This window comes from Natator depressus, chromosome 1 (genome assembly GCF_965152275.1).
Source record: "Natator depressus isolate rNatDep1 chromosome 1, rNatDep2.hap1, whole genome shotgun sequence".
Classification (NCBI taxonomy): Eukaryota; Metazoa; Chordata; order Testudines; family Cheloniidae; genus Natator; species Natator depressus.
The window spans coordinates 279396081-279532333 of NC_134234.1; the positions used below are offsets into that span (position 1 = coordinate 279396081).

At 44.3% G+C, this 136253-nt stretch overlaps 4 protein-coding genes and 1 pseudogene across 4 annotated transcripts; 1 reads left to right on the top strand and 4 right to left on the bottom strand.

Moving 5' to 3' along the window:
- Window positions 1–745: 745 nt before the first annotated feature.
- On the bottom strand, window positions 746–14309 carry LOC141986675 (glioma pathogenesis-related protein 1-like). The gene is given in 7 exon segments (XM_074951447.1): window positions 746–921; window positions 1010–1036; window positions 2591–2673; window positions 4388–4497; window positions 6507–6752; window positions 14132–14270; window positions 14272–14309. Coding segments are annotated over 7 exon segments (813 nt in total). The 3' UTR covers window positions 746–751.
- Window positions 14310–22233: 7924 nt separating this feature from the next.
- Window positions 22234–24400, bottom strand: LOC141989559 (E3 SUMO-protein ligase KIAA1586-like; annotated as a pseudogene).
- Window positions 24401–26218: 1818 nt separating this feature from the next.
- LOC141986682 (glioma pathogenesis-related protein 1-like) lies at window positions 26219–33469 on the bottom strand. The gene is made up of 6 exons (XM_074951461.1): window positions 33287–33469; window positions 32112–32357; window positions 31346–31458; window positions 27921–28003; window positions 26539–26565; window positions 26219–26442 (listed from the first exon to the last, which is right to left on the bottom strand). The coding sequence occupies exons 1-6, from the start codon at window positions 33464–33466 to the stop codon at window positions 26219–26221; spliced, it is 873 nt and encodes a 290-aa protein (XP_074807562.1). The 5' UTR covers window positions 33467–33469.
- A 7539-nt stretch (window positions 33470–41008) lies between these two features.
- Window positions 41009–97673, bottom strand: LOC141986687 (glioma pathogenesis-related protein 1-like). The gene is made up of 6 exons (XM_074951475.1): window positions 97382–97673; window positions 86547–86792; window positions 77523–77626; window positions 55485–55570; window positions 41538–41564; window positions 41009–41443 (listed from the first exon to the last, which is right to left on the bottom strand). Exons 1-6 carry the CDS (start codon window positions 97565–97567, stop codon window positions 41289–41291), a joined length of 804 nt encoding a protein of 267 aa, XP_074807576.1. The 5' UTR covers window positions 97568–97673; the 3' UTR covers window positions 41009–41288.
- Window positions 97674–99160: 1487 nt separating this feature from the next.
- Window positions 99161–119123, top strand: CCDC107 (coiled-coil domain containing 107). The gene is made up of 6 exons (XM_074951490.1): window positions 99161–99426; window positions 106711–106916; window positions 111529–111595; window positions 115976–116066; window positions 117548–117657; window positions 118528–119123. The coding sequence occupies exons 1-6, from the start codon at window positions 99264–99266 to the stop codon at window positions 118818–118820; spliced, it is 930 nt and encodes a 309-aa protein (XP_074807591.1). The 5' UTR covers window positions 99161–99263; the 3' UTR covers window positions 118821–119123.
- The last annotated feature ends 17130 nt before the right edge of the window (window positions 119124–136253 follow it).

The window sequence follows — 136253 nt, forward strand, 5'->3', positions numbered from 1 at the left end:
TAATCAGTAGTTTTCCAGTTACAAAAGTTTACACTTTGCAAGCTCTGCGAGGGAATGCACATTTCAATAACTGCACGGGTATATCCGGTGCTCAGTCCACAGTACGAACAAACACTAGTCACCTGCCACTAACTGGTGCCTGTCAAGAAATGCACATATGACTGAGGTGCAGGAGGATGAGGAAGGGCACCAGATGGCCTGTGGCTGGACTGAGGGTGCCTGCTAGCTAAGGAACTTGTGACTCTTCTCTTCATCCTCTCCAACATTTAAACAAAAACCAAACACCTACAGTGTCAAATGCAAAAGGTTACAGGCCACATCTTGCCTCATTTACTCACATAGGTAATCCAATTGACTTCTATTCAACTATTCTTGTGGGTAAGGACAGCAGTAATTAGCTGTATGTTAATATGTCCTTAAGCTTGTGCAGTTAGGTCCTCAAATATCAGGGCACGTAAAAGAGAAGGGTGAATTCATGCCCTGAACTCTGGCCCTTAACCAAGTGACTTACAGTGAGCCTTCACCTATATTCAGATAGTTACCTTGGATTAAGAGTTGTGGGTGGCTTTTTTGCATTTATCTATTCTCAAATCACATGCAATTTATCATTAATAGAATAGGCCTCATTCTACAGATCAGTGTGTTAGATTCCACCCCCCCACCCCCCGCACACACACTAATAATGGGGAAATCTGCACTTGGAATAGGAGCAGAATAGCCCAAAGTGTTCCTGCAATCTTTCAAATGCATATTAGTCACTTATAGATATTTGGGGATAATGCTTCTGTAGAAACCAGACAGCTCCAAAAGTCAGTACAATTAGTGAGGGCCTTAAAATTAGAACAGTGATGCAGTACTGGTCACACATGGCTTTATCCTGGTCTGGATACTTGTCCCAGTCTGGATACCACCCAGAGTTACCTATAAACAAAACAAGAGGAATTATTTTCCAGCATAACTGTACTTAAGGTAACAAATTCAAGAAACAATATCTGATTGTGATACATACTTATGACTTTCTCACGCTCTGGATTTTCTGGCAAGAGAAGAGAAAGGAACATAAACATGTTTACCAGTTAGAAACCATTTTAATTAAAAAAAATGAAAAATAATTGAGAACTTGGATACATAACGAGATGCTCCAGGATCTGTGCTTTTCTCACCTGGGTGTAATACAAATATGTCTGTTTCACTTTAATAAAACATTGAAAAAATTCCCAAAAGAGGAAATCTGAGAATAACGTATTTCCACAATGATACTTCCGGGCCTCGCTGAGACAGAACTTGCTCATAACCACCTGCTTCTTTTAGCCCCTCGTGGCTGAAATAGAGGAAGTAGGATTTGATCACTGCAACTAATGCTATCGCTATTTACTTAGGCTTGGAGCCACAAAGAGACCTAGGAGCTACAATGCTGAACATCACAACACTTAACTTTTAGGCCTCTAGAAAATCACAGAACAAACACTGATCCACAGAGTCTCATTTAGGCCCCTATACAATGAATGGGGAGAGAGTATGCATTCCACAAAAGCCAACACACTAGATGGGGAGCAGCCTAAGATAGCCAATGGGAGATGCTGATGAGAGCAGCCCCACCCTTTGCCCCACTCCCTCTGAGATAGCCCCGTCTCCCTGCAGCCTGGACTTAGGCACCTCTCTCTGCTTAGTGATGCATGAATGGGAATCCAGAGCGTGGAGTCAGGCAGTTTAGGCACCTCTTGCAGGAATGAGTTAGGCGTCTGCCTTGCTCAGTTCAAAACAGCCAGAGGAGGAAGAGATGCTGGTGCTGCCACCCACCTTATAACTGTTAGCCCAGTGATTATGGTGTTCTTCTGGGATGTAGGAGAGTCAGGTTCAATTCCCCACTCTCCCTCTCTGAGGGGAGGGGAAGGATTTGAACAGGGGTCTCCCTTCCCCAGGTGCAGGTTCTAACCCCTGAGCTTTGGGATATTCTGATGTTGGGGCTCCCTCAGTTTCTTCTGTTGAAGCTGTTCCACTGTGGATAAATAACAAAAGAGAGATTGGAGCAGGGGGACTGGACCCTGGGTCTTCCACCTCCCAGGTGGATTGTAACGTTGTGTTCTCTGTCTCTGGCCCAATGACTATTAAGTAGTTATCCACAGTTGTACAGTCACTGGGCTGAACATTTTCTGAAAACTTTTCCAGCTGGGCTGCTTCATGTTCCTTTTGAAAAACCAGCATATTGCCTCTCTGCATCCCCACCCCAACTCGTGGTGGAGAGCAAATCATACGCTTACAGAAGGTTGGGCCTAGCTGTGATCCCAGGCTGGCTAGCCACTCCCTTGCAGTTTTGTTGCACTGGTGGGGGTATTAGCCTGGCTCCCTCCTAATGCTCACCGGTGTGCTAAGAGTGTCTCTTGCTACCTGGGGTGGAAAAGGGGTTCTTCATATTTTCTTTTCCTCCTCTATGTGGATCCCCACCGTACTTGGCTTTTGGATGTCATTTCTCATACATACTTGAAAGCAAGCAACCATTGTCTTGTGACAATGGTCCATTGATATTATGTCTTATTTATGGGTCTTTCCATATGATATCATTCAGTGAGGAACTTTCCTTTTTACTTACCACATAGGTTATCCACACACTTCTCACCGTTGCATTTGCTGCATGCTGCTCCCGTGTTATAAGGCTGTGTCGGATAATTCCCACTGCAAAGAGGGAAAACTTTGTTCTGATATTGACCTCCTTGGGAAGCATTTGACTGTCTTGGGTTCACGTTTTGTTGCAATGATTTTATCATGAGGAAATACTACAGCAAAGTCCCTTGCACACAGAACATGCAGTGAAATGGAAGAGAGCAGGAATGACTGGACCCCATGTTTAGGAACTCCATTTTAATGAAGTTTTGTCTAACACAGCCAAATGTCAACTTCCAGATGCTGAGAACTTTGAAAGTGTGGTATTTAGCTATGCTACTGAAAGAGTTACTGAACACTGTGCTCACTGCACCTTTTAATATAGAGGAATCCCTGTCAGGCTGGCTGGGAATCTGTAAGGGAGCTATTTTATTTCAGTTTATATGCAGACTGTTATAGGCATCGGTTGTCTCTCCCTCTCTCTCTCTCTCTTTCCGCACCCTCCTTCCTTTCTAGGGACTGTCTGGGTGAAATTGTAGCCCAACTGAACTCAATGGGGCCAGGATTTCACCCCATATTTGTTTGTTTGTTTATATAATCTCCAGTAAACCCTCTTGAGGACAAAGCACTCGAATGAAGGATTAAGTGGAATTTAAGTGGTCCATAGCTTTTGTGCTCTCCCCCTGCACAGGGTTGAATGTCACTAAATCAAAAGAGACACTCATGGAACTAATGCCCAAATGAAGTATAGTTTGATTCGGTTAGCTCACATGCTAAAGGATAGAATTTGGGTGTACAAGAAACACAGCATTCAGAGTTTCAATCCACTATTCAGCAGTGGTAAAGGACACCAATAGGCTGCTGGCTCACACAGTATCAAGAGATGTATTAGAAGTCCAAGGATACTGCATTACGCTTTATAAAGCACTGGTTTGACATATGTGCAAGTACAGTCTTGTATTCTAGTCAATCTTGGTTACCCTAGGGTATGTCTGCACTGCAATTGGGGGTGGGGGAGGGAGGGAGGGATGACTGCATTGTATAAACTAGCTAGCCTGAAAATTGAGAACAGTGAAGTCACATCAGCATGGGCTTCAGTGCGGGCTGTACAAGCCTGCCCGTGACCCTGGGTAATTGCTTGGCCTGCGAGCCTGGAACCCTAAGTACTTACTTGGGTGGCAAACCTAGGCTGGACTCCTTGCTGCTGCGGCTTTACTGCTGTTAATACTTGCCCTAGTTAGATTAAAGCTAGCTCCGGTATGTCCACCCAAGCTACCACCACACCTCCAATTGCAGTATAGACATACCCTATGGATAGAATGACATAGTTAAATTGGAGAACTTCTCCCCTCCCCCCAAAGGGCCACTGAATAGATAAAAGGAGTGGCGATGTTTACACAGATAAAGGCTCTGTGTTTAAGGGCTAAATCCCCTGAATGTAAATTTCAAAATTAGGGTTGAACTCCTGCCAAATGTCTTAAAAAATTTCCATGCATGCTCAGAAGTAACATCAAGTGTATGGTTTGCCAGTGATACACCAATCAGAAGATCAGTTGCTCAAATATTCAATGCAGTCCATCTTCCAGCATCTCCCCTATTTTACCTTTGGCCCCTTTATTGACTCCAGTGGGTAGCCCTCTCCCCGAGCAAAGAGAATTGGGCATGGCTTCCTCTGGAAGATCTCATTGCTGCTTCAAGCATTGTCCACACGAGTTTCTTGGAAAGTAACGAGTCGCTCCTCCCCCACACCACAGCCTTGTACAGTAATTGTAATGAGAGGACTTACGCTGGCCCATAGTTGCAAATGAAATGTGCTGCCTTCGATCCACGAAACCCTGTTACTGTAGGGCAAAAGTGAACAGCGCAGCCAACTTTGTAACTTGTCGCCCAAACAACCTGAAAAGAAGTGGACCATAAGCTACAATCAAATACCCGATTTAACATTCATGGGACTACAGAGAGACTGCTACTGTACTTGTGACACACACACACACAATTGCTGAACTAAGAAAAATGTATCCTAGGGACTCTTTACTTGTCCAGGCCTGGCTTGACATGAGTAATTGGACACGAGTGAGGCCTCGTTTCTGGGGAGACAGGACTAGGGAGGTAAATGGATCAGCAGGCTGGAAACAGAATGTCTGTACCAGCTAAGAAAAGGTGGAACATCCAGGGCACCGTTTACAATGGATAAGTCAGGAACATAAAGATGAGGTACAGCGTGAAGCCATGTCTACACTAGAGACCTGACAGTGGCACAGCTGTCCCGATGCAGCTGCACTGCTGTAAGACTTCCCATGTAGCCACTCCATGCTGACGGGAGAGAGCTCTCCCGTCAACGTAATTAAATCACCTCCAATAAGTGGTAGTAGCTATGTTGGCGGGAGAGCATCTCCTGCTGACATAGCGCTGTCCACACTGGCGCTTCTGTTGGTGTAACTTACGTCACTCAGGACTGTGTGTTTTTCACACCCCTGCGCAACATAAGGTATACCGACAAGTGCCAATGTAGATATAGCCTAAGTCAGGTGTGGACAGAGAATGCTGTACAGGGACTGGCTTCTGCAAAAAGTAACCAAGCCAGTCCCAAAATATGTCATGTTTAAATGCATATAAAGGAGGAGACATTAAATTATTGAAAACACTGGCAAACGGGAATTCTTTCCACTGATGCATTTTCATATGTTGATCTTGTGTGACTAGGAAAATAACTTGGGCAGGTAGTTGAGTTCTTCTAGCAAATGTGAAGGTTAGGTGTGTTGAATCGGTGTCATTGACTTCATTGTAGTCCACTGACCCGCACTATTTTTCTATCTGGAAAAGCGTTAATAGGTCAAAGATATGACGTGCAATAAAGGCCCAATTCAGCTCATCTCTCACTCAGCTCAATTTCCCCACATGCTGAAGCCAGTTAGGTTATGTACATTTATCTAAGAGTACAGTTTGGCTCAAAGTACCTAAAGTTACCCTTTATCCAATGAGAATGAAAGGCTCTCAGCTGGATTCCTGCCTCTCAGCATCCCAGGAATGTGACTTTCTGCTCGCTAACTATTCCTCCACCCTATTTTAAACTTTTTATAACAAGTTTTAGTGAATTTATTGCTCCCAAAAAATGCTGGTATGATGTTCCCAGAAACTGAAATCCTCTTTTTGTCTATAGGCAAAGCTCAACAGCTCAGCCTTCATGTCCGCATGATCCTTTGCCTCTTTTTGGTGAGACTGCCCACAGGAGACATGAACCTTATCTGCTACGAACTGGGCTGATGCCACAATTTCATTTAACATATAGGCCACTGTGCAGTCAGAGAGCAGTTTTTAATGGGACTCTTTATAAAAGCGAGAGCTATATATATGTGAGAATATGTAGATAGTTAATATAAAGCAAACCTCCTACTTGCACATAAAAATGGTGCATATTTTTCATAAATATAGGCTGAATAAAGCTGTGCATTGCAAATAGCTTCTGGATTACACAGCTGGTAACAGTAATAATGATTTTTTTAGTCACTACCAATCTGAGCCTGATCTTTTTGAATTGCTGACCTAAAACTGAAAGACCCTGTAGCCAATTTCCAGTCTTGCCCCATTCTGATTTTGAGCCCATTCTGAACTCTTAAATAACCTGTACTGCTACTACTAGCCTGAGGGTCTGTATCTGATTCCTTGCTAGAAGAGAGTCTTTTTCAGGGAAACACAAAAAAGATTAAATTTAAAAGATTAAAAAAAAAATCCTCTTTATTTCAAGGGCCCTTTCTAAAACAGTGAAATAAAAAGCGCATGCGCACAGTGTGATTATAAGACTTAGAAAATAGTTTGTTGAATTGGAATAAGAATCTCCCATTTTAAATTACAATCGACAAAAATAATTCTGAAGTTCAGCTGGAGAAATGTAGCAAATGACTCACCTGAGTGTAATGGCCACACATGTTGGTGCAAGTGTTAGTGCCATAGGCGTAGTCTTTGAATTCATTGTACCAACTAGTGAGGGCTGCAGTCACAGAAAAAATGTGGAGAGACCCAGTCCAGATGTTTTCTCCAACAGAAGTAAAGGTAGGGTGGGCCTTCCCACGTATCTTGAGATAGATATTATGTTTAAACTGACATGTCTTTGCCCATGCTCTGGCTGTCTTTGCCAAATCTGGGTCCCAGCTCTGCCAAATGTAAAGACAGACACAAACCATTTTCAGTTACGTTGGCATAACAGTAATGCAAAGGAATTTCCTAGGGAGGCCACTCACAGATGTGAAAATTTCATATGTTCTGCATATCTATTCATTCCTGGCCTCCTTGGAGATTTCCAAGAAAGGGCTCGGGAGTTTTATAGAACCAGATGATAAATGAGTACACAGGACAGTTTTTAATAAGTTTAACCACTCATTCAGACAGGCACATCAAAGTTCTGTTTTTGCTGGACTCCTGGGTTTATAAGACAAACACTAAACTTGTTTGGAAAATAAATGTAGGCATTTAAGCTCTTTTTAGTCAAAAATGGGGATTCATTGCTATGTTAAAGAACTAATTTTCAAGAGCACCATAGGTATTTCAGAGCAAATTTGTGTTGCCATCTGTCCAGTTTTATGGGCTGAGGATAATCCCAGATGTTCCAGTTTTTTGCACAATCCTAGAGCAAATCCTATCTGTGTGTGTGGTTAACATTAAAGTCAATGAGAGCTTAATATGCATGCCCGTTGGCAGAGCCCCTTGACTTTCTAATCAAGTCATGTGCATACCATGAGCCAAACTTTTAACGTGGTTTAAACTCTGCCTGTAAATTAGTACTCACAAGTTCTGTGAGTGCAAATGCTGGCTCCAAATCCATATTTGCATAAACAAACATGAATTTGCCTATGCAAATCAGACAGTCAAATTGCTGTCTATGAAATTTGTGTACTCAAATGCCTATTTGCACAAGTGTTTTGCTTTTGATTTTTCTTTTTCTTTGTGCACACAAAGCCTTCTGGGACAAATGTAGAGTTGTGTCTTTCTGAAAACTCAGCCCTGGGATCTTACACTTGTATTTTTAAAAAGACCCCTTTTTATTGTGAAAATTCAGTGACCCAGTCAATTCCATGCTTGCATGAGGTATTTTGTTTTTTAGAAAAATTTTAACTTGTGGAATTTCTGTTGCATCTCCTGACTGCCTAAGTGTCTGTAAATAAACTTTCTTCTTTTCAAATTAATTATCAATACTAACTGCTCTGTCAAGGACTAAATGATCACTAGAAATGTAAAACTAACACAATGAGACTTTAAATTTTATGAAATGTAGCTTATGACATTTATCTAAGTACAGTACTTGAAATATGCTGACAACTGTATTATGTTACAGTAGTATTAAACTGAGGTAATTTCTAAACATATTTTAGAGATACATTTTATAACCCACTGCAAATATATATTTCTTCCCTTTCTTTTTATAGCTAAGACTGTAAAAGTGAATTGTGCATAAATCAACAAAAGCTAAGATATTTTTATCTGACATTTAGTAACTAACTCAAGTTGAGGTGATTTCCTTTCAGAACAGGTGAGTTATAATGTCAGCTTTTATGGTTTAAATCTTTGACTTTGCTTGGGTTTGTCTCACAAAATCGATATAAAAACAACTTGCCCAACAAAATATTCGTGAAGTTTGTTTTTTCATATTGACTGGTTTATCAAGCTTTTGTCAGTAATTTAGACAAACTGTTACTTGATATTTCCCTAATTTTTAAAGAGAACAAATACAATAGATCTGCTTGAATGAATATTTACAAGAGACTACTTTCCAATTCCAGCCTTAATATTATTACAAGTTAAGAGTAATGCTCCTTGTTACATCTGTGCAACCCCTATGAGTTATAAGAAAGAGACCCAGACAATGGTTGCAAGTAGTGAATTTGGTTCAGAGAGTTTAGGGGACCTGTTCTGTAGTTTTTGTTCTTCTTTACAATTCAATTTTTCTCCTCTACCTCCGAAAACAATCTGTGCATTTTTTTCCTATTTGTGTGACTACTCCTAGTTAGAGTTGGTTGACTCCCGCAAAAACAGCATTTGTAAACACTCAGATCCCAAAGGACTGATTTGTTTGACCATATTTATAACTCTTATTTGCTTTCCGTGTGAATGCATCTTTGTTCACGTAAACAAAGATTGATTCATGTGAAAAGCCAATAAGAGCGTGTGAGGAATGGCTGTATTTTGTACAAATACCACATGGAAAACATATTCATTATTTTTCAATAACTCCTCATCAATTTTTATTCTCACATTTAAAAATAATTCACACATCAAATTAAGGAGCAGAAACAATGCCATATGACTTGGGTGACCAATGGCCCACCACTGTACAGGCAAAGAATATCACTACATTACATCTGGGAGCACGCTTCCCAGCGTGGGGAGAAGGATGTGCTGGCTCTGCTCCTGCTAACATGCTAAAAATAGCAGTGTAGCCAGGGCAGCATGGGCGGTGGCTCAGGCTAGCCGGCAGCCTCTGTACCTTGGGGCTGTGGGCAGGTTTGCACCAGGCAGCTAGCCCAAGCTGCCACCCATGCTACCCCACTATTTTTAGCGAACCAGCTCGAGCAAAGCTGGTATGTGTCTGTTTACCTATGCTGGGAAGCATGGTCCCTGAGGAAGTGTCAATGTACCCAAAGTGAACAGTGCATGAACAGTTGAAAACTGCTGAATACTTGCAAGAAAGTGACAGGTCCAAATCCCATTGCAGTCACTGGGAGTTTTTCCACTGACTTGAATGGCCTTTGGATGAGGCCCAAAGAGTGCCTTCACACAAACTGAGCAGGGGGGAAGGGTTACATTTGTCAGTTCACTCATTTGCAACGAAGAATTTGACAGTCTCTCTTCTTTGGTAATGCCTCTGTAACCTCCCAGTAAGATGTGTAGAGTTATTTTGAAATTGACGTATTCTTTAGATGCTGAAGACACCACAAACACTGTCAACAGCCTCTTCTTGTATTTTTGTTGCTTGCATGAAGAGAAAGAGGAAATGCTTCTCACATCCATTTTAAAAAGGCTATTCTCAAAAAGGTGGAATATCTTGAGTTCGTTCTCTTATGTCTCTAGATAGAATCCTGAGCGTGATCTGAGGCCTGGTCTATACTACAGAGTTAGATCGACATAAGGCAGCTTACATTGACCTAATTCTTTGTAAGTGTCCACAATAATATGTAGTTCCCACCGATGTAAGTCACCCTCTACACTGACTTATTAACTCCACCTCTGAGAGAGATGTAGCACTTAAGTCGATGTAGTTAGGTCGCTGCACTGTCAGTGTAGACATGCTTTGCTTATACTGACTATTGCTGCCTTTCAGAAACTGTCCCACAATGCCCCATGCTAGCAGTTAAATCAGTGCAAACGCTCCTGGTGAGGATGCACACCACCAATGAAAGGAGTAGTGTGGACGTGTAAAATTGATTCAATTCTGTGGTGGCTATATATCAGTGTAACTTAGGTCAACTTAATTTTGTAGTGTAGATTTGCCCTGAGGTAAACAAGGGCTCCAAGTGAAATACTGTAATTCTCTTTGCTTAGCTCTTCAACAATTAAAAGTTAAGTATGACTAAGACGTGTGTGGTTTTACACTACATTGTATTTCACAATAGATTTTGGCACTTCCCCTATTGCTTCTTCTACATTAGGTACCTCACTGGAGGCGGGGGCGGGGTTGAATTAGTCTGACCTCCTTCAAAAATAATGCTGTCAAGGTTTTTAGGCCTCATACTAGTTGTAATATAATCTTTCCCCTATAATTTGTGAGCGTAATTCTTCAGATTTTGTGTCTAATTTAAAACAAAGAAATTTTGCACTTCATTGCTGTAATCCTAATATACAACTCTAGTGCTCTTTCAATAAGACGTACAAGACTCAGGATAGTGATAGGCACCAGTAAAAGAACCTTGAGGGGGATAGGCAGACAGGACCCAGGTAGAACCTAGTGAGAGGGCCAGCTTCATCTGGAAGCTTTGAACCAGCACGTACAGTAACTCCTCGCTTAACGTTGTAGTTATGTTCCTGAAAAATGCTAATTTAAGTGAAACCATGTTAAGCAAATCCAATTTTCCGCATAAGAATTAATGTAAATAGAGGGGGTTAGGTTCCAAAGAAATTTTTTCACCTGACAAAAGACTGGATTTGTGTGTGTGCATACCCCCACACATCTACACAGTACAAAAATTTGAAACAAACAATTTAATACTTTACACAACAATTATGATTGTGAAGCTTGGTTGAGGTGGTGGAGTCAGAGGGTGGAAGAGGGTGGGATATTTCCCAGGGAATGCCTTACTGCTAAATGATGAACTAGCACTCCGTTGAGCCCTCAAGGGTAACACATTGTTAATGTAGCTTCACACTCTACAAGGCAGCATGAATGGAGGGAGGAGACACAGCATGGTAGAGAGACACCGAGACATATACCATGAGTGTGAGAGACGTGCATTGCCCCTTTAAGTACGCTGATGCCACTCTAAGTACATTGCCTTTTAAGTAGATCAGCAAGTTGAGACAGCAGCTGCTGCCAGCAAGCTCCCTCCATCCCCTTCCTGTCCCTCCCCCCTGCTCTGTGGAGATGGGGGGCAGGAGCGAGGGGGAGGGGGACACTCTGACATTAGCACCCCTCTTCCCTCCCCCCCACCCCAGCATGCAGGAGGCTCCTGGGAGCAGCTCCAAGGCAGAGGGCAGGAGCAGCACACAGCAGTGGGGGGAGGGACAGCTGAACTGCCTAGCAATTGATAACCTGCACAGGGAACTTAGGGGAGCTGATAGGGGAGCTGCCAGTCCACCCTGGTTCCAACCCCCATCAGCTAGCTCCAATGCAAGCAGTGGACAAAGAAGGTGGCTGCCAAACAACATTATAAGGGAGCATTGCACAACTTTAAATGAGCATGTTCCCTAATAACAAAACAACGTTAACTGGGACAACATTAAGTGAGGAGTTACTGTAACAAACACACACTATTCTCATAACTGTAAAAAGAAAAAAAACATTTTCCAACTTCCAATCTGTGGTGTTTATCCAGGAAAAAAAAATTGCCTCTCCAGTAGTTGTCTCAGCAAAGTTGCTCATGGTTTGTACGTACATAGGGTCCACTTCTTAGCGGCCACCTCTTTCCTGGTGGTGGATTCACAGTCGCTGGTCACTCCAATTGTCATATATGCAAATGAGTTTTAGAATGTTGGCAGGGATCTTGCTGAGCATGGACACAGTACATCTTATGTGGTGGCAGATTTTTCCCTAGAGTATATTTGGCCACAGCACCAATATATCTTGATTTCCCTGTCTTGAAGTTCAGTAATGGAGACTTCTCCAACGAGAAGATACAGGAAGCATCACAACCTAAATATTACCCATCCTAACAAGAAAGGGAACTAGGTAGGGTGGGATGTTTTCCCAGGACTTTGAAAAAAGAAAAGGAGTACTTGTGGCACCTTAGAGACTAACAAATTTATTTGAGCATAAGCTTTCGTGAGCTACAGCTCACTTCATCGGATGCATGCAGTGGAAAATACAGCGGGGAGATTTATATACACAGAGAACATGAAACAATGGGTGGTACCATGCACACTGTAATGAGTGATCAGGTAAGGTGAGCTATTACCAGCAGGAGAGTGGGGGGAGGGGACCTTTTGTAGTGATAAACATGGGGAAATAGTTTTACTTTGTGTAATGACCCATCCACTCCCAGTCTTTATTCAAGCCTAAGTTAATTGTATCCAGTTTGCAAATTAATTCCAATTCAGCAGTCTCTCGTTGGAGTCTGTTTCTGAAGTTTTTTTGTTGACGAATTGCCACTTTTATGTCTGTAATCGAGTGATCAAAGAGATTGAAGTGTTCTCCGATTGGTTTTTGAATGTTATATTGTTATGTTATGTTATTGCTTTCTGCCCAGGGCAATTCAAACCAGATAAAGTTAATATCTATTTACCTTCTAAACTAAGTAAGAGATTATAAACCAAGTAAGAGATGGACTATTATTAATCTCTTTTAAGCATTCTAAACATCACTACATATGTAATAAACAGCATGGTCTAGTAGAATGGGCACAAGACTGAAACTCAGGAGAGTTATATTCCATTTCCAGTTCTGCCACTACCTTACTGGGTGACTATGGACAAATCATTTAATCCTTTTGTATCCCCTTCTGTCTTATATCTGGCTTTTATATTTGTCTTTTCTTACTACAGGTTTGTACAATGCCTAGCAGAAGGTGACCCTGAGCTTGGCTGGGGCCTCTAGGTGATGCTATAATATAAATTAATAATAAAAAATTACAAGGGACTTGTCCACCTTGATTATCACTACAAAAGTTTCCCCCCCCCACCCGCTATCCTGCTTCATTCCCATTGTTTCATGTTCTCTGTGTATTTAAATCTCCGCACTGTATTTTCTACTGAATGCATCCAATGAAGTGAGCTGTAGCTCACGAAAGCTTATACTCAAATAAATTTGTTAGTCTCTAAGGTGCCACAAGTACTCCTGTTCTTTTTGCGGATACAGACTAACACGGCTGCTACTCTGAAACAGGACTTTGAAGAAACCCTCCCAAGGATTTGTCCCTCTGAACAGAAGAGCAGGGTTTCTGTTACATACTTATAACACATTTATCAATGTAGTTTGTGAGTCCCTTGAACTAGGGAAAGGGAATCACTGTTGCAGTTGACAAATGGGAGTTATCCCCCTAAGGGGATTTTGTATATTTTTAACAGAAGGCTGGATCTGTCTGTATCCAAGCGTGGGATGGGTAGACACTGCACTCCCAACAGTAATAATCAGGTGAATGGGGAGCCTGAATAATCCTAGAACTGACAGCCAGGGACTTCATTCCTGGTTAGATTTGGTTTAGTTTCTTTTGGGCCTCTGCTGCCGCCCCAGCACCTCCAGGTTTTAGGAACAAAATAGGGGCAAAAATTGGGGATTGGTCCTGCTTTGAGCAGGGGGTTGGACTAGATGACCTCCTGAGGTCCCTTCCAACCCGGATATTCTATGACCACTACCAGCTGTGAATAATCCTCTGTTGGATGAAGTCCTGAGACAGCATAGCAGGTAACAAAACAGCTTTAAAATCTACAAAGTAACTTGATGACAGTGTCCTCTTCCAGTGTAGATTTACAGCACACAACACTGAAGAGAGCCGGGACGGGGTGGAAACCAACTAATGGGCATATTTAAGGCTTCACATAAATCACACAGGCTGCTGAGCTGTGACAGTTTAAAACAAGGAGGATTTTCATACCATAAACCTCAAACATAAGAGTGGGGTTTGAAAAATCCATCTGAACCCAGGCAGAGGCACTGAGCAGGTATGTGTCCAGCTGTGATAACTGGAGTCTTACTGAAGTGGTTTGAGGCTTTGGGGGTGTGGGTTTTGTTTTTTTGACTATGATTCAAGGAGGGTTGGCGTAGCTGAAAAGCTTTTGCAAGCAGTTACAAAAGTAAATCTTCCTGAGAACTGTTAACACCATTGCAACATTCACCATCTGTGTGCAAGTGAGGAGTAAAATTGTGTAATACTGTTGAAGGTCACCTTACCATGTGAAGCATGTTGCTGGCTGCTGGATTCACCCGGGACCGAAAACGGTTATGAACTGTCACACACTCCTCAATAAACTGTTTGTCTCTTGTATCAGGTAAAGTACTTGGCTCATAAGAGTAGCAGCAAACAGAGAGCCAATACTACCATCACAGGAAGGGACAGCATGATTTTCATGTCTCTCTGACCTTCCAACTTTGAAAGCAAAATATTTTAGCTATATAAGGTGCTCTTAGCTCCCCGGATGGTGTTTTGGCTGGAAGGCTGAGTTTTATCTTCAAATTACAACTGCTTAATAGGGTACTGGTAACAGGAAACTACTCAGCTTCAGCAGCCTCAAAAAAAACGAATGAAGAAACTGTGGTAAATAAATTTTGCACTGAAGCTGTCAAGTTTCTGTTTTAGTGAGCATTTTTATTGGCTGGGCAAAGAATAGGCCAGGGAGGGGAGGGGGGAGGGGAGCACGTGATGTTGCTCCTGGCAGGGGAGGGGAGGGGACGAACAAGCAGCATTGCTCCAGCTGGTGGTATGTGGGGAAACTTCCCCCGCCCCACTGGCACCCCTGTCCTCCGTTTCAGACAGAAACTTCTAGAGTTTAGAATAGCCCAAATTAGTGAACTCTATAGCAATGCACTTCTTACAGCAATGTTAACTCTCTGTATAGTAACTGGAGTTCAAGATGTGTTGTCTGTGTGTGTTTCATTTCTTGTTTCGGACTGAAAATAAGGCGTAACTTTAACAGATCTGCTCTAGGAATTATTATGGGGAAGTTCTATGGTTTGTGTTATGCAGGAGGTCTGACTAGATGATCACAGTTAGGGCTGTCCTTAGACATATGCAGCTGCTGCGTAGGGCACCCGAAAATGTGGAGCATCCCTGGGTCTTAGTGTTCACCCTTCCGCCTCGTCCTATCCCTGTTCTGACCCTTCCTGTAGGCTCCCACCACAGCTGGCTGCTGCAGCCTGGTGAGTCTTCCTCTGAAGTGCATCTAGTACTTAAAACTGAAAAAGCCTGCCAGACCTATTAGTACATTGAAACTGTTAAAGAGCCATTCAAGTGGTAATGAAGCCGTTTAACAGGCATTTGCCAATCCCCAGGTATATATACTACATGCCACAAGGGGCCACAGCAATGGTTCCCTTAACCCACCCAGCAATATTGTTAATCTATCCAACTATACTCTTAGCCCAGCAGAAGAATCTGTCCTATCTCGGGGCCTCTCCTTCTGCCCCTCCACCCCCACAAACATGATACAGTTCTGTGGTGACCTAGAATCCTATTTTCTCCGACTCAAGGAATATTTCCAACACACCTCTGAACAACATACTAATCCACAGAGACCTTCCTACCAACACTACAAAAAGAAGGATTCTAGGTGGACTCCTCCTGAAGGTCGAAACAGCAGACTGGACTTCTACATAGAGTGCTTCCGCCGACGTGCACGGGCTGAAATTGTGGAAAAGCAGCATCACTTGCCCCATAACCTCAGCCGTGCAGAACACAATGCCATCCACAGCCTCAGAAACAACTCTGACATCATAATCAAAAAGGCTGACAAAGGAGGTGCTGTTGTCATCATGAATAGGTCGGAATATGAACAAGAGGCTGCTCGGCAACTCTCCAACACCACTTTCTACAAGCCATTACCCTCTGATCCCACTGAGAGTTACCAAAAGAAACTACAGCATTTGCTCAAGAAATTCCCTGAAAAAGCACAAGAACAAATCCGCACAGACACACCCCTGGAACCCCAACTGGGGTATTCTATCTGCTACCCAAGATCCATAAACCTGGAAATCCTGGGTGCCCCATCATCTCAGGCATTGGCACCCTGACAGCAGGATTGTCTGACTATGTAGACTCCCTCCTCAGGCCCTACGCTACCAGCATTCCCAGCTATCTTCGAGACACCACTGACTTCCTGAGGAAGCTACAATCCATCAGTGATCTTCCTGAAAACACCATCCTGGCCACTATGGATGTAGAAGCCCTCTACACCAACATTCCACACAAAGATGGACTACAAGCTGTCAGGAACAGTATCCCCAATAATGTCATGGCAAACCTGGTGGCTGAACTTTGTGACTTTGTCCTCACCCATAACTATTTCACATTTGGGGACAATGTATACCTTCAAATCAGCGGCACTGCTATGGGTACCCGCATGTATATACCCCCACAGTATGCCAATATTTTTATGGCTGACTTAGAACAACGCTTCCTCAGCTCTCATCCCCTAATGCCCCTACTCTACTTGCGCTATATTGATGACATCTTCATCATCTGGACCCATGGAAAAGAAGCCCTTGAGGAATTCCACCATGATTTCAACAATTTCCATCCCACCATCAACCTCAGCCTGGACCAGTCCACACAAGAGATCCACTTCCTGGACACTACAGTGCTAATAAGCGATGGTCACATAAACACCACCCTATACCGGAAACCTATTGACTGCTATTCCTACCTACATGCCTCCAGCTTTCACCCAGACCACACCACATGATCCACTGTCTACAGCCAAGCTCTACGATACAACCACATTTGCTCCAATCCCTCAGACAGAGACAAACACCTACAAGATCTCTATCAAGCATTCTTACAACTACAATACCCACCTGCTGAAGTGAAGAAACAGATTGATAGAGCCAGAAGAGTTCCCAGAAGTCACCTACTACAGGACAGGCCTAACAAAGAAAATAACAGAACGCCACTAGCCGTCACCTTCAGCTCCCAACTAAAACCTCTAACGCATCATCAAGGATCTACAACCTATCCTGAAGGACGACCCATCGCTCTCACAAATCTTGGGAGACAGGCCAGTCCTTGCCTACAGACAGCTCCCCAACCTGAAGCAAATACTCACCAGCAACCACACACCACACAACAGAACCACTAACCCAGGAACCTATCCTTGCAACAAAGCCCGTTGCCAACTGTGCCCACATATCTATTCAGGGGACACCATCATAGGGCCTAATCACATCAGCCACGCTATCAGAGGCTCGTTCACCTGCACATCTACCAATGTGATATATGCCATCATGTGCCAGCAATGCCCCTCTGCCATGTACATTGGGCAAACTGGACAGTCTCTACGTAAAAGAATAAATGGACGCAAATCAGATGTCAAGAATTATAACATTCATAAACCAGTTAGAGAACACTTCAATCTCTCTGGTCACTCGATTTCTGATCTAAAAGTGACTATTCTTCAACAAAAAAACTTCGAAAACAGACTCCAATGAGAGACTGCTGAATTGGAATTAATTTGCAAATTGGATACAATTAACTTAGGCTTGAATAGAGACTGGGAGTGGTTGAGTCATTATACAAAGTAAAGCTATTTCCCTTTGTTTATTCCTCCCCTCCCCCCCCCCCCCCCCCGTTCCTCAGACGTTCTTGTTAACTCCTGGAAATGGCCCACCTTGATTATCACTTCAAAAGGTTTTCTCTCCCCCCCACCCCACTCTCCTGCTGGTAATAGCTCATCTTAAGTGATCACTCTCCTTACAATGTGTATGGTAAACATCCATTTTTGCATGGTCTGTGTGTATATAAATCTCCTCAGTGTATTTTCCATTTTATGCATCCGATGAAGTGAGCTGTAGCTCACGAAAGCTTATGCTCAAATAAATTGGTTCGTCTCTAAGGTGCCACAAGTCCTCCTTTTCTTTCAGGTATATACTGTCAGTTTCTGAATTTACTGACAAAAACAGTCCCTCGGCCCACGCTGCTTCCCGCAGCCCCCATTGGCCTGGAGTGGCGAACCACGGCCAGTGGGAGCCGCGAAGCTGCGTACATGGCAGGTAAACAAACCGGTCTGGCGCGCCAGGGGCTTTCTCTGAACAAGCAGCGGACCGGCTTTGAGAACCACTGACATAGAGTTCAGAGTGGGGAATGAACCTTGACAGTTGTCATCTTTTGCTAACTGCTCTTCAAATTCTTTTTACAAGGGGCTGAGGAGGAAAAATCACTTGTTCCTGAAGTGGTGGAGCAGTCCTTATTGGAGTTTGGAGGTACTGCATTGGAGAAGGCTTCCAGACTGGTGCTGAGAATGCCTTTGATACAAACATCTGTGACTCCAATGAAGCCAGCATAAAAGATTCAGGAAATGTAGAGATGGCCAAATCCTCTGATGCCGTAAAGCTCGACAACAACTGTTGCGGTGCTGAGACAAACCATGACCCCATTGGTACTTGGGTTGGTTGTACCCAAGTGATATGTGCCAAAAGCATTAGTGATGAGATGTACAATGTGAGGAGAGTGGTCACTTTAGATAAGCTATTACCAGCAGGAGAGTGAGTTTGTGTGTGTGTGGGGGGGTGGGGGGTGAGAAAACCTGGATTTGTGCTGGAAATGGCCCAGCTTGATTATCATACACATTGTAAGGAGAGTGATCACTTTAGATAAGCTATGACCAGCAGGAGAGTGGGGTGGGAGGAGGTATTTTTTCATGATTTGTGTGTATATAATATCTTCTACACTTTCCACAGTATGTATCCGATGAAGTGAGCTGTAGCTCACGAAAGCTTATGCTCAAATAAATTGGTTAGTCTCTAAGGTGCCACAAGTACTCCTTTTCTTTCTGTATAACACAGTCAGCCATAGAACTCCCCAAAATAATTCCCAGAGCACAGCTTTTAGAAAAACACCCAATCTTGATTTAAAAATAGTCAGTGAAGGAGAATCTACCATGACCCTTGGTTTACTCTGACTGGTGAAGTGTCAATTTACAGCCAATAAAAAAGAAATACTCCTTTATTCAGGGTAATATCAAACTCTGCATTGCCGTGCTGCAGACAGTTAACTGAACAATGCTTCAGCTATATCCATATTTTTAAAGGGCAATATTGACTATTGTTAATTTTATGATCCTTGAGAATACTTGTACTATAGCTCAGCATGAGAAGCGCAGCCAAATGTCATACCACAGAGCACAGTCTGATTGCCTTGGGGGTCAGGGAGGAATTTTTCTCCTGGGACAAAGTATTGCACAATCAGCCAGGTACATAATGGGTTATTTTTTTGTAAATAATTGGGTATGGCCATTACCAGAGTCATAACATGAAACCATTGAGTCTAGTCTGGCATCACACAAGAACACTGGGCTTGTAATGTGGTGGCTTACATTTTAGGTGAGTAAAGTCACGTATAGCGTATTTGGGTATGTAATTCAGTGTTTATTGTGTATTAAATAGATACCTCTCCAGCTCTTTTCCTGCCCCCACCCCCTCAACTAGAACTGCAGGGATTTGGAGGGTTATTTTAATCCAAGCTAGTTGCTAGTTTAATGTCAAATCCAACCCACTGGTAATAAGTCTTTTAAGGCCTCTCTCTGTCCTACCTCTGCTGCAGTCCCACTTGTGCCCCTTGTGCTGAATCAACACGTCTGGAAGCAGCACTGGGTCCAGAGTGACTGAGCAGAACCTGCCAAGTGAGCAAGACAAGAGCCTCATGGCAGCACTGACAGAGGTAGGACAGACACTTATTAAAACCTTATGTATGGAAAACCAGCTTGGGGGCAGAGGAAGGGGAAATAGAAGGTGTCAAACTCTGAAATAGAAAGGGGAAGGGGAAATAGAATAGAGGAAGGGGAAATAGAAGGTGTCTGAACTCTAGAGTACAGATGTGGGGACCTGCATGAAAACCCACTAAGCTTATTTTTACCAGCTTAGGTTAAAACTTCCCCAAGGTACAAACTATTTTACCTTTTGCCCTTGGACTTTATTGCTGCCACCACCAAGCGTCTAACCAATATATAACCTGGAAAGAGCCCGCTTGGAAATGTCTTCCCCGCCCCCCCCCAAAAAAAATCCTCCCAAACCCTACACCCCCTTTCCTGGGGAAGGCTTGATAAAAATCCTCACCAATTTGCATAGGTGAACACAGATCCAAACCCTTGGATCTTAAGAACAATGAAAAAAGCAATCAGGTTCTTAAAAGAAGAATTTTAATTGAAGTAAAAGAATCACCTCTGTAAAATCAGGATGGTAAATACCTTACAGGGTAATCAGATTCAAAACGTAGAGAATCCCTCTAGGCAAAACCTTACATTACAAAAAGACAGAAAAACAGGAATATACATTCCATTCAGCACAGCTTATTTTATCAGCCATTTAAACAAAACAGAATCTAACGCATATCTAGCTAGATTACTTATTAAGTTCTAAGACTCCATTCCTGTTCTGTTCCTGGCAAAAGCCTCACACAGACAGAGAAGCTTTGTTTCTCCCCCCCCCCCAGCTTTGAAAGTATCTTATCTCCTTATTGGTCATTTTGGTCAGGTGCCAGCGAGGTTATCCTAGCTTCTTAACCCTTTACAGGTGATAGGGTTTTTCCTCTCGCCAGGAGGGATTTTAAAAGGTGTTTACCATTCCCTTTATATTTATGGCAGAAGGTAGGAGGGGAGCTCCCATGATTCTATAACCTATCCCAGGTTGAAGCCAAGGAAACGTTGAGTGGAGTCCTTGGAGTTACAGTTAAGGGAATATGGGTCATACTGAGTATTCTGTAATTATATTTGTAGGTCCTCAAACTACTTGTCCTCCTGGAATTGGACTGAGACCTAACAAATTCATTTCACCTTAGTCATTTGGTTGGTAAAAACTTTCAATCCTCAGTCACTTGCTCTGGATGTGAAGCAGAAATGCTCTGTATTCTATTTCCCCACAGTCGCTCAGCCCTCAGAAAGTGTGCGTGTACTGTCTAGTGATGAGGATACAAAAGGAGAACAGATGATCATGTAGGACATGACACACAGCCTGCTGTTGCTGGAATGGGGCTCCTTGCTGCTATCAAATACACAGGCAGCTGACTCCATCATTGCTCTGCCAATGCTTCAATACACCAACTTATATATATATAAAAAAGTGTGACAAAGTTCCTCCTCTGCCTCAGTGGGTCCTGTGCTTACTGGCAGATTTGTTTGCCTCAGAGATTCACAGCAGCTCTCAGTTTAGCCACTCTTGCTAGTGGCTCAAACCTGCCATCCACTCAGCTAACCTCATCACTGGCCAGCATGGGGGAAACAGAGGTCAATCCCCACAGTCTCTGTGTCCCACCTAGTGGGTCAGGGACAGGGCAGATCCCTTTCCAATTTAGACCTTCCCTTCTGGTGTTTCTCACAGACCAGGTCAACTCCTCCTGTGTCCAATCAGGGGTTGAGGGGGAACCCAGGCCCACCCTCTACACCGGGTTCCAGACCAGGGCCCTGTGGATAGCAGCTGTCCATTTCCTGTATCAGCTGCATGACAGCTACAACTCCCTGGACTACTTCCCCATTGCCTTCCCCCCAGCACCTTCTTTATCCTCACTGCAGGATCTTCCTCCTGAAGCCTGATCACACTTGACCTCTTCACTCCTCCAGCAGCATACCTTCTCATTCCCTGCTCCTAGCACACCCCCCTACTAGGTCCTTTTTAAACCAGGTGTTCTGATTAGCCTGCCTGCCATAATTGAATCTAGAAAGTTCTCAATTGGCTCCAGGTGTCTTGATTAGTTCACCTGTCTTAATTGGTTCTGGCAGGTTCCTGATTGCTCTCGGGCAGCCCATGCTCTGGTCACTGAAGGGAAGAGAAAACTCTTCATCCAGTGGCCAGTATATTTGCCTTCGACCAGACTCCTGTATCCCACTGGTCTGGGTCTAATGTGTGTATATATATATAGCAATGACCAGTGATGAGCTGCCAAAATCTTAACAACTGGTTCCCTATAAAAAGTTCTGATTTAAGGGATGTGCCACAGTATGTATTTTTTGTACCTTTTTCCATAGACGTGGCAATGCATTGAGTCATTGGGGGTCATACTTAACAATAAAAAAAATAAAAAACATTTTTACATTTTTATTACAATAGAAACAAAGTATTGCTTTCTTAAATGAATTTAAAATACATTTGAAAAGAAGAAACTATAAAGAAGAGATGTATGAGTAAGCAAATGATAATAATATTTAAGAATGAAATGCCTATTATTCTTGTATTTTAAAATATTACATGTGAACTACCTAAGTTATTAAAAAATAAAAAGTGTAATATATTCATGTTGAAGTATACAATGCAACAAGCAATATTTTAAAGAATATTTAAGTAATTATTTATTACTAATTAGGTAGTAATTTCCAAATGGCTTCTTGATCTTCTCCATAATCTTTGGTGTTGGATACACAAACTCTGATATCTAATGAGGATCGATGACTTCTCATCCATGCTTTAACATATGGTATTGGGTTCCAGGAACTTAGTGGTTTTCCCAACAAACTGATGGTCATAAAGCTTGAGATATGTGTAATTGTTAAATTCGCCCTTTTATCACTACAAATAATATTCATCAACGAAAAAGCTCTTTCTGCTTCTGCAGAACTAATTGCAATTGTGTTCATAATTTGCTTTGCTTTCCTTAATTCTGGATCAGGAAGACGTTTTGATTGAATGTTATTCTCTACATAGTCATAAAAATCATTTAAATCGACTACAAATTTTATGAATTTGTTTAATTCATGCACTTTTTCTTCTCCTGATTTCCAAGGTAACCTGACTTCTTCAATATTCCATGAAGTGGGATCCATAACATTGAATAATTCAACTATTTTAGGTGTATTACTAGAATGACCTAAATTATCTTCTTTATATTTAATGTGATTTTCGTTTAATAATCTTGCCTTCATTTTTTCAATAATACACTCTATTACTTTGTCTCGTGGCAGTGATTTAAACCTTACATTATCTTCAAACTCTATGCATTTAAAAGCATCACTTTCTATCATTTCATTAATTTTATTTTCATGTATACCAAAACTATCTTTTAATTGTATGAAAAAAATCAATCGTTCATTCGATTAGCTTATCTGCCTTTGTTAAACTCAATTGTCTCGCTTGCAGTGCATTTGATAATCAAGTTCATCCAAAATGTCAATCATTAATGCCAAGCCTTTTAAAAATTCTTTGTTTTTCAATCTTTTTTCCATGCCAGAAAATTTCTTAGTTTTGGAAAAATAGATATAAAGAGCTAGATAAGCTCTCCAGACAGCTTTGACAGCTCTAAGGCTACAAGAAGCCCATCGTGGACCAAAAACACGGTCTATTTTGATTATTTCAATATATAGTTCTTCAGAAACTTGTTTAAGTTCAAACTGACTTTTATTTGACTGATGAAAAATTGCATAAATCTTGTCCAAAAAAATCTTTGAAATGGCTTAATTCATTGATATCATTTATAGCATCATCTAAAGCCAGTTGTAGCCGATGATTCAAACAATGCCAAATTATAATGTTTGGAAAATCCTGAATGAGTCTTGTAGCAACTCCAGATTTATGTCCAAACATGGTGCTCGCGCCATCAGAACAAAATCCAATTAAATTTTTCTTTAAATATTCTGTGTCAAATCCTGTATCGGTTAACGTATTTCTCAAAGCATTGTAAATATTTTCTGCTTTTGTTGATTCTAATTCCACTAAATTGAGAAAAATTGTTGGTGAAGAATCTTGTATTTCACATTTTATAAGAATTACAAGCACAGTTTTACTTGAAATTGTAGAAGCTTCATCAATAATAATGCAAATCTTTGAATTGTTTTCTATGATTTTACTAAAAATTTGTTTTCTTATTAATTCAGCAATATGCTCTACGATTCTGATGGCCGAAAATCAAGAATGTAGCCAGTTCCCTAAATCGGTTTCATTCTTAATTTGTAGCTCTTCTTCATCCTCCATATCTGACATTGGTCGGTTTCTTTTTACTAAGCTGCAAACTATGTTGAAAATTTTGCTGGTTATTGCAATATTTTTTTCAGTAACTTTATCAATCACTCTAGTGAGAGGTTCTATTTTTAGATTCATTTAAAATATTTATAACTCTCAAATGAGAGCTTGATTCGAAATGTTCCTTCATTTTTTTTCTTAATGAAGCTTGCTGAACTTTTTTATCAGTTCCAGAGGCTTTAATAGTACACTTTTGCCATTCCAAAGAAATGTGTCAAGATTTTCCTCCAAGGACCCCAAATGTGACATATTTGCACAGTGGGAACAGCCAAGTTTTTTGCTTTCAATTATCAAGCCATTATATTTCTTTAAAAAATATTGTGCCTGCTTGGAAGTCCAACAATCGGGTACTACATTTTCACAATCATGTAAATCCTCTTCTATTGCAGACACATTTTCAGATGATTCAACATTTAAGATATTTTCATCACCAAAATTATTGTCATTGGCATTTTCAGTATTTAAATCATTATTTTCACTACTAGAACTACTGACAAAAGATTTTGTCATTTTAGTGGAAAACCGGTCACTAATGCTTTTCTGGTGATTCCTTATGAAGGATAAATAATATTGAATAGAAAACTTTAATCTTCGAATAACAGTCCAGTTAGTATTGCACACCGAAATATCACACACAATTTACTAGAAACAAACAGACCGACTACGACTCACTGGTCGTGTTGAATTGTATAGAAAACAGTTGAGCAAGTGCACAAACAAGGCAAGTGCAACCCCTGTTAATAAAATAATAAACGAGACATTTGTCTTGCATCAGGATGAACTTGGATGCGACCGAGTCGCAGCCTGCGACATTACATGCGCACGCGCATAGCAACATAAATCTTGAACTATCTGTTGTAGAAACGGCTCTTTAACTGCTAGAATTCCACGTCCCTTTGCATTTGAAGTTTATTTTGTACACCGTATTACAAGTCTTCATTAATTTAAGGTTTCCCATGCCAGTTATAAATTTTACATTTACCTGAGCCCCCCACGGAACCCCAGAATGACAGCGGGCTAAGCGGGGCCGGCGGCCGGGACCCTGGCTGGCAGGAGCCGGAGGCCAGAACCCCAGACTCTGTCCGCCACCCAGCTCAGCCCGCCGCCGGACTAGAGTTCTGGCCCCTGGCCCCTTGCCAGCTGGGGTCCCAGCCAGGCAGCGGGCTGAGAGGGGCCAATGGCTGGGACCCCAGCTAGCAAGGGCCAGTGGTCAGAACTCCAGTCCGGTGGCAGGCTGAGCAGGGTGGCAGACAGAACCCCAGACCAGCAGCGGCTCACCCACCGCCGGTCTGGGGTTCCAGCCGCCGGCTCCTGCCAACCGGGGTCCCGGCCGCTGGCCCCGCTCAGTTCTGTTCACCCAGGCAGGCAGCGGGTTGAGTGGGCCAATGGCTGGGATCCCAGCTGGCAAGGTGCCAGCAGCTGGAACCCCAGACCGTCAGCGGGCTGAGCGGGGTGGCGGACAGAACCCCAGACCGGCAGCGGCTCACCCGCGGCCGCTCTGGGGTTCCGTCCGCGGGCTCCTGCCAGCTGGGGTCCCAGCCGCGGGCCCTGCTCAGTTCCGTTCACCCAGGCAGGCAGCGGGCTGAGTGGGGCCAGCGGACCCCAGCTGGCAGCAGCGTGCCAGTAAAAATCGGCTCGCCTGCCGCCTTTGGCAGGCGTGCCACAGGTTGCCGACCCCTGCCCTATTATTTTCTACACCATTTTATAAGATTAAGATTATACGTTTTAAGATCATTTTATAACATTTGTTTTCCTAACAATTTTTAACATCCGGTTCTAAAACTGCTTCAAAATTTGGCAACCGGTTCCCAGGAACCGGTGCGAACCGGCTGCAGCTCACCACTGGCAATGACCCTCCTTTAACTGCGGAACCCTTTAGGGAAGGTATCTGGGGTGATTCTCATGATGTGTTTATGGGAGATCATTATTTGACAATGGTGATGGTTAGGAGAAGACAGTTATAGTGAAATATCTAAAGCTGTCACCTTCTGGCCTTATGTTCTAAGGTGCTTCAGAGGGAAAAGAATGGACAACAAAGAGGTACGCCTGGGGTGCAGAGACGTACAAAATGTCTGGTTTTGATTGAATAGTTAACATACCTTCCTCCTCCTCCTCCTTGTCCCAAACAATCATGAGCAGCCCAGGAAAACTGGCATCCGATGAAGTGAGCTGTAGCTCACGAAAGCTTATGCTCAAATAAATTGGTTAGTCTCTAAGGTGCCACAAGTCCTCCTTTTCTTTTTGTGAATACAGACTAACACGGCTGCTACTCTGAAACCTGGCTGGCACTAATGCTTATGTACATTGACAATAGGAGGCAAATGGAGATTACTCATATATAAATATCTGGGGATACTGCCATTGTACTACTAAGACAGCACCAAAAGTCAGTAACACAAACAGTAGCCTTACTATTAAAACAGTAATACAGTATTGGTCACATGAGGAGCGTGGAGGGTTGGGGCGTGGAGCACCAGAGGGGTTGGGGCGTGGAGCACCAGAGGGGTTGGGGCGTGGAGGGGTGTCCCAGTCTGGATACCAACTGGAGTAACCTAGAAAACACAAAGGAGATAATGTATTTATCAAGCCATGTGACGTGTAGAAGACTGTAAGTAATTCAGGTAACAATATACGATTGTGATACGTACTTTTCAATTTCTCACGTTCTGGATTTTCTGGTGAGAGATGAGAGAGAAATGTAATTATGGCTATCGTTCAGCTGTATTTATTAATGAAAAATGGATAGCCCATTGGTGCTGATGACATTCCGAATAACGGTCGGTCTAGGATTTGTTTTCTCCCTGCCTGGACAGCAGCTAATACTTAAGGATCCCCCTTAATTTTATAAGAGTGTTAAAGTACTAAGATCAACAATTGCAGATTTTTACAGAGGCTTGTTGAGTTGGAATTTGGTCATCACCCACTTTCAGCCAAAGTGGCAGAGACTTGAGCCAGATCACTCAGCAAATCATATAAAGCAACCCATGATGTGAAAGGCACAAGAGAAGAGCCGGAAGTGGCAAACACCATTTAGATGACTAACTCACTGACTGCACTCACACCCCAGGTAGATTTCCAAATGTCCTACAAAAATGACCCGTGTCAAGAATTTGACCCATGTCAACAAAACTGTATCCCTAGCTGAGGGGTATCTAAAAGTTTGGCTCTGACTGTGAACTGATAATAAAAAATGGAGGAAGATGCAGTAAATAAAATTGGTATCACTGAGATGAGGGAAACCGCAAATATAAAAGGTGCGATTTATTGTTTTTAAAATGTGATAGATTTACATAACTTTAAAAAGTGCAATAAGCACAGTCATTTGTGCTGAAACACAATTTTCATTAATGGCTGAATCCTGCAAGTGAATCTGCCTGGGCGTACCCCATGGAAGTCAGTCATACTCCATATCAGAACAGCGCAGGTGGATATATTTGCAGGATCTAGCCTTAAACGTTTGAAAATTCTTTTTAACTCCCTCTGTGAAATGTTTCTGGTAATCCCTTGGTGCATCAGTCTGTGATATCAGATGCCATGGACTGCAAAACATGCCAGCAGGATTTCACAGCCAGGAAACAAAAAATCTAAAGGTTTGGGTATTTGTGCGGTTGGAGCACCCCTGAGCCTGGTTAGTGGGGATATTCAGTCTAAAAATAGATATTTTCATTTTGTGTATTGAAGTTTGTCCTTTAAGCGCCTCTGCACCTACTGAAAATATCCCTGATGTTAAAGATGGTTCCTGACTTCACTGGGATATTACATAGCAGTAAGGGTCTGTGTTGCAGACCCCTTTGCAGGATTAGGCTTTATTGCTATTTTTCAGAAATCACAGAGGTTCTTCATTGTTGGTTTTCTGTTCCATGTCAATTCTGAATTCAGATGTAAAAATTCTAGGAAAATACTCCAGCTGATGGAATAATGTCAATAACTCATTTAACCTGGTACAGCTTGAATACCTGCCACATTTCCCCTGCCAATTATGCGACTTTGCTTTCCATAGAACGCCCTTAGCAGATTCCCTTGCACTTACCACAGAGCTTGTCCACACACTTTTCACGATTGCAGTCACTACATGCTGCTCCTGTTTTATAAGGCTGTGTTGGATAATTCCCACTGAAAAGCAGAAAAATGTTTTGTTTAATCCTTTGGGGGAAGAATTTAAATACATCATGTGATTTGAACTGTTACAATCACATAAGATTATTAAAAACAAAACAAACAAAAAAAACCCTTAACCCAGAAATATGTAGCTTTTAAAAATAAAAATCAATTGTTTTAGAAATTTCTTTTGGTCCAGACTATGAATCTCTCACTCACATTGGGGAGCAGCTACTCACATGACTCATCCTATTTAAATGAATGGGACTTCCTGGAGAGCAATGTGCTATTCAGGGTCTGGGAATCTGGCTCAGCATTATTGAAACCTGTTTTATTTAAAGAATTTATACCACAGTTGTGGAAGACAGTAACTTGAGGGTATTTCTTTAATGGAAATTATCTTTTTTTTTGGAGTTTGAATTTACAGTAGCTGCAAAGTTTGAGTGGGCTATAGCAGGATTGCAGTGCTAGCCTGGTGGAGAACTGCTTCCTTTCCCCCAATTTTGGCTGGTTTTGGGTTACGATTCACTTTTGTATTGAATGCAGGGGCAATGAAACATGGTATCCTTATTGTATGAGTAAAGGGCATCAGCATTGTACTTCGCATGCCCTGATTGACTGGGTCACCTTACACTGAACCTCACTTGCTAAGAAATGGGTAAGGATGTCAAATCCCAGTGAAAATGAGAGGCACAATGACAGGTGTTCTCAGCTGATGATGTGCACTCTACCCAAAGGGTCTTATACACTATTTGGCCCTCCCCTTCCCTCCCCTCTCCAGTGTTTAAAGACAAAAATGACCAGACTCAATTGAAAGTCCTTGTTATTGGGGTTACAATGGCTGACATCATTGATGAGCTGGTCTAGTGGCTTAGTCTTGTATCTGGTGTGGGAACAGTGTTCAGGTGAAAGGCAACTGAGGCAGCAGCTGAGAGGTTCCCCGCTACCTAGTGAAATCACTAAGGGTGGGGTTGGCCCTCAGAATGCAGCATCACAGAAGTGGCACTGAGACGCAAACGAGCAGCAAGCGGCGGCAGAGGTGAGCAGTGGTGGAGAGAACAGTGGTGGCAACCGCAGAGTGCACCAGCAGAGATGACCGCATTGGCAGAGATGGTAGCAGCAGGCTCCCTTTTCAGGGGTGGGATATGTGAACCCACGTGAAAGCACCTCTGAATTCTGGGTCCTTTAAGGACCCCCACCTATGAATGGGATGAGATTAAAAACTGAGTGATTTTAAGATGGTAAGAATATTTAGTCCGTTTAAAACTCTGGTTTTTTGCTTGTCTGTTTTTATCAACACCTAGTTAATATCAATGTCTAAAATAGCTGAGAGAAAGGAGAACTGTGTTGAAGACTCAATGCTCCCGCTCATTCATAGGTATGAGAGAGCTTCCAATACACAGCTGAGATCGCCAACAAATCTTCCAGCAGAATCAAAGAAGCACAAATGTGACATTCCTGAGATTTGAGTTGAAGCAGAAGCTGCTCTTCCCACACCTTTTCAATTAAACATACAAAACTCTGTAACTTTGTTACATTATCAAGACGCTAAAAGAGGCACAAACCCCATTTTAAAAAATCCCTTGCAGGTTACCTTTAAGCTACTAACTTTTTTGCATTAAAAATGCTATTTGTGCAGGGCCCCCTTTTGTACACATTTTAGCATGTTGACACCAATGAGACTTACACAGTTGTGCAGAACTTGGTAAACTGGAACTACATTAGGCACGTGTTACAGAAATAGAGAGCTAGTATGGAGGAAATAAGAAGTCTCCCAGGAAGTGAACTTTTGTTGGCTGTTAGCAGATTTTTAAGGTTTCAGAGTAACAGCCGTGTTAGTCTGTATTCGCAAAAAGAAAAGGAGTACTTGTGGCACCTTTAGAGACTAACCAATTTCGTAAAAGAATAAATGGACACAAATCAGATGTCAAGAATTATAACATTCATAAACCAGTCGGAGAACACTTCAATCTCTCTGGTCACGCGATTACAGACATGAAAGTTGCGATATTACAACAAAAAAACTTCAAATCCAGACTCCAGCGAGAAACTGTTGAATTGGAATGGATACAATTAACTTAGGCTTGAATAGAGACTGGGAGTGGCTAAGTCATTATGCAAGGTAACCTATTTCCCCTTGTTTTTTCCTACCCCCCTCCCCCAGACATTCTTGTTAAACCCTGGATTTGTGCTGGAAATGGCCCACCTTGATTATCATACACACTGTAAGGAGAGTGGTCACTTTAGATAAGCTATTACCTGCAGGAGAGTGGGTTTGTGTGGGGGGGGGTGAGAAAACCTGGATTTGTGCTGGAAATGGCCCAACTTGATTATCATACACATTGTAAGGAGGGTGATCACTTTAGATAAGCTATGACCAGCAGGAGAGGGGGGTGGGAGGAGGTATTTTTTCATGCTTTGTGTGTATATTAAAAGATCTTCTACACTTTCCACAGTATGCATCCGATGAAGTGAGCTGTAGCTCACGAAAGCTTATGCTCAAATAAATTGGTTAGTCTCTAAGGTGCCTCAAGTACTCCTTTTCTTTTTGCAGATTTTTAAGGAGCTTTAAGCACTGTATCTGTTTTGGTGTACTAGTAATGGGTGAACCTAAAATGGTTTTGTGGGGAAGTAACTTTTTTTTTTATTGGTTCTTTAGTGGTTTTAATCAGAAGTACAATAGACTAGTCAGAGTGAAGCAAGGCAAAAAACCATTATTACTGGGTTGCTAGCCAACACGTACTAAAGTGAGGGGCAGTATCTAACTCTTGCCTTCCTGTAATAAAGACCCAATAAATAATCAAACTGGAAATATAGAATAGCCACAGAACTTACTGTGCCTCTGTTTTGCTTGAGGATCTAGTTAAATAAAAGATATCCCTCCTGCGTGGATTCATTTCATGCCTGGCATAGGTGTGATTGGGTGGTATGTTTTTATTAGAAAATAGTCACGCTTACCCCTTGTCAGAAAAGCTATAACACTGGCTGGTTTGCAATTTGCCAAGTTGTACTAAAATGAATGCACTGTTTGACCCTAGGCTTCCTCACAGAGAGGGACAGTGAAGCTTTAGTTGGCAATTTGGTTTATTTCCTCCCCCTCCCCCCGGGAAGGTGCAGTTTTTATGCCTTCTGCATCTGCATAACCTCTAATCAGTTTTTTTGAAAGGGCTATTCTGCAGACTGTGAAGGAGATGATGGGCATATCCTTTCATGCCTCCACAGCAAAGGTCCAAGGCAACTGTTCCTCAGGTCAAAGAAACCTGGGTGCAGCTCTCTGGCTGGACCACTCCAAACATCAGCCAGAGTGGAATTGATCACCTGCTCTGGGATCTTTTAAAATAACATCAACTGACTTACGCTGGTCCATAGTTGCAAACAAAATGTGCTCCATTGGTGAGCCCTTTGAAACCTGTAACGCTAGGACAGAACTGAACTGCACAGCCAACTTTGTAACTTGTAGCCCAAACAACCTAAAAGGAAAACCAAAATATATTAAACTTTTCCAAGACTACCCAGAGATTGCTGCAGTTATGATATCAAACAAGAAATAACCAGATGAAGGGGCATGTTTTGTAACAGCCACCACAGAAGCGTTAGTTCCAGCCTAGGGAGCCGCTAAGATGAACAGTTCTTGTATTTACTATTTGGTTTGTGATTGTGTAATATTGGAATCTTTCTAAGACTCAAATCATCCCTCTCCTGCAGAGAAATCCCCCAGGGCTTGTGAGGATAGGGGAGAAAAATCTAAATATCCTCTCACTGAGTTCTCCCTAGACCAGAGCATGCCTCCTTCCCGCTCCATGTCAGGTTCAATGCCAGAACCAGTCATCTCACGGATCTCTCCGAGAGAGGCACAGGAATATCTGCATGGAGGTGCTGTGTCTCCACACCAAAACCAAGGCAAGTGGGTCTCTTGCTGCACATCACCCTCCCAACTCTGTCCCTTTTTCTTTTTTAGCACAAAGTTCTCCTAACCCACACTTTGTAAATCACAATTTTGTAAGTGATTTATGCTACAATTTATAACACGTAGAAGGCAAAATGTGTGTGTGTGTGTGTGTGTCTTTTTCTCTTCAAAGACCACAACTTATTTGAAATTAAGATGGAGAAACAAAAGAATCACCTGGGTGTAATGGCCACATATTCTTGTACAATGGTGGGTCTCAAAAGTGTAGGCTGTGACTTCATTATACCAGTTGCTGATAGCTGCATTCACAGAGAAAAGAGAGAGAGAGCCAGTCCAGATGTTTTCTCCAACTGGAGTAAAGTTAGGGTGCACTTTTCCATGTACTTTAAGGTAGACATTATGATCAAAGTGGCATCGCTTTGCCCATGCTTTGGCACTCTTAGCTAAAGCAGAGTCCCAGGACTGCAGAATGAAAAAGACATGAAAATTACTTAAAATGCAATGACTTGCACAAACTCAAACCTCTTTAGCAGAAACTTTTCTCTTAATCCTTCCTGCCTCCCAGGCCTGCAAACTTGGACTCTTCTCTGCTTGTCTCCCTGCCCCACATCCAGTCTTTCCTAAAATCCTGTCACTTGTTGTCTTTCACTACAAAATCCACTCTTTCCTGCCTGTCCCTCATATCTTGAAAGACATTTAATATTGTGCACTCACCTCTGATGTGCTGTCAAGCTATGACAATCTGAATGGGAGAAATTCTAAGTGTCTTATTGAAACACGCTGTAAAATCTGCCCTCTATAACTGAACTCATTTAAGGAAGCTTTTAAATAGTGAGAGCTCAGTCATGAGCTCAGCTGTGCACCTGCACAGGGAGTAGGGGGCATAAGAAGCCCCTTTACTTTCCTAAGCTACCCACTCATCAGACTGTGTGTGTGGCTCTGACAGGACAGTAGCTGCTGCCACCAGTGGCTGGGCAGGGGCAAGAAGTGGAAAGAGCCTTAATTTTGACACTTCAACATGCTGTCCAGCACACCTGAGCCAGGACAGCAGGGCAAGTAAACTGTGCCAGTATTACAAGGGCACTCAAAGTCTATTTGGTCTCTGTCTTTCTCCTGAAGCAGCACAGCAATGCACTGCCCTCCTGACTCAGGCAGGACTACAAATTGGCAATCCAGTCTTAAATGAAGGACTCTCCTTCCAAATGAGGAAGACTGAAGAAGTCTGTACCCAGCTGTAATCATTAATTGCCTTTTTTGTTTTTACTATAAACTACTAACATCTGGAGTAGCTAAAATATTCACAGAACTGGTGAGAAAAGTACAAGGCAAATGTGTTAATTCAACAGCACAATCCAATTTCCATTACAAATAGATGGTGAAGGTCTCCTTACCATGTGAAGCATGTTACTGGCTGGTGGATTCACCTTGGACCGAAAGCTGTTATGAGCATTCACGCACTCCTTAATAAACTGTGTATCTTCTATATCAGGCAAAGTATTTGGCTTATAAGAATAACAGGAACTTAAAAGGTTTAGTAATAGCAGAACACCAAGGAATAATCTGACTTTCATGATTCTCAACTGTTTTTGATTTCTCTCAAAACTTTGTAAGAAGAATCTCTTAGGTGGCTATGGTGCTGTTTGCTTCCCACATAGCACTCTGGGGGTGCGGTTTCAAACTGGGTTCTATCTTCCGCTCTTGTCAGATTCCTAAGAAGTCATGCTGATTCGTGCCCGTGTGATAACAGGAAATGAATTGCTTCAGCAGCTTCAACATAAAAGTAAGGAAACTGGTTTGTCACTTTAATGTTGCTTAATTTAAAAAAAAAAATCAAATTGTCCTCTGTGGAAGATGACTTCTTACCTTTATGAGACCACAGTTCAATCCCCTCCTACAAGACCTCATGTCACATTATCCTTCTTTACAAATGAGGAAACGTGGATGGGATTTCTAGGTCAGCTAATCTTTGGAAATCAACCTCTCCTCCAGGAGCTTTGTGTTGCCCCACTCTGATTTACAGAAGAATCCCATGGGAAGTGCTGGATTTCATGACCTGAACCTCAGAATTTGGTGTAGCTTGTCAGCTTGGGGGTAGTGCTTAACCAATAGGGCTGTTAGCAGAATTAGCTAATGTTTATGGAGGCCTTGAAAACAAAATGATCTAATGGTCCTCATTACTGTAGTATCTACACACCTCACAGTCTTTAATGTATTTATCCTTACTACACCTCTGTGAGGCAGAACAGTATTATTACCACATTGTAAAGGGGTGGGGGGACTGAGACACAGAGAGACTAAGTGGCTTGCTTAAGGTTACACACATCTGTGGCACTCAAATTTTGGCAGCCCTAGACTAGCACCCTAACCACTTCACTCTCCTTCCTCTCTAAACTAAATATAATTTACATTAAAAATGGCCTTGATTATGAGACTGGATTACGTCTTTTTAAAAAACAACATAAAATATGTGTTTAACTCTTTTAGAAGTTTTCCAAGAAGAAAATAACTTTTTCTATCACTTCATAGCTTTAAAGCATTGTACAACTGAACTCACTATTTAGTTGTTAAAGGAGCTCATAATTCTTTAGATTATTGTTGAGCTTTATTATTGTTTGGATGCCTAGATGAAAGCAAAAATGTGCTCACCACAACTATATGTGGTGGGGCCTTCCTTTGTCCGGCTGGCTGGAAGAAAAGGGGTTGTTACTCCATATGAGCGTGCTCTGAAATAGGAGATGGAAAGGAATGCTTTCCTGGATGGGGCAAGAAAGAATATGGCCAGGCTGTGGGGGAGGAGGGCACTACCCTTCCAGGTAACTGGAGGAGGGGCACATATTTACACCAGTCAGTTCTGGAGAAGCCCCCTTTCACTGTGATTGGGAGGGGCACAATATTGTGCATTTGGCCCACAGGTTCACTGCAAGGCCTCAGCACTGAGGCAGCACAGAGGCTATACTGACTTTATTCCCCAGAAATGGTATGGTTGCCTACCATGTGTATAATGGTCTGGTTGGAGCAGCACCCCATTCTGAACTGTCAGGGAGCCCCAACATGGCCACAGGTCTCCTGGGAGGGGAAGAACTCTCTATCTCCAGTGCAAACAATATTTACAAACTCATGGATGACAGGAGAGGTCCTAGAAGACTCTCTCTTCTCCTTCCCAAAGGCTTTGGCTGCAGGCCGCTTTTGGGGGGCTACACAGCTCCTCCCACAACACCTGCCTGGGACCTTTCCCTCAATGATGGGCTGTTCAGCACCTTCTTCCTCTCACAACAACCATCTCTTTCTCCCCCTTCCACACTTCAGATGCTCCTCAAAGTCACGCCATCACAAACTCAGCCAAGGCCCCTTTGGCTTCAGAAGTGCCTCTTGAGGGCTGCAGCTTCTCAGGCCTGCAGCTCCTTCCCTTCAACGTGCAGTGGCCGGACATGCGAAACACAGCTATTTCCAGGATGGAATATGTTGCTTCCGGACATTGGCGCCCAGGAAGAATTCCTGTAACTCTTTTTCTGATTGATTTACCTGCTTGACTTTCCTTTACCAAGCAGAAACTAGGAACCAACTTCTGTCTGTCTTTGCAAATGGATGCGATCAGCCTGAGCTACTAGGTGCGTGTCAGGAGATCCCCCACCAAAAAGCAAGGCCGTGACTTGGATTTGAGCCGAGGTTGCTGCGGCCACAGCACAGAGTACTAACAGCATACGATCATGGCCAGCTGCCAAGTTACACAGCAGCTGAGCCTAAAATGCTCAGGTCTGTGCTTTCAGGAAGCCACCTACCTCACCAATGGCCATGGGTATTTCTCAAGTCTCCCCATTACAGTTAAAATCATAACAAAAGGAAAAAAGACAGGAGGCCAGTCTGCTGCCTGCCCGTTTTTGTCTTTTCCTTGCCCCTTGACCAGCTGCCCCCCTGTTTGGCTGGGCGATTGTCCGCATGTCCTTTGTCACAGTATTTCCCTTTGCCACTCTGAAACGTGCCCTGACATGCAGATCTTGAAGCTGGGCCCAGTGGTGGAAGGCAAAGTAGAGGCTTTCACTAGAGCAAGTAGGCAGGGGTGGCCTTGTGGGCTAATTGTCTCGCAGGAGGTGAAAATCAACATTGCAGGCTGTGAATGGAAGTTGCCATAGAAGCAGGAAATGCGGACTGTGCTGGCCAGACAAGGTGTTTTTCTTCCCATTTGAAAGGTGTCATTCTTCCCACTGGGAAATTGAACCCCAGTCTCCTGTAGGGTATGCAGGGATACTCACCACTACACTAACAAGGCAGGGCCTTGTACTGCTCAGAACTCTAAGAGACCAGCTATGGCCAGCTTACACCACACCATGTACCCCACCAGGCAACACCACTCCTTGCTCTCTTCTCCTTCCTAAAGGCTTTGGCTGCAGCACAGCCCTGGGAAAAGCCCTGTCGCTCCTCACATGTGGTTGCCTCTCACTCTCATCTGAAGAAGCTTTTGATATGCCCCATGCAGGTTCTGAGGCTGCTGAGGAGGCGGTATTTGCTACTCACCTTCCTGGGTCTGTCCGTAATCGCCCTGGAGTCCAGAGAGATTACTGAAGAACCCAGGAAGCTGAATAGCCCATACCGCCTCCTCAGCAGCTTCAGAACCTGCATGGGGCATAATAAAGCAAAAACTTCCCTCAGTATCCCACAACCAGGGGTCCAGTGGCAGCGCCAGGGGAGGCAGAGCCTTCCCTGGCCTATTATACCCGCCGCCCATGGCACTGACGATGGAGAGCAGTGCCGAGAGTCCCTTGCCAGAGTGATCTTCTTCGGCACTGGGGTTGACTGATGGTGCCAGGAGTCCCAAAAAGCAGAAGTGTCTTTTTTTGGCCCTGGAGATGTAGAACAGCACTGAGTATCACTAATAGAAGCCCGGGCACTTCTTACTGAGGCTGAAGTACTCAATGCTGAGTCAGAGTGACTAAGCTCCAAGGGAGGGCCAACTGTTGCCTCCGTGAGGAGGAACCTAAGCCTGGTGCAGGGCCTGAAGTTTCTGCAGATTTTGCAGTGCTCCCGCACATGAGCTTCCCCCGGACACTTAAGGGAACTGCAGTGGGCATCGTTGACAGGCATAGGCTTGTGGCATTAAGCACATTGCTTAAACCCCTGAGACCTAGGCATGCCCCAGCGGGGCTCGCTAATCTAACTACCTAACTTAACAACCAAAACTTAACTACTATGAATAAAGTAACTATGCACAATCAAAGAATCAAAGTCCACTGAGAGGAGTACTTGCGGAAAACACATGGACAAGCTGAAATTCCAGCGACCACCACGGGCGCTGAGAAGGAACTCAGGGGGCCGCAGGTCAGCAGGACCCTTTATATCTGCACTATATGTGTGCAACTCTAGGGGCACAAGAGCCGACCCAACGGATACAACTGAGGGAAATACTTTCCAGTGGTGGTGCTCAGGGCGAACACACCCATGCATTGGAATGGACATGAGCAAGCACTCTAAGAAGAACAGAAGGTTAAAACAAATTCTGAAGACAATTGAGGCTACCAGATTCAAGTTAAAGTGAGAAAAATCTGTGCTACAGCAAATTACAGTAGGGCACATATCCAGAAAAATTCAAACTATAGTTTAAATCCTACCTAAAAATGTATCAGAACTGCTTGATTCCTCACTATAATAACATGTCAAAGAAAATTCATGCATCTGTTTCCCCTTCCTTTATATTTTAATCCAAAATACAATCAACACAGGTACATTAGCGAAGAGGCTCATGTGGAACTGCAGCCTAATTATGGGGGTAATATTTCTAGGAGAAATCTGTTGAACAAAACCAAGCACACTGCTGATGCTTTACAAATAATTAATGCTTTAAAATACAATCAAAATCACATACACTGCAAGAGTGTCACTTTTCAATTACAGGTTTCAGAGTAGCAGCTGTGTTAGTCTGTATCCGAAAAAGAAAAGGAGTACTTGTGGCACCTTAGAGACTAACAAATTTATTTGAGCATAAGCTTTCGTGAGCTACAGCTCACTTCATCGGATGCATTCTGCATCCTGCATTCTGCATCCGATGAAGTGAGCTGTAGCTCACGAAAGCTCATGCTCAAATAAATTTGTTAGTCTCTAAGGTGCCACAAGTATTCCTTTACTTTTCAATTAATTACTGCAAGTGTCATTCTTTCTTAGGTGACTACAATGGACACACAGACGATGGTAAAATAAAACGCAGTCCGTGAAGGTGAAAAGAATTTATTTGAAACAAACATGGAAATAAAGTTGTCATCTACAGCAAATAAAACATTTGTTGTCTTGTACAATTTCAGATACTAACACTATATTAACAAACATACAAATAGCAGAAAAGTTGGGATAAAAACTCAGGACTCTTAGTTCATCTCTCTTATCTTTTGAGATGGCATGTGAAGGGCTCAGAAGGTGTGGAGGCCTTTTTAGGGTGAGTGTCTTTGGCCATCCATTTCAAATTTTTCATGCTCACAAAGGTGCAATGCCATCTGGAGTACACATTCCCATTTTGTATGAGATTTGAACTGAACATGGAATGATTGTCACAAAATGGTATGTCTCCCCTTCAGAAAAAGCTTTGTTAGCTGACAACCATGCATTGTGTAAAGCACATCAATCATATCCTAATCCCCATTTTGATAAACCTGTAGGCATCTTCCAATCTCACTCTTTATCTTCACTAACAAAGAAACAGCTAAATTGAAAACAGCTAAAGAACAATTACATGCTAGGCTCAGCATCTGAGATGTGAAAAATAAGCTTCACGCATACAGAAAACTTTCCCACTGAAAAAGGAATTGATGGTAAAGTAATTGTCTCCTAATCAGGTAGGCACCACTATCTGCTAGTTAAGCAGTTGTATGACTCACATGTTTTCGTTTAGGACTTCGTAACTAGAGCTCTCCAAGAAATACAGAGCAATCCTCAAACCCACTTAAGCTGTGCCTTGAGTTTAAGGTTTACAAGCCTCAAACCATGCTGGCAGAAGTCTGGCCAATATGTGCTGAGGGTGTTCACACAACTTAGAAGACAACAGATCTCCTCCCTCCCTCCTTTGCTCTCAAACTAGTTTCTTTTGTTTTCAGAAAGACATATGAGATAAGTGAATTCTCAAATTTTGTTACAAGGGGAGCTACTAAGTGATGATGGAGTTCCCCCTGGTGGTTTGAGTAGGTATAATTGTACTATCTTCCATAATTATATTATCTTCCACAACTAAGAAATCCTATGTTGAGTAATGTTTGAATATTACTAGATTTTTGTTGTTGCTTGCAAGAAAGGTAGTGCCTTAAAGTTATGCAATAACATTAAACAGGAAGCTTAAAACTTTAAACCGCCTTATTACAAATATAAACCGTTTGTATGTTAGGGATTAAGGACTTTTTTTTTCTTTCTCCAAAACTAGATGCCTACAATTAGGCTCTTTAAGCCATATTTAGGCACCTAAATAAGTAAACTCATTTTCAAAGGTGTGAGCATCTGAAACTCATTGAAGTCATTGGGAGCTACAGATGTTGAGCAACTTTGAATATTGGGCAACTTTTATTTAGGTCCCTAAGTATGGCTTTGCCTGCCCAACTTTAGGCACCCATTTGTGAAAAATTTTGCCCAAGCTAAAAAAATTAGCAACCCTCTTGGTAACTTTAGTTTTGAAATAGGTACGTTCTAAATGTTTAGAAATGTAAAAGCATTTATGTCCAATAACTGTTTTTTAAATAAGTTTTTATGAACAGAATCATTTTTATTCTGGGATACTTTATAAGATGAATCAATACAATTCTGAATATAGTATTATAGGACAAGTATAATGTTTTAGAACTACAATGGAATATATAAAGGTACTATGGGCCAACTGTTCCTAAAATGAACATGTGTGAAGGTCCCATTAACTTCATCCTGAGCTCTGGGCATGAAAACATGGCAGAATTTGACCCTGTGCTTTAAAAAACAAACAAACAAATAAACAAAAAACTATCAATTAAGCTTTTGAAATAATAAAGATTTCTGAGACAATACACATTTTATAAAAAGTTACATATTTACCATGTAGACTAGAATTGCTTTAAGCAATCTCAGTGCTTGTCTACACAAACACTTTAGTTTGCAGTGAGCTGGGGTGTAAATCTATCCTGTGCTAACCTGCTGCACACTGTGTCTGTGTGGACTTTGCTGCTGTGCACTAAAAATTCTGTGGTGCACTTTAATCTACTCCCATTTCGAGCAGAGAAGATTAAAGCACACTACAGAACTTCTAGCAGCATGATCCTCATGGACATTTAGTGTGCAGCAGGCTACTGCTGGGTAGATTTACACCCCAGTTCGCTGCAAAGTAAGTGTTTTTGTGTAGACAAGCCCTCACTAAATATCAGACATATTGGACCAATCGTGGCTCTAGAATTTACTACATAGCAAAAGAAAAATACTTTAACATCCCTGAGTCAATACATATGCTCTTTTGCAACAATTCAAGTTAACATACATCTAAATAGGATACCTTTAATGCCTTTAAAGTCTCTTGGATAAAATACAGGTACATATATATTTATCAGAGGGTTTGGAATGGTTCTCAGATAAAATTCTGTATTGTTTTACATTAAAAACAGATAAGGTATTCATATTTAAATAACAATGGTTGTGACAGCAAACCAGGAACTACAAGAAAAGTATAAACTGGAGCATTTTACTCACTTTTTCCTAAGTTCAAAATAAGTTAGGAACAAATTAATTGAAGGATAATTTTTAATAGTTGAAACCTTAATGAATAGCTGCCATTTACAAATGTATCTAAATTTTCTAGAGCTATACTAGTACTATTGAATATTTATAAAATGCTTTCTTTTTATAGAATTGATATCTGATTCTGTTCCCGTTTTACTTGGAGTTTTGACTTGACTCCAGAAAAGTAGGATTAGGTCCATAACAGTATGATTCTGTAGACAGACATCTAAATTAAGTAGTCACCACTTCAAATATTTATATAGTGGAAACTACAAATACTATACAGTGGAAACATTGTTTTAATTTACTTACTGAATTCCAGATGCCAGGTGTTCCTCTTTATTTGTTAAAATTTCATCATGGAAAAAACATTTACTAGATATCCCTCTGATGACTCTTGCCAGACTGTCACCTTTAACTTAAAATTTTGCCTTTTTTATTACTTTCACATCTTTAATACAATATATTTATCTATATTTATAAATACCATAAGGGCTTAGAGCAAAAATAATTTACTCTTTATAACCCATTAAACATCCATAACACTTTATGATCTGTTTTAAATTATCAAATTCACTGTAAAAATATCAATCAAGAGAATTCTCTTGATTAACAGGTGGGTGTGACCTATTAATCTTTTAAAGACTTGTCATAACTTTTCACGAAATATATATTTCAAATAGATTATTTAGATATACTCATATTTGAATAACGCTTCTGCATAAGAAAAACAATTAGAAAAGCCATTAACATCAGTGATGGTCTTAAAACCACAACAGCAATACAGGACTCGTCACATACGATCCTATTCTCCCAGGGTGGATACCATCTTGTGTAACCTATAAACAAGCGTACAAACACAAATTCTTATTGGGCACAACATGCTTATAAAGAACTAAACTTGAAGTAATAGTGTAGAATTGTAATACATACGTATAATTTTATCACGTTTTGGATTTCCTAGGAGGGAAAAAAGAAAGAAATAGTTTAATCAGCTAGGAACAAATAGTTACTCACCATACAGTCACTGTGATTCTTTGAGATGATTCATGTGGATCCCACTCTTGCTGCACATGCTCTACATGCACAAGAGTTCAGAGTTAATTGACGAGCAGTGTCCACTGGGGTTGCCCTCTCCTTTGCGCTCACCCACTCAAGGGCAGAAAGGGCATAGGGACACCAATTGCTATTTAGGTGTTTTACCACCCAGAATCCAAATGAAAGATTCCAAGCTACACAAAAGGAGAACAGGTCGTGGGATCCACATGTACAGAACATCTCAAAGAATCAGTTACTGTAAAGTAACAATTCTTTCTTCTTTGAGAGTCTGTATTTGCATATCCCAATCCTGGTCATGAGCTAGCGGTTAAGTTCCTATCTCCTGCTTCCTAAAGGAGTTATCTAAGGGCTTGTCTACACTACCGCACGGGGTCGATCTAAGATACTCAACTTCAGCTACATGAATAGCGTAGCTGAAGCTGACATACTTAGATCTACTTACCAGGGTGTCTTCACTGTGGTAAGTCGACAGCTGACGCTCTCCTGTCAACTCTGCTTGTGCTCCTCGTTCTGGTGGAGTACCGGAGTCAACAGGAGAGCGCTCAGCGGTCTATTTTATAGCGTCTTTACGAGACACGATAAATCGATCGCTGCCTGCTGATCCGTTGCGTAGTGTAGACAAGCCCTAAATAATGATTGCAGTATAATCCAACCAAATTTGGCATCACATCTGACACCAGCCATCAATGAATAGTGGCTGGTGAATATATGAACTTAGCTCCAAGTAGTTGCCCAACAGATAGCAGCTATGGGAGCACTACTAAGATAAGCTGCTGAGGTTGCCTGTGCTCTGGTAGAATGATATCTAACAATAGACAGAGAAGTCAACTTGCTAATGTTACAGGCTGTTCTAATAAAGTTTGATAACTATTTCAAAAATCTTTGAGATGAGAGATTTAGATTTGCTTCCATGTGCCACAAATAATCTTGCTGATTTGCAAAAGAGTTTTTTGTGTGTAGGTAATAGCTCCCTTTACATCTACGGTGTGTAATCTTGTCTCACCTGGAGATGAATGAGGTTTCAGAAAGAACACTGGTAAACATATCTAACAGTTGGTCTGAAAGTCAGAGACTACTTTTGGAATAAATTTGGGTACTTGTTGTCATTACTGTAGATACTGATGTGAGAGATGGTATCATAATCATCCGTACTGACAGCTATTCAGAAGAGAATGGTTTTGGGACTGATGTTGAGGGTGGTACTGGCTTTGCTACAGAGTTATCTAGAATAACAACTCTGGATTCCTCTTGCCCAGTACCAGAGATGAGAAGCGATGCTCCTTTCTCCCATAGACAGCAGTGGTAACTGACTCCTCTGAGGTGTCTGAGCCCTGGTCTACACTACGAGTTTAGGCCGAATTTAGGAGCATTAGGTCGATTTAACCCTGCACCCATCCACATGACCAAGCCTGTTTTCTTGACTTAAAGGGCTCTTAAAATTGATTTCTGTACTCCTCCCCGGCGAGAGGTTTAGCACTAAAATCGACCTCGCTGGGTCGAATTTGGGGTAGCGTGGACGCAGTTCGACAGTATTGACCTCCAGGAGCTATCCCAGAGTGCTCCATTGTGACTGCTCTGGACAGCACTCTCAACTCAGATGCACTGGCCAGGTAGACAGGAAAAGCCCCAGGAACTTTTGAATTTCATTTCTTGTTTGGCCAGCATGGAGAGCTGATCAGCACAGGTGACCATGCAGAGCTCATCAGCACAGGTGACCATGGAGTCCCAGAATCGCAAAAGAGCTCCAGCATGGACTGAACGGGAGGTACTGGATCTGATTGCTGTATGGGGAGAAGGTTTCAGAGTAACAGCCGTGTTAGTCTGTATTCGCAAAAAGAAAAGGAGTACTTGTGGCACCTTAGAGACTAACCAATTTATTTGAGCATGAGCTTTCGTGAGCTACAGCTCACTTCATCGGATGGGGAGAAGAATCCGTGCAGGCAGAACTCCGTTCCAAAAGACGAAATGCCAATATATTTGCCAAAATCTCCAAGGGCATGATGGACAGAGGCTACAACAGGGACACACAGCTTCCTGGCACAGGGGAAAAGAGCATGCACCCACGTTTGTTGCTATAGAACATTGCTGTTGTGTTGTCCATCAGGACTGATACACACTGTCTCGTTAAGTATGCCCGGAAGGTCTGACATGCTAAGCACACCGCTCTCACCTCTCTGATGTTGATGTGGAGACCAGACACCTTGAGTCCTGTGGTCTCCTAGATGTGCTCCCCTGCCAAGTCTGATGCGTCCGTCACTAGAGAAAGAGATGGTTGTGGACTGACTAAGGGGACCCCTGAGCATACCTCCTGAGGGTTGAGCTACCACAGGAGGGAGTCAAGGACCAGGCAAGGCAGGGTCACTATCCTGTCCATGCTGTCCCAGGCTGGGTGATACACTGACGCGAGCCACGACTGAAGAGGTCAAAGCCTGAGTCTGGTGTGCTGTACCACATAGGTACAGGCAGCCAGGTGTCCCAGAAGCTTCAGGCAGTTTCTTGCTGTGGTGGTGAGAAACTGTCTGAGGCCTCGAATGATGTCGGCCAGGGCCTGAAACCAAGCTTCTGGCAGATATGCCCTGGCTTGGGTCGAGTCCTGTACTGCCCCTATAAACGCTATCCTCTGGACAGGGGACAGAATCGATTTTGCTTCGTTTAGAAGGAGACCCAGGCTGTTGAAGGTGGCTCTGATGAATCTGACATGAGGTTCCACTTGGGTCCTGGAGCAGCCCTTGATCAGCCAGTCGTTGAGGTACGGAAACACCTGTACCTGATGCCTACGCAGGAATGTGGCGATGACTGTCATGCACTTGGTGAAGACTCGAGGTACTGCTGACAGGCCGAATGGAAGGACTGTGAATTGGTAGTGGGTATTGTTCACTACAAACCTGAGATACTTTCTGTGGGGCTGAGTGATTGCAATACGAAAATACGCGTCCTTCCAAGTCGAGGGCAGCATACCAGTCTGCTGGATCCAGTGAGAGGATGAAGGAGGCCAAAGAGACCTTGCGGAACTTGAGTTTCTTCATGAACTTGTTGAGTTATCGCAGATCCAAGATGGGCCTGAGGCCACCTTTGGCTTTCAGTATTAGGAAATACCAGGAATAGAAGCCCTTGCCCTTCTGCTCCTGAGGAACCTCTTCCACTGCCCCTAGCAACAGGAGTGAGTGCACAACCTGTATAAGGAGTTGCTCATGAGAGGGGTCCCTGAAGAGGGATGGGGAAGGGGGCTGGAAGGGCAGGAGGGCACAGAATTGGATGGAATAATTGATTGAATTGAAAAATCTGAAATAAAATGGGACTATGCTCGGTAGAAAGAGATAGTTGGGACGAAAAGGTAAGGCAGGGTGGATCCAGATCTTGCTCTGGTACGTTGTCCTTGACTGCACCATCAAAAGGCCAGTTTCCCCTGAACATTGCTTGGATTGTCCCAAGCCCTGGCCAGAGGGTTAACATGACCTTCTCCTGCCACTCCGATTTCTCCTTCTGGAGCCATCTTGGTGGTTCTGATAATCGAACCACTGAGGAGGCTGCTGACAGAAGTGTCTCCTCTGCGTTGAAGGTGTATAGAGGCCCAGGAACCTGAGGGTGGCTCTGGAGTCTTTAAGGCTGTTTAGCCTTTTGTCAGTTTTCTCTGAGAAGAGAATCTCACACTCGAAAGGCAGGTCCTGAAGGTTTGCTGTACCTTGGAGGGGAGGCCAGAATCCTGGACCCATGAGCCCCTTCTCATAGACACTCCTGTGGCCATAACCCTTGTGACCACATCTGCCCTGTCAAGTGCCACCTGAAGGGATGCCCTTGAGATCAGTCTCCCTTCCTCAACCAACGCTGAAAACTCAGCACGGAAGTCCGAGGGGACCAACTCCGTGAATTAAGACTATCTGATGACTATGACCTGCTGGTTGGATATTTGGAGTTGTAATGGAGTAAACCTTTCGTCCGAAGAGATCTAACTTTTTGCGTCCCTGTTCTTGGGGGAAGGGCCTTGGAAGCCTTGCCTCTCCCACTGAGTAGCAGCATCCACCACCAGAAAGTCAGGCTGGGGGTGAGAAAAGAGATGTTTGTAGCCCTTGGAGGGCACAAAGTATCGGCGCTCATTTCGCTTTGCAGTAGGTGGCAGCGAGGCCGGGGTCTGCCACAAGGTCTTATTCATATCCGTAATTGTTTTGATTAATGGCAAGGCGATATGGGAAGCGCCAGAGGGGGCCAGGATGTTGACCATAGGGTCTGCATCGTCTACAACTTCCTCCGCCTTAATGCCCAACCCCTGCAACCCGGCGCAGCAGCTGCTGCAACACCCTGAAGTCTTCCAGAGCTGGGGTTATTGAAGTGCCTGCCAGGGCCCGATCAGGTGAGGAGGGGGAGGAGGCCAGCAGGGGAGGTGGTTGCTCCCTACCATCCCCACCTGAGGGATCTCATGAACCTGGGGGGGACTGCGATAGGCCTGCCTGGTCCCAGTGCTGCGAAAGGCGTGATGGTTGGTACCAGCATTGCGCCCCCACACCAGTGCTGGTGTTGTACCTGACCTCTCCGGTGCCGAAGGTGTGGTTGAGGTGGGCACCGTGGGTCGGTGTCAATGCCGAGGACGGCACCGCAGCTGTCGGCGTTGGTGCCGTTGCTGATTGTCGCAGAACGAATGTCGCGGACGCCACTGATGCTGTTCCCGAGTGGGACTCATGCCTCTGACCCTGGGCTTGATGAAAGGCCCACTGAGTCCAAAAGGTCCACTGAGACAGATTTTGCCAATAAGGGGGCCACTGCATCGGGCATCCTCTGGTGCCAAGAGGTGGATCTTCTTCTCCTACTATAGTTGGAGCAGTATGAGTCAGACTCCGACTCGGAATAGGAGGATCAGGGTGGTGCAGCTCCTCTCAACGTAGAGCGTCAAGAACCAGGGGACTGACCACGCTGCCTTAATGGAGGCGCTGGCATGGAGGGGTGCCGAGGTGATGGGGAACGACATGCCATCATCACCAGCTTTCCCTTAGACTGTCCAGGGTGCCAGGATGGAGTCTGCGGTACCGGCACGTCCTCCTGTCTCGGCCATGAGTCTGAGCAGGTCCTGCGCCACTACAAAAGCCTCTGAGTGGATGGGAGTGGCAGGTGCTCCGATGGGTTCGGTGAGCAAGACAGGCCCGGACTCAACTGCCTCACTTGGGCAGGAGTCAATGTGGCTGGTCCTGGGTCTTGCTGAGGGGGATCTTCCTCTCTGATCTCTTTTTCTTCTGCGCTGGCGACTGGGACCGGTGCTGAAAGCTGGAGTGCCCCTGAGGGGCTCCATGACATTGCCGAGCTTCCTTGCCAGTGTCTTTCTTCAATGCTGGATCTTTCAAGGATGGCACCGGAGTGCTTCACGTCAAAGATGACACGCTGGGAGTGGGATCTCCAGTGCCTGTGTCCAACTGAGGTTGGTGAGATGCCTCCACGAGGAGAATTTTGAGACACTGCTCTATCTCTTTAAGGGTTCTCGGTCAGAATTCCCGACAAATCTTGCAGCGGTCTTTTTGGTGACCCTCACCCAGGCACCGTAAACAAGAGGTGTGGGGGTCATTTTTGGGCATGTGCTTCACGCAGAGCTGGCAAGTCTTAAAGCCCAGGGATTGCAGCATGCCCCGGTAACAAATGGGGGTGAAACAGGGGGAAACCCCCCCACCGCCATAACCGAAATTTATAGAACTACTACTAGACTATACTAACTTACTAAACTGGAAACTAACTATGTATAGCGTAAGTAAAGAACTGCTAAGCTGCTTGCCAAAGTAAGAGCAAGGGGAAGTACCAGCTACTGGCACTGGCGGTAAGAAGGAACTGAGGGGGTGGCGGATCGGCCGGGCTCTCTATTGAGCGCCATGAAGGTGTGACTCCAGGGGGCGCCTAGGCCGACCCACAGATGCTGCTAATGGAAAAATTATCCGGCTATTGTGCACGTGCACGTACACACACCTGACTGAAATTGACACTCGAAGAAGAACTGTAGCTAATGTGTTTCAAGCTGGTCACTTAAAAATTCAGATTCAAAGGATTAGTGACTGATTCTGAAAATAAAGCTAATCTGATATCTTTCTGTCCCCTGAGCAAAGGAAGACAGAAGGCATAAGATTTTGGAAGTGAATCACTGCCTAAATAAGTGATGTAGCATGGAGGGCTTGGATTTTATGGAGCACTAATCCATCTTCCATGGGGAGAAGGGGTTATATAGGTTGGATGGCTTCTACCTCAGTAGGAAGGAGACCAATCTCCTTGTGGATAGGCTGACTAGAGTAGTTAGGAGGGGGCTAAATTAATAGCAACAGGGGAGGGTAAAAAAAAAAAGAGGGAAGATATGAGAACTCAGCACAAAATCGAGATGTTGAGAACAAAATTAACCAAGGAACCAAAGGACATCAAGAAATTCTTTAACTGCCTATACATTAATGCTAGAAGCTTGGGTAACACACAAGAGGAATTAGCATTGCTAATTTATTATAATAAATTTAATCTAGTTGGTATTACTGAAACCTGGTAGAATGAGTCCACAATTGGAATGTTAAAAATCAATGGTTATAACCTATTTATGAAGGATCAAATGGCAAAAGGGGAAGGGGAGTGGCACTTTGTCAAAAATGGCATTACCTGTATAAGTCACTGATAGCTTGGAAGAAAATGTTTTTGAATCATGGATCAGTGTCTTAACAGATAAAGCACAAGATGAGATACTAGTCAGTGTCTGCTACAGACCACCAAATCACACTGGGGAACAAGATAACTGCCTCCTTACGCACCCTCTATAATGTGGGGGTGGGGAGCAAAAAACCAACATAATATTAGGTGATCATGGGGGAATTTCAACTTGAGTGACACACACTGGAGGTCTCATTCTGCCAGTACTAAAGCATCCTTAGAATTTCTAAACATTATAGATGACAATTTTCTAACTAAAAAAATGTTGCAACAAACACAAGGGAATTCTATATCAGATATTGTCCTAACAGATAAAGAGGAACTGATTACAAAACTAAAAGTTAGTGGCAGCTTAGATACAAGTGACAATCACTTGACCACATTTACAATGTGCATGCAAAATAAAGTCCAGACCAGTAATAATATATATATACACACACACACACGGTACTTTTAGTAGATCTACTTTCACAAAGCTGAAAACAATTATGAACCACTTCAACAGAGAAATAATTTAATCAGAAATATGTGATATTTGGGAACCATTTAAGAACACCATACTAGATACTCCAGTGCCACAACTGAGAAAGAAGACTGCTGGTTTTAAAAAAAACAATCCTGGTTTAAAGGGGACGTGAAGGCAGCTGTAAACAATAAATATATAATTAACAGAAGAATGAGGAAGTTAATAATAATTAATATAAATCAGAAGTTAGGAATTTTAGAAAGTTAAGGGAACCCAAGGGATGTACAGAGAACTCTCTGGACACCACAGTTAAGGACAATAATATATGAGGAACAAAAAGAATCTTGACAATAGTATTGGTCAATTACTAGGCGGAAGTGGTAGAATTATCAATAATAATGAAGAAATAGCAGAAGTGTTCAATTAATATTTATTCTTTATTTGGGAAAAAAAGATAGTGTTATCACCATATGATGAGACTGTCTTTCCATTCCACTAGTGTCTTTGGGGGATGTTAAACAGAAGCTACTAAAGTCAGACATTTTTAAATCAGCAAGTTCAGATGACTTGCATCCAAGAGTTTTAAAAGAGCTGATAAAGGAGTGTGCTGGACCATTCATGTTTATTTTCAATAAGTCTTGGAACACTGGGGAAGTTCCAGAAGACTAGAAGAAAGCTAATGTGCCAATTTTTAAAAAAGAGTAAACTGGGTGACGTGGGTAATTATAGGCCTGTGAGCCTGACACTGATCCTGGCAAGATAAAGGAGCAGCTGATATTAGACTTGATTAATAAAGAACTCAAGGAGGGTAATGTAATTAATGCAAAACAACATGGTTTATGGGAAATAGAGCCTGTTAAACTAACTTGATTTTTTTAATGAAATTACACAGTTGGTTGATAAAGATAATAATATACTTAATAATAATAGTTTGATGTAATATACTTAGACTTCTGTAAAGCATTTGACTTGATACCACATGACATTTTGATTTAAAAATTTTATATAGTTCTAGGTTAACATGATGCACATTAAATGGATTAAAAACTGGCTAAGTGATAGGTCTCAAAATGTAATTGTAAATGGGGAATCAACATTGAGCAGGTGTGTTCCCAGCAGGGTCCTGCTGTTCTTCACCCTACCCTATTTAACATTGTGATGGGTGCCTACCCCACAACAGGCCTGAGTAGAGAGAAAGGGCCAATTAAGCCTGCAACAGGCTGCACCTGGGGGAGAGTCAGGGCTGATAAGCTTTTAATTGATGATGAAGTGCAGCTGGGCAATGGTCAGGCTAAGCTGCAATAAAACCAGGAAATGGAGTATAAGAAGGGGGCTGCAGCAGCATAAGAAGGGGGCTGCAGTCATTCTCTGGGCTTAAAGAGGTAAAGGAGGAAACCTGTGGGACAATAAAAGCTCTGGGACCCTGGCTTTGAGAGAAGGGTGGAGAAGGAACCTGATCAAGGCTAAGTAGAAAGCAGCCCAGGGAAACAGCAGTGATGTTTGGGACAGTGCAGCTTTTGGCTGTGGGTTGTAGTGTCCCTGGGCTGGAATCCAGAGTAATGGCTGGGCCCAGGTTTCCATAACCACTGGAGAAATGGCACTGACTGGGCAGTGGTGTTTAAGACTGCCTGAGATGGTTTGTCTGGTAGGACTTTGATACCCCAGAAGGGGAGGATTATAGTGACCTAGCTGCAGGGCCAAGCTCTGAAGAGAGAGCACCCTGAGCAAGGGAGAGGAAATAATCTGACTCCAGAAAGTGTGAGAGTGAGACGATGGGGCAAGAAACTGAAGGCAGGGATGTCAGACTAGTAGTGTGCTAATCCCAAGGCAGCGCCACAGTGGTCAGTAGCAAACTCCAGGCCAAAGCCTTTATCAATGACCTGGCAGAAAACACAAAATCATTGCTGAGGAAGTTTGCAGATGATGCAAGATTTGGGGGTGTGGTAAGCAATGAAGAGGACAGGTTACTGATTCAGAGCAATCTGGATCGCTTGATTAAACTGGATACAAGCAAACAGTATGTATTTTAATATTGCTAAATGTTAATGTACACATCTGAGAACACAGAATATAGCCATACTTACACAAAGGGGGACTCTATTCTGGGAAGTAGTGACTGACACAGATTTGGGGGTCATGGTAGATAAACAGCTGAACATGAACTCCTAGTGTGATGCTGTGGCCAAAAGAGCTAGTACAATCCTAGGATGCATAAACAGGGAAATCTTGAATAGGAGTAGAGAGTTTATTGTATTTCTATGTTTGACACTGGTGCAACTGCTGCTGGAATACTGTGTCCAGTTCTGGTGCCAACAATTCAAGAAGGATGTTGATAAAGTGGAGAGAGTTCTAATCCTTTCATCATTCTTGTGGCTTTTCTCTGAAAACATGCCTTATAACTCGAGTCTATCAATCTATTTAACATAACAAAGAGAAGGCTAGAGGGTGATTTGATTACAGTCTATAAGGATCTACATAGAAAACAAATATTTAATTATGGTCTCCTCTTGATTAAAGAGACAGGAATAACATGATCCAATTGCTGGAAGTTGAAGCTAAACAAATTCAGACTGGAAATAAGGTAAATTTTTAAACAGTGAGAATAATTAACCATTGGATGGATTCTCCCTCATTGACAATTTTCACATCAAGAAGGGGGGCGTTTCCTAAAAGATATGCTCTAGAAATTATGTTGGGTAAGTTCTCTGGCCTGTGCTATTAGGAAGGTAATATTAGATGATTACAATGGTTCCTTCTGGCCTTAGATTATGAATCTATATGTAACTTAATCAAGGCAATAAGCAATTGTCAAAGAGAACCCAGGCCTTTCCTAGTGCCCAGTCTTGATTTCAGTCTGTACCTCTCAATTGAAACAGAAAATAAATGTCCTAACTAGAGCTGGGTAAATAACTAGTTTGGCTCTCTGGCAATTCTGAAAAATAAGATATAAAAGTATGTTTGGGTTGAATGGAACATTTTGGTTCAGGTATTTAAGAAAGGCAAAGGAAATGATTAGATAGATTCACAAAACATCCTTATAACCTTTAGCTCAGTGGTGAGGGTACTCTCATGGGAGGGGAAAAACTCGGGTTCAAATCCCCTGTTGGGAGTAAGAGCTTAAACCCAGATGTGTCCCCCAACTCCCAGGTGAGCACCCTAATCACCAGGCTATAGGGTATTCTGGGTGGGTTGTTTTTTCAATCACTCCCATTGAGGATGTTCCACTTTGTATAAATACTTAGATATTTAGTGGAGTGGGGACTAGAACAGGGGTCGGCAATCTTTGGCACACGGCCTATCAAGTTAATCCATTGGCAGGCCGCAAGACATTTTGTTTATGTTGACCATCTGCAGGCATGGCCGCCTGCAGCTCCCAGTGGCCGTGGTTTGCCGTTCCTGGTCAATGGGAGCTGTAGGAAGCGGTGCGGGCCGCAGGGATGTGCTGGCTGCCACTGCTTCCTGCAGCTCCTATTGGCTGGAAGCGGTGAACTGCAGCCATTGGGAGCTGTGGGATTCCTATCTGCGGATGGTCAGCAAAAACAAAATGTCTCGCAGTCCACCAGCGGATAACCCTGATGGGCCATGTGCTGAAGGTTGCTGACCCCAGACTAGAACTTGGGTGGTGATTGGAGCACTCACTGAAGTGGGGGGAGAAGAGACCTGGGTTCAAATCCCTGCTCCAGTGCAGGGACTCAAACCTAGGCTTCCCAAGAGGAGTGCCCTAACCACTGTGCTAAAGGTTACTCAGGGAGGGGTGGTGACAGGACTACTTAGAGCTTTGTAGGGGCCTGGGGAAAAATCTGAAAGTGAGGGTCACCCCCTTCTAAGCGTGAAAAAACCCCTGAGGGGAGGCCTCAGGGTGGGGTGGAGGGTCGGAGAGTGAGTCTGCCCTGCATTCACCATGCAGCAATGGCTCCTGTCCCACAGGGACAAGACTGGCTCCCCACACTGGGCACTGAGGCCTGGCACACAGGGTCACAAGCACCCCTGAAGTTTAGCACTGACTGGCACTGCAACTCTGTGCACCAGATTGCAACACCACACACTCAAAGGGCTTGAGAACCTTCAGGAATAAAGGACTAGGACAAACTGCTCCTTTTGCCCCCTGGACCGTTGGGGGGGCACCACCTCCTCCACCAATTATTTTTGTACTTAAATTCCTTTGTGAGTCTAGCCCAGAAAATCAAAACAAGCTGTTTCATTAATGTCAAAATAGTTCATTTTAACAATTTTAAAAATTTCTTTTGGTCAAAATAACTACTGAAATCAACACCAATTCACAAAATGCTTCAGTCAACCCGAATCTGCATTTTCTTGGTAGAAAAAGAAAATGTAGCCAAAAATTTTGCCAAGCTCAAGTCCTCACTTTATTTTGACATCTATGCAGCATCGGGAAACCTCTAGTTTGTGGCCTTTAGCATTGTCATTCTTTTGCATATCTGTAAGAGCTTTTTGAAATAAGATCTATTCTAACCTAATTGCCTTCTATGATGAGATAACTGGCCCTGTGGATGAGGGGAAAGCAGTGGATATGCTATTCCTTGACTTTAGCAAAAGCTTTTGGTACGGTCTCCCACAGTATTCTTACCCACGAGTTAAAGAAGTATGGGCTGGATGAATGGACTATAAGGTGGATAGAAAGCTGGCTAGCTCATTGGGCTCAACAGGTAGTGATCAATGGCTCCATGTCTAGTGAGCAGCTGGTATCCAGCGGAGTGCCCCAAAGGTTAGTCCTGGGGCCAGTTGTGTTCAGTATCTTCACTAATGATCTAGAGGATGGCATGGATTGTACCCTCAGCAAGTTTGCAGATGACACTAAACTGGGAGGAGTGGTAGATGCTCTGGAGGGTAGGGATAGGGTACAAAGGGACCTAGACAAATTAGAGGATTGGGCCAAAAGAAATCTGATGAGGTTCAACAAGGACAAGTGCAGAGTCCTGCACTTAGGAAGGAAGAATCCCATGCACCGCTACAGGCTGGAGACCAACTGGCTAGACCAGCAGTTCTTCAGAAAAGGACCTAGGGGTTACAGTGGACGAGAAGCTAGATTATGAGTCAACAGTGTGCCCTTGTTGCCAAGAAGGCTAACAGCATTTTGGGCGGTATAAGTAGGAGCATTGCCAGCAGATCGAGGGACATGATCGTTCCCCTCTATTTGGCATTGGTGAGGCCTCATCTGGAGTACTGCGTCCAGTTTTGGGCCCCACGCTACAAGAAGGATGTGGAAAAATTGGAGAGAGTCCAGCGGAGGACAACAAAAATGATTAGGGGGCTGGAGCATGTGATTTATGAGGAGAGGCTGAGGGAACTGGGATTATTTAGTCTGCAGAAGAGAAGAACGAGGGGGGATTTGATAGCTGCTTTCACCTACCTGAACGGGGGTTCCAAAGAGGATGGATCTAGACTGTTCTCAGTGGTAGCAGATGACAGAACAAGGAGTAATGGTCTCAAGTTGCAATGGGGGAGGTTTAGGTTGGATATTAGGAAAAACTTTTTCACTAGGAGGGTGGTGAATCACTGGAATGGGTTACCTAGGAAGGTGGTGGAATCTCCTTCCCTGGAGGTTTTTAAGGTCAGGCTTGACAAAGCCCTGGCTGGGATGATTTAGTTGGGATTGGTACTGCTTTGAGTAGGGGGTTGGACTAGATGACCTCCTGAGGTCCCTTCCAACCCTGATATTCTCTGTAGCTTTCTATACTGCACTCATCACCATAGTATCTGAGTGCCTTAACAGATTGGATTTCAGGGTTCCTGCTTCTGATGTACTTAAACAAAAAATTTTGCTGTTAGTTTGTGGCTTTTGCAAGTAGCTCTTCAAATTTTTTGGCCTACCTAATTATACTTTACTTGCCAGAATTTATGCTCCTTTTTATCTTTCTCCGTAGGATTTGACTTCCAAGTTTAAAAATATATTTTGCCTTTAACCGCCTCTTTTACTTTGTTTAGTCGTGGTTACATTTTTTTTTTGGCCCTCTTCCTGTAGTGTGGGTTTTTTTATTTATTTTTTTATTTGGGTATACATTTAGTTTGAGCCTCTATTATGGTGGTTTTTAAAAGATTTCCATGCAGCTTGTGAGCATTTCACACTACTGACAGTTTCTTTTAATTTCTATTTATCTAGCCTTCTCATTTTTATACAGTTCCCCCTTTTGAAGTTAACTGCTACTCTGTTGGGTTTCTTTGGTATTTCCCCCCTGCAAGGATGTTAAATTTATATGAAACAGCCCTGTGAAGAATGGCACACTCCTATAGATTAATTGTCTGCAGGCTGCACATCTGAAGGGATAAGTCACTCTTTTACATCTCTGGCATGAATTAGTCACAACCGTTTCCCAAAAGTGACTGGATGCTAGTGAACAAGTAAATGCCAGATATACTGTAAGCTGCCCAAAGAGTGCTTAGCTGGAACTTTACTTTGGTTATTAGCCTTTAACAGAAAGTCAGTAATTGGTAGCATCTTGTCCAAATGACAGTAATAACTGGCTAAAACCAATCTGAGATACTAATTCAGTAAGACATGAAGTACTTGATTAGGTGCTTTACTGAATAGGAATGGACTTGAGTATACGCTAAAGTGCTTTGTTGAATTGCAGCCTGAGAGAGTCCTGAGATGGCATAAAGAATATAAGGAACAGTTTATCAATAGGGTGGATATTGTTTGCCTTTTCCTAGTCCCTAATAAATTCACTTTTACTTACTACATAGATTGTCCACACAGGTGTCCTCTTTTGAGCACTGACTACATGATGCTCCTGCTTTATAAGGTTTTCTTGGGTAATTGCCGCTACAAAGGCAGAAGAAAATTCTGTTAGATGAATTTCACTGTGTACAATTTTAACAAGATCCTACATTTAAGGTATTAAACACATTCAGGGCCGGCCTTAAGGAAAATGGCACCCTGGGCGAACTTGCATTTTGGTGCCCATGGGCATGGTGCCCCCCATTGCCCCTGGTCCCCCATGGGCTCCCCACCCTCCCTTCCCCTAACCCCTGCACTGTGCCACCTTCAACCCTAATCCCTGCTCTCCCCTCCCATGCCCCCTAATCCCTGCACCCCTTCGCTCCTATCCTGTGCCCCTAACCCCTGCACTATGCCTCCTTCACTTCTCCCTTCTGAGCCCCCTACCCTGCATCCCCCTCCTGCACCCACGTGGGGAAACTGCCCCACGTGGATGCACAAAACAGCTGGCATTGCTGCTCACTCCTCCACTGGACTGCTGCTCCTCCGCCCCATGCACCCCCCGGGGCTGCCTAGGGAGAGGGCAGGAGAGTAGCAGCTGCTGATGCCTCAGCACAGCCCAGGTGGGGAAGTGACCTGAATGCAGGGAGCCCTGGTGTTGTGTGTGTTGAGGGGAGTGTGTGTGTGCCTAAGTATATGAGTGTGCTGTCTCTTTAAAAAAGCATTCAAGGTCAAGATCCTGAAGGCTTGTGTTCAGATACAAGCAGCGGCCAGCAGCTCTAAACCCAGAGAGGCAGCAGCAGGGACGCAGATTCCCCCTGTTCTGTCACTCCAGCTCAGTGAAAATTGGGTGCACAGGTGTGTGGGGGGAGGAGGGGAACACCCTGACATCAGCCCCCGCCACCCCACAGCAGACAGGCAGACATTCCCAGTCTGGAGTGGCCAGGGAGGCAGGGACAGCAGCAGCTTCGCAGGTGGAGGAGGGGAATCCCTGCTCCGGAGGAGTCAGCTGGCTCAGAGGGCTGGTTGTCCAACTGCCCCCTGCAGCGCAGGTCTCTGCAGGAGTCAGCTGGCTCTGGCAGGTCAGGTGGAAATCCAAACCCTGTGCACAGCATCCTCTTCAGTGCTGGGTTTACAATAGCGCCAATGGTGCCATGGAGCCAGGTCCATGCTCAGAAGGGGCCCTAGCCTGCTCTGCTTGTACTGTGCCCTAAGACCCCACCAGCCCACTGGCTCCCCCCACCACCACCACTTGCTCCTCTCGGCCAGCCCACAGCCCAGCTGAGGGCTCCTCTCTGCTTCCTGGCCAGACCCCAGTGCACCTCCAGTTCCAGGCAGTCTCTGCTTCTCACCCCCTGTGGGGCCCTGCCTGCCTCCCTGGAGCTGAGCTGCCTGGGTCTGGTGCAGAAGTCTGGCCAGTTGTGGGGAGAGAGTGTCGGGGGCTTGGCTGGGTTCCTCCAGGCAAGTGGCTCCTGAGGGAGCCCAGATCGTGCTACTCCCGAGGGGCTGGAGCGATGACCACCCCTGGTTGTGCTGCCGGCTCAGCCTGGCAGACAGCCGCCTCCCAGCAGGGCGGGTGAGTGCGGCCAGGAGGCAAGGCATGGGGGAGTGGGTCTTAGTGGGGCCTGGGGGCATACTGGCCTGTGAGAGGGCCTGGAAGATCTGTGTGTGTGTTGGGGCATTAGGGAGTGGGGGTTCTGTGTGGGGTGCTGGGCAGTTGTGGTGGGGCTGTGGGCAGAGAGATGCTGGCCTCTTTCTGCCCCATCCCACACCCTCTCCCGAGTGCCCCCCTGCCTTCACTCTGACTCTTCCTGTCCCTGCTCCTCCCCCATCCACTCCCCCCAGTGCCTCCTGCCCACTGCTGATCAGTAGTGCATGGGAGGTGTTTGGCGGGGTTGCCGGTGGGTGCTCAGTGCACACTATTTTTTTTTTCCTGTGGGTGTTCCAGCTCTGGAGCCCCCACAGAGTTGGCACCTATGGGCTATGGGGGGGGGGCCTGTGTGGCATGGCATGGGCCTGGCCCCAGCCTCAAGGGGAAGGGGCATGCCGGCAGCACAAGGCCAGGTGGGGCACTGTGCGTCTGGATACTGCCAGTTTGTAAACAGTGCCCTCGCACTGGGTTGGGCAGAGTGGGGTCATCCCTGCCGTGCCACATGTCATTGCCCCTGGCTGGCCCCTCGCTCTGGGGACTGACGTCCTCACACCACGCTCCATTGCTCCCATGGGGGCCCACAAATATGTTTGACGCTGGGCCCACAAAAGGTTAATCCGGCCCTGGCCCTCTTTGGCGGGCTGCCCTGGGCAGGGGTCTGGACAGCCAAAGGCCAGCTCTGAATACATTAATATAAACTTCTCAGCATATTTTAACAACTGGTAAAACCTCGTGGGAAAACAAACATTCTTGAAACCGTTCCTTGTGTTCACTGTTCTCCTTCCTCTATTAAAGACAACTGCATTAAAATGCTACCTTTTTCCAAATACAAAAAGCTAATGATTTATAAATCAAACCCTGCATAAGTGTACAAATGTCTTTAAAATGAATATCTAGCAGTAGAGTTTGGCTGCAACTAAGGTAAATATAATTGCGAGTTTTCTGTAGGCAGAAAACTCAATACACTCCCAAGATCTCTTTCAGCAAAGAGATTTGCATGCTCTTTACAACTGATTTAAATTCCTGAGATAAAGCTTTGATTCACAAAATATTTAAGAACTTGCTTAACTTGATGCATGTGAGTAATCCTACTGCAGTCAATGGGACTTAAAATTAGAATATGCTTAACTGCCTTGCTTAATTGGGACCAAAGTGCTTAATAAAAAAAGACCAAACCAACAGCTCTGACTTCTCTCAGATCAGTGCAGGCTGAGTTGAAAATTAGGATATCATCCTAACTCTTGATGAAAGATTTATATGAAGGCTGTTTAACTGAAGTATGCTGGATCTGATAAATTCATCTGCCTGTAAGATTAATGCCTGAATATCACTCTGGAAGGCAAAGTGGAAGTAATTTCATACAAAGCAGATACCCCTATAAGTCAAGTGGTGAAATGGAGAGGAAAACTCAGATGGTAAAAATCTAATGTATTATGAAAGCTTGTCACAAATAAAAAAAACCTCTGAAAGCAACATCCTTCTAGAATAAGGGTAAACTTAAACTCAAATTTGATTGCAAAATGATTTGTTGGGGGATACCAATGAAATACATCCACACACCTTCCTATTAATGGAATAATTTCAGGCTAATTTCCTAGTCTTTTATTTTAAAGATCTAATGTGTAGAATCCCTATGTAAAACCCAGGTCCAACATGCCTTCAAATTTCTGATTTAGTAGGACCCTCTCTCCCCCTTCATATTCTTTGGCAGCCAGTAGGCCATTTCACAGTTATGCTTCTCAAGCTCTTTCAGTCTAGTGACATGTTGGCTAGATTATTTTCTAGTGAAAATAAAGCAGCAACATCCTGAACTGTAATATTTGTGCCCCTTGCTGCTTGTAGATGTTCTTCCCCACTGCCTCCAGTGGTTGGAAACCTAGAGTCTCAGACACTTCCACACAACTGGAGGTGAAATATTATCTTTGTTTTCCAGTTGTATACCTTTATATATTCTGGGACAAAAGAAACAAACTGCATAAAAATATCTTCCTTCCCAGATACACTGTAAAGACAGGAACATTGGCTAAATGAAAGCATTTGCACTTTTAAAATTCACCAGAGAGGTTTTTACATGTGGATAATTGGTGAGTCCCGAATTACTGCTGTTTGGTCAGAGACTGCGCTTGAGGTGTCCGTCCTTCTGTCTGCTAAAAATTAAAAATAAAACAAAACTGTGGCACCTCTGGGTGCAGATATGGAAACTATTAGGACACAACTCCTAGCATTATGCTGTTGGGAAATCTTTTGGGGCCAGATACTTGCTTGTTTTCAGTTCAATGACGGTCGTAACCCTTCCAATCTCTCAGGATCCAAGTGCCTCCCTTCTTGTCCTCTCCCCTTTTGCAGACACCTTTCCTTCTTAGAGTTCTATAGCTAGGCCCAGGAGTTCAATAGCTTCACATTCTTTAATGAAAATGTTTCCCTTGGTTAGATTACTTCTGGTCACAGAAAATGGGAAATTGCCCAGCAATTTTTTTAAATGATCCAATTTTACCCTAGTGTAACTTATGTGACAGGGTCAGGCCAGATGGCTATAGGAGAGTAATTTTTTTTTTTTTTTAAGCAAAAAAGGTTTTTTTTAATTTGCATAACACACTTACAAAACAACAGCATATGCAATGTGTAACACAGCAACCAATCACAATTGTTTTCTCATTAGCTTCAGGGGAGGGAAGTGTTCAAGCTTGCCTGGGCCCAGAGTGGGGGGCTTCCTCGACTCCCGTGATCTTCCACCCTTCCAAGTTACCTGGTGGTCCAGAGCGAGGGGCCTTCGACTATCAAGGTCTGCCACCCCCTCGAGTTACCTGGCGCCACGCCCGAGTGTCACCAACAATTCCCTCCTCTGAAAGCACCCAACAAAAGGGGCAGGCTGTGGGGCGGACAACCCGGCGGGGGGCACGTGCACCCACGTGTGAAAGGACCCCTCTAAGGTGGTGGTGTCCGCAGCAGCAATGGCTGGGGCTGGAGTCCCTTACTCTCTCCCCCAATCAAAGGATCAAAACAAAGGGAGCCGGACGGGGACACCGAGCAGAGAGCCTCGGACGGTGCCCACCGCTCCTCAAAAGCATCAAGGGAGTCAGTGGACGCCGCCCAGAGGAACTCCGCCCAGATACGTGAACGGACCGAGGATCGGAAAACAGCCCCACAGTCACAGGAAACTCCATCGGCCAACCTCCTCTCTATGGTTTTATAGATGGCCGTTTTAGCCAGGGCCAGGAGGAGGTTAACTAGGAGATCCTGCGACTTTGTGAGGCCAAAGATGGGAAGTGCATAAATAAAAAGGTGAGGGGAAAAATGCAACCAAAAACATAATAAAAGATTTGTGAGGAGCCGGAACAGGGGCTGCAGCCTGGTGCACTCCAAATATACGTGCGCCAGGGTTTCCCTCACACCACAAAAGGGACAAGTATCTGGGATGGGGTTGAACCGCGCCAAGTACGTGCTCGTGCTCACAGCTCTGTAAAGGAGCCGCCAACTGATGCCCCCGACAGGCCTTGGAACCAAGATGGAATATAGGCTGGCCCACCGGGGCTGCTCACCCTCCAAAGGTGGTAGAAGGTCTCGCCACTTTGTGTCGGGGCGGGACACGGGTGAGGGCATGAAGGGTGTGGAGCACGAGCATGTACAGATGTTTCCTTGGCGCGGTTTGGAAGCATATCGGCTGCAGTTCATGCAGCCGGCTCGCCGTAAAGGAATGAGGGGGTCGATTGGGTCTACGGGGCAGGGGACCAATTAAAAGGTCTGGCGGGCCTGGGGTAGAGGGTGGGCGGGGCGTGCCCTCGAGCAGGACCCGATCAAGGGAAGCTCTAGCAGCGGGCAGCAAAGCGGCCTTCACCTCCTGAAGTACGCGGCAGGGGGTACGAGGTCTGGAGAGCCCCATGAGCCGAGCGAGCGCCAGGGGATCCAGCCAGTCTCCCTGGTCGTAGTCCAGGAGGTCTCCGACTCTCGTGACTTCTGCCAGGATCAAGCTCTGGCGCACCGAGCAGGACTCCGCCATCTGCACACGGAGCTGGGGGTTGTGTAGCAGGGGCTCCACGAGGAGATCTGCCCCCTCGGTGACCGCCACGGACCTGGTGGTTAAAAACCATTTCCAAGTCCAGAGGAGGTCCTGGAAGAAGACCGGCAGCCCGGAGAGGTCTCGCGGAAGACCTCCCGGACAGAGATAAAGAGCTGCCAGTCATATCGGAGCCCTCGGATGCGGCGCAGGATGGCGGGCGCCAGTATGCTCCATGCCAAACTGCCTGCATTATAAAGGAGCCTCTGTAGGGCCTGGAGGCGGAAGACGCAGACCTGAGTGTGTAGACACTTCATCTACCCCTGAAGGAAGGAGAACAGGGCCTGAAGAAGCTCAGTGGTTTGAGCATTGGCCTGCTAAAGCCAGGGTTGTGAGTTCAATCCTTGAGGGGGCCATTTAGGGATCTGGGCCAAAAATTGGGGATTGGTCCTGCTTTGAGCAGGGGGTTGGACTAGATGACCTCCTGAGGTCCCTTCCAACCCTGATATCTATGATTCTAAAAACCTCAACAGGGGCCCAGTGCATTCCCGACCAAAAGAACCCCAGAATCAATGTCCGGAGGTTGGTCAGGAAACCCGGGGCCAGGACCGGGGTGTTGAGCCGGTACCAGAGCTTGGACAGGACTAGTTGATTAAGCACCAGCGCTCTCCCACAAAGGGAGAGACATCGGAGTAGCCCCGTCCATTTCCGGAGCCGCTCTATCACCCCGCCCTCTAAATTTTCCCAGTTCTCCAGCGGAGAGGGATGCGTGGCAGAAAGGTAAATGCTGAGGAAGAACAGCGGACCCTCGCTCCACCAGATGGTCTGAAGCGCGGGTGGGAGGGAGCTCGCCTGCCGCCAGTCTCCTACCGCCAAGCTAGAGCTCTTGACCCAGTTGACCCGGGCGGAGGAGGCTGCCGAATAGATGGCCTGGCAAGCTTCCACCTGTGCCAAGTCGCCCGAGTCCTGGACCACGAGGAGCACGTCATCAGCGTACGCCGACAGGACCAGCCGCAGCTCCGGCTCCTGCAGCACCAACCCTGTCAACCTCCTGCGGAGGAGGCAGAGGAAGGGCTCGATCGCCAGAGCGTACAGCTGGCCCAAGAGGGGGCACCCCTGCCGTACTCCTCGCCCGAAGCTGACCGGTTCGGTCAGGGTCCAGTTGAGCTTAACCAGACACTCTGTGGAGGCGTACAGCACCCGGAGAAAACCACAAACTGGGGTCCAAAGCCAAATGCTCGCAGAGTGTTCAGGAGGTACCCGTGGTCCACCCTATCGAACGCCTTCTCCTGATCTAGGGACAGGAGCGTGAACGACAGACCGTCTCTATGCCCGAGTTCCAAAAGGTCCCGAACCAGAAATAGGTTATCAAAGATACTGCGGGTCCGGGACCGTGTAGGTCTGGTCTGGGTGGATCACGTCCGCCAGCACAGACCCTAGCCGCGGCGAGATTGCTTTCACTACGATTTTGTAGTCCGTGCTGAGGAGTGAGACGGGACGCCAATTTCGTAAATCACGGAGGTCCCCCTTCTTCGGCAGTAAGGCGAGCACAGCTCGCCTGCACGAAAGAGGGAGGACACCGCTCTGCAGAGACTCGGCCCAGACGGTGACTAAGTCGGGCCGAGGACGTCCCAAAACATGCGGTAGAACTCCACGGTCAGCCCGTCCATGCCTGGAGACTTATTGGTGGGCATACAACGGAGGGTTTCCGAGAACTCTGCCAGAGTGAGAGGCAACTCTAGCCAGTCTCGGTCGCTCATGCTGACCGTAGGGAGCTCCTCCCAGAGCACTCTGCAAGCGCCAGGGTCAGTCGGATCCAGAGAGAAAAGACTTGCATAGAAGGCTTGGGCCCTCCTGCATATCTCCACCGGTTCCGTGAGGGGGGTGCTGTCTTCTGCCAGGAGGCAGGTGACGTGTTTCTTGGCCCCCCTCGTTTTCTCCAGGGCACAGAAGAAGCGGGAGCCACGATCCATCTCCCAAAGGAGGCGGATGCGGGATCAAACATAGGCGCCCCAGGCCCAATGGTCCTCGAGGGCACGGAGCTCCTCCCATTTCTCCCAGCACGCTCCGCAGAGGAGCGGGTCCTCGGGGCTGGCGGCCAGACGCTTCTCCAGCTCTAAGACCTCCCATTCCAACTGCTCTATTGCCACATTTCTCCGTCGGCTGGTGCCCCGGGTGTAGTCGCAGCAGAAAAGCCTGGCGCGCACCTTCCCCAGGTCCCACCATCGCCACGCCGAGGGAAAGGCACACAGCTGCCCTCGCCAGGCCAGCCAGAATTCCCGGAAGGACATCACGAAGCCCTCATCCTCCAACAGGCTGTTGTTAAAATGCCAGTAGCCCGGCCCCGGCCTCTCCGCACAGTGGCTAGATGATGGTCAGAAAATGGGGCCAGCCGAATGCTGGAGGAGTGGGCTCATAAGAGATGGAAGCATGATAAATAAATGCGGTCCAACCGGGAGTGGCTCGACCGATGGGCTTCCACCCGGACAAAGGTGAACGTGGAAGTGTCATCCGGGTGGTGGTCGTGCCAGATGTCCACTAGGGAGTGATATTCGACTATCTCCCAGAGGATGTCCGCGGCAGCCGGGCTCCGCTCGGTTCCCGAGCGGTCCTGTTCCTCGAGGGGTGGTATTGAAGTCCCCTCCCAAGACCAGGCACTCGTGAGAATCTAAGGCGCCGAGAAAGGCGGACGCCCGCTGGTAGAATTGCAGCTGCTCCGGGCCCGATGTCGGGCCATAGACGTTAACGAGGTTAACCACGAGCCCCTCCATACGGACCCGGAGATGCAGCAGGCGACCCGGCATGGCTTCGGCGACCCCTAGCACCTCGGGCCGTAGGTCAAGGGAGAACAGGGTCGCCACTCCAGCCTGTCGAACCGTGGCATGGCTAAAGTAGACCCTGTCCCCCCCACTCCAGCCGTCAACTGTCTTCGGCGGTCGGGTCCATATGGGTCTCCTGCAGGAAAACCACAGAGTACCCTCACTCCCGAAGGAAGGAGAGCACCTGGGACCTGCGGAGAGCCATCCTACAACCCCGGGTCTTCCCGTGACACCTCTCGCCATCGCAACGTTGGAGGGGTCCTCACTGGCAGGGACGCTCGCATTTCCCAGCGGGCCACCCAGCAGTCCGTGACCCATCCCGTAGGTGAGTAATTGTTCACGGAAGATGTGGACCCGCCAGTAGGCCGCGGCATCCTGCTTCCCCGTCCCTTTACCTTCCCCCATGAGAGCCCTTGTGGCCCGGAGGATTTGAGAAAAGTTCCCCCATCGCTGGAGAGCAAGCTGTACCTTGTTGCGGGAGCCACGGACATCCTCTAAAAACTTCCGCAGCTCTCCTCGCAGCTCATGGGGGGGTGGGGTTACGGTTTCCCGGTTGTTCCCCCGCGGGGCCCTTGGTGCAGCCCTGTGGTCCACTAAAACGGAAAAGCAGGGTGCGGACCCCCGACGGGGTGCCTGACGGGCTGGAGCTTCTAGGCCTGCATCAAGCTCTGGGAGGATAGGGGACGGTGGAGGGAAAATAGCAGCTCCTAATGGGTCGGGACAGGAGAACACAAATGCTGCTCCCTGGGGGTCATCAGTTGGGAAAGGGAAGGAGACAGCCCTGGGGGCGGCAATGACATTGCAGGAGGTAAATTGGATAGGGGTAGGGGCAGGGGCAGAGGCGAGGTTCTGGGTTTCGGGAGGCAAGCAGCTGGATGGTGGCGCCTCCCGATCAGGCTCAAGGGTTAAGGGGGTGGGGAGGGAGCTCTCAGTGACACTGGGAGCGTGCTCTCTGGTGGATTTAGCGGCCACAGCATCAGGAGGTGGATTATCTTCTGTAGGGCCCCCATCTGGGAAGGAAGTCGACTGCTCTGCACCAACGGGGGGTGCCCCTGGCGACTTGTGCCCCGGCCGTGTGGTGCTAGCTGTCACCTGAGCAGGCTCGGTGGTCATCAGCGGGGTGCCATCAGTGGCCGGGTCGGTGGAGGAGTCCAGGGGCTCCTCGGAGGTGGGAGCGGAAGCAGCAGTTAAGGGGAGGGAGCATGAGGAAAAGAGGGGTGGAATGAGGTCACCCAGATCGACATTTGCTGGCAAAAGGTCGTCCTCCCCCTGGGCGACCAGGGTCAGATCTAAGGCCTCGATCTCCTCGAACATGGAGGAGAGGACACTTTCCGCCGCCCCAGGGTTCTTCCCGCCGGCACCTGCCATGACGGTTGCCTCGGGGTTCACGGGGGCTTCGGGTGGTGTCAAGACAGAAGGGACTTCCTCGAGGGTCTCGGAGGGGAGGGTCTCCCGTGCAGGGGAGACACTACCCTCCGGTGCTGCCACGTCATTCTTGGCTGACATTGGTGGATGGGACGCACTCGTGGGCAAGGCGGAAGGTTCGGCATCGGTGCCCCCCTTCCTGGTCTTCCAGGGGGCCTCCGCCTCGGGTAGATGAGGCAGAGCTCGAGCCTTCCGCTTGCCTCGCTTCCCCTGGACTAGGGCCCAGCCCTCAATGGCATCAGCTGAGGGCTGGTTAGCAGGGGTCGTGTCAGGGCGTAAAGGCGATGGCTCAGGGACTTGGGGGGGGGAAACGGTGGGCAGCATAAGGGAGGGAGGATTCTCCCTGGGGCAGGCTCTCTCCCATGCCTGGTGGTATCTCTGCCACACCCTCCTCTGTAGGGCCCACTAGATTGTCAGCAGAGAGGGCAGGGCTCTCCCGCTCGTCTGGGCGTTGTAGGGGAGGTGCCCCTTGGGCCTGAGCGGGAGTAGCGGTGGTCCGAAGAGGAGGGGGGGCGGGTTCGGGTACCGGGCAGCCAGGGGCGTCGGCCATGACGGGGCCGATGTCCTGTCGGGTCTCGGGGATCCCAGGTGCCCCTCCTTCCCGGGCTAAGGGGCAGTCCCTCCGGACATGCCCCGATGCCCGGCAGAGGTAGCCCGGGCTTCCCCCATGGAAAAGTACACCCGGTAATGGGTCCCCTTGTGGGGGACTAGGAAGGACCCTTCGAGCACCACTCCGTCACGTGCCGCCGACAGCAGTAAAAGTTGCACTTGCCAGCAGAAGGAAAAAATGTGACGGATGGTGGCGTCCTTGCAGCCGAACGGGAGAGGGCTGATAACAGAAACAGGTTTCCCCAGGGTGGAAAGGGCAGGTAGCAGGGCAGCATTGGGGAGAAAAGGAGGGACAGAGGTCGGGACCAGGCGGACGCCCAGGTCCTCTAGCGGCTCTAGGGGGACAAGCACCCCCTCCCCCCCCACCGCCAGGCCCCTCTCCACTGCTTCCTGGGCAGCAGCCTCCGATGCTAAGAAGAAAACGACCTTCCTGTACATTTTGGAGGCCGCCACAATGGCCAAGGGCCCCACCACCCTCGCCAGCGCCTGCACGTAGGTCTCCACGTGGGGCGAGGCGGGCACCAGGGGGCGTTGGACACTGTGCTTCCTTGTCATGGTGGGAAAGGGGCCCCGGCCGCTATTGATGGTGGCGGAGGCGGTGGGTGGGAGAGATGACGAGGCGGCAGGCTGGGGGGGGCTGCCGTCGCCCGGGCATACATCCTGGGGGCTGAGGGAGGGACATCCGCAGAGCTGGTGGAGGGGGCAGCGGGGGAGGATGCCATGGTCGGTGGCGGGGCTGCGGAGGTGGGGGTGGTCCCTGTCATGGAGGGCCTGGTGGTTTTAGCGGGGTCCTTCCCCTTCTTCTTGCCTTGGCCTTTCCCGCCGGCTGGGGAGAGCTTCCCTAGAGTCTGGGGGAGGCGACGGGCATGGCAGCGGCGGAGGTCACCCCGGTGCCCTCCATTGCCGATGCCCCAGCGGTGGCGGTGGCAGGTGATTAACAGGAGTTGGGGTCAGGTAGAAAGGGACAAGCTGTGGGGTGGACAATTCGGGGGGGGGGCACATGAACCACCATACGCTTGTCCAGAGAGTCCTGTTTGGTTGGCTGGTGCTTCTGGCCCACGCGGTGGAATCAGGGCGAGCAGCTGAGTCCAGAGGCAGATGTTGGACAGCCAGCAAAGATGGGGGGGGGGGGTGAAGATCGTAGTGTGGGGGTTGGGAGGACACGGATGGATCGGGGGGGGCAGCTCTGTGCCACACCCCCTGTGTCCCTACAAACACAGTTAAGACACAGCCAAGGCCTCCCCCCACACGAGAGCACAGTTCGAAAGTTATTCAGTCTTAGGCCCCCTCCACAGCGATTTATAGATTCCCCGGGCGGCATTCCTCCGGTGGACGGCTTTTTCTCTGTCTGTTCCGGGCTTTCTTTTTTGCATTCCAGAAATGCCGGAGCAAGTGATAAAAGTCCTTTCGACCGGAGACGGGTCCGCAGACAAACAGCAAGCGGCTGGATCTGGAGGCTGGGTCCTTCCACTCCCCCCCTCTGGGGAAGCAGGCCGGCAGGGGGGGTTTCAGCAGGAGCGGCAGCAGTGCCCGAGGGTGGGTGGGCGGGAGGGGCTAACAGCTGGCCTGCAGCCGGCCAGCACTCTAGCAACAGCAGAGAAAGGGAAAAAAAACAACAACGAAAAGAAAAGGGGGAAAGCCGAAAGCAGGGACAGAAAGCAAGGAAAGCCCAGGCCAGAGGGCAGCAGCAGGAGAGCAGGCTAAGTAGGTCCCTTTTCCCTGGGTAAGGTAACAGGGAAGGTTCTAGAACAAATCAGGAACCTTCTGGAGACAATTAAGACAGGCTGATTAGAACACCTACAGCCAATCAAGAAGCTGCTAGAATCAATTAAGGCAGGCCATCAGGGCACCTGGGTTTTAAAAAGGAGCTTACTTCAGCTTGTGGTGTGCGTGTGAGGAGCTGGGAGCAAGAGGCACTGGGAGCTGAGAGTGAGAACACAGACTGTTGGAGGACTGAGGTGTACAAGCATTATCAGACACCAGGAGGAAGGTCCTATGGTGAGGATAAAGAAGGTGTTGAGAGGAGGCCATGGGAAAGTAGCCCAGGGAGTTGTAGCTGTCGCACAGCTGTTCCAGGAGGCACTCTAGACAGCTGCATTCCACAGGGCCCTGGGCTGGAACCCGGAGTAAAGGGCGGGCCCGGGTTCCCCCCAAATCCTCCCAACTCCTGGTCAGACACAGGAGGAGTCGACCTGGACTGCGGGTTAAGAAAAACGGCCAAGCTGAGGGCTGCCGTGAAGCTCCAAGGCGAGCAAATCCGCCAATAAGTGCAAGACCCACCAAGGAAGAGCAGGAACTTTGTCACACTTAATAGAGCAGTATTTTAATAAGCCATACAGGATGTGGGGTATTCTCATAGTGAAGTATGTTTTAACAGTCCCTCCCATCCCCCACAGAGACTTGCATTATGCATGTTCTTATAGATGTTGCCTTTTCTCAGGTTTGACACAGTTAAGGGACCCAAACAACCTTAACTCTGCCATATAGTGATACCATGGGAGGGGAGGAGGGTAGATAGAAAAAGAAATCATGAAATTTAATCTAGGACTACAAACACTAAAGATGCATTAATCGTAACTGTATGGTTATTGTATGGTGTTCCTACAGGACAGAGTTAAGGCTATTTGGGTGCCTTAACTGTGCATTTCTGTGACTCAAGATGTTTGCATTTATTTTAAGATTAACCTTAACTTTGAATTTCCTGGTTTTAAAATGCTTATTTTGGGGTAATCGCAATTCCCCATTACTCTAAATGGTTGATATCTATATTCTCAGTCTGAATTCTTTTCATGTAGTTTGTATCCAGGAATATAAATAAAATTCTAATTTCAGATACAGTACAGAGGGTATGTTATCTTGCATTTTGTACATGAAGTCAGTTAAATCCTTCAAATACAAATAGGTAGTATACAGACACAGGAGTTAGGAACCAAAGGTCCTACTAACTTAAAACCATGCATTTCAAATTTATACAGTGGCCCGCATCCCTCCATGTGGCTTGAAGCCTTCAGAGGTATGAGATGAAAATTTGAATTAAGTGTGGATATTTACAATTTTTAGAACTACAAACCATCCTCAGACAAAGCATAAGAAATATGGATGAACATTTCTTCCTCCACCACTAGATGACACCTTGTTACAAAATTCACACTCAAACAGATCCTGTCTACAATTTTTCCAAACTCTTATGTTCCCCTACATATGTTGCACTGTCTTATTATTTTTACATGATCCTTCTATATTTGTTACATTGAACAAAATAAAGACAATGGCCAAAAAGTCCCTGTAATTTGGGAGCCTACTTTGGATAGTATTCTGTGGCAATAAAGACCCAGGATATCAGAAAGAACCCCAATAGTAGGTCAAAGAATGCAGAAACTAGAAGCAATTAAATCAGACATTAGAAATGGAGAATTACGATGCAGGTGTTCTCCTGGTCAATGCTGGAGAGTTCAGTACAGTTTGTAGTATTTTGTCTTGTTCACTTTAAAGTGTCCCAAGTTGTCTTTGAACATCTTAATAGCTCTTATTATCAGGAAAGGTTTTTCCTGATATTCACCTTAAGTTTTCCCTTTTTCCCCTGCATAGTTATAGCCCCTCGCACCTCCCTAAATAATTCCTCTGCCTTGCTTTAATGTCTGAACACTTCAAGCATTTGTAGACTGTTTTGATGTCCATATCCGTTAGTAGTTTTAAGCTGTATAATTTGTCAATCTAGTCTCCTCATAACTGTTGTTGCTCTCCCTGTTTGTCAATCATCTCGCTGCTAATGTGATGCTAAGAAATGAATGGAATATTCTGATGCTGTTGCACCAGTACCATATTAAATGGTCTATTATCTCTACTACTTAACCTCTATGTATGCAGCCAAATATTGCATTGACCTTATGGAGTTTTTTGCTACATTATCACATTGCAAACTCAGGTCTAATTTGTTGTCCACTATTGCCACTCCCACAGCTTTACTTATTTGCAGGATTCTCTCTTCCATTGCATATCTATGGGTTTTAGATTACTTTCAAAAACACAAGTATCCTCAGCAAATTTCATTTATGTGCAGGCAGCCTTTTTTACCAGTAATGAAGATACTAAATAAGATGACCTACACTGATCCCTACTGTCCCCCACTCTACACCTTCCCAACTTCATACCTTTTTTTACTTACAATCCTTCAGCCAGTTTCCAATCTGCAACAGGAGAATGGAAGGATATTAAGGACAAAAGGGAAAGAAGCATGAGTGGGGGGGGGGGGGAATACTTGCAGAAATGAGAGCAGAGGGGGAAAATGGGGATGAGTACTTGAAGAAGGAAAAAGTAATCCAGTAAGAGGAAAAGAAGAAAACACTAGAAAGGAGAAGAAAAACAAAGTAAATAGTTTGGAAATGAGGAAGCAGCTGAGAGGGAGGGAAGGAGAATTAAACAAAGAAGAGCAAAACAAGTTTAAATTTAGTAAGCTAGATTTAGACATTTGTTTTATTCTAAAGGTCATCCAAGGCTGAGGGGAAAAAACAGGAAAAGAGAGAGGTTGCTCACCTTGTGCAGTAACTGAAGTTCTCAGAGATGTGTATGGGTACTCCACTTCAGGTACACTTGCACCCTGTGCCTTTTGACTGGATCTCTTTGGTAGCGGTGACCGTTCAGCCCATACATGTGCCCTATGCATCTTCATGCCCCCTACTGAGGCTATACAGGGCTGTGTGAGCGAACCGCCCACCGTTTCTTCTCAACTGCCTTCGGCCAGAGATGTAGTTTAGTGTGTGCCTGTTTTCTCTTTAGAATTAGAATATAGTATATAGTGTTAGTTTATAGTATTAGTATTTTTATAGTTGTTGGAATTGTTCCTGTTTTTCTTAGGAAAAAAAATTGATTTACCCCTTATTGAAGGATCAAATTTTTTCTTATTTGTGATGCTGGCCTCCCCAAGTCTGCAGTAGAGAAGGAACAGAAAAAGTCCCACAGAGAGAACACCGAAGCAGAGCAGAAGGTGGAAAATTTTTACACACAAACACTCACACTGCTTACTGTATTTTTCACTCCATGCATCTGATGAAGTGGGTTTTAGCCCACAAAAGCTTATTCCCAAATAAATTTGTTAGTCTCTAAGGTGCCACAAGGACTCCTCATTATTTTTGCTGATACAGACTAACACGGCTACCACTCTGAAAGCTCATCTCATCACTATCGTGGTTGAAATAGACCTAGCTGCACTGTCGCTGCATCAAGTGTGTAGGGATTCCCTCAGAGACCTCTTTCTACTCAGCTTCCCAAGAACTCAGTTTGACTCTAGACTTCATCAGTCATGTATCTTTATTTAGCGTACAGCAATGCTACACTGAGCTGATCAGACTCAAATGAGTCATGGGGCAGGGTCGATGCAGGTTATAATTTCAAAGTTACACAAGAAATACTCTCCCTTTATAGGTTTCAGAGTAACAGCCATGTTAGTCTGTATTCGCAAAAGGAGAAGGAGTACTTGTGGCACCTTAGAGACTAACCAATTTATTTGAGCATGAGCTTTCGTGAGCTACAGCTCACTTCATCGGATGCATCCGATGAAGTGAGCTGTAGCTCATGAAAGCTCATGCTCAAATAAATTGGTTAGTCTCTAAGGTGCCACAAGTACTCCTTCTCCCTTTATATACATTGCATCACACATTGGCTTGGTTACTTTGCAGGACCAAGTCCTTGTGCAGCATGCTCTGTCTATGCATTGTTCGTCTTCTATATACTTTTCACCCTTTCGCTAAATTGGACAGAATAAGTTAGTATTGTTCTTAGTAAATGGTTCGCTGAGTGTTCCTTCTTATCTTAGCTGACTCAGACAGTGTCTTCTAGCTTACTGACCCATTTACTTATTAGCACAAACATTCCATTTTCAGCCTACTGACCTAGTCACCTCTCTAATCCTGTCTTCCAAGAAATGAGGCCTCCCCCATGTTTAGTCATGTCAAGTCAGGCCTACAAAGTGAAGCCTGCAAAGATGTCTTGGCCACGAGCTGACCCTCCTTTATTTCAGCACTAAAACAGATCTCCATGTTCCTGTTTGCCAGATGGGCTTGGCTGGCTCCAGGAGAGCTTCATTAATTGGTAGTTTCTATCCCTGCTGAAGTGGAAGCATGCAATATGTCCAGGAGCTTATGATGGGAACTTGTCCCAGGAGAATCTGAAGTGTGTCCGCAACCCATTTCTTCGGGTCCTGGAACTGCCAAAAGTCATCAGCTAACAATGGTGGCAGTGGCGGCAGCAGCATTACTGTCTCATCAGGCGATGAAGACATTTGTAAAGGGGTGGGGGTGACCTCCTGGTCGGCCCTCGCCTCTTGCTCCTCAAAATGTCTCATCTATTGATTCAGAGTGGGGAGGAGGGATGGAAAGTACCAGAGAACTAGTTTTTCTAGGTTCTTGTGAGAATAGTGGGGCCTGGTGAAACTGCTGGAGGTACACTGCCCATGGGTTCTAATAAGGCCAATGAGAAGGACCATAAGGCAAAGGGGAGGTAGCCATCATTCATTGACCCAAGTATTGATAGGCACAGGTCTTCTATCTGCAGAGGAGAACAACATCTCTTCGAATAAGCTTGAGTGCTTTGAACAGAAAGCTCTGAGTGAGAATGCCCTCCCACATATTGTAAAAAAGGCGACAATACCTCTTCTTGAATGGTAGATGTTGAGAAGTAGTGAGTCTCAATTGAACATGTGCGGTTGGTGACCAACCAGATATCAGTATCGAGAGGTGCCTGGAAGTTGCACCGAGGGGAGACTCAGGCTCATTAGGTACCAAGAGGTCCATGGGTGAAGCTTCCCCTTGAGGATGCTAGCCCCATGCCCCACTACTTACAGCAGAGGCTATGCCCCTCTTGCTGTTCTCAGCCCCTCACCCTTCATGGCCCCAGCAGGGGGAAGGGGGCTCAGAGCTTGACCCCTCCCCCCCATGGCCCCAGGCGAGGGGGTAGGGTTAGTTGGTGCTGTCTGAGGTGCTGCTAATGATACCACAGATTCTAATGAGGCTACTCTATTCACCATCATGGGCACTGATGGTAGCCATAATAGTAGTCTTCAGTATCATGCTCTTTACTGCCCAGGTATGGGACTTAGATGAAGTCTTATAGTGCATCACGTTAGCCAAAGGACTCAGAGCCTCATAGCACTCCTCTCTGGGCCTGAGGTCTCCAGTGACCAAGCTTTCTTTGAGGAGGAACTCTGTTCTGTTCTTCTTATCCTCCTCCTTAATGGGAAACCGTCAGTAACAAATTCAGTAGGTCTCAGTCAGTACTTAAAGCATGCTGGAGCCCACGGTTTTGATTCTGCCTTCACCTTGGAAGCTCTCAGCGACTTATCTCGATGTAGACTGGCACTAACAGAACTACAGGCTCCTGGTTTGGGGGTAGGGGAGATTCTCTGTACCTGCTCTGAAGCTGGACTTAAGGCTTGCTCCATCATTAGTCAGCTATACTTCATTTTCCTGTTTTTATGGAACCTTCCCTTAAAAGAAGTGTAAATCTTACACTTTCTGGGGATATGAGTCTCTCAAGCAACAAATACACTGAAAATGCCAGTTGCTGATGGGAATCACTTCTTGACAGAATAGGCACATTTTAAAACTCATAGAGCCCGGCATCCCCTTTGACCCATTGATAAGGGGTTAAATAGCTTTTATTTTTCTAAGAAAACAGGAACAATAGTTCTAATAACTATACAAGTTGTAAGAATCCTATAAACTAACACTGTGTAGTATATTCTAACTCCAATGGAAAAAAAAACAGGCACACAAACTCCATCTCTGGGCAAAGGAAGTGAGGGCAGTTTGCTCGCACAGCCCTATACAGCCTCAGTATGCGGCATGAGGATGTGTAGGGTGCATACGTGGGCTGAACGGGCACCACTACCAAAAATCTCTGATCAAAGGTGCAGGGTGCATGCACGCCCGAAGTGGAGCACTCACAGGAACATTGCTCGAAGAATTTACACATTCATGGAAAATGTATAAAATGATCATACAGATTAGGTATGGTCTTCAAGTTTCTCAACGGTTCTCAATGGGGCCATTGGTACCACTACATTTGGGTATCCCTTTTTTAAGGTGTCACCACCTGCCCCTTTCTGGGCACACAGTTTGTTCTACATTGGTGCCTTTGGGTCACTAGTACAGCCCTTCTACCCGTCTGATCTTCCTCTCAGGACACTTGCTTATAAATATTAGGCAATCCTGGCTGCTTTTCCTAACTCTGTCTCAAGGGCCCTGGAGCTCTCTTCAAAACCTCACCCACTGATTACTAAACTTTTGTTTAACTAGATTAAAGATAATAGTACATAATAGCTTTCAGTAACCCTTGTGGAATAAGTAGTAGAGGAAAAGCCTGATTTATAAGAGCCTAACAATGATTCCCTTCCTGATCACAGTCTAGGTCCCCAGTCCCCTCTATGATCATATTCTCTCCCCTCAAAAGCCAAGCAATGATCCTTCACATTCGACACCCACAAAATTCTAAAGAGGTAATCTGACTGGAGCTTCCATCCATGAGTGCAAGCCTCTAGGTACCCAGCAGCTTCTATTCTTTTCGGTTTTCATCCCACAATATACCCCATCATACATTTTTGCTTAACACTTATCTTAACATCTCAGGTGCAAAATCAAATTAAAATAGTCCATTATCTACACAAGGATATTGTAGTTACCAAGCATACTGGCAGCTGGGTTAGTCAGACCTTAACATTTTCATCAATAGGGATCAGCTCTTGCAAGCATGGTAGATACCTTTTTGGAAAAAAAACTAAGGAGTCCCAATTGGTAGCTGAGAAGATGGTGGAGAGAAGAAATATTTAAGTCTGCTAGGCTCTGATGAACTCTGAAGTGAAAAGTATACCATAAAGATGATTGATGCTATAAGCATAAGAGAACCAGGTTGGTAATAGAAAGTTTTAGGTTTGGGGAAGACATGTTAAACTAGGAGTTTGTGGGAAATAGGTGAGAGTGACTACAGTTCCCAAGAGAAGTATTCAGTTTCCAAGGATTTTACCAAGATATTTCCAAGAAAATTATTCAGTTTAAAATCTGATGTTATGTGCCTATTCTGCTTATGCTTTACCCTGACTCTGCTCTTGACTATTTCTAAAGCCCAGTGAGGTGGGCCAAGTCAGAGGAGTCGACTGGAGCACAGCACATTATCCAGGTTTGGTTTTGGGGTAACTGATTTGACTGACAGTTTGCAAATGAACTGAGGATTTTCTGTTATAACCAAATTAATATCTTCTCAGTCAGATAGCAAAAGGATTAAAAACAGATTTACAAGTTTCCTATGAGGTTTAGGAAAGTAAATATTCAAGGTTTAATAATGTGGTTTGAGGAGGTAAGATGGAACACAAATACCAATTGACTGATCCACAAACTATAGCATAGCTTAATCGCTTGTCTAGATTACCAAAATAACTCTTTTAATATGATTGTGTAACAAGATTGTAGCCCTGCTCACCTGCTGGGTTACAACATGAGGGTTTTTTCTCTGTGCACAGAAAAACTATGACCATTTTAAGAGACCATATTTTAACCTAAGCACTGTGCCAGGGTTAAAACACGATTCTCTACTATAGTTAAAACATTAGGTTGTTTATATAAAAACAGTTAACATGACTGGGCTACACATTATCCATTTCAGATGGGCCTAAATTGCTCAGACAGAAGGTGTACTAAGGCACTGCAGTAGCTTCAAGTGGTTCCTGCCTGTCGGCCTCTGAGGGAGGCCACTCCGCCTCACTACACCATCTAGTAACTGATAGCCAATGGACACATTTAGCAGGGTAAGTGTCAGCAAAGAGTCTAGGGCTCTGGTCCACTGGGGCAGGGCAGGGCAATTAGTCTTCAACCCAGCTCCTGGGCTGAAGCAGACAGCAAACAGTCAGGCTCAAGCTCTCTGGACATGACCGTGCAGTAGTGGTCTCTGGCCCAGCTCCGTGGCTGGGGCAGATATCAAGCAAATGCAGGACATCCAGCCTAAGGTGGGTAGGCTGCCACCTTAGGGGTGGGGTTGGCAGCAGGAGGTAGCGGTTCACCCTACTCCACCAGATCCTAGTCCAGGACCTTAACAGTGATGCAGAATCCCACCACTGACTCAGCGGGAAGCCTACCGAAACACACAAACTGTGGTTTCAGCAACACAAGAGTAATGTCTGGTTTCTCTGGGCTACTTCCTACCCCTGTCTGTAGGGCTCTGTTGCTCGTGGGTTCTCAGTCTTCTCGGGGTGCCTGGCAGCCAGCAGTCCCAGCAGCTCCTTGGCAGATCCTCGGCAGATGTCCGTTCCTTCCCTCAGGGTCCTCCTCCAGGGGTAGGGTTGGTACAGCTCAGTCTCTGGTGCAGTGGCCAGCAGCAAGGCAGAGGTGTCCAGCTCCTGCTTTGGCTCAACTGAGCTGGAAGCCCCTCCTCTTATACTTCCTGTTCCGCACCTCCACTTCTGGCATGAGGGGTGGGCCCAGCCTGGCTCTGCTCACCAGAAAGCAGAGAGTGGTTCCTCCCTGTCAGTCTCAGAAGGAGGCCACTCCATCTTGCTACAGGCACGGAAAAACCCATCTACCTTTGAACCAATTATCTGGTTCATGCATTTAGAAATTACTCCACAGAGAGAGTCTACAATGTAAGGCCTCTCCTAGTGCAGAAGTTCCCTCCTTTGTTAGAAGGTGTAAGATTTACTAACAAAGCTCACAAAATCAAAACTACTGACAGGTGGTATTATATGAGGCCTTTATCCCTTAGCACCCCTTTGTGGCAAGATGGGAAGCTACACCAGCTGACACCATCCCCCTTATGTCATCACACTCAATTGTTCATCTTCCAGCCCTCTGCACAAGTTCTTAATAGTCTCTGTCCCCTTCAAGATAATGGGGAGTTGGAAGTTCCATGGTTCTAGTGGTGGCTAAACAGCCCTAAGTCTTCTGGGTTTAGAGCCTTCTTCTTCAAAGTTCTTGGCTGGAGTAGGTAGGGGACACCAAGGCCCACCCACTCCACTGGGTTCCAGCTCAGGCTCTCTGTTTGGAACAGCCACAACCAATCCTTCTCAGTCCCTGGCCACTCCTTGAACTACATCTCCTCCTCTGTAGGCTTCCCAAGCCTCTCACCCTTCTTCTCCCTCTTTGGAGTGTTGCTTCTCAGGCAGTTTCTCACCAGTCTGTTGGAGGGATCCTCTCTCTGGAAACTGCCTTTCTCCTCAGGAGTTCCTCCTTTGAGGTCCTTAACCTTTTATCATGCCTAAGTGCTTCCCTGTCTAATTAACAACCTCCTGTTACTCAATCAGTTAACTACTCCCAGGTGAACCTGAGCTACCCCATTCTCCCTTGTGGAGCCTGTCAGAGGTAGGCTGGTCCTCTGACCAGTTTAGAGAGTCAGCCAACCTCTGCCAGGCACCATTAATCAGAGTTCATGGGTCCTTAGATGCCTGAATTAACTGAGTGATGAATCATTTCCCTGATTCCACACACTAAACTACTGATGTGTATGGATTCCAATTTATTTTTAGAGGAATAAATATTATGAATACTCTCTTCATTTTAAAATGTCTTAAAAATAACTTACCTTGGTACATAGTTGCATATAAAATGTGCTGCATCTCTTACTCCTGCAGCCTTACGACAAAAAACAACAGCACAGCCCACCTTATGAGAATTATCCCAAACAACCTAGAAGAAATAAGAATTTTTTCTTTTACAAAATAAAGCTTAAACTGTGCTCACTGTGAACTATTCTAAGAGCCAGGAGAATCTCAGTTCTCATGAGAGTTCTTCGATTTTGCTTTGTACAGCCACCTGTTACAGTACCCAGAAAAATAAAAATTACTTACCAGTTACTGGAGTTCTTTAGGATGAGCTTCTGCACATTTGCACTTGTCGGATCAAGGAACGTGTACCAGAAGTTTCCAGAATCTTCTACGCAGCAGTGTCAGTTGGTAGCTCATTCTCTGTTTCCCCCTCCCCTTATGTAGGGTTCCCATAGTAAAAAGGGGAAAGTGGTCCCAACTACTCCTCAATTCCTTCCACTAATTTTAGGAATTCTTAATCCAAGACTCCGGGAAAGTGGGTGAGATGTGTAAATGTACACAAGCTCATCTTGAAAAAACTCGTTACTGGTAAATAACCATTTCTTCTTCAAATGGCCTTTGCACATTCCCATTTATGGGAGTTTAGCGAGTAGTACAACCACCGGGAATGCGAGTTGAGGAGTTCTAGGTGACAAAAACAGCAGAACTGCCAAAACAAGCATCAGCTCTGGATCCCAGGTCAAGAGTGTACTAGAAGTGACAGCATCTCTCGCTCTCCTAAATGAAGCCTCAGCTGCCAAAAAGAGCTACCTGATGCATGTATAGAATTTTGCTTAACATCCTTGTACATTTTTATGATGACAACAACGTGAGGGAATGCTATGGAACCTGCCTGAGATCTAGTTGAGTACACTTTGATATCTCCAAGTAGTTGAATATATGCTAGGTCATAAGAATTGTGATTCATAGTCCGAGTGACCTGGCGAGTCTCTGAGCTGTGATGGACTGATCCCTGATTTCATCCCCCTAATAGTGTAGGGAACTTGTGGCTAGGATTGTTGTGTAGGGGAATGCCAGGATTGGATGAGGGGCCCCAGGTCCCACCCATAAATCTCTGCACAAACACCAACCCTCCCTCTGAGGGGGTCAGAGTTAACCACTGGAACAAGTACCACACCTAACAATAGAACAGCCCTTTTACTTAACCCCGGCAAAGCCAAGAACAGGCCCAGGTCAGGATCTGTAGCAGGGGCTAGATAGACTCCTTTGCTCCCGATACAGTATACAGAAGCACACACACCCTGCCAGCTAGACACATACTGTCTGCTCTGCTCCAATACCCCCCCAAACCTGTTTGTGCACTTTGATACTGGCATGCATTGTGAGGGTGGGTCTTGCTGCGTGGTCTCAGCTGTCCTGTTGGCTTCAAGCTGTAGGAGTCCTATTTTGCAAGCCCCAGTGCAGCAGCTGGCTCTCCTCCAAGCAGCTCCTAGTTCAGGCTCTGCACTCCTGCACTCTGGTGGTGTCTCCATCTCTGCCCTAGCTCAGAGTTGCTGCTTATGTTTTCTTCTTTCTTTCTTCTCTTTCTAAATCCTTCCAAGCTTGTTCCCTGTCCTGCCTCTCCCCAGCCATCTCCTCACTGGCTCAAACCCTCTCAGGTGGTCTGTACTTAATTCTGTGGCCATGTTTTGGAATGGCACTCCCTCTAGCCAATCAGGTCTGTGCAGAGTAGTGAAGAGGAGGGAAGGGGGGGAAAAGGAAGAAGTGGCTCTATCCAGTCCCCCAGGTTGGTTCCAGATGGATAACTTAAGGACCTTTGGACATTCAAGTTATGGTGCCTACCTCCCTGGATGTGAATGAATCTTGATGAAATAAAGAGGCTAGTAACCTGAAAGCAACTGAAATCAGACACCTTTTTAGATATCAATTAGGATGATGATGCAAATAAGATCACATTTTCCATATAGAATATGGCATATGCAGGGCTAGCCACCTTTTGCTTTTGGATCAAAGTAAAGCATTATTTGTGTGTGTGAAGTTCCAAGGACTAGAAGAACCTGCACACTTTCTTGAGGGCCAAAGTCTGGATATAGATTTGGATGTCCTGACAGCTGATAAAAAATAGTTATGTCAGTCTGGCAATTGGTGAAAACTCTTGGTGCCGTATAAAGGCCAAAGTGTAGGATACAGCTTCATTGATAGAGGTCTCCTACTATGCAAACCAGAGTACATTCACTGGAATAGACAGATTACGATATAAAAATAGATGTTTTTTGAGGGTGTCTCATCACGTGCTGCTTTTAGCTCAATGTGATTGATGGGCAGACACCATAGGCAGAAGAAATATTTCTGATGGGAAATAATCAAGAGGTCTATCTCTGGCACCCACAGAAAAGTGATTTTGTCTTGAATCAGCTCTGTGAGAGATGACATGACAAGGTAATGCATCCCGAGATGAGGAAGTCATATAGCCAACTCTGCTTTATAGCAGGCAATTCTCACCTGCAGAAGGGGATGCAGGGGCAAGGAATATACCCTACAGACCAATAAGCTGGGTAACTGGTGTCTTTACCCCAAGTGTGAATCCAAGAGTTCCAGCCTACTGTTTTTTCCCATTGGCCAAAGTCACTACCTAAGTTCAGATGAGTGTAAAAATATTCATCACTTCTCAGGGTCCAAAAACAGAATAGCTGCCACCTCCAAGATGGGGGGATTTGAAGCTGAGGTACAGAGACCCTCTCAAATGTGAAGCTTGTTTACTCCTCACATCCAAAGAAGGGCTCAGTGAAGACCCAGAATGAGAGTTCTTTGGTGTCTGTAGCACCAAGGCAGGGCTCAGCAACACATGAAACAGCACTGATGGTAGTAGCCAGTACCAGATACTAGGTATTCTATTCTATTCTCTATAGTTTCTTGTATCAACCTTATCACTGTAGTGTTTGAACCTCTTCCAGTAACGCATTAAGCAACATGGCTAACATCTGTCACATGTACTACATTTCCTCTCTTCAGGGGGGAAACCGTTTGTGGAGTGGTCAATCCCTCGGAGCTCAAGGATAATTGTCTTCCATAAAATGATAGCTACTTATTACTGGTGGATCTTCAGACAGCTAATGAAACCAATCCACAGATCTTGTCGTAGTTGGGGCAGACATTTCCCGATGGAAGGGGTAGATCTGGATTGTTGAGTCAGGCTGTGGTGCATTCTTTCCTCCTTTCCCATTTCTCCATTTCCTGTTGTTTCCGTTGGATCTCAAAATACTCGGATCCTTGCTAAAAGGTCCTTTTCCATTTTGGTCGGTTGAGGGCTTGTGTTTCCCATGAGTTTATGTCAGTGTTGAACTTCTTCATGTTAACTTTGAGGGTGTCTTTGAAGTGTTTTTTTTGCCCACCCCTCATCCGCTGGCCATTGCTCCATTGTGAGAACTTGCTTAGGGAGTAGATTCTCTGGCATTCAAAGCATGTGACCACCCCTATGGAGTGGGGGCAGATGATCACAGCTTCAATGCTGGAGGTTTTGGCTTGGGACAAAACACTGATGTTGGTGCATTGGTCATCCCACTTGATTCAGAAGATCTTGCAGATGCACTGTTGATGGTATTGTTCAAGAACTTTGAGGTATCTACTGTACGGTGCCAAAACCTCGATCATGTACAAAAAAGCATGGATAACAATGGCTTGGTACATGAGAAGCTTGGTTTGATTCTTGAGGTCACAATTTTCAAAGACTCATTTTCTCAAGAGTCCGAAAACTGCATTGGCGCATTGAAGGCGGTGTCAAATTTTCCCGTCAATGTCAGCTTTCTGCGACAGATAGCTGCCAAGGTAAAAGTGCTCCATGTTCTCCAGGGTCTCTTTATTGATCTGAATTATGGGAGCAGCATCCTTGTGATTCAGAGCCTGCTGGTCGAGTACTTACATTTTCTTGGTGTTGAGTGTGATGCCAAGTTGGTTGTAGGCTTCAGAGGAAATGTGAAATATTTTTTGAAGATATTCTTCTTACTGAGCACACAGGGCACAGTTATATGCATACTGGAGTTCAATGACTGTTAGCATCAATGAATTACTCATGACCTTCCACCTTAAACTTGCCAAGAACCAGCATGCAACACTCAACAGTGCATACGATCCAACCTTGATGCTGACAGTGAAACCAAAAAGGGATTCTAAACCAACCTGGACCAAATTCTCTCCGCCATCTGCAAAGAGGACAAGCTCATACTCCTTGGTGATTTTAACACAAAAGTTGGATGTGACTCGGACCTTTGGAATGGCACAATTGGAAATAAAGGAGTGGGCAAGACCAATTCCAACAGAATTCTTCTGACCATATGCACAGAACATGACCTAATTTTCACGAACACCACATTCTGCCAAAATAACAAGTACAAGACCTTGTGGGAACACCCACGATCTAAGTATTGGCATCTGATTGACTATGTCATTGTCCGTACTCGTAACTGTGAAGACTTTACATCAACAAAGTGCTGACTTGTGCAACAATTGTTGGATGGACCATCACCTTATCTGCTCCATTATTTCCATCAAACTCGCACTGAAACAAAAAATGCAGAAGAAATCAGCCAAACAGAAGATCAATGTCGAGAGTCCTAAGGACCCAACTATACCATGACCTTTTCCAGCAGTGCCTCACCAAGAACTGATGAATATCAAAACCAAGATGGAGAACCCCAAAGATCACTGGAAAGTGCTCAAATTGGCTGTCCATGTTGTGTGTGAGGGAACACTGGGCTTCTCTAACAGGAAGCACCAAGATCGGTTTGACAAGAACAATCAGGAAATCCAAGACCTGATCAAACATAAGTACAAGGCCTTCTGTGCTTGGCAGAATTACATCAATTCCAACCAGAAGCAATACATCCACCATCAACTGAAAGCTGAGGTTCAAAGGAAATGAAGAACAGGTGGTGGGAGAACAATGCGAAGGAGATCCAACAACTCATCAACACCCATGAAATGACCGGATTCTTCAATGCCATCAAAGCCCTCTTCGGACCCAAGGGCTAACCCCGTCTCAGATCCAGGGATGGAGCCAACCTCCTTAGGACAATGAATCAATCAATGCATGATGGGAAGGAATACTTCAAAGACCTCCTGAATCATGACTCCAATGCTGACGAAAGCATCATTGACTTAATCCCTTAATATCCTATCAAGGATGACCTCAGAACCCCACCAATATTCGTCGAGGTAAAAAAAAGTCGTCAAACAGATGAAGAACAATAAGGCATCTGGACCTGATGGAAGAAGGAGCAGAAGAACTGGCTCACCAGCTTCACATCTTAATCCTCAAGATTTGGAATTCAGAAGAAATCCCAGTTGATTTTAGGGATGTTATGATCATGACCATCTTCAAGAAAGGAGACAAATCAGATTGTGCAAACTATCCAGGAATCGCCCTGTTGTTCATTTCCGGAAAGATTTTTGCCAGAATTCTCCTCAACCAGCTGCTTCCCTTGGCAGAAGAAATCCTCCCAAGGTCCCAATGTGGATTCAGGCCACCTTGTGGTACCACTGACATAATCTTCACTGCCTGCCAACTTCAGGAAAAGTGCCGTGAGCAACATCAACCTCTGTACATGGCTTTCATCAACTTCAAGAAAGCATTTGACTCCATCAATCATGAGGCTATGTAGAGAATTCTCCTTAGATTTGGATGCCCGCCAAAATTTGTTGCCTTCCTCCAACTCCTCCACACCAACAATGGATATAAAACGGACCCCTTCCTAGTCAAGACAGAAGTAAAGAAAGGCTATGTCATCGCTCCAACCCCTCTATCTTCATTGCTGTCATCCTCCTTCTCATCGCTGACAAGCTCCCCTCTGTACTTCACATCTAATACAGAATGGACGGCAAGCTCTTCGACCCCAGTCGCCGCTGATCCAAGACGAAGACTATCACTAAATCAGTCACTAAACTCCAGTATTGTGAAGTGGAGTGTTTTGGTAACTGTTTTTTCTTTTAAATAAATATGTACACTGTTATATATTTATAGGCAAAGTTAAAGAAATGCACCTTGAGTCCTTGACCAGCTTCTGAGAAAGCTCTGTGTCCTTGTGATGGGGCTTACAGCCCCCACACTAAGGTTAAAAGGAGTGGTGGAGCAGTATTGGACTAAGAAGGCCCTGCCCCCAGCAGCTGCCAGGTATGCTTCCTATGGAGGACCTGCTTAAAAGGAAGCTCTGGCAGTCAAGAGCAGGGGGATAGTGGATGAGAGACTGGCTGCAAGAAGGCAGACGCTGTAGCAGCTGAGACAGAGTGAACTACGGGGGAAAGACCAGGACTGTGAGTAAGACTTGACTGGGAGACGGGGGACCTGACCCTGCTGTTCTAGGATAAAACCCAAGTTGTGGTCTGGCCCAGGAGTGTTAGGATGAAAGTCAGATCACTGAGAAACCCCAACACAGACCTCCAAGTCCATCCAGATATGGAGCCATGATACTGAGCAGCTCTTTGCAAAGCTTGACCATAAGCACCAGACTCCGTCAACCCACTCAGGTCCATAGAGTTCAGTACCATTTGTGGCATATACAGTCAAGGGAACTGAGGCCTTTGTAACGACCAGAGCTTGGGCAGTTTGATCTAGTGGTCAGAGCAGGCGTTGGGAGTCAGGAGTCAGGCCAGGTCAGATACTAGAAGGACAGAGTTCAAGGCAAGCTAAAGGGCAAAACTGAGAGTCAGGTGTCAGGAGGCAGGCAGGGTCAGGTTACCAGGAGATCAGTGGCAAGTAGCAAGAACAGGTATTGCAGTGGAAGCAGTCCTAAGCAGGGAGATTCTAGTTCAAGGACAACTTCCTGTTCCTGAGCTGGATTTATATAGAAGCTGTGAACCAATCAGGTCCCTCAGCGTTCTGCCAGTTAGATTCCAGGACTGTAAACCTCTGTTGGGGTTCAGCTTCAATTCTGGAAACTGTTAGTAGGTCACTGGATGGCAGGCTGGAACGTACAAGCTCCTAATAGCCCTGTGGTCTCTGATGACATCACCACCTCCCCAAGGGGCACTCTCAGGGTGATGTGAAACCAGGCTTTTCAGGATGATTCCTGTGGAACACCCGCACAAGTGTGGTAGCATGTACATTTTCTGCAGATTCCGAGGTGTGCTCCTCAGGCCTGCACCCCTCCCAGTCAACAAGATACCAGAGTCTGACATGTTTACATTTAGAGTCCAGGATCTCATTAAATAAATAATTCTTGTGACCCTGTACCTGTACTGATGGAGGAGGCGGCTGGGTCCTGTGAGGGAAAGGGTTTCCGTGTAGGGTTTCAAAAGTGATACGTGAATCACCAGATGCATCTTCAACTACCCCGCTCTCTGGAGTTCAAAAGTGACTGGATTAACCTGTTGCAGGATCTTAAAAGGACCATGGAACCAAAGTAAGCACTGAGGATATTGAGTGTGATCTGGCAATTAGATGATATGGCACCCTTGGCAATTAGAAGAAACAGGCAGTTGGGACTAACTCCCCCTTTTATAACCTCAGAACTCCACATGAGGGAAGGGAAGAGGTGAGTGGCCCTATACTTCTCTGTAAAAGCTTCTGGAAGCTCACAATACAGCTGCCTTGGTCCCATAAGTGCAGAAGCCACTTGATGAACTGGTAGTCACTCCAGTGGCTGTTGCATTTTTTCATGTAGTGAAACCTATTAAGATCAACATATAAGCATAACTCACAATCTGGTGTTTCATAATTAAAAATAAAGGATGAAGTCTTTCTTTTAAATACCCACTTCTATTGGCTGTTAGCTAACAATTTGAGCCTGACAAAATTAACTACTGCTCCAGAGAGGTAAAATGTGACTATATCTGCAATACTGGAAAACAATTCTGTTTCAAAGTTCATGTGGATTCACAATCATTTAAGATTTTCATAAAGCTTATTTACCTTTTTGATACAAATAAAACAGAGTTATATTTCTGTCAAATAACCAGTTATCTCTTTTCTTCCCCCCTGTGATGGGGCATCTACTCCACACTGGCCTGTAAGGGGTTAATAGAGCCCTAGGGAGGCTGAGAGAGAAGCAGCCAATAGGAGAGGGGCTGCAAGAAGCAGCCAATCAGGGCCTGGCAGGCATAGAAGAAGACTGCAGGGCAGAGTGGATTCAGTAGCTGCCTGGAGTTCATGGAGGGAAAATCAGGCTCCTAGTCAGGCAGAAAGAAGCTAGCACCCTAGACAAAGCAGTGCTGCTAGCAGGGACCAGGAGAGCTAGAGAGAGCTTCTGGCTGGCAGCTGGGATTTGCAGGCTGAGGCCCTGAGGCAAGGTCGAAGAGGGTCCTGGGGCCACAGGAAGGTGGTCCAGGGAAAGGTACTGATGAGCTGGAGGGGATGCAGCACGTGGCTGCCATCTACAGGGTCCCTGTGCTGGGACACGGAGTAATGGGTGGGTCCAGGTCCCCCTACCCTCTCCCGTCGCAACTGGGGAAGTGCTGGAACAGTTGGGTTGCGGTACTGACCCCTGGAAGGGGGGAGCACAGAGCATGATACAGACGCTCATGAAGAAGACGCCACAGTCCTTGGAGTGACGTGGGTCCGGGAGCAAAAGTGATGGCAGACAAGGCACCACCGGGAGTGGGCATACTGACCTACGGAGCTAATCCCAAAGACGGCCAGCAGGAGTCACCAGTGTGATGAGTGGAGCCCCGTCACACTCCCCATTTTCCGCTACAGAATTTTCTTTATTTCTTATAAGATTGAAAAACTTAGAAAAGAGGAGTGAGGTGCTTTGGCTAGATTGAACACCAAGTTAAAGAAAATTTCTGTTTACAACAGTTAACATGGTCACAGTATTAGCTAGGAAGTCTTTCACAGTTGTTGTGCAACCGAGGGTGATCATTTTCAAACTGTATCTTAAGAGTTAGCAGACAATATGATGATGGGGGCTGTACAAGTATCTAAATGGAACACTGAAAGAAAGTGGGGTATGGGTCACTCATTATAACAGCTATTTGCCACTAACTGGTAATTATTTATTGTGTCCACCAATTCTAATTCTTGGGATTGTGCTTTGAGCTGTGTAAACTGTTTTAGCAATGAAAATTGTTACCTGAGTATAATGACCACATGTTTTAGTACACTTGTGAGTCTGAAGATCGTAGTGCTGGACTTCATCGGTCCATAATTTGATGGCTTCAGGGACACCAAATATCCCGTAATGTCCAGTCCAGATATTTTCTCCAACATGCCCATAATGAGGATGGGACATAAATTTTTTTGTTAAATATGGACTATGTTTAAAAAGGCATTTTTTTGCCCATGCCCTGGCAGTCCGTGCTAAAGCTGCATCCCAAGTCTGCAAAACAGTAAAGTTGAAGAAGCTATGCAGAGAGTTAAATTACAATGGCATTTGTATCCATCAGACAAATTAAAGTAGAAAATGAATAGCTATAAATTGAATTTAACTAAAATTGTCTGTAAATTCTGTAAAACTATACAATACAAATATTTTGTTCCCCTTCTGTCATCCAGTCAAGCACTCCAAAATCCTGTCTTTAACTTACCGGTGAACTTTAGGGTAGCTGTATAGAAATGTAAACTGACTTACTCATAGAAGAGTGACAAGGTGGATGATTATTGAATCAACTTCTGCAGGTGAAAGAGACAAGCTTTCGAGCCTACATAGAGCTATTTGTTAGGTCAGGGAAAGGTACTCAGAGGGTATGACTACACAGCAACTAGATGCCTGCATCTGGTTCATGCCAACTGACTCGGTCTTGCAGGGCTCGGGCCACAGGGTTGTTTCATTGCTGTGTAGACTTCCGGGTTCGAGCTGTAGCAAAAGCCCTAGGACCCTCCCCCTCACAGGGTCCTAGAGCCTGGGCACCAGCCAGAGCCTAGAATGAAACATCCCCACAGCCTGAGCCCTGTGAGCCTGAGCTGGATGGCATGGGCCAGCCATAAGTGTCAGTTGCTAAGTAGACATATCCAGAGTGTGTCAGCTAAATACAAAGAGGAACAGATTATTGTAAGAGACCATTCAAAGTGAAGTGGGCAGTTAACACTTCTGCAGATGTAGAACAAAAGACAGGTGTTGTGTTATAGAATGAATCACCTTCTATGACTCATTGCAACATTTTCTTTTTTTTTCTTGTGTTGCTGTAGAAAACTTAGGTCTGGTCTACACTACAAAGTTAGGTCAACACAAGGCAGCTTATGTTGACCTTACGTTGACCTAGTCATGACTCTACACTTAAATTTGGCTCCCACCAACATAAGAGCCCCCAACTTAATAACGCCATGTTCCCATGTGACATAGAGCCAAGGTTGATGTACTTAGGTCAATGCAGTGTGAGTGTAGATATTGCATTACTTAAGTCAACCTTTATTGTCCCCCAGCAGCTGTTCCACAATGCCCAGTGCTGACCGCTCTGGTCACCATTGTGAACTCTGCTGCCAAAGGTCACAGAGACTGGAAGCCCACCCTTCCCTTTAAAGCCCTGTTAATTTTTGAAATTCCTTTTCCAGATTGCCTGGCTTGGTGAGGACACCTAGCAGCTCTCCACTGTTGAGTGCAACTGCCAAGCTGACCATGCCAGCTACATGCTCTGCCTCCAGATGCGCAGACAGGAAATATTGGATCTCCAGACATAGAATGGTGGATATCTATGAGCAGATTGCTTGGGGAATCAGGACAGGGGCTACAACAGGACCAGCAATGCTGCGTGAAAGCCAAAGAGCTTTGGTAGGCATACCAGAAGGCTAGGGAGGCCAACAATCGGTCTGCAGACCTGCCCACTTTTACAAAGAGATGCATGCCCTACTTGGCAGAGACTCCACTACCACCCTTACAGCACTGTGGATACCTCCAAAGAGCCCGAGTCACAAGCCCCTGCCGTGAACAGGGAGGAGGAGGTGTATGGAAGACAGGCAGCCAGGGGAACCAGCTGCACAGTGAGCCAGGATCTGTTTTTGACCCCACTGCAGTCCGGCCAGTCCCACCAGTGAGCCCAATGCAGGGGAAGGAACCTTGGGTAAGTGTGTGTAAACCCCCACCCCTTTCTTCCCTGGGTTACTTGAGAGCAGGCAACACTCACCTGTGTGCCTGGGCACCTGATGTTGTTGACATTAAAAGAGATCCTGAGTATCCCAGTGGTGGCAACTTTTTTTTAATCAGTGCATAAAATTTTAAAAATGCATTTTTATCTTTAAGTAAGAAATGACATAATTTACATTACTTTACACACACAACTGTTCTTTTGTTCTTTGTTTTGTTTTTGGTCAAGTAGTTTATTTGGGAGTTTTAGTGTTTACATATCAATCAAGGAAATGTCAAATTGCATACATACCATAGTTTCAGTTCTGTGTCTATTACTTCTTAAAAAACTCATTTTCTGAAACAGAGCTTATGGAAACTGGTAAATACACATAAAACCCTCCAGCCCGTGGTATATTATCACATGGGCCAACGGGCACTGTGCCTAGGGGACCCGGCCAATTTGGGGGCCCTGCAGGAGCACCAGAACCAGGCCCCGGCCCCTGCTCCTCCTCTCTAACTGGTGCCCCACTGCCCTGTTCCTCTTCTTCTCCCTGAGACCCCACCCTGTGGCTGGGCTGGAAGGTGCAGTCTGTGGTAGGATGAGCATATTGACCCCTTGTGTGGAGCTGCTCACCCAAGCCCCGCACAGAGCTGGCCAAGGGGTCCCCCTTCCCCCGCGTGATGTGGAGCTGGCCTGAGGGGCCCCACCATGTGGCACACAGCTGGCCTGAGGGGACCCCCATTTCCCTGTTCGGCGCAGCACTAGCCCAAACCCCTCTCCCCTGCCCCTATGTTGGACTAGCCTGAGCCACTCACCCAAGCCACCCTCCTCCCTCGCACAGGGCTGGCCCAAGCCCCCCCCACTCCTCCCCCACGAGCCCTGCTGCTCACCCCCCCAAAGCCTCTTTTTGGTAAAACTGGGCATTTGTCCCATTTGCTCTTGCCAACTGATTACCAGTTTTGCCAAAAAAGTTGGGACATCTGGGGTCAAAACAGGACGTATGGTCACCCCATGCCAGGGGTCCCCTAACTTTTTTGCTTGCGCCCCCTCTTACCAGTCCACATCCCGCATCCAGGATCCGGGGGCCATGGTCAGGGGCCAGGAGTGGGGTCACGCCTGGGAGTGGGGCTGGAGCTGCGGCTGCAGCTGGGAGCGAAGCCACAGCCGGGGTTGAGGTGGGACTGGAACATAGCTTAGGTCAGAGCAGGGTTGGGCCCCACTATCTCCCCCTCCCCCGAATGTTTCTCCATGCTGCCCTTGGGGGGCATGCCCCACAGTTTGGGGACCATCACCCATGGAAAGGAAGATAACTGTAGAAACAAGCTTCCCTTCACTGCACTCCCCCACCACTATATTGGCTACTCTAATTCTTTGTTTCTTGGAGAATAAGAATTGGCTTGTTTGTGTAGTCTTACTGTGAAGAAAACTATCTTAAATGAATGCAGTCCATTAGTTGTAACTGAAACCATGAAAATACCAGGAAATTGTGGCCAGAATATCCTGGTATCTGTTTAATGGGATAAATGTTGTTGATTAAGGCACATTCAGAACTGACTCCACCACAAGTGACTGACTCTGGTTGGGATAATTCTCACAGTGGAATATTAATGTTAGCTGAGCCCTCACCAATGCACATCTCCTTGAACACTAGGTTTCTCTCCTGTGTTGCCAGATATGCATTAAAGGGAGAGGACATTTTCCTCTCCATGCCCCATGTTACCAAGACCATGAGAGGAGGGATTAGGTTCCTGAAATGTCTTACTATTCAGTACTTGTCCTTACGGAATGAGGGATTCGTGGGGGATTTTTGTGGGCCATCTGTGTGAAACCACACATACAACAATAGTTTTCTTAAAAAACAGATTTATTAATAGAGAGAAAACGGTAAGTTGTAAAACAAAAGAAACAGTTTACATATCTGAAGGAGCATGCCCTCACACTAGTATGGAGGAGGCTAATGAGCTCTTCTGGGCCTGTTCTGTAAGGATAAGGCCTTTGTCTGCAACCATGTTGTAAGGCCTAAGGCACTGGGGGGCAACCTGCAGCCCATCAGGTTAATCCACTTACGGGCCGCGAGACAGTTTGTTTACATTGACCGTCCGCAGGCACAGCCGGCTGCCGCTTCCCATAGCTCCCATTGGCCGGGAACAGCAAACCGCAGCCACTGGGAGCTGCAGGCGGCCATGCCTGCGATGGGTCAGTGTAAACAAACTGGCTCGTGGCCCGCCAGCGGATTATCCCGACGGGCCGCAGGCTGCCCACCACTGGCCTAAGGCCTTCGTCTGCGGCCAGATTAAAAGAGCAGCTGAGCAGCAGCCATTAGCTGAGAAGGAGGAAGTCACATCCTCACATTCCATCTAAACTACATTAAAACAATGTAGTATCGGGCTGGTAAGGAGACCCTCTCCTAATAGCACCCACTATCACCAGATAAAGAAACAGATCTTAAGATGGTTAAACAAAACTTAGTTTGATAGCATTCTGTCTGTCAAGAAATGACTTATCAATTGTTGTGGCTGTGAAATCCTCATTTCTTTATTGTTTTGTCATTATGGTTCCCACTTCCCTATTGTTTATCTGTATGGCCTCAGTCTGGTTCTTTAATTGTTTCTGTCTGTTACATAATTAATTTTGCTAGGTGTAAATTAATTAAGTTGGTGGGGTAGGACTGGTTAGAGAATGTTGTTACACTATGTTAGGATTGGTTAGTAAAATTTTAGAATAATGATTGGTTAAGGTATAGCTAAAAAGGACTCAAATTACACTATGTAAACTGGGGTCCAAAAGGGAGTTCTTTGGAAATCAACTCCAGGACACAGCCTCAAATAGACCTGCCAGACCTCAACACTCTGCCAATGACACAGTGCAGAAGCTGGAGTCCCCCAGATGAACCTGATCCTGACTGGCCATCAAGAAAAGTTCACCTCTCTTATTGGGAGTGGTGAGCATTGTATGTGTAGTGTGTGCATTCTGTTTTTGGTGATTGTTAATAAACAGAGAATAAGGATATTAGTGTGTAAGGCTCTTTCACCGGTAAAAGACCCTGCAAACCCGCAGAGTGTAAGGTTACACCTGAGCCCACAGAAGGGTGAGGGTGGGTGCCTAAATTGACGGGGTTATGCCTGAGCCCCAGAAACAGGATAAGGGTGGGTGCCCTAAAGTGTAAGGTTATGCTTGAGCCCTAGGAACGGGGTAAGGATGGGTGCCTCAATTAAGAGGGTTACGCCTTGAGCCCTAGGAAATGAGTAAAGGTGGGTGCCCCTAGAGAGTGTGAGTAACAGAGAATGTTGTGCAGGTAAGACTTCCACACTAACAAGATGTACCTACAAGACTTGTTCAGCCTGGAGGAGGAGGACCTTAAAAGGGGGAAACTTACCACAGGAAGGAGAGATGAACAGGAAGAAGGTTGCTCCATGCAGAGATTGCTGGTAGCAGAGGTAGTCCAGCTGAGGAGAAGACAGTTGCAAGATGTACCACTCCCAGCAGTGCCCTGACTGATAGTGAGGCAATACACCCCAGGAAGAGGGGTAGAAGGTAAATGCCGCAAAGAGGCAATAGACTCTGGGAGCCTACACCCTTAGAACTGAATATCCTGGGGCTGTCTGGCCCTCTTTCCAGGCAGATCCTTATCCCTTGCAAGGGGAAGGGAAGGGGAGGAGCCTGACCCTCTGCCTGTGTGCAGTTGCCACAGAGTCATAGAGCTCCGCCCCCCAGTGCTGCCAATGGGGGGAGGAGGAAGCAAGGATAAACAATGGACAGCGGAACCTGGGGAGGGTCTAGGGAGGCCCGCTCCCCCCACAGCATAACATACCTCACCTGAATACTTTGCAATACTTGGCTTTCCTTAGCCTTGAGCTTGTCCACATTCAGTTTTTGCACTGCTTTAACTATCGGATTAGAAACAGTTATGGTTAAATCAATGCAATCCTCTGGTGTGGATGCAATTCTACTGCTCTAATAATGCTTATATTGGTATTGTTATTTCTGAAAATTTATTATACAGCTTTACCAATATAAGCCCCTCTATATAATTGTGGCCATGCTAGCAGGTTGCACTGATTTAACTGTGGCGTCCTCTAAACCAATCTAGAAAAATCAGTACAAAAACTGTAGCCATGTCTGTCTATGCTACATAGAATCATAGAAGTATAGAACAAGAAAGGACCTCAAGAGGTCATCTAGTCCAGTCCACTACATTCAAGACAGGACTAAGTATTAACTAGACCATCCCTGACAGGTGTTGTCTAATCTGTTCTTAAAAACCTCTAATAACAGAGATTCCATAACCTCCCTGGAAATTTGTTCCAGTGCTTAACTACTCTGACAGTTAGGAATTTTTTCTTAATGTCCAACCTAAACCTCCCTTGCTGCAATTTAAGCTCATTGCTTCTTGTCCAGAGGTTAATGACAACATTTTTTTGCCCTCCTCCTTCTAACAGCCTTTTAAAGTAAATGCTTTTTTATACAGCATGTTGGGGAAATGGGGGGTGCTGGAAAGTGAAAAATTCCGGTTAACTAAGAGGGAGGAAGTTTGAGTATGGGAGGGGGTGCAGGGCTGGGGGTTGGGGTTCAGGAGGGAGTGTGGGGTGTGGGCTTTGGGAGGGAGTTGGGTGCAGGAGGGGGCTCTGCGCACTGCCCCCACCCCGCCCTGAGCTCTGGCTCTATAGCTCCCGTTGGCCAGGAACCGCGGCCAATGGGATCTGGGGAGGTGGCGCCTGCGGGCAGAGACAGCACGCAGAGCTGCCTGCCACACCTCTGCCTAGGAGCAGTGGGGACAGGTCACCGCTTGCGGGGAGCCGCCCGAGGTGAGTCCCCCCTCGGATCCAGCACCCCACCCCCCGCATGCCCCAACCCCCTCCCCCAAGCCTCCTACCACACCCAAACTCCCTCCCACAGCCCGTGCCCGCACCCCTCCCACGCCCCAACTCGCAGCCCCGCACTGCTTCCTGTACTCCGAACTCCTCGTGGCCGTTCCTCGGCCTAGGAGCAGCAGGGACATGTCGCTGCTTCCAGGGAGCCACGCGGAGCCAGGTAGGTAGCCTGCTGGCCCCGCACCAACCGTACTATAAACCGGACTTTCTATGAAGATTAGAAATGCCAGTTTACAGAGCTTTCCAGTAAGTAAAGGGCCGTATAACATTTACTGTATGTACTTGAAAATTGTACTGTTTGTACTTGAAAATTGTTATCATATCCCACCTCAGTCTTCTCTTCTCCAGACTAAACAAACCCAATTTTTTCAATCTGTCCTCATGGGTCATGATTTCTAGACCTTTAATCAATTTTTGTTGCTCTCCTCTGGACTTTCTCCACTTTGTCCACATCTTTCCTGAAATGTGGCACCCAGAACTGGATCCAATACTCTAGCTGAGGACTTATCAGCATGAAGTAGAGTGGAAGAATTACTTCTCATGTCTTGCTTACAATATTCTTGCTAATACATCCCAAAATGATGTTTGCTTTTTAAAATTATTTTTTGCAACAATGTTACACTGGTGACTCATAGTTAGCTTGTGATCCACTATAATCCAGATCCCTTTCTGCAGTACTCCTTTCTAGGCAGTCATTTCCCATTTTGTATGTGTGCAACTGATAGTTCCTTCCTAAGTGGAGTATTTTGCATTTATTCTATTGAATTTCATCCTATTTACTTCAGATAATTTCTCCAGTTTATCCAGATCATTTTGAGTTTTAATCCTATCCTCCAAAGTACTGGCAACCCCTCCCAGCTTGGCATTGCCTGCACTATCTAAATAATTTCTGAAGATATTGAACAGAACCAGACCCAGAACTGATCCCTATGGGACCCCACTTGATAGGAACTTCTGGCTTGTGAACCACTGATAACTGCTCTCTGGGAACAGTTTTACAACCAGTTATGCACCCAGCTTATAGTAACTCCATCTAGGTTGTATTTCCCTAGTTTGTTTATGAGAAGGTCATGGAAGATCACATCAAAAGCCTCACTAAAGTCAAGATATACCACATCTACCACTTCCCCCCATCCACAAGGATTGTTACCCTGTCAAAGAAAGCTATTAGGTTAGTTTGACATGATATGTTCTTGACAAATCCATGTTGACTGTTACTTATCACCTTCTTATTTTTTAGATGTTTGCAAATTGATTATTTGCTCCATTATCTTTCTGGGTACTGATGTTAAGCTAACTGGTCTGTAATTCCCTAGGTTGTCCTTATTCCCCTTTTTATAAATTGACCATTTGCCCTCTTCCAGTCCTCTGGAATCTCTCCCATCTTCAGTGTTCCCTCTAATTTTTCCCACCCATGTGCAGAATGAATTGTTATGTGCACCAATATGGAGGTGATGTGTGACACATCACCTTCATATCGATGCACATAACAAAATTCATGTGGTGGGGGTGGGGCCAAGGGGTTCGGAGTGTGGGAGGGGGCTCAGAGCTGGGGCAGAGGGTTGGGGTACAGGGGCATGAGGGCTCCGGATGGGGGTGTAGGCTCTGGCGGGACACGGAGGATGAGGTTGTTAGGGGTTCAGGAGGGTGCTCCGGGGCTACGGCAGGGAGAGAGGACTCCTCCCAGCTCTCTCTCCCCACAGCAACACCTGGGCTGGGGGGGAGAGGCACCTCTCCCCGCCGTGGCAGCTCCAGGGCTGGGGCCGCAGGATAGCCATCCTTCCTCCGGCCCCCGTGGTCCAGCCGGGGCTGGGTTCAGGGAGGGGGGCCCCACGACAGGTATGGGCTGGGCTGCAGTGGCTAGGGCCACCCAGGTTCGGGCCGCGCTGCGCCAGCTGCAGCTGGCTCCAGGCCAGAGTTGGGGCACCCCAGTCGTGGCAGGTCCAAGCTGCAGCATAGTTGCAGCTGGGGGGTTGCCCCGGCCGCAGCAGGTCCAGGCTGTGGCATAGTTGGAGCTAGGGGGCTGCCATGGCAGGTTGGGGGCTGGCCTATGTTGGGGCCAGGGGAGAGGCGCCCCTCCCCTGACAGGTCCCTGGACAGGTTCCCTGAGTGCCTGCACGGCACTAAATAGGCTGCTGCGTGGCTGCGCAGCTTACAGAGAACTTAGCCTGTTTTCCATGAGTTTTTAAAGATAACTGCTAATGGCTAAGGATATCTCTGCAGTCAGCTCCTTCAGTATTCTAGGATGTACTTCATCAAGCCCTGCTGACTAGACATCTAACTTGTCTAAATAATCTTTAACTTGTTCTTTCCCTATTTTAGCCTGAGATCCTACCTCATTTTCACTGGAGTCACTATGTTAGACATCCAATCACTACTTAATTTTCTGCTTAAAACTGACATTTCCTCATCTTTTGTTATTGTCTTTTCCCCCCTCACTGAACAAAGGGCCTCCCCTGTCCTTGGTCTTCTGTTGCTTCTAATGTATTTGTAGAATCTTTTCTTGTTACCGTTTATGTCTCTAGCTAGTTTAATCTTGTTTTGTGCTTTGGCCTTTCTAATTTTGTCCCTTTATATGCTTGTTGTTTGTTTATATTCATCCTTTGTAATTTGATCTAGTGTTAACTGGCCACTTCACTTTGAACAGTCCCTTGAAATTTGTGTTAACTACTTATACTAAACAATCTGTTCCACCTTGTACTTAGCTGTGATGCTGGGAGTACCTTTCCCAGACCTGAAGTCTTAAGAGCTCTGTGTTAGCTTGCCCTGAAAGCTTGTCTCTCTCACCAACAGAAGTTGGTCCAATAAAAGATATTATCTCACCCACCTTGTCTCTCTAATATGCTGGGACCAACATGGCTATAGTAACAATGCACAGTTTGACCCCTAAACATTTCTCCCCAGTTAAGCTGCTTGACTTTTTATTTTCACATCCATTGTTTGCCGTGATAGGATCCTGCCCTCATGTTGGATTTATCTAGTTTCTATCTTGCCAGCCACAGATGTTCCCAGGCCCGCCTGTGCTGTGAGGAGGGCAAGGAACTGATCACCTAGGGGGAGGGGGGGAGAGATAGAGAAAGTGTGAGTGAGAGTGTGTGTGTGTGTGTGTGTGAGAGAGAGAGAGAGAGAGACGACCCAGGGACGATCAAAGACTACAATCCCCATGATGCCCTGTGGCACCTCCCAATCCTAGAGGTAGCTTGAATTTCCCTCTCTTAAGATCTCTCTTAGCTTAGCTGCCATGAAATAAGATATTTAAATAATTAAATATAATTATAAATTAATCACTCCCTCACACTCAACCCTGATAAATGTAATGTGTGGGACTGTTCCTGAGGTGAGGCTGCAGCTTCCACTGCAGTAAAGGAGAATTGCCTGGCCCCCTTCCAATACCTGGGTCTAAACAAGAAAGGTCCTCTGTACACTGCGGATCCGACAGGGCCGGGGGGGACCCAGTTAGAACCGGGTAGCCCCCGGTACGGTATAGTTTACTTTTGCAGTGAGAGGGTTGAATGGTGTTCCTGAAATGGGCAGCAACTCTGCAAAGCTCAAGGCTGAAGTTTTGTGCGGTGGAAAGGTTAAAATATGTTTTGGTCCTGCCCACAGCACGCAGTTGATCTGTATTGAATGGTAGTGTAAATGGCTCCCCACCTGTTGGATCTACATTGTAGATGAGGCCTTTTTATCTAATCTGTAAAATAGGAACAATTATACTTCACCATTCCCTTTATAAAATGCTTTCGCAGCACCAGCCATTTAAGTGTCAATTATTCATTAATATTTTTATTTTTCATTTCTGACTCTTAGGTTGGTTCCAGCCTTGATCTTTCATAGGCGCTATGGGACAGCGCCCCCTCCAATCAGCCCCTCCTCCAACGTCCCCTGTGGGGCAGCGCCCCTCCTAATGTCCCCAGAGGGCAGCGCCCCCTCCAACCAACCCCCCCCCAACCGTTCTCCTCTTGTCTCCCATGGGGCTGCAGCCCGCCCAGCTGCGCCCTCCCTTTTTTCGCCCCGGCCCAGCGGCCCCTCCCTACCATGTATAGCATGTTGGCGGCCGCGGGCCGGACGGCGGTGCGGTGCTTGTTGTGCTCCCGCACGCACGCGTTGATGAACGTTTGGTTGGTGATGGTCGGCAGGACAGGCCTGGCCCTCCTGCCCTCTACGCGGCAGACATCCGCCAGCACTCCCAGCCCCAGCACGGCCAGCAGCCAGAGCCGCATGGCGCCGCCGGTCCGAGCGAGGCTGCGGTCGCAGGCGGCCTCTACCCGGCGCCGGGAGCGGCACCAGTCAAGTTCTCAAACGGCTCCCCGGGCGCGCTCGCGCTGTGACTGCAACGGTCCCAGAGAGAATCTCCCGCCCCCAGGCGAGCCCGACCCCCGCTCTGCCTGAGCCCATCCGCCTCCGGGTACCCGTCCACACACACAGCACTGACTGGGCCCCCTCACAACGTGCATGCATTGACAGTCTCCCACTAAGTCGTCCCCGCCACTCGTCCACAGTATAGATTCTACTCCGCATCAGGATTCCTCCCCAGCAGCATTTTCTGTATCCCCCTCCGAAAGAGTAATCTGGAAGCACTAACATAGCCCCCTTTCCCTCCCGTTGACATCGAGCTACAGCACTCTGACACCTGCAAATTTCCTGGAACTCATACATAATAGCATCACTAACTCTACTTCTCTCCCTAAAACCATCCCTTCCTCCAACCTGATATTAATTGCAAGGCTCTGCAGCAGCAAAGAGCCCCGTTCCCTGTGCATTTGTCACCCCCTGGTTGCCACCAAGTCTGTAGACGTATGAATGAGAATATACTTTGCCTCCCTGGAATGCGTAGGTACCTCCTGCATCTTAGTAAAAACATATAGCTCCTGACAAACAGATGTCAGGATGAGGAGTTAAATTTGCTGGTGGCTTTAAAATCAGAGAGGGCTTAGACTCTGGAGATCTTTCTTGGAAAATGTTTGAAACAGGTCCAATCTGGAAACATTGCATAGCCTCCAAAAATGTGTCAAGTCCACTCCAGCATTCCCAATATACTTCTTATAGCGCAGAGGTTTTCCATCCCCATTCTTTCTAACTACCTGAACTGTTCGAGTTCTTGTCTAATTACATTTTCCACTGTTGAGTAATAAGAAGGATATATGCTGAATCAAAAGTAAGTGTGTGTGTGTGTGCGTGTGTAGGGGGGTTGAAGAGAGAGAGAGAAAATATTTTGAAATTGTAAATATTTCCCATTACGTAATGAAATTTCTCTATTCAGCTACAATAGTCCAATAAATAATAATAATTAATTATTCGTATTTTATTTTATTTATTAAAGACTTCATCTATCTCAGTCTAAAACACTCATGGGGAAAGGCATTTGGCATTACTAAATCTTGGTTTTTGTGGATGAGGCGTATTTATAATGTCTTAATTTTTATTTTTCATTAAAGAATGTGTGTTTATTATAATTGTACTGCACTGAAAGGCTCAGTATTGTGGGGTTTCTGTGTGACCTGACTGGAGCATTAAGCAGCTCCTATCGTGGTGTTTCAGTGGGTGGGTGTAACAGGACTGTACTGCACCACGTGGTGTTCCTGTGGTGGGTGTATTAGGAGGACTGTAAGGCGCTAACTGGCTCTGTGCAGGGGTGTTTTGGGGCTGTTTTGCAATGAGGGAGCGGGACCCATGACAGGGCTTGGGGACAGTCTATGACTGCAGCGAGGTCTGAACCAGATCCTGCTGCTAGCCAAGGAGAGGCTGGAGCCCGCAGGGGGGCGATACCGTCAGGGGAGGAGGAGTCGCAGCAGGGCTGGGGCCGCCTCTCATCCCGGGCTCCCTGGCAGCTCCTCGGCAGGTCCGACTCCTTCTTCCTCCTGAAGGGACAGCGGGCCAGGGCTTCGCAGCGGGCGTCTGGGCGCGCGCGGTTGAGCCATGGCGGTCTCTGCGCTGCAGCAGGGCATGGTCTCTGTCGTGCTGCTGCTCTGCCTCTTCGTGGCGGTGCCCAGGCTGTTCGGAGGCGGAGGAGGAGCAGGCAGAGCCTTGCGGGGGGGCAAGGCTGGCCCCGGTCGCTACGGTCCCTATCCGCCCCCCACAGGTACAGACCGCCCCCTCCCGCCGGGCGCTGCGACTTGTCTCCGAAGGAGCCGCCGCCCGAGCCTCCCTTCTGTCCCGGCAGCAGCGGAGATTGACGGCGCCACTTGTTGTTAAGCGTCCTCCTTAGGCCGGTGGGCCGGCTTCGGGTAACAGGCTGAACCCCCTTGTCCTCCCCTTGTCCCCCTAGCTGGAGGAGAGGTGGTGGGAGAAAGGGTAACAGGCTGCGATTTCTCTTATGCTATTCCCCTCCCCCCCCCCGCGGGGGGTTAGCTTGGGGGTGTGAGAGATGGCGCAATCTGTGACCCTGGTCTTCAGTCAGGAGGGTTTGTGGAATGGGGTGAAGCCACAGCCTTTTTAGGCCATGTCTACCCAACAAAATTATGTCGACCTATCTTATGTTGGCATACAGCCACAGAGCGCTCCTGTGTTCTTGTGCAGGCTTGGCTCCTTGTGTTGGTGGTGTGGGTCCTCCACACCACCAGGAGCCCTTCTACCAATTTTATCGCCAGTGTGGGGCATTGTGGGTTGGCTCCTGAAAGCATCTAGTAGTTGATGTAAGCAACTTGGTGTTTACATGGATGCTGACCTAATTACATTGACCCTGATTCTAGGCTGCTTGGGGAGGTGATGTTACTAAATTGGTGTAGTGAGGCACTTATGTCAGCTGGAGTCAAATGTAAGTGAAGACTTCCACAGCTAGGTGATGTAAGACCGCTTGTGTCAAGGCAACCCTATAGTGTAGACCAGGCTTTGGCCTTTGCCTCCCTCTCTGTAAACACTTAGATGTGGCCAATAGTTGGAATTGCTTTGTGTTTTCTTGTTTAGAGCTACACATCGGAGGCTAGCTTGAAAAGAGTTTTGTGACAGTCAACTCTGGATAAGTCAAACTATCAAACTTCCTACACTCACCCAGTGTTCTGGTGCATAAAATAAACATAACTATTTGCAGTCAACAGAATGAAGTCATTATAAAGGAATCGCAAGATAGAGACATTGCTAAGACACACTTTGTTTCATTTAATAGAGAGGAGGTAACTGGGAGCATTTCCCCCTCTCCTAAAATTGTAGATGATACTCTGTTCTCAAAAGCACACATTTTATTAGGCTAACGAGGTATTGCTTGTAACCAACTGGTGGTCTTAGTCTTTTTTTATTCCAAATAAATGGTAAAAACAGGATGCAGGGAAGTGTGAAAAAGCTGAGTGTTACAATCTCAATAAGGAAATCAAATAATGTTGATTGGTGGGTAATGTGCTAGTATTTACTTCTGCAAACAGGCATTGGGGGTGACATTTGTTTAAAACTAATAATCTTCATCTGTGCTGAGATTGGAGCTGTTCACTAAATCCAAATCCTTGTCTGGTCTAAATTGGTATGGAACTGTGCTAATTTATGCCAGCCAAGGATTTGGCCCTATATATCTAAAGGCAAGTGCTCCATTTTAATATTTGCAATTAATTAGATCAATTTAACTTCTTGAGACAGCCTTAGGATTTGATAAATTGAAGGCAGTTGTAAACCAGGAGAAATAACAAGACTACTTCTGCTCCTGCTTTCCTGCCCTGTCAGCTTAGGACTTCAGTGCCCTGCCTGGTTTGAGCCAGACCCACTAGCCTGCTGAAAACCCAGACCCAGGTCTGAACCATGTCCCCTAACAGCTGTAGGCTTAACTGAAAGCAGTTTACATAAGTGTTCCTGTCCTTGACACTCAGATGCCCAGCTCCCAGTGGGGCCCAAACCCTGAATAAATCTTATACAGGGTAAACTCATAAATTGTTAGAGAGATATGCACAGCTGTTTGCCCCCCAAGTATTAATACATACTCTGGGTTAATTAATACGTAAAAAGTGATTTTATTAAATACAGAAAGTAGGATTTAAGTGTTTCCAAGTAGTAACAGACAGAACAAAGTGAATTACCAAGCAAAACAAAATAAAACCCGCAAGTCTATGTCTAATAAAACTGAATACAGACCAAACCTCACCAGTTCCAGTAAGCTTCCTTTTACAGACTGATCTCCTTCTAGTCCGGGTCCAGTAATCACTCACACCCCCTGTAGTTATTGCCCTTTGTTCCAGTTTCTTCCTTGGGGGTGAAGAGGCTATCTCTTTAGCCAGCTGAAGACAAAATGGAAGGGTCTCCCATGGGCTTAAATAGACTTTCTCTTGTGGGTGGAAACCCCCTCCTCTCTCCTATGCAAAGTCCAGCTCCAAGATGGAGTTCTGGAGTCACCTGGGCAAGTCATATGTCCGTGCATGACTCACAGTTTTTACAGGCAGAAGCCATTGCCCACATGGTGTCTTGAATGTCTCCAGTAAGACTTCTTATGTGGATTGGAGCATTCCAAGATGCATTGTTCCTTAAGTGCTTCTTGATTGGGCACTTAACTTTACAAGTTCCTTTCTCCAGGAACTGACCAAATGCTCTACTAAGGTTATTTAGAAATCAAGCCAGTACACGGCCAATATTCATAACTTCAACACAAAAATGATACATGCATACAAATAGGATTAATAGATGCAGTAGATCATAACCTTTATATAGATATGTTACATGGCATATGTAGCATAGAACATATTCCAATTATGTCATATATATGCATAAGCGTATTTCCATAAAGCCTTATGGGGGGCACTGTCACAGGGGTTTCCACTGAACTACAAGAGATCCCTTCTGCATCTGAGTGTGTTCCATGCCCATTACTGAAGATGAGTTGGCTGCAGGGTGGATAAAAATCAATACTTTAAAAAATGGATTTTTAAAATTTAAATTACATTTTAAAAAAAAAACTATTCAAAATTAATTTGAGATTGACAACCTATGTTAAGACCTGAATTCATTATAATCTATTTAAAACCATTTAAATTAAATTAAATATTCAAGCAGCACATATTTGCTGGTAAAATTTAAAGAGTCATGTTGCTGAAATGTTGAAAGTCACTGGCTAAGCACCTGGAATCAGAGTTTGCTGAAGCGCTAAACTACCTTTTGATAGCAGTAGTCTCTTCAGGTGTAGAGAACACACTCCATTTCAGTTTATTCATGTATTTCATTTCACTGACTAATCCATTCAAAACTGAGTTGCTGATTGGCAGCTGAAAAAGCAGGAAAGCTTGTTTTTCTCTTCCAATCTATGAATAAAATTGGGATGCGATGTACTAGTTTTAAAATCTTGAAGTACATGAAGACCAGAAACAATTGGAACTATAGGTAATACTTCCTTTTATTTAATACATAAGTTAGTTTTAAATATAAAATATATCTTGATAAACTTTTTTTCTTGCCTATCCAGTGAATTTAAGATGGGTTTTATTTAATGAAAAACACACAACCCCGCCATTTTAAAGTTATCTTTAATTCTAATTTTCCATCTACATGCAGCTGGAAAAACATTACACACAACATATGAATCATTTAGTAAATAAGATGCCAGAGGCCATTTTTAACATCATAAAAATAAGAATCTGAATAAATGTTTTAAGCTTTATAATTAAATAGATATAGCATTTCCTCCTTATTAGCAAAAAGTACCACCAAACTTAGAGTAAAGACTATATTTAATTAAAAATCAATATATTTACCAACCAATGAGATTCAGCTTTTCATTAGAAGGACTAAAAAGTGCAAATGCAAAATGAGATTAAAATTCTTTATTTAAATAAAAATTTCCTGCTTGCTGATTTAAATCATGATCAAAATCAATGAGTTAAATCAATTCATCCTGTTTGACTGGAGGCCAGCATTTGGCCCACATTCCTGTGCATTACCTACTGGAGCCAGTGTTTTGGTATGGTAACAAAGTAAAATAAACTCTTTAGCTGGCTGTGCAGTTCCCACATATTCAGTTCCCTGTGCAAATTCAGAAGATATCTAGACTCTGACCCATACATTAGGTAAGACCCTTGCACGTCTTGGATGTTTGGTCAGTAAATCATGCTGCCTATTTTCCCATTGGTTATTTATGCAAAAGAAAGAAGACCGAAGAAAGTGCTTTAACTTGTCCATGTGTTTTCTCAAAGGTCGCAGAAGTCACAGGTTCTGTGACTTCTGCAGCGGCCAGTGTGGCTGACCCCAGGGCGGCTCAGGCAGCTGGCTCCGGGACCAGCTACTCAGATGGCTCTGGGGACAGCCACACCAGCAGTTGCTGGACCAGCTCTGCACCCAGCTGCTCAGGCAGCCTCGCAGCTCGGTGCACTGGCCGCTGCTGGAGTGGTGTTTCCCCTGAGCAGCAGCAGCCCGCCCCCCGCATCAGCGTCTCTCCTTCCACCCCCACCCCCCCATTTAGTCATGGATATTTTTAGTAAAAGCCTTAGACAGGTCACTGGCCATGAATTTTTGTTTGTTGCCTATGACCTGTTCATGACTTTTACTAAAAATACCCATGACTAAATCGTAGCCTTAGTCATGAGGACTACACAAGATGATTGATCTAAACAAAGTTTAAGCATGTAGAAATGTTTACATAAATGGCTTTTAAAAAAAAAAGGAAATAAGAGATTAAAGTAACTTAAATGTTTTGAAAACAAACAAAACTGGAAATAGGTACAAACGGCTATGACTGAGCACAAGTTAAAACAACAGAAAGTAAAGACTAACTATTAATGGGCAAAATAACTAGGTGAAGGAAAATATATATCTTAAAAATAATTATTGCATGCTATTTCTTCCATGTCACCTTACCCTTTTTGGTTTGTTAAGACTGTAAATTTTTGTCATCCATATGTTAGGAAAGAATCTAGTGACTTTTGGACACTATATTAAAAATACTGCTGCTCTATAAAAAGCAGGCTTTCTAATTTTGAGTACCGATCCCTTAATCAGAGCTATGCCAAAAGTTTGATATGATTTGATACCTTAAACCCAAAATCTACCTGGGTTTGAGTTAATACACAATGGCCTAATGACTTAACTGTTTTATTCAAACATTGTTTGCTACCTGCCAATGTCATTTTAAACTCTTTAGTTTAAACTCATTTTAAACTCATAAGCTCTGTCAGGATATCCATGAACTTGATTGAGGTAGCTGTTTGTGCTGTCTTGAGTTCTGTCTGCATTAGTTGGAGTAGCTCATGTGATATCTTAATATGGCTACCCGGCTCTACTTCATGTTCCAAGGAACAACAATGGGATATGTAAAACTTGCTCAAATATCAGATGCTGCAAACTGATTAAATATGACAGAACTTGAAGGGTTGTTGAGAACTGCTCCACTGAAGAGCTGATATTAATCTCAACTATACTGCCAATTCATCATTAGAGGTCTGAATGTTTTTTGGTGAGGGCTTTGGCATTTTAAGATAATTCTAAAACCCCTAAGAATTATTCTCATATTAGACAATGTATTCTAGATTTACAAAATATCATGATTTGGGGTCGTCTCCCTGCATCTAAGTTCATGTTTTCACTTCTTGACTTAAAAAAAATCTGTATCAAAACCACTCCTCCACCTAGAGGAATCTATTTTAGTAATCTTTCTCCTTTGACTGTGACAAAATTGCAATGTCTATTTTTGTTTAAGGCTTGAATCCCACTTGTTGTACATTCACTGGACACTGCTATCTTGATGTAAGATAATACCAGGGAGTGTGTGTTTTCAAGTACAGTATCACCTTGTGAAGTGGTGTTGAATGAAACAAGGCTCACATCTCTGGAAACTTTAAGGCACATTGTTCAATAGGCAGCAAAATATGACCATAGGCTAGCAACTATTGGCAGAAGTAGTAAGCTTACTTAAATTCACATGAGAACTGTCTGTAATTATGTTCTTCGTTACTCTCACTAGAAATCCTCAGCTGTGTTGGTGTTCTGAAGGATATTAGAAGTTGTGACTGGGAGGTGGCACTTGAGCTAAGAATGCATTTGTTACTTATTTCTGGGGGGAGAATTACACTGTAGTCTGAAACTTCTTGCTGCTTTTCATCTTAAGGGTATATATTTGTTAGCCATGTAAAGGTTGCTAAAATTTCATTTTCCATTTTCTAGATCATATTGGTATGTGGGAGGCAGACTTTTCATGCTTCAATACAATTCTTGCTCTCCTCAATTCACATTTCAAAGATACTAATTTTGAAACTTCAGACTCCTTGTTGATTCAGTTGTCAATAGGACATCTTAATAAGACACATGGAAAGCCTTTTTAGAAATAGAGTTAAGTGTTTGGAAAATGTGTACTGCATATGTGTAATACTATATATTTAACTCTACTGAGATATGACACTCCTACACGTGCGTAAGAGCATTCACAATAACACCGAACCTAGAGCTAAAACCTGTATTTTACATATGCTAATCTGGTTATTTCAGTGAATGTCTCTTGCTTAGACAGGGAAACATTAAATTTCTGTTTCTAAAGATAGATAATACTGAAATCAAAGCTCTTTTTATGGAAAAATTAGTGAAAGTTTGATGCTAATAATAAAAATCAGTTCCAGTAGGTTTAAGTTCAATGCCAGATTGCTATTTGCATTTTCATTTTAATGTCAGTGTATTACTGGTTATATCCTTCTTAACTGCAGTTTGCAATTACTTTGCCAAATTATTTCCATTGGTAAGAAAGAAATCGCCTAGTAACTTGTACTGTGTTTTATTTAATGACAGGTTTCAGAGTAACAGCCGTGTTAGTCTGTGTTCGCAAAAAGAAAAGGAGTACTTGTGGCACCTTAGAGACTAACCAATTTATTTGAGCATAAGCGTTCGTGAGCTACAGCTCACTTCATCGGATGCATACTGTGGAAAGTTTAGAAGATCTTATTATATACACACAAAGCATGAAAAAATACCTCCTCCCACCCCACTCTCCTGCTGGTAATGGCCCAACTTGATTATCATACACATTGTAAGGAGAGTGATCACTTTAGATGAGCTATTACCAGCAGGAGAGTGGGGTGGGAGGACGTATTTTTTCATGCTTTGTGTGTATATAATATCTTCTAAACTTTCCACAGTATGCATCCGATGAAGTGAGCTGTAGCTCACGAAAGCTTATGCTCAAATAAATTGGTTAGTCTCTAAGGTGCCACAAGTACTCCTTTTTCTTTTTGTGTTTTTATTTAGTAGCTTTGAAGAAAGAGTGTTTTACTTTGAGAAATTTTTAAAGATACCCTTTACTGTGCATATGTAAAAGGGTGGTCTAGTGTAGTCTTGTATGTGGTTGTTCTATAATAGCTTTCAGTTGACACAATATTAAAGAAACGGTGAATCTGCAAGGAGGAAAATCTCAGAACAGTCTCATTTTGAAATTAACTACAAGGCTAAACTTTTTCTTTTAAAATATTTCATTTTGCAGGTGCCTCTGAGAGAGTTCATCAGTCTCATCTGAATTCAGGAAGTTCTGAAAGTAAAACATACCAAAGCTTTCAGCAGATGAGGCATGTAAGGGAAAAGGACAGGAAGAGTGAGAGAACTAGAGGAAGTGGCAAAGACTTAGCTTTTACCCTCATGCCCTTGTATGCTATTGGTGTGGGGGTGTTTGCAGCATACAAATTCCTAAAGGTAAATATTAAATATAAATATCTTAACCATAGAATTGAGAGATTGTAAAGACCTAACAGGTCATTTGTTCCTCCCCTGTGTCCATGCAGATTGTTTTTTAAAATACTCCTATTTTGGTTTTTGCCCAGTGTGGTTTCAAAGGTGAACTGCAAAGTAAAAACTGTGCTGTTTACTGCTTTTTTTTGTGTGTGTATGGAGACTTTCTAACTCTTCATTTTTCCTGTTGTCTTTTACATTTAAAATCTAAGATCCTAACTTCCCTCTCTGGGTCTTGGGCAAGACTTTGGAGATACAGCCTCACACGATAGTACTATTCATAATCTAAGCAGCAGCTCAAACTCTCTCTCTCTCTCTCTCTCTCTTCCCATGTAGAAACATGTCCCCCTGCAGATTCTCTTTGTTTCCCTGCAGAAAAATGGTTTCTGTGGTGAAGCAAAGAGAAGCTGTACCAGTGCTCACTCCCTGGCAGTGCAGATGCATCTGTCCAGGCACCTGGAGCAGCTGGGGGATAGGTAAGTCTCACTGCTGGAGGGAAAGGGGCTGGAGGTGTCTGTGGATGCCCTGGCTGCACAGGGACATTAGTCCCAGCTGGGCAGGGGATGGGAGAGGAGGATGACATGGAGATGGAGTTCCCCTTTCCCCACACGGAGCAACTAGGGTTGGGTCAGATCAACCCCCCAGAAACCTCCCCCCAGCTGCAGGAAGCTCTGAATGGCGGAGGGCTCTGGGTGCAGAGGGTGAGGCTCAGTGGGTTGGGAGTTCTGCATGTGGGAGAGTGAGGCTCGGTGAGGGGTTTGGGTATGTGGGTTGAGTCCAGATGCATGGGGGTTGGTCAGACGGGGAGCAGCTCCCCGTACAGTGACCCATCCCCCCACTTCTTAGCCCCACTGTTCCTCCTCCACGAGGGAAGGGGTCACTGTATGGGGAGCTGTTCCCCCTGTCTACCCAACCTTTGTGCATCTGGACCAGTCCCTGCACCCAGCACCCCCCCCCCTGGAATTCCCACCCTGCCAAGCCTCACCCCTTGCATCAGGAGCCCCCCACCCTCAGACTTCCCTGCATCCAGAGCCCTCCATCCCCTCAAACTTTACCCACTGCCCCAGCATCCGGACCCCCCAGCACTGAGCCCTAACCATCTTCACCTGGACTCCCCTGCACCCAGAACCCCACAACGAGTCCCTGTGCATACAGATCCCCCTTGCACCTGGATTTCCCGCAGAGCTGCCTGCATCTAAATTGTACCACACAGAACCCTGGTACTCTTGAGGGAATTCTGAACCTAAAATTAAAAATTCTGCGCCTAAAAACTTTAATTTCTGCAAAATGCTGCCTATTTTATTTGTCAAAATAACACAGTAACACAATGGAGGATAGCTCAGTGGTTTGAGCATTGGCCTGCTAAACCCAGGGTTGTGAGTTCAATCCTTGAGGGGGCCATTTAGGGATCTGGAGCAAAAATTGGGGATTGGCCCTGCTTTCAGCAGGGGGTTGGACTAGATGACCTCCTGAGCTCCCTTCCAACCCTGATATTCTATGAACCACACCATTTTCAGTTATTTTGGTAATTTATTTCAAAACACTTTTCAGCAAATAATTGAAAATGGGGGTGGTGGTGGTGGTGGTGTGGTGGTTTGACAAATAAAATAGGTAGAATTTTTAATTTTTTTTTCTGTAAAATTCTCTCAGGAGTAAATCTACCTGCCCTGTCATAGAACATGCCAGCAGGGTCTAAAGGTACCTAATTCATGTAACTAGGTACCTTCTAGAGCATGCTAGGAGCACTGTATAGACACGCCCTGAAATCTTTAGCGGTAAGAAAAGTCTAGACTTTTTTCCTCCCATCAGTTATACAGAACAATGGGGAATTTTGTTTAAAAAACAGAACACCATATGTATTTTTAGTGCCAAGAGAGGTGGTAGTCCAGTTTCTAGTGAAGTGAGGACCTGATATTTATTTGCATTGTGGTAGCTACTAAGATCTCCAGTCCTAGAACTGGAGAAAACCATTCTGGGCACTATACAAACACATAATAAAATGACAGTCGCTTTTCTGAAGTGATTACAATCTAAATGAGACCAGAGACTACAGGTGGGTACAACAAACAAGGAGCATAAGGTAATAAGTCAAAACTGGTCAGCATGAAAAGTAGTTGTCACGTTTAACGGCAGTCAGCAGCTGGTGTAAGTTTCTTTTGTGGACATTGTGAGAGAAGAGAGTTTTAAGGAGGCTGATCAGTTGGCCTTGTGGGTGTTTATGGGGAACCTCCTACCATGCATGAGAAGCAATATGGGAGAGAGCGTGAAGGTGCTTGTTTGTAACACATTTGTTAAATTTACAAAGGCTGGTGTTATCAAAGCGGATGCTGCTGAAGTTGACATCTTCATGTGTATAGGAGATAATGGAGGACAGGCCTCGAAGGTTCTTCTGGGGAATTCTGCGCCACTGCACATGTGGAGAATTCATGTCCCCCCCCAGATTTTTATTTTTTTTTTTTTTCTCTGCAGAAAATAGAATTCTGCTGGAGAGGTGCTGTGGTTACACCTTTTACCCACCAGGGGCTGCTGTGATGCCAGAACAGAGGGCAGCTGGCTCAGGCTGGAGCAGCCAGCTGCAGATAGGGAGGAGGGGAGAGACTGCATTCCTCACAGTGCCCTGCCAACAGGGCCAGGTGAGGAGACTCAGGATATGGAGGGATGGACAGAGCAGGGCACACAGGGCTAGTGGGGGTCACATAGACTGGGGTTCAGAAGGGTGTGCTAGCATTGAGCTAGGGGCTGACTAGGACTGGAGTTGCAGGGTGATGAGGGGAACCCCAGGGGACATGGGGGTGCAGGGTGTATGGGGGGGTGGCTGAGTGAGGGGGGTGTTGTAGGATCCCAGGGGGCATGGGAGGGTGGCTGAGTGAGGGGGAGAGGCTAGGGGTCAGCTAGGGTCAGCGTGGCGGATGCTTCCAAACTGCCTAACAATCCACCCCCCTCCAAACAAACAAACCCTGTTCCATACTCTCCCACCCACACCCAACAACCCTCCAGGTTCACTCCCAGGCTCCTTTCCAGCAATTCACTCCCAGGCTCCTTTCCAGCAATTATTACAGACATACTTGCTGTATTACCAAAATAATTGACATGTGTGATTATGTTGTGTTATTTTGACAAAATATGCAGAATTTTTTGGCACAGAATTCCTGCAGAAGTGTCATGGAGGGCCTTAAAAGAAAAGATGAGTAGCGTGTTTGCTGTGAGGAGAGGGAGAAATGCAAAGGGGGCTGGCCTAGTCAAAGTGGTGAGCCATGAAAACTATTTTTGCAGCAATATAAGCAGGGCAGACTGCATTTCTCAAAGCTGGAGAAGAAAAGGTAGTGGTAATTGAGATTCAGGATGAGGGCCTGTGCTACAAGAGGCTTAACTGTATGGTTGGAGAGAAAAGGTCATTGCTAGAGGTTGCTTATCCAGTATAAAAAGCAAAACCTCCCCCCTTTGCCTTTTAAATGCCCCAGATATTGTATTATATAATATATATATTTGTTTTCCTTCATAAGACCTTTCAGGCCCTGGAATTTTTCCCAAGAAAAATAGTGGAAGCCCTAGATATAGATAGGGCGTCCACCACTTTTCTTGGGGGAGAATTCCAGGGCCCGAAAGGCCTTATCAAGAAAATTTTCCTGACATTCAGCATAATTTTTTTTTTTTTTTTTTTTAAATAAAGGTATCATTCCCATTGAGATTTCTCCCTACCACCCTGTATGCTGGCATTCCTCAGCATTCTTGGTGTTTATAGTCTTCACATACTTGGAGATTTGTTAACATACTGTAGTTGAGGCAGTTAGTATACATTGATCAGAAATGGAGTCTTAATTATATGGTCTAGGAGGTTAAATTTCTGAAGATTTTTGTGGTTAAATGTAAATTGAAGGTGTTAATGTGTCTGCTAAAACAAATTCCCCTTAATAAATTTGAGACCAATTTGTGTATTTGCACAATTGAATAGCCGTATAGCAATTTTCATGCATTGTTCATACAGTGACTTGAGAAATTCTGTAAACCGTTTTGACAAAAATGTGGCACCTAGTTTAAGGTAGCAGTGTAAATCAGTGTTTTTTTTTTCTATGTGCTTACAATGACATATTTGAGGTAGAAGTCAAAATATTTTGGGTCGATGAACATATGTAAGATCTTGAACGTAGTTTTATACACGCATCTTTGTTATCCTTGGCTTGTTTTCTGGCAGCTTCTGAAATAAATTGTCTGATTCTGAAGTGGGTACTTCTGGTGAGATCTGAAACAAATAAAATTATTTTGTTTTATATAATGCATGTGCTGAAAGCAACAGGACACCTACTACACTAGCAAAACTAGAGTGATTTGGACAAACGTTTTATGGACATTATTTCACAAATGTTAAAATGTCCCTTTAGCAAAAAGCTTTGGATAGTTTCAGTGAGAGCTTTGCTGCATTTGAGGAGTGGGGGGGATCAAGGGTGAATGAAAATATCACAAAGTAAACAGTAGCTGAGACTTTTAATAGATTTAGATGCTTAAATAAGGTTTCTATCTTCTAAAACATATATTAAGCTATTATGTTGGCTTAAGTGTAACTTCACTTTTTTTTTAGATGAAATCTCAAGAAGGAAGTTCTTCCAAGAAACAGAAAAATACAGAAGATAAGGCAAAAGAAACAGGCAAGGCATCAGTTCAGAACCTGCATAATTGCAAAATGCATAGTTTTCCTTCTAAAATAAAACCATATGCATTCATTGATATGTTGCAGAACAAAACCCAATCCCTTAGTTTATTAAAATGCTTTGACGAACATTAGCAAGACTGTTAATTTAAAATTAGGTGCTTGGGTATGTGATAGGCATAGAGCAGTGCTCAGTAGTGGCATACTTACAATCAGAGAAATGTGGGTCTGGAAGGGACTCGGAGCAGCTTTCTAGCCCACCCACTGTGCTGAGGCAGCACCAAGTATACCTAGATCATACCTGACAGGTGCTTGTCCAACCTGTTCCTAAAAGCCTCCAATAGTAGGGGTTTCACAACCTTCTTTGGAAGCCTAGTCCAGAGCTTACCTATTGTTTTAGTGAGTGTTTTTCTTAATATCCAACCTAAATCTCCGTTGCTGCAGATTAAACAATTGACTTCTTGTCCTGCCTTGAGTGTACATGGAGAACAATTCATCACTGTCCTCTTTCTTTGTAACAGCCCTTAACATATTTGAAGACTGAAGTCCTCCCTCAGCTTTCTTTTCTCAAGACTAAATATGTCCCATTGTTTTACCTTTCCTGATAGTTCAGGTTTTCTAAACTTCTTATCCTTTTTGTTGCTTTCCCCAGGACTCTCTAGCTTGTCCACATATTTCTTAAAGTGTGGTGCCCAAAACTGGACACACAACTTTAGCTGAGGCCTACCATTGCTAACTAGAGTTCGTTCCAAAACAACCTCCTGTATTGCATACAACCCTTCTTAATACGTCCCAGAATGACATTTGACTTTCTTAAAACTGATTCACATTGTTGGCTCATATTCAATTTGTGATCCACTATAACACCCTCATCCTTTTCTGCAATACTACTGCCTAGCAAGTTATTTCCCAATTTGTATTCACACATTTGATTTTTTTCCTTCCAAAGTGCAGTACTTTGCTCTTGTCTTTATTGAATTTCATCTTGTTGATTCCAGACCAGTTCTTCAGTTTTGTTTTTAATTCTAATCCTGTCCTTCAAAGTGTTTGAAACCCCTCCCAGCTTGATGTCCTCCTCAGACTTTACGAGCATATTCTCCACTTCATACCAAGTCATTAATGGAAATAATGAATAGTAATAAACCCAGGACTGACCCCTGAGAGACCCCATTAGATACACCCTTCCAGTTTGACAGTGAACTGTTGATAACTACTATTTGAGAATGGTCTTTTAAACCAGCTGTGCATCCACCCTATAGTAACTTCTTCTAGACTACATTTACCTAGTTTGCTTAATAGACTGTCATGTGGGACTATGTCAAAAGCTTTAGTAACATCAAGATCTATCACACATGCTACTTCCACCCCAGCCAGTGGGCCAGTAACCCTATCAAAGAAGGGGCCTGTCAGGATTTATTTTTGATGAATCCATGTGGACTATTACATGAAACCCTATTATCCTGTAGGCACTTACAAACTGATTGATTGTTTTAATAACTTGTTCCAGTATTTTTACAAGTATCAAAGTTAGGCTGACTGGTCTCTAATTAGCTGAGTCCTTTGTTCCCCTTTTTAAAGATATGTACTATGTTTGCTGTTTTCCAGGCTTCTGGGACCGTACCCGTCCTCCATGAATTTTTGAAGATAATTCCCAATGATTCTGAGATTGCTATGTCTAATTCCTTCAGTTCCTTAGGTTAAACTTTGTCAGGCCCTGCCATCTTGAATGCATCTAATTTATCTAAATATTCTCTAAATTGTTCCTTCCCTCTTATTGTTAATATTGTGTTAAGCATTTGGTCACAGTTAACCTTTTTATGGAAGACTTAAGCAAAACAGGCATTAAACACCTCAGCCTTCTTGATGTCACGTGTTCTTAGTTCTTCTTCTCCAGCTAAGCTGTGGTCCAGTATTTTCTCTTCCTCCTAATGTATTTCTAGAACCTCTTCATATTGCCTTTTGTTTCTTGCTAGACATAATACATTTTGTCTTAGGCGTTCTGATTTTTGTCTCTACATGCTTGTGCTGTTCTTGTCTGTCCATCCTTAGCAATTTGTCTGTTTCTACATTTATAGAATTCCTTTTTTCATTTTTCAGGTAAAGGAGCTATTTGTGAGCCTTTGGTTTCAAAATGCTAAGGATGGACTTTTGTTTATTGGTTGGCTTGTTCTTTTTGGCAATGAGGACACAATATACATTTAGAATAACTTGCTGTAACAGGACATTCTTGGTTGATAAATGCAAAGTAATGCACACTGGAAAACCTAATCCCAATTGTACATACAAGACAATGGGATCTAAATTAGCTATTACCACTTAAGAGATCTTGGAGTCATTGTGGATAGTTCTGTGAAAACGTCCACTCAATGCACAGTGGCATTCCAAAAAGCGAACCGAACGTTAGGAATAATTAGGAAAAGGATAGAAGATAAGATAGTAAATGTCATAATGCCATTATATAAATCCATGGTATGCCCATACCTTGAATACTATGTCTCGTTCTGGTCACCCCATCTCAAAGATCTATTAGAATTGGAAAAAGTACAGAGAAGGGCAACAAAAATGATTAGGGATATAGAACAACTTCCATATGAGGAGAGTTTAAGACTGTCTCTTTTCAGTTTGGAAAAGAGATGATGATGAAGGGGGAATATGATTGTGACTGGTGTGGAGAAAGTAAATAAGTGGTATTTACTCCTTCACATAACACTAGAACCAGGGGTCACCCAATGAAATTAATAGGCAGTAGGTTTAAAACAAACAAATGGAAGTACTTCTTCAACTCATTGCCAGGGGATGTTGTGAAGGCCAAAAGCATAACTCAGTTCAAAAATGAGATCAATAAGTTCGTGGAGGATAGGTACATCAGTGGGTATTAGCCAAGATGGTCAGGGATGCAATCCTGTGCTCTAGGTGTCCCTGGCCTCTGACTATGATACGCTGGGAGTGGACGTCAGGGGATGAATCACTTGATAATTGCCCCATTTTGTTCATTCCCTCTGAAGCACCTGACATTGGCCACTGTTGGAAGACAGGATACGGGTCTAGATGGACCACTGGTCTGATCCAGGATGGCCATTCTTATGGTTCAGGGGTGTGCAAACTTTTTGGCCCGAGGGCCACATCTGGGTATGGAAATTGTATGGCAGGTCATGATTGCTCACGAAATTGGGGGTTAGGGTGAGGGCTCCGGCTGGGGGTGCAGGCTCTGGGGTGGGGCCAGAAATGGTGAGTTCAGGGTGCGGGAGGGAGCTCTGGCTGGGGATGCGGGCTCTGGGATGGGGTTGGGGATGAGTGGTTGGGGGTGCAAGAGTTCTCTGGGCTCGGACCCCCTTCTGTCTCCTACATTGAGGAGTGGCGAGGTGGCTCTGCGCGCTGCCCTGTCCGCAGGCGCCACCCCTGCAGCTCCCATTGGTCGCGTAGGAGCCGGAGGGGGGACGTGCTGCTGCTTTCGGGAGCCATGGCACGTGCAGAGTGGGGCAAGCCCATGACCCTGCTGCCTGGCTGGAGCTCGAGGGCCAGATTAAAACATCTGAAGGTCTGGATGTGGCCCCCAGGCCATAGTTTGCCCACCCCTGTTATGGTTGGTTGAATGTTCTCCAGTAAAGTAATTTTGTGGGTGGGAGTTTGGCAGTTTAAGTAGATTACAATCTGTTTTCTTGGGTCTTGCACTCTAGAGCAGAAGATCAATGTGTACTAATGTGTCATTTTTTAGAGTAGGTCAGACTGGGCATGTCAAACTTTATAGTGTATTTAAAAATCATAACAGCTTTATAGAAGAGATATAGTAAAGAGTAATGGAGTAATCCATTACCACTGCATATTAATAAAGGATTGTTCCCCACAACACACTTTCTAGTGTCTTTTTGAGCCTAGTCTAAATGCCAAGTAATGTGGTTTCTACATCCTTTGGGGAACCTGCAATAGAGCTTAATATTTACTCTCAGGATGTTTTGCCTTTGTAGTCATGATTTCCCCTTTATTGCTCCTAGTTACATTGCTTTTTATTTACTACCCTAACCAACTCTTGTGCCTTTGCTGGTGTTTACATCCTTCAAATCCCTATAACCTATTAGGGTGTCCTCCCCATCATGCTTAGAAAAATATTTGTGGGTATAGTTTTTCTTTTTCATTCGTCAATTTTTTCCTGCATTTGTCTGATAACTGGAGTTACTTTTTCTGAACTTCAGTTCCTCCTTTTTTTGGTAAGATAGTGCCAAGAGCTGAGCAACTTTTACACACAGTCACTCCAAAGTTTTACAGAGACGGGGTTACTTTATTTCTTTGATGTATACCCAACCAGAAATATAATTGGCTTTTATTTCTTTGCTGCCATTTTGCAGTGCAAACACATGTCTAATACACTCTTTTCTTTTAGAACATCAGCTTTTGGAACTGGAGCAGCATCTAGCACAGACAGAGAAAATTTTAAATTCTTTATTGACTCAGTTAGACCCACTGTCAAACTGGTGAGTAATTCCAGGATAAGGAATACAGGTTATGCCTTAAATAAAGTTATACTAATTGACTTCTAACTTTTTTAGGGAGTTACAAACATTTCAAGATCATCTTATTTATGAGGAACTGAGAAACCTTGTTTGTAATGTAGCATTTGTATAATGCTGTACAGACAGTAGCCACCTCTTCAGATTTAAACAGGCATTCCTACAGACAGCTCCCTTGTTGACATACAGATGTAAGCTGCATAGTAATGGGATGATAATACTGCAAAGTGGTATTTTCATGTCTTGCCACATTCAAAACACCCATACAAACATGTTCACCAATTTTGCTTCAGTTCTTTAGAACCAATATTATCTTAAGTACTAAGTAAAATTCCTGGTTTCTCAAATTATTTTTTAATAAAGATTGTCTTCAGAATTATGGAAAGCTCAGTTGTAGAAAAACTGATCTTAATTGAAACTTAATACAGATTCTGAGGAAGGAGAAATAAGTATAGTTTAGTGAAATCTCTTCTAAATACAAAGTAAACCTAAATAGCATTTGAAATTCTTTGCTGGGGATTGGATGGCTCATGACTTAACATAATATGGAGTTTCTTCCCCTTCCAGATCATGGGTAGTGACCAAAAGTAACTACCATTTGATAGCGACCATATTTGGCCTTTATGAACTTAACTTATTTGGTTTAGGTGGCTATAAATATATATCATAGGGAATTATCATAATTTCTGATCCATTGGTAGTCTCAGTAGAAAATAAGTAGCTCATGTTAGTTATTCCCTATACTTCTAGAAAAGTACCTCCCCTGAAGTAGGGTTGAGGCACACTAATTGGGAGTGTTGTACATCAGCAATCAGGAGTCCCTATCTGCATGTGAACTGAGTACTGGGTGTTGATTTGACATCTTTCATGAGAACTACATTATTAAATTAAAGCAAATGTATTACCTCAGTGCTGTTCTTGAACTTAATAACTTTCAATACATTATTAAATTTAACAGGTACTGCATGTGTTGAAACTCCTTATTAAATCAGAAAATTTAATGACAAACTTGCAACTGGCTAATACTCTAACGGCAATCTCTTCAAAACAAAACATCTTGATAAAACACTCTTATCGAAGCTGTAATGTTCCCCTTCTGAGGTATTCTAGACAACTTGTCTAAGAGCTTTCATCATTAATTCCATGTTTCAGTGGGCACTTAAACTGGAACACCCATCATAAAAATTCAGTAATGAAATCAGCCAGTAGCTATATTTCAGTTTTGCTTTTTTCTCCCTCAGTCTTCAGAGGAAACGTAATGATGGTTGCCAACAAGTTTTCAAACTGTTTAGTCACTCCAACCATGATAGTAGTAATTCACCTGGAAAAAATAGTTCGATCTATTCTGGAGTCAGAATAATATTTTCAATGCAATTTTGACAAGTATTCATTTCCAGCTGTAGTTCAGGTGAACCTTCAGCTTCTTGTGTCTTTCTTCATTTCAGTGTTAATGCTTTGGCTTGTGAACAGAAAGATGAAATAATGACACAGCTCCAGTCCATTAGACAGCTGATGAAGGAAAGTGGATTAGATAAATCAGAAATGAAAATAAAAGGTACTTCTAGTTTTCAGTCAATGTTGTAGATCAGGGATCTTAGTCAAATTACCAGGAGGGCCGCATGAAGACTAATACATTGGCCTGAGGGCCGCATCACTGACACTGCCCACTACCCCTTCCCCAAATCCCTGCCCCACCTCTTCTCCACCTCTTCCCTGAGCACACAGCTCCCCGCTCCCGTCGCCCCTCCTGGAAACCGCTAAGTGCTGCAAACAGCACTTTGTTTGGCGGCTGGAAGAGCCTGGAGGTAGGTAGAGGAGCAGGGACGAGGCGCATTGGAGGGGCGGCGGGGGAGGGGAGCTTGGCAGTCGCAGGAAATAACTGGGAGGGGTACAGAGAACTTGGCGGGCCACAGCAAATAGCTCCGCAGACTGCGTGTTTGAGACCCCTGTTGTAGATCCTTATTACAGTAAAATCAGTGTTTAGCTTACTTAAGTTGTAAATAATTGAATGTTCAGTTCATTCATCTTGGATGCAATATGGTTCTTACTTCCAGAATGGTGGATATTATCAGACAGTATTTTAAAATCTTATTTTTTGCCACTTGTTGTAGTCTATAAAAGTAGCAGCTCACTTCTTACCTGTGGGGTACCTAGTTACAAATTGAGATGTTGTATCTTTAGAGGTGGGAACACAGTTCAATCCTACCAGAATATACTGCTGCATTTAGAGCCAGAAGTCCTCTGCTGCTTTATTAATGAGACTGGAATTGTCTGAATGCATCATGAGTTCTCAGCCTCAATAGGTCTCAAATGCATTAGTCAGACTTTTTGGAGGAATTCAAACTGAAACTTCTAAGAATGACTTCTGAAACTGAAAACTCTATCACTAACCTTAAATCTCCATTTTCTTGTTTTGTAAACTAAGATGTTAATCACACCTGTAATGAGAAACTTGAAGATCTCATTCAGTCGTTTGGCAGACACACTCAGGAAAAAGCAGATGACAAAGAAGATCATAGTATTGAAGATGTGCTTGAAGATACTGATGGTTGTTACAGAAAGGAAGAGCATGAACTGTGTGATGATGAATTCACACTTAGTCAGCTGATTGAGCCAAAGATGATAGAAGTTCAAGAAATAATAAATAGAGAGATACTGGAACCAGAAGAGACTGAATTAAGGAGGCGTAATAGATATGAATTAAATATGCTTATATAAAATGTTCAAAATTAAAGAATTGTTGCACATAACGTATGCACTTTTAAAATATTCTGTCACTGCTATATGCTTTAGAGGTGAAATCCTGCCCCACTGAAGTCAATGGGAGTTCTGCAGTTGACTTCAGTGGGTGGCAGGCTTTCACCCAGAATCTTTACACATATATTTCTGTTTATTTTTCCTATAGAAAATATTTCTGTACTATCTGTATATAATACACTGAAATTACACATGGTGCTTCACTAAAGCATCAAGGTTTCTTAATACAATATTTGTTTTCATACCTAATTAAAACTAAGAGGAATAGATATAACTCATAGTGATTATTTTAAATATAGAAATCTTAGAGTAATTTACAGGTCTTTTTCTGGAGTTGCACATGCAAACTGAAGGAAGTATACTGCCTGGGAGATTCTGCATGCCCACTGAAAATGGCTCTCCTGTAGAATTCCTGGGCTTCCCTGCAGAAAATGGCAGGGAAGCATAGGGAAGCCACGCCGGAGGAGGGAGGTGGGGTGACCATGGCTGCAGTTTTTTGGGGGGTATTGCCCCCTCCAAACGGAGTGAGGCGCATGGGAGACACACAAGGTTCCATGCCACTGCCCGCCCTCATTTCTGCAAGCACACAGCTACCCAGCTGAAGGAGGCTGCTTTCTGCTCTGCTGCCTCTGCAGCTGAACAGCGCCTCCTGAGTCCAAGTAGTAGTTGTGCTCCCTTTGCGTGTGCTGGGAGCTTTCCTGTTTTCTGTGCAACAGTGAGTACCTGCGGTGGGGCTGGGTAAGCGGGGGTGGGGGAAGAGGCAGTGAGGAAGGAAGGGGTGGAATAGAGCAGGGGGAGGGGAATGTGGGAGTGAGGGGAGGGGGATAGAGAAGAAAGGGGATAGGGGAATCGTGGGGAGAAGCAAGAGTCTGGCATGCAGTATCCCCTCGGCAGCAGCTGGGGCTCCCCTGTTAAGCAGGCCCATCAAACCCTTACCCTGATAATCCCTACTGCCATACACCTGGACCCCTCTGAGCCCCCTCCACCCCACTGATCCCCGACCTGCTGCGCCTGGATCCCCACCCTATCAAGCCCCACTACCCCAGCACCTGAACCTCCCCACTGAGCCCCCACACCCGGACCTCCCTGCTGAGCTCCAACACCTTCACCAGGATCCCCTGCTGAGTCCCATTGCCCCTGCACCTAGGAACAGCACTCCGCCTCCGCCCCTGCCCCCCAAGCCCAGTGCATCCAGATATCAAAGGTATGATGATCAACAGATGGCTCAGGCAGTGGTGCTATAAGGTGGGTTTTGGAGTGTTTGACCACTGGGAAGTATTCAGGGACAGAGGACTGTTCTCATGGGACAGACTCCACCTGAGTAGGGAGGGAAATAGACATCTGGGTTGGAGGTTGGCACAACTGATTAAAAGAGCTTTAAACTAGGAACTCAGAGGGGATGGTTGGGAGATGATTGTGTAATCTTCATGTCTGATTCTAATGTTGACGGAGGAAAATCAAGAAGGAGAATGCAGCAATGGAGAAAGGAACAGCAGTGGGTAGAAGAATGAACATTAAGAGGAAAGAGTGCTCATATCAATTAAGCTAACAGGTAGGTGACACTGGCAGTAAAATGGCTGTACCCAATTGGGTGAGGAATCTGGGCAAAGCCAAGCAGAAACAACTAAAATGTTTGTATACCAATGCAAGGAGCCTGGATAACAAAATGGAGGAACTAGAACTACTCATGCAGGAAGCGAAACCAGGTATTGTAAGGATAGCAAATGTGGTAGAATAGTAGTCATGACTGGAGTACAGGTATTGAAGGGTATGTGCTGTTCAAGAAAGACAGAAATAAATGTAAAGGTGGTGGAGTAATATATTAATGACAAGGTAGACTGTAAATAAAAGAAGTGATGGATAAGACAGTCTGTTTTGGGTCAAAAATCACTGAGGAAGAACTACCAGAGGTTCCCCAGGGCTAGTGCTTGGGGTATGCTACAGACCCCCCAGAATCCAATTTGGATATGGATAGAGACCTCTTTAATGTTTTTAATGAAATAAATACTGGGAATTATCTGGGAAGTTAGTTTCCCATAATCACACACAGATTGGAGGACAAGTGTTACTACTAATAGTAGGGCCCAGATTTTCCTGGGTGTGAATCACTGCACCAACTAAAGGTGATGCCATTTTAGATTTGGTATTGGTGAGTCGTAAGGACCTCATAGAAGAGCTGATTGTAGGGACAACCTTGGTTCAAGTCATCATGAGCTAATTCAGTTTAAACTAAATGGAAGGATAAACAAAAATAGATCTGCATCAAGGGTCCTTGATTTTCAAAAGGGCAAACTTTAAAAAATTAAGGGAATTTGTTAAGGAAGTGGACTGGACTGAACTCAAGGTTCTGAATGTGGTGGAGGCTTGGAATTACTTAGTCACCATTGCAAAAACTGTCTGAAGCCTGCATCGCAAGCCAGGGGAAAACATTTGTAGGGAAGGGTTGCAGACCAAGCTGAATGGATAAGCATCTCAAAGAGGTTATTAAGAGAAAGCAGAATGGGCTAGATCAGCAAGGAAAGATGATTCCTCTTGGAGGTCAGAAAAGAGAGCTGTCAAAAGCCAAGCAGAGTTGGACCTTGCAAAGAAGATTAAAACCAATAGTAAAAGGTTCTGTAGCCATATAAGTAGAAAGAAACTAAGGAAAGAAGTGGGACTGCTGAGCACTGAGGATGGGGTGGAGATTAAAGATAATCTAGGCATGACAACACTTAAACTGAGGCAAAGTGTCTAAGTGGTAATAAGGTTCTTCGGGATAGTGGAAGGGTGGCTAATGGGAATGAGGATATGGAAGTGGAAATTTCCACATCTGAGGTGGAAGTCAAACAGCTTAATGGGACTAAATCAGGGGGCTGGATAATCTCTATCCAAGAATATTAAAGGAACTGGCACATGAAATTTGAAGCCCAATAGCAAGGATTTTTAATGAATCTGTGAACTCAGGGGTTGTACCCTATGACTACAGAATTGCTAATATAGTATCTATTTTTAAGAGTGATCTGGGAAACTGCAGGCCCATTAGGTTGACCTCAGTTGTATGTAAGGTCTTGGAACAAATTTTGAAAGAGGAAGTAGTTAAGGACATAGAGGTAAATGGTAATTGGGATAGAATATAACATGGTTTTACAAAAGGTAGATTGTGCCAGACCAATGTGATCTTATTCTTTAAGATAACTGATTTTTTAGACAAAGAACATGCAGATCACATCTACCTGGATTTTTAGTAAGGCATTTGATCCAGTTCCACATGGGAAATTATTAAATTACAGAAGATGGGGGATTACTATGTTGGCAAAAAGTTGGGTGAGGAACTGGTTAAAGGGGAGACTACAAGGAGTCATACTAAAAGGTGAACTGTCAGGATGGAGGGAGGTTATGAGTGGAGTTCTTCAGGGATTGGTTTTGGGACCTATTTTAACTTCATTAATGATCTTGGCACAAAAACTGGGAGTGTGCTAATAAAATCCGTGGATGACATGAAGTTCAGAAGAATTGCCAATATGGAGGAGGACCGTAATACCATACAAGAAGGTCTGGATGACCTTGAAAACTGGAATAGAAATGGGATAAAACTTAATAATGAAGAGTACAATGTCATACACTTAAGGACTAACAACAAGAATTTTTGCTATAAGCTGGGGATTTATCAGTGGGAAGCGACAGGAGGAGGAGAAAGACCTGGGTGAATTAGATGATCACAGGATGACTGAGCTGTGAAAAGGCTCATGCAGTCCAAAAATGTGTCAGGCAGGGTATTTCCAGTAGAGACAGGGAATGTTAGTACCATGGTACAAGGCACTGGTGAGACTACACCTGGAATACTGTGTGCAGTTCTGGTCTGCCATGTTTAAGAAAAATTAATTCAAACAGGATCAGGTGCAGAGAAGGGCTATTAGGATGATCTGAGGAATGGAAAACCTACCTTAGAGGAGATTCAAAGACCTTGGCTTGTTTAGCCTAACTAAATGAAGGCTGAGGGGAGATATGGTTGCTCTCTCCCACCCTTGTATTTATCTCTGATGTATTTACAGAGGAGCTACTTAAGTTAAACGCCAATGTAGACATAAGAACAAATGGATATAAACTGGCCATCAACAAGTTTAGGCTTGAAATTAGACAAAGGTTTCTAACCATCAGAGGAGTGAAGTTCTGGAATAATCTCCCAAGGGGGGTGTCATAAAGGGAAGGGTAAACACCTTTAAAATCCCTCCTGGCCAGAGGAAAAACCCTTTCACCTGTAAAGGGTTAAGAAGCTAGGATAACCTCGCTGGCACCTGACCAAAATGACCAATGAGGAGACAAGATACTTTCAAAGCTGGAGGGGGGAGAAACAAAGGCTCTCTCTGTGTTGCTTTTGCTGGGAACAGAAAAGGAATGGAGTCTTAGAACTTAATAAGTAATCTAGCTAGATATGCGTTAGATTCTGTTTTGTTTAAATGGCTGATAAAATAAGCTGTGCTGAATGGAATGTATATTCCTGTTTTTCTGTCTTTTTGTAACTTAAGGTTTTGCCTAGAGGGATTCTCTATGTTTTGAATCTGATTACCCTGTAAGGTATTTACCATCCTGATTTTACAGAGGTGATTCTTTTACTTTTTTTCTTCAATTAAAATTCTTCTTTTAAGAACCTGATTGCTTTTTCATTGTTCTTAAGATCCAAGGGTTTGGGTCTGTGTTCACCTATGCAAATTGGTGAGGATTTTTATCAAGCCTTCCCCAGGAAAGGGGGTGTAGGGTTCGGGGAGGATTTTGGGGGAAAGACGTTTCCAAGCGGGCTCTTTCCCTGTTATGTATGTTAGATGCTTGGTGGTGGCAGCAATAAAGTCCAAGGGCAAAAGGTAAAATAGTTTGTACCTTGGAAGTTTTAACCTAAGCTGGTAAAAATAAGCTTAGGGGGTTTTCATGCAGGTCCCCACATCTGTACCCTAGAGTTCAGAGTGGGGAAGGAACCTTGACAGGGGCAAAAAAAAATCTAACTGGCTTCAAGATGGAGCTTGATAAATTTATGGAGGGGATGGTATGATGATTGCCTACAATAGCATGTAGCTGATCTGCAACTGCTAGCAGTAAATATCTCCAATGGCTGGTGATGGAACACTACATAGAATTCTTTCCCAGGTGTCTGGTGTTGGGTCTTGCCCACATGCTCATGGTCTAACTGATGGTCATATTTGGGGTTGGGAAGGAATTTTCTCCCAGGTCAGATTGGCAGAGACCCTGGGGGGTTTTCGCCTTCCTCTGCAACTTGGGGCATGAGTCACTTGCAGATTTAAACTAGTGTAAATGGTGGATTCTCTGTAACTTGAAGTCTTTAAATCAATGTTTGAGACTTCAGTAACTCAGCCAGAAGTTATAGGTCTTTTACAGAACTGGGTGGATAAGCTTCTGTGGCCTATGATATGCAGGAGATCAGACTAGATCATCATGATGGTCCCTTATGGCCTTAAAATCTATAATCTTACAGGTTGCCCCTCCTTAGGAAAATTAAGCTAGATGTTGTGCAGTACTAACCTAAAAATCTTTTGAAGTATGACAGGGATAGGCCTCTGAAGCAGAGATACCAAATGGGAGAACAATTTATGTTAAAGGAGCCAGATTAGCACTTAAAATACCCAAATTGATAGTTTGCCTTTCATTTCTCACTGTGTAAGACATAGTTGTAATATCTTTATCACAATTCAGCTTCACATTCAAAACCAGTAACCTTTCTAAATTGGCTGCAAAGATCCAGCTGGAGAATAACAGTCTACACTGTAGCAAGTTTTCAAACCTCGGTTGCCATCATTAGGCCTCTAAGTGGTGTGACTTCCAGAAACACTTAACCTCCCCAAAGCCCGTTAAAGTTAATGGTAGTTTCAGGTGGTCAGCACGTCTGGAAATACACACTCCTACATAAGTGCCTTAGGCATCCAAGTTTTAAAACTTTGCAGATGTTGTGTTTTTACTGCTATAATATATTTCCTGTTACACTGACCTAACGGAAACACAGAATTCTGTACCAGGCTAGTCTCCAAGTTTTGAATCCAGTTGCAATTCAACAGCTGTTTCTTCCAGTCTCGGCTTTTTTCTGGGTACAAAATAAGTTTGAGTATTACAATAGAGTTGAAGCTTTGAGGTCTTCCTTATGGGAAACTTCGTACTGGATAGCCACAGTGATAAGCCTAGCCAACATACAAGAATCTACATTGTATAAATCAACTCTCAAAAAGTATTACGTAATGTAAAACTGGTTCTACTAGATAGACTTTAAATGATTGGCTGTTATTCCTCTAGCTTTCTGGAATAAGGTGATTACCAGGTGCAATCAGGAATAAATTTGCATGAAGATTATTGAATGGTTGAAGGACCCAGTTTTCTTTCCTCTGTTGCATCTGGTTAATGTGACTTAATGGTAGAAGCAGGATACTTTCCTGATATAGTAATTCCTGTGAAGACAGACAATCTGCATACATTTTTGTCATGTAAAATAAATATAGTAGGGAAAATACAAAAACACTTCTATGTTAACAAATATACATTGTGGCATTACACTCCATATTCTTTATGGAAATATGCTTATAATATGGATATGACATAACTGATATATTATGCAAGATGGGTCTTGTAAGGTATCATTGGAAAGACTATGATTTACTGAATGTGATTATCCAATTTGTATGCATGTATCATTTCTGTATCTAATGTTACGAATATGGACTACATTACAATTACAACTGGGTGTGTATTGGGAAGACACCCACCAGATGATCAGCCATCACATTTGATGGATCATCAGGAAGGAACAACAAGACTATGAAGATACTAATCTGTCCCTTCTGGAAGGTGTCTGGGGACCTAACTGTGACACTACTAGGTCAGGTGGTCTTGTCAACTGATACTTCTTGTAACTTTCCATTGAAAGGGAAGGGGAGTCAAGTTTGCAAAACAAAGGATTCCCGCCTCATCTAAATCTAATTTAAGGGTGGGGAGGAAGGCAAATGGGGGGACTCCTCTCCATGTCCTGCCTGGCTGCCCAAGAAGAGAGACTGCTAAAGACACCTGAAGGGAAGGCAAAGGGGGAGTCCAGACTGAGACAGGGATCCAGTCTGAAAAGAAATATAACTGGAACTCTAAACCACAGAGACTTTGCAACCTGCCTAAAATAACATTTAGGGTAAGAAATTGCATTTTGTAACCTGTTTCTTAAGTATATTGAACTTAGCTTCCATATTTTGTTTTGTTTGCTCAGTAATCTGCTTTGTTCTGTCTGTTGTTGCTTATATTCACATCAAATTCACCTTTTATAGTTTTGTTAATATAACCCTGTGCGTACAATTAATAATTGGGAGCAGGGAAAGAGGCTGTGCATACCTTCCTCCACATTGAGGGAGGAGGCGGATTTCATAATATAGCTTTGGTTCTGCACCTCAAGGAAAGTGGACACCAGAGTGCTGAGGGCAAGTTCCTTGCACTGAGCCTTTCCAGAACTGATCTCAGAGTCTGTTTTGTTCTGCAGTTGGGTATGGCCCTGCCTGTGCGTGTGCTGGAAGAGGCTTAATAGCTTGGCTCAGCAAGACAGGTAAAAAGGGTGCCCAGGCTGGCTTAACAAGCAGGCTCAGCGTTATCTCAGCACATCAGGTGACACCTTAAGGGGTCCAAACCATCGCATACATGTTTGGCAAATAAATTGTTAAATATTAATATTGTACTATAGACAATACGTGAAAACACCAGGATTTCTTGAAGTCTGATAAAGGTCCATCTAGCATATTTCTAAAAGTGGTTGAGCTATAGCAAAAATGCTCATTTAAAACAAACTTTCAAGAACAATCCAAAATAATAGAAAAATGCAAAATTATCTTCCATATGGCAATTGCTTCTCAGTTTACTGTTTTCTAATCTATATAATTTCTTAGGACATAACTAGTATAAAGAACTCCATTTGATATCATGCAATACAAGTATAGTAAACAGGGTAACAAGCAAATGAACTCGACTAAATAATTATGGATGCCATATGGCAAACTCAGTTTCATTTTTCCACAGTATGCATCCGATGAAGTGAGCTGTAGCTCACGAAAGCTTATGCTCAAATAAATTGGTTAGTCTCTAAGGTGCCACAAGTACTCCCTTTCTTTCAGTTTCATTTTAATAAGTACAAGGAAACAAATATGTAAAAGTAAAATGTTCAATCTAGTAATGAACAGCTTTCTAAGCAAAACACACTCACCATTGACAAATGCTGCTTAAAAAGTTAATGTCTAACAATTACGATGAAAAGCTAAAGTGCTCTAATTCTGTTCCACTTTACTTTTCTCAGGATGTTATGAGCAGGTTTGGTGACCGTGTGCCAGGAAAAAAAACAGGATTAACACCACAATTATAGTGGTATTTCAGGGCTGATGTAGTCTGTGTCAGATTATTAGAAATAACCTTTTCTGAAAGTTTATAACTCAGCTATCACTTGCTTTGGACAGAGTTTTGGCATATGAAATCTCTGTCCAGGACTAACTTCTTATCACTTTTTTTTTTTTTTTTTAAATTGCAAGATACTCCCTGAAAGCCAGTGTGGCTTCCATTCTGGGCATGGTGCTTCATACATGATTTGTACTCGGGCAAATTCAGGAGAACACAATCAAAACCTATGTGTAGTTTTTGTCAATCTTACTAATGCCTTTGATTTTGTAAATCAAGATGGCCTGTGACCGTCCCCTGCAAGTTTGGTTGTCCCGATAAGTTTGTGAACATTATTAAATCTTTTCAGGCAGGAATGGACATTCATGTCCTTGACCAAGGCTGCTTCTCAAGTCCCTTTGTCACCAGTACTGTATGGATAGTGGTGTGTTGAATCTACATTGTGTGAGAAGACAAAAGTTAATGAAAACAATTATTCATGAATTACTTTCCATTGATGATGATACTTCATTGACCTATGTACTCGGGGACATTCACCTTGACATTGCCTACAGATTGTTTTGCACATGCACCAAACTGTTTTGGCTTAACAATCAGCCTAAAGAAGACCAAAGTCATGGTGCATCCTCAATCAGGAAGTGGTGCAACTACTCTAGTTTTGTCCATCCACAATGTACCACTCAAGGTAGTGACAAATTGTGCTATGTAGGCAGTGTCATTTCATGAGATGCATGGTTTGATGACAACATTATGAAGCACATTGGTGCAGCCAGGGATGTCTTTGGAAAACTTCAGCATTATCTCTGGGACAAATATGCTATCAGTCTGCAAACAAACAGATGTTTACTGCGATGTCAACAGCATCATGCTCCTCTACAGCTGCAAATCATTAATTACTTATCAATGCCACCTAAAATTCTTAGACCAGTTCCACTACGATGTCTATGGTGGATAAGGAGAATTAAATGACCATATTTGATTCCAAACACCAAGGTTCTCAAGTGCTGCAGCATCACAGGCATTGAATCTTTTATAGTGAAACCGCAGCTCGGAAGGTGCAGTAGTGTGGTCTGTATGTCTGATGATAGAATACCGAAGGCTGTCTTCTACAGAGAATTGCAGGCTGGAACTTGTTTTAGAGGCAGACTAAGGAAACATTCCAAAGACTCAAAGCTAACCTCCAGTCTTGCAAAGTTGATGTCAACACCTAGGAGTCTAAGACCATGACAAGATCCGATGGCGGTAGCTCTGCCATCTCTAACTGAAAGACTTTGAGAGCTCATGGATTGCTGCAATCAAGGAGAGCTGTGCAGGGCACAAAACTAAAAGCAGTGCACACTTATCTGCAATTTATTTGTTTTTACCTGTGGCACTTGTGGATAGGGCTGGAGGGCTGAAATTGGTCTTGGGTCTCATCTCACGACCCACAATAAGTGACTGACTAGCTCATCCATTGAACTCAATAGGAGACTCCTTCATCATCATTAATTGTGTATTGGCTTCATCCTTATTCACACTTCTATAACTCAGAAGCTGCTTTAAGTGAAATCAATTGTATTTAATCATATGCAAGTGTGAATGCTTTGAGTCTCTTAAAAAAAGCACAAACATTCACATTAAATATCTAAAGAGGGATTAAATATGCAAGAGCTAAAGCAAAGAAATAATTTTAGGTACAGTTTACTTTGTCCTGTAAGTTGGCAATATACATGGCGTTCATCCTTTTTCTTCTAGAAGAGTGTTGGAAAACATTTTCCACTAAAATATATTAATTTTTTTTTCTAAAGCCGGATTTTTTTTTAATACTAAAGTTTCACTGAGCTAAGAGAAGAATATCAGCCACAGCCTCAACAAATGTCTCTAGTTGGGAAATGAGACACCACTTGGAAATACTAAAGTTAAAAGTGTAGGTCTGATGTAAGACTAGATTACTTCCAGGAATCTATTATGGCAGCGGTTCTCAAACTGGGGTCTGCAAGGGTACTCTAGGGGGTCCGCAAGTCATGTCTGGCTCCAGGGGGTCCATGAGTCATGTCTGGGGCTTCCAGTCCCTCTGATCAACTCCTTTCCCACCCTCCCAGTGCCTCCTGCATGTCACGGAACAGCTGTTCCACTGTGTGCAGGAGGCACTGGAAGGAAGGGGAGAGCTGGGATGGGGCGTGCTTGGGGGAGGGGGTGGAAAGAGACAAGGAAGAGGAGGAGCACGGAGGGGGCAGGAAGGGGTGGGACCGTGGGGGGGAAAGGGTGGAGTTGGGGCGGGGCCTGGGGCCAAGGAAGGGTTGAGCACCCCTCGGGAAAATTAAAGTTGGCTTAGGGGTCCATGAAAACTTTTAAATCAAAATGGGAGTTCTAGGGTTGCTAAAGTTTGAAAACTGCTGTATTCTGGCACTTAACAAAACAATGGAATCCTTCCTGAAGCTCAAGATGCTGGCTCCCTGTATTACTAAAGAAATTCTCCAATCTCCACTTTGCTTTTCTATTCTCTATTCTAAATAAGCAAAAGTCACTCCACCTTGAGTTGAACGCTGTGGACCCTGAGCATGCTCAGGGAGAACCCAGGATTTCTAAAATGGTGCCGTTGCAAAGAGCCAAGTATGTGGATCAGCAGAATCATAGCTCTGAGGCAAATGACAACAGTGAGCATGTGAAAGATTGGTGGCTACTAAGCATGTGCAGTAAGAGATGACAGAGAGGTCAGTTAACTGAGTAGCTAGCTGGTTGGAGCCCACTCAAACCGGTCACAACTTTAAAACAAAGGTCAGAACTGTTCAGAATTCTGAAGTAATAATTAATACTGGGCAAATGCGAGTGAGATAATTGCTTCAAAAAAAAAAACCTATATTAGAAGGGAGCGACAATGTAGCTTAAAAGGCCAGCTGCCAGCAGGCAATTTCTGAGTCTGATCCTGAGTCAGCGAGAGAGAGAGTCGGATGATCGGGAGAAGATGAAAACCAGCAAGAGGAGCCAAAGAAAAGCTGGTGGAAAGAAGTCAGAAAATCTGTGCCAGAGAGCAAGAAAGAAGACCAAAGCTGACTGACCATGAACTGAACAGCAACAGGGACTAGAGGAAAAATTCGAAAGAATTTATAAAGCAATACCAACAGATTTATAAAGTAAACCTGTTCTTTTAATTATATCATAGTATAACAATTGTGTAGGATAGTGTATAGGGTTAGCGTGTGTGTATTTATAAAAATGCATAAAATTCAGCTTTTAATTGCAACAATCTATGTAAACTTTAAAGCAATTTTAGAACTGCTGTCAGCAATTTGTTACAAACTGACCACTTGTAACAAATCCCTTTGCTTAGAATCATTTGAACGATATGCTATTGTACTTTGAATGCTCTTTAACTTGCAATAAGGGATTGTGTATCAGGGTTTTGGGGTTTTTTTTTTTAAGGCTGTCAAGCTATTAAAAAATTAATCATACTGTTAATACCTTTTTAAATATTTTTGGATGTTTTCTAAATTTTAAAATACATTGATTTCAATTACAACACAATACAAAGTGTACAGTGCTCACTTTATATTTTTGATTACAAGTATTTGCACTGTAAAAAAATAGTATTTTTCAATTCACTTAATACAAGTACTATAGTGAAATCTTTTTATCATGAAAGTTGAACTTACAAATGTAGAATTATGTAAAAAAAAAAAAAAACAATGTAAAATTTTAGAGCTTGCAAGTCCATTCAGTCCTACTTCTTGTTCAGCCAATCGCTCAGACAAACAAGCTTGTTTACATTTGCAGAAGATAATACTGCCCACTTCCTGTTTACAATGCCACCTGAAAGTGAGAACAGGCATTCTCATGGCACTGTTGTAGCTGGCGTCACAAGATATTTATGTGCCAGATGCGCTAAAGATTCATATGTCCCTTCAGGCTTCAGTCACCATTCCAGGGTACATAGTCCATGCTGATGACAGGTTCTGCTCGATCACTATCGAAAGCAGTATGGACCGACACATGTTCATTTTTGTTATGAGTCAGATGCCACCAGCAGAAGGTTGATTTTCTTTTTTGGTGGTTTGGGTTCTGTAGTTTCCACATCACAGGATTGCTCTTCTAAGACTTCTGAAAGCATGCTCCACACCTTGTCTCAGATTTTGGAAGGCATTTCATATTCTTAAACCTTGGGTCGAGTGATGTAGCTATCTTTAGAAATTTCACATTGGTACATTCTTTGCATTTTGTCAAATCTGCAGTGAAAGTGTTCTTAAAATGAACAATGTGTGCTGGGTCATCAGAACAGGTAATCATCAAGTGATCTGTTCCCTCATCTGGCAACCTCAACCCTTAGAAAGTGAAGAGAACTATACCAGGTTACCACAGTTCGCAGAAATAACAAGATACAAATGTGGGTTCCCATTTAGACTGTCCTTTAAAGCCGTAAGAAAAGGAGTACTTGTGGCACCTTAGAGACTAACCAATTTATTTGAGCATAAGCTTTTGTGAGCTACAGCTCAGTCTCTAAGGTGCCACAAGTACTCCTTTTCTTTTTGTGAATACAGACTAACATGGCTGCTACTCTGAAACCTTAAGCAGTGGTTTTCAACCTGTGGTTTGTAGACCCCTTGTCAGCAGACTACATCTAAGGGGTCTACAAAAGATTTTTGTTATCATAGAACAGTGGTTTTCAACCTGTGGTCTGTGGACTTGTGGGGGTCCTGTAAACTATGTCTAAGCTTTCCAAAGGGGACTGCACCTCCATTTGAAATATTTTAGGGGCCCATAAATGAAAAAAGGTTGAAAAATCACTTCTTTAACTGGAAGGGCAGATAGATATCTATCTTAAACAAAAAGAAGTGAAGCGGGTACTTGTGGACATGGGAACAGGCAAAACAGGTCAAGAACAATCTGAATGGGATCAAAGGCATTGGTCCTATAGGTCACCAACAAATCAGTGAGATCAAAGAGAGCCAGAACAGCACAAAAAGATGCAACGTCAAGACAACAGGACAAATATGAGAGCAGAAGAAACAATCCAGGTCCAGGAAAAATAAGACATTACAATAAATAATAGATAATAAATCCATGTGATTATAATGATAAAAGGATATAGTTAAATGGAAGCTGGGCTGTATACCATCCAGGATATTTCACTCTATGTGGATACAGTGTACTTAGGCTTGGAAGAATTTTTTTTTGTATAACTTTGACATACTATCTTTATTTTTAAGCATTGTTTTCAATTTTTATCAATTTTTAGTTGCACAAAATTATGTGTTATAAGCATTTTTTCAATATTTAAAAATCAAAATGATTAGAGTTTCAGGAAATTATGAAGAAAGGTCAGACAGTAATTATTAAATAACAGTAGGCATTGAAATTCAGGAAGTTAAACTTTATAAACTGTTAAAACACAAATTGTCAGCATTGCATGTCAAAATATACAAATTTCAGAGTAACAGCCGTGTTAGTCTGTATTCGTAAAAAGAAAAGAGTACTTGTGGCACCTTAGAGACTAACCAGTTTATTTGAGCATGAGCTTTCGTGAGCTAGTGAGCTGTAGCTCACGAAAGCTCATGCTCAAATAAACTGGTTAGTCTCTAAGGTGCCACCAGTACTCCTTTTCTTTTTTCTTTTTAAAATATACAAAGTAAGGGTATGTCTACACTGCCCATGTTACAGTGCTGTGATGTGGGCAGTTTAGTCACACTTTAGCGCCAGGGGAGAGCTCTCCTGGCGATTTAAAAAAAAACCCACCCTGACTGAGGGGTGGTAGCTTTATCGCCAGGGATAAAGTGCTGTCTATACTGGCGCTTTTCAGTACTAAACTTCTGTTGCTCAGGGGTGTGTGTTTTTTTTTTCACACCCCTATACAACTGAAGTGTTAGCACTGAAAGTGGCAGTATAGACACAGCCCAAGTATCCTTAAATCAAATTCTAATAAGTTCTCAAGCAGCATTTTTCTTACTTTGCCTATCTGGCAATTTCAATTATTTTTGATGGAAATATTTGTCAGTTTGTGTAGTATGAAATCAACATTTACCAATCAAAAACCTAATCCTTCCAAGTCTAAGTATACTTAATAGGTATAACATTACATTTAATTTATTGTGATTTGTATTATAAACATAAACAAAGTTAATAGCAAGAGACCTAGGTCTCCCCTATTGAGGTAAATTTGACTTTAGAAAAAAAATTCCAAAATTTATATTAAATGAAGAAAGGTCACCTATCATGGAAAATTTTAAGAATAAGTGAACTCAGATATGGTGTAGTAGTCTCATAATTTCCAATGTTATGAAGATGTTTGATAAGATTAGGTAAGGCTTAGTTCTTAAGACTATATACATATTACAAACAAACAAAAACAAAACCCACCAACAGGGAACTAACATGCCCATGGGGGAAGTAAGGAGAGTCCAGGCTCCCACAGCTAGAGGGGATCAAGTGACAATGGGGGAAATGCACAAGGAAGGAGGGAAATGGGGATCAGAGAACACTATTGACAAATAGAAAATAAATTTATTGCTTGATCTTATCAATGATGAGCAATTAGACAAATGGCATTGTCCTCGGTGCATAATATAAGTTATTGTGAACTGGCAATGCATTAAACGTTGTAGATAAATTCCACTTTAGTACCATTTGTAATCTGGGGTCAGTGACATTGCATCCTAGCTGAGGCACACATTATTCAAAATAATCTTGCTCTGCGTCTGGTTCTATGTAGATTTCTTTTATGGTACTGTTACCAATATTGGATCCTCACACAGCGATATTTAATACATTAACTACAGTCCATTCAGTAGGTTACCAGGAAAGTGGCATCTAACAGTAATGACTGGATCTATCTCAACTACAGGTGTATCACACAGCAACACAAACACACTATAAAAATGCCTATCCCAGATTTTCAAAATGAATCTATGATTAAAAGTGAACCCCAGTATCAGAGATGAATTCAAAAAGTATCTAACAATTTTTAATGTGCACATTGACCCACTTCCTTTAAATTTAGTAACATTATCAGATCAAAAAGACACACACATGATTCAGATTAGCAATGACATGTACAAGGCAAAGCAAGCCTCAAAAGACCTTAGCTGTGATGGGAATCTTAAAATGCTGATTTCCCGCACTTGGATAAAAGTTGCATTTAAAGCTTTGCTTATATTACAAGTATTAGTTTTAGTTGTGTGAATTATGTATTGCCGCTTATGCGGTTTGTTGAGATGGTATAAATCACATATAAATGCCTTCACCACTGTTTCATATATTAATTTGACAAAAGGGTTGCCTTGTTAATAACAATTGTCAAAGCAACAAGCGGGGGACCTGTGGACTAATATATATGCTGGGCTAACATATATATAGCATATCAATATGTATTATTCATACCCATATATTAATATGTATTCAGCACACTATCAATATACCATTATTTATTGCTAGCAGTTATAAGCCAGTTCAGGCTATATGTTTTTTCATAATCCTGTTCTCTTATGCTAAGTATCCCACAACAGTTTAAAAAGCTGAAATTAGCATTGGCATTAGAAAATAGAAAATTTGTCAAAGGCTAAATACTTTAATGTTTTGCCCTGGTACAAGCTAGGGAGATACCTTCACGGATCAGTACCTGGAATGCTAGTATCCAATCCAAAGCTCAGGAAGGTACAGAACAACAAGATAAGGACCTTGGACAATCTGAAGGGTTGGATTTTAGTGATATGCAAACAGTTTTGTAGCTTGTAAAATCATCCTATAAATACTCTTAGCTGAAATGTGTAACTTTGGAAGAATGCCTTCTGTGTAAGTGTATTGAACAATGCTCCAAGAGATGGTTTCCTGAACACTGGTATGGTACAGAACCTTTCCCCTTGTACTATAATATTATTGACTTTTAGCAATAAAGGTGACTGTTATTGGTTATTTGATCTCTTGAGTATATTTCATAATGAACCAAAGCGTGGTCAAGCAATTGACTGTACAAATTTACCAACACCAAAACCAGATGTTAAATGTCCTTTTATGTTTTAATTGAATGATTATATTAATAAAAATAATTAAAAATTTATGGCAAATCAGACTCAGGATGAGGGTACAATAATATAGGTGTTAAAAAAGAAATGCAATATATGTGGGAGTTTTAAAATTACTGTGTGTATGATGGGAACTCTACCAAAAATGTCTTATTTAAAGAAGGGGGTGCAAATGTAATGGGGACCTTTTTAACAAAGGGTGTTATACTGGGCCAGAGTAGCCTTGGTACTCAAGGATGAGTTTAATAATGTCATGATTGATAATGTTAAGGGAATGAACAATCCAACAAAATGGAAAAGGGTATTCTGCTCACTGAAAGAGTATAATCTTAGTATAATCTATTTAGAGTAAATACACCGGAAGAAAAATGTTGATAAATACCTGAATGCTTCTTGGATACAGCTACCATATGTCTCTCCAGGGCAATATAATAGAATAGGGATGGCAGTACTCTTTGCTAAACACTTCCCTTTTCTTGTTTCAGCACAATTTACAGTTACAGAGGGCAGATATATTTTAGTTAAGGGGTCCTTGAAAGGTAAATTTCTCATCATAGCTAATTATATACTCTCAATCAAGGGCAAACTTCCTGTTTTAAAAGCAGTTTCTAGTTTAGGAAATTTTAGGGAAAGTGATATTACTCCAGGGGGAGTGGCGGGTGTTAATGAGGTGCTTAATCCCCTTTTGAATTGATTGACTCTGCCCAGAGGGCATCCAGGGGTAGCAAGTACAAATGTGTTGCATCACTTAGAAAATGATGATCTGGCAGATGTCTAGCTGGAGATAAATCTGGATGTCAGGGATTATGCCTATTATTCTGCTACTAATAAATCTTATTCCAGTCTTGATATGATTTTCTTTTCTAGGACATTGGGCTAATTTGGCCAAAAAAAAGCTGATCTGGGAATTATAACTTGGTCTGATCATGCCCCTGCATATATTATATTAAAAATTGGGATTCAGTGGAAAAACAAAGTGCCTGGTGGTTGAATAGAGCATTACTGTATG

Bases quoted from the DNA above. Each gene is read 5' to 3' on its own strand.
- LOC141986682 (XM_074951461.1), bottom strand. From the start codon at position 33,466: ATGAAAGTCAGATTATTCCTTGGTGTTCTGCTATTACTAAACCTTTTA. The intron at 31,459-32,111 runs GTGATTCTTTTG...TTTTCCTTTTAG, and splicing joins TATGTGGCCATTACACCCAG to GTTGTTTGGGCTACAAGTTA. The intron at 28,004-31,345 runs GTAAGTCAGTTG...TCTGCTTTTCAG, and splicing joins GTTTGCAACTATGGACCAGC to TGGGAATTATCCAACACAGC.
- LOC141986687 (XM_074951475.1), bottom strand. From the start codon at position 97,567: ATGCGGCTCTGGCTGCTGGCCGTGCTGGGGCTGGGAGTGCTGGCGGAT. The intron at 55,571-77,522 runs GTAAGTTATTTT...CTGCCTTTGTAG, and splicing joins ATATGCAACTATGTACCAAG to CGGCAATTACCCAAGAAAAC. The intron at 41,565-55,484 runs GTAAGTAAAAGT...TTTCCCTCCTAG, and splicing joins CTGTGTGGACAATCTATGTA to GAAATCCAAAACGTGATAAA.
- CCDC107 (XM_074951490.1), top strand. From the start codon at position 99,264: ATGGCGGTCTCTGCGCTGCAGCAGGGCATGGTCTCTGTCGTGCTGCTG. The intron at 99,427-106,710 runs GTACAGACCGCC...TTCATTTTGCAG, and splicing joins TCCCTATCCGCCCCCCACAG to GTGCCTCTGAGAGAGTTCAT. The intron at 111,596-115,975 runs GCAAGGCATCAG...CTTTTCTTTTAG, and splicing joins AGATAAGGCAAAAGAAACAG to AACATCAGCTTTTGGAACTG.